Source organism: Echeneis naucrates, chromosome 20, assembly GCF_900963305.1.
Source record: "Echeneis naucrates chromosome 20, fEcheNa1.1, whole genome shotgun sequence".
NCBI classification, from domain to species: domain Eukaryota; kingdom Metazoa; phylum Chordata; class Actinopteri; order Carangiformes; family Echeneidae; genus Echeneis; species Echeneis naucrates.
This window is the reverse complement of record NC_042530.1, coordinates 16976142-17119406: the sequence shown is the minus strand read 5'-3', so window position 1 is coordinate 17119406 and position 143265 is coordinate 16976142. Positions and strand designations below refer to the sequence as shown.

The following is a 143265-nucleotide window of genomic DNA, read 5'->3' as shown; positions in this document are numbered from 1 at the left end:
TAATAGATTCATGTTGGGGTGGAGCGAGAAGCAGAGACAGAGACGAAGACATCTTCTTCAGTGGTCGACTTGAGACGGCAGAGAAACACGCACTAAACGCGCTCTCTGTGGCACCGCAACGGAAGGAGCCGGCACAGACAGGATGAGCCGGACAGCCTTCTGTTTGTTTCTTCTCCTAATGACCTCTGGTCTGGGCAGTGCGGGGCTGCTCGCCCGCAACAATCTTCAAGGCGCTTACAGTGCGCTGTCTTCCAGCAGGAACCGGGACACCCAAACCCCAGGTGAGCAGTCATGATACCTGCGCTGTGTAGACTGCATTGCATTGCCATTGCATAGTGACACATTATCGTGTCACATTATTGTGACACTATGCAATGGCTGCAATTTCCTGTGGGGAACTGCAGGTCATATAAGCCTTAGTGTCAGTTACAGCATTAATGTCTTACTGTTGTTTGTGACACCACTGTACTTGGACTTCTCTGTCCAAGTGTGCAAAAAAAAAAGCTTTCATTTCAATACAAACAGTTTGGGTTCAGACTGAATATCAATTAAGGAAATCTAGTTTAGAAGTGGCCATGTTCTTGTATTAAATGTGGCAAATTAGTAATTCAATCCACAATATTGTTCTTGTAAAGCTTTGTCTGAGTTCTGGGCTTGTGATTGGATTTTATAGGAGTTTTTGGGCTTTATGTTGTTTGTATTAGAAATGAGTCATTTGGATATCCAAAATTGACATCAAAATATCTATATAAGGCAGGAGCATACAACCACAAACGTACGTAAGTGGAACTTTGCAAAAGAATGATCTTTTGTCATGTCTTACAAATCTCCATGGATTGTATAAAATGATAGCACAATTAAATTGTGTTATTCTTTCTATTTTACTCCTGTTCTCATGGCAAGTTCTGTATTTTAAACTCAAGTTTTCAAGAAGTAGGAACGTCAGTTTGTTTTTTTATAGTTCTTTTGAATTTATTTGTAACAAATAACCACATTGCAAAAGTAATGGTCCTGCTTTCATGCTCCGTGACTCCCTGCCATGTTACACAGATATTTTTTTTCTTTTCAATTCACTTCTTGGCATGATGTCTATATTGAAATTTGATTAAGGATACTTCCATGCAATGAGACAATTAGAAAATAATATTATGTAATACAATAAGTTAGATAAAAATAACAACTAATAATGTATAATACAAGAAAATTTATTAAAAAAGCTTTATTTATTTACTCAGTGGTTTACTCAACCACTGCTGCTCTGTATCCACACCACAGTCACTGGGACAACAAAAATTTTTAACAAGATGGATTTACTTTGATTCCATGGGCTGCAGGTGTGAAGACACATTATTAATAAATTTTTCTGGATTGATTTATTTAATTTGACTTTTTCATTGCCTTTGTGTTTTCATATAATTTATATTCATGCAGCCAAAAATACACAATTGAAATTTTGCCTGTGCTTTTCTTGCTGAAGTTGATTTTCTTCTTCTTTAAATACCTTTGGACCTGCGTTTATGTTGGGGATAGTGTCTTATGTGTTTGATTAGTAAATACAAATTTTCCCTTAAAAGTAAATAAATCAAATCAAATTTATTTATATAGCGTTAAATCGTAACAAATTTACATCAAGGCACTTTACACATAGAGCAGGTAGTGAGTATTATTTAACAGGAAGTCTTAAGACCCTTAATAGATTTAAACCCTGCGTTCCTCTACAGATAATATAGCTTGTGTCATTAATGCTTTTGAAATTTTAAACATGAAGAAACAGCTGTTGGTGCAAATCTTATTCTTACTTATTAATCACGGAGGTGTTTACAGCACAACATATATAAAACTGTTATTATGTCATCTTCCATTCCCTATAAAAGCCTCCAACTAGGTCAGATTTCTTTTATGTTTTATGCAGAATTGATATTGTATTTGTGGGGAAATGGTTACACAATCTGACAGACGATTGGCTTTAGGGCTGGTACATGCATCAAGACATCTCACAGGGCTCTAGCACAAGTTATAACTCCATCTATGATGTTATTTTGTGAGCGATGTGAACAACACCTTACTTCTGTATAACAATATAGATACATTTCCATTTAGTCTTCAGTGTGAGCCATGAGGGCCCTATGAACATTTGGGGGCAGAACAGTGTCAGCATCTGAACTGGGAGAAAGAGTGGAGGAATTTTTCTGTTTTGTAGCTATGCACTGTCAGTCCCTCTTCACTATGGATGCAGCAGGGACTCACTATCACCTCTTGAGCTACAAACTGATATCCTGAGACTAAAGTAAACTTTATCCATGTCCATTTTTTGTGTGTGTGAGGGGGGGGGGGTGTGGGGGGGGCTGCAAAGTTATAGTGCCTTAAGAGCCACTGAAAGCTTTGTGCATCAGTCAAGTAGAGTAGTTTTAAATCCCTGACCACAACTAATATAGCATGTTATTCATTAGAATGACATGAAAATCTAAATAAGAATGAAATCTTTGCCTTTGTTTTAAATTCATAGTAAAATCCAAGTTATCATCAAGCAGACACGTGTTTAACTCCTAATTTGGGTAATTTGGGTGCCGTGGTGGTGGCCAAAACAATTCTTCAACAATTCACGACGGAAGGTTGATAAGAAGGCCTCACATCTGGAGAACCAGGATTCCCTTCACTGTTGGGGTCTAACAAACATGGTGGCTGTCCAGCACCTCGCTGTCTTTCCTGGTGAGTTTTTCTCCCGTGTACCGGCCAGTTTTTTGTCCTCAAGTCCTTATTTGCCTTGCCTCTTTGTACCGCTGCCCGTTCTTATGATCTCCGGGTTTTGACTTTTGCCTCCTGTTTTTTTACTTCTGCCTGAGCTTATTGCCTGCCTGTGTTCCAAATCCGGACTGTCAAACCACCTCTCGCTACTCGTTGCCTCTGACCTGCTTTGTGGGTCCCAGTTTGTCTGTCCAGTCCTGACAATGCCTGATTATTTCAACCTATAAAGGTGAAAGGAAAGGTGGGTAGAAACTGTCTGGTAGAAATGTGCTATCAGAGTGGAATGGGCAGAGTGAGTTTAAATATTTTAAAGGTGCATATTTCTTTTAATTTGTTTAAAAACAAAATAAAAATCTTTTCCCATCCTCAGGCAAAAATCTTACTAAGTTCATTAATGATAAAAGGAAAATATATTTTTAAAATAGTAATCAATAACATTAATATTTTTTAAACTATTGAAAGTAGTCATGAGGTCATGACAAAGCAAGAGCTCCACTGAAGACCTTAAGCCTGATTCCAGCACTCCCAATGTGAGATTCATGTCAATCAATTATGGAAAAGAAGAGCGTGGGCCCAGTTAGATCTGTAGCTCGAGGGGTGTATGTTCCTGAGAGAAGGCAGTCTGAGCATCAAACAGCTGGAGGTTCTGGAAGTAAGACTATTATACTAAAAGAAGAAGGGAGTGACACGTACATTTGGTTAAAACAGTTGCGTTTGTGGCAAATTGCCCAGTTTTTAACAGCTAGATGAAAGAGGCAAGGCATACACGCCCCGGTTACCCCGGTGCAGTGTCTGAAGCTGGATTCAGACCACGACTCAGCTCCACCCCGCCCAGCTGAGATCCATGAAGTGCCTCCACCGTATCCTGACCAAGAAGTGACTGCCCCCTCCACATCAGCGCCACCAATATAACAGGAAACCGCCAAACAAAGACCGTGACATGACACCCAACCCCAAGCCTGGAACCAGCTCCTCAACACACTGGGCGAGAGTTCAAGGTGCGTGAAAAGAGCGTAAAGCCCGGGGAAAATGGGGAGTAGCAGGAGCAGCAGGGGCAGGAGGTGATGCTGCAACTGAAGCTGGTCACTCCCATGCTGGAAGTGGCAGGGGAATATGGTGAGACACAGCTCATCTGCAAGCCATGGCTGATGAGTGAAATGCAAGAGGCCACAGGAACTAGAGAACAGCTGGCACTGCTAACTGGGGAGTACAGAACTGATGAAGAATGACTGGCATAAAATCTCCACTGTACTCCAACTACTGGAGGATCTCACGATGTGTCATCCGGACATGAACCATGAGAGCAGCACAGAATACAAAGGGGTTATTCAACAACTGATGGGGAGGCTGAAGGTGGAATTCCCTGTCTGCCTGGACTGGCAGAAGGTCATGTCCACCACACAAGGAGAAGATGCCACTGCTTATCTGTATCCCCTGAGGCAAACAGTGGTGGAGTTTGGTGGCATGTCTGAGATAGATGCTGTGGGCAAACGTGATGACAAATATACACCCCAACTGTGCTTGCCTTTCGTAAATGGGCTAAGACCTGAAATGATTAGTAAAGGCTCTCTCACATGGAAAAATGCCAACCTAAAAGACATTGAGCTTCATGCCATGGGTGCGGAGCTTGAACTCTGGCAGTGAAGGGAAAGTGAGGCTGCTAAAACAAGCCAATGAATGCGTGTTCAAATGAATGGACAAGACTCTAAAAAGAAAGTCTTCACATGTCACCTTCCTTTCTTAAGTTCTCTATTAACTTTTTGCCACCACATGAGGGAGGCCACCATGACACCTTTGACTCCTCTGAAGGAGTATGCTTCAGCAGCTGAGCTGGGAATGACTGCAACTGTTCTTCAGGTTCTTCATCAGTCACAGCTTTATGGGAAAATTTCAAAGAGAAAGCCACTGTAGAAGAAAGCTCAATAAATATGAACCAGAGTTCACCTTAGGGTGTATGGGAGGATCAGTGTCTCATTAAGGAATCTTTGGAAAAACATTCTTTGGTCTGATGACACCAAAATTGAACTTTTTAGCCATCAGACTGGACGCTACTTTCTGTGGACATAAAACACTGCACCTTATCACAAACACATCATCTTCATTGCTAAACATGGTGTGTGGATGCTTCGCAGCAGCAAGTCCCAGAAGGCTTGTATAATGGTAGAGACAAAAATAAATAAAGCAAAATATAGCAACATCCTGAAGCATAATGATTCAGTCCGCATGGGAATTATGAAAAATCTCTGTGCATAAGGAGCAGAGTCAAACAGCAGCCTGTAACCTTAGATCCCTCAGGAATCACTACATGAAAAACTGGCAACATTCTTTGATGGATATTACAACATGGAAGAGAAACAGCGCGGACCTATCTGGGCCTGAGCTCATTTGAGATTAAATGACCCAAAGTGGAAAAGTGTGCTGCGGTCAGACAAGTCCACATTGAAAATTGTTTCGGGAATGGTCATTGAGTCCTCTGGGCTAAAGAGGAAATGGACCATCTAGACTTCATCAGCACAAAGGTACGAAGCCAACATATGTGGTGGTATGACGATGTGTAAGCGGCCATGGCATGGAAAACATGCACATCTTTGAAAGCACCATTAATGCTGAGCAGTACTGTACATACAGATTTTGGAGCAGCATGTGCTTCCATCCAGATGTCATGTTTTACAGGGACTACCCTGCTTATTTCAGCAAGACAATGATAAGTCACCTGCAGTTAAAACAGCATGGCTTTATAGCAAAGAAGTACAGCTACTTAACTGGCTTGCGTCATTAACCCTATGCGTCATCTTGAACAGCTATGTATGACAACTCCACACTGCCAAAAATGGCTCCAGACTCAATCGTGATTCGTGAAAAACACCTAATGAGAAATCAGAACTTTTTACACTTTCCCACTTTCACCAAAAGGGGAAATTTTGCTTCAATGTCAGGATATAAAAAAAATAAAAACCTTGCTTTGAATTATTTCGTTGTCCTTTTAGTTTGGTTTTTAAAGGGGAATAAAAAGCAATTAAATTTGTCAATCAAATTTGGTGTGCAAAAATTTTAGATTTATTTCCAGAACATTTATTTCCAGCACAAATTCATAAAAGGCATATAAATATTGAGGAAACACAAGGAAGTTTGTTTAAATATGAATATATTTTCTTTTTGCAGTATTCCATTGAATATAGGTTGTAAAGGATTTACAAATAACTGTATTTTGTCTTTATTCACATTTTACAAAATTACCCAACTTTTTTGAGACTGTGGTTTCTACATAATAAGTTGTTATATGATTTAAATTACTTTGTAGGAATACATTTTCACTTTGACGTTAAAAACTTTTTTGTTAATTCGTGTCAATAAATACAAAAATTATATTGATAATGATTCCATTTATGAAAGCAATAAAAGGGGAAAAAAACAAATGGGGCGAATACCTTTTTATAGGCAGTGTATAAACAAACTGTGATTCAAGTACTGATGAATCATATTGGAAGCAAACATGGTTGCATTAATTTTTTTGTTTGTTTGTTTGTTTTTCGGGGTGCATAAAAACAAACCCCCAAATATACAGAGCAAAAAAGGCTGTAACTTCATATTTACACATTTTTGGATCCATTTTTACAGATTAAGCACATTTAACATATTTGTGGCTCAACTCCTGCCAGTTTGTGTGTGACATGACATTTGTGATTTCATCCATTTTGTTGATATATTTTTGTCCCATTTGCATTGTAGCTGATCTGTAGGAAAAAAAAATTGAGGTGAAGTTGTCAGCTACACCAGCAGGTGGTAATATTCCCTCATATGTGCTGATGAATCAGAATAAGAAATAGTTTTATTGCCAGGTACATGTAAACATTCTAGGATTTTGACTCCAGTGTTTCAAACTTGGACAAGGGAAGGACAGAACAAAAAATAAAAAATAAAAAAGGAAATAAAGTTCTAAATATGTACATCGGAATTAGAAATATTTTAAGTGGGATATGGTACGATAGTGCAATAACCCCAGAACCACAGTGATGAAAAATCATTCTCAGTCAGTGTTGGTAACTATTTATCACACCTCTGTACTACAGCTATGTTTTTTGAGTCATGGACAAGTGGGTGTAGCCGTATACTCACTTGTTGCTGACTGACTGTCTGATAATCAAATCAGATCAGTGTACTTGCATACTTGATTCCATTTTTGTTTGTTCAATTTGCCCAGTTTTGATGTGAAAAAAATGTGGTTAGGTTGCTTGGGTGCTTAAAGAATGAAGTATCAAATTTTTTGCACACTTCAAATGTAATTTTTTGGCCACATACCTTCTCCTGGATGCCCTTCTTCCTTTTGCTAAGTTGCTGTCTGTCCATTTTTAGAGCACTGTCACTGTGACCAACGTTTAATGCAGGGAAATGACAGGACAGAGATAAAACAAAGTTTTGCAAAAGCTGTAAAAACTGTCTAATCATGTCAACTCACTGGATTGAGTTGATCCATTGGGAAAATGCCCAGTATGCCAGATTCCAGAGTCCAGCCCTGTTTCAATTTGTTCCCGCTTCTCATGATGCACATACAGAACTCACTCCCTTCACTGCAAAACAGCACTTTCACAGATCCAGTGGATTTCAGGCTATGTGGTCCATACTTGTAGATTATCCTCAAGTGAAAGACAAATAAAAACTCTCATATAATGTCTTCTCTCTTTTATTCTTGTTTATCCCACCATCACTTCATGGTTGAAGCCTAGTGTCTCTTTCATACATTCAATCTCTCTGTCTTTCTTCATCTACCAGCTCTGGTTTGTTTTTTTCTGTAATTTGGAGTTGCTTTGATTAAATTATGTTAATTCTGTTTTGGCCAAATTGCCAGTTGGTAAAATGGACCTTTTAACTTTAAAATGTAATCAGTTCAAGTCCAAGTGTGTGCCAAACTGGAAATTCTATTAATTCTGATGCAATACCAAGCCACGATAAATCTTTTCTTCCCGTCCTGAGATTTAGTGGCTTCTCAACAGTGTCTTAATAGTGTGATTAATGCATGGTTGCGTTGAATTATTTTAAATAGTTAGCTTATTAATTAATAGCTAGCTACTATGTAGAGCTATTTACAATGTACCACTCAGTCCTTCCTCTTCCTTACTCTTTCCTAAGCTCTCTTTCACACAAACCTCATCAGGGCACTGGGGAACCCCACCACATCCATGCACTGCTGGACTATCAAATAGGTTTTTGCCCGCCCTGACCATCTCTATGTACTTCACTTTTAGGGTGCACATCAGAGCAATGACTAGCAGATACTGTCATAGGTGATGTATCCCTCCTGTTAGAACAGTGTGAGTCTGATGGTTATGGAAATCAAACTACGACCCCATCCTGAGATTAGGACCACTGCTCAGTCATTTTTTTTTTTACCTTTTAAATTGTCATAAACGAAAACATATATTAACAGCATTGACAGCACGGTTAACAAATGTAACAATACTTAAAAAACGAAAATGATTTGTCATAACATACTACATTTGAAACTGTTACTGTTGTTAAATTCAAACTGAACTGGCCAATTAGTTTTACAAAGGCTCTGAACTCCAAAAGCACAAAGCTCAAACTTTAGAGATGTTAGTCAGAGTAGCAGAATGTGTTTTTATGAGTGAACATAACACGGAGAGATGGTCTGATTGGCATCGTATTTCATAACCTGAGCCAATGCCTGTTCTCAATAGTTTTGGAGTGAAAGAAAATTGTAAAGATTGGCCTCAGAGACGTCACTTCCATCCTCACTCCTGAAAATGTCTGTCAGACCTGCAGCTGATGTAAGACATTGTTGAACTGAAACAGAGAATATGCAGGTATCTTGAAAAATGCTGTCCATGTAGAATTGATTTAGAGTATGTTCACAATGAAGAAATGGCTACTGCTGGTGGACATTGTTCTTTTAAAAGGTAGTCCAGGCATTGACCTAAAAGGGACATTTATGACTATGGTTGAGGAGGTAAATTATTAGAAACTACAGGTGGTGTCTGTAACACTCTCAATGCTTCATTCATCAGGAGCAGCTGGTGCCTCCTTCCAGCTATTACATTTTAATTTCAAACAGGCACCAGAATGTCTACTCTTCAAATGCTTGCTGAGTACTATGACTGAGGAGTAACATTCAGTGATTCCTCTTCTACGGATTACAATATCTGTTTCTGGGTTGCACTGGAGCTGATCCCAGCTCACTTTGGGTGAGGGTGGGGTACACCCTGGACAGGTAGCCAGTCCATTGCAGGGCCAACACGCACAGAGACAGACAGAGACCAACAACCACGCAGGCACTGGGAGAACATGCAAACTCCACACAGAAAGGCCCCAAGCTTGGGAATTGAACCCAGCGACCCTCTTGTTGTAAGGCTACAGCACTAACCACTATTCCACTGTGCTGCCCTGTCGAGTAACAGTGGTGAACATTAATATCAGAGACACCTTTACTTTGATGAACGAAAGGGTGGAACTGTGAATGAATGTGAAAATATAAAGTAACCATAGCAACTGAAAACATGGTTTGGAATGACCTTGTGATACAGTCTGCTGTATTAAGAGTGTCAGTCAGGGTAGGTTGGTGGTAAGGTGAATGTGGTGCCGGCATGGTTTCCAAAAGTCTCTTTCTGGCTGTCCAACCTGGGAATTTCAGAGCATAAGCAATAACAGCATTTTCCCATTTTTAAAGGACTCTTCAAGTAAAGTGATTTAAAGCACAAAAATATTAGTGTAGATATAGCCAAACTGCATATGATACCTTTTAGAGTTTGTACATTTTCTTTGATTGAGCAAAAAATTAATCAGTTCTTTGACTGGTCAGTAGAATAATAAAAAAAAAAAATATTACATTATGGCAACTGAAGAATCTGTGTATCATTTTTTCCATTTATATTTTACATTTAATCAAGAATCTAAATCGGGGAAAAAAAAATGTTATTTGATTATTCATTCATTCATTCATCTTCTATTCATCATCACCTGGCAGCAATCCCAGCTCACACTAGGCAAGAGCTCGGGCACCCAGGCAAGGTTGCCAGTGCTATTTGACAGTCCTCTCTTTCAGCTTTTCCCTATTTGAGATCACCACAGCAGGCCAGCTCTGTAACTTTTGGCTATAGATTTTCACCAAAACCTGGTCAATAAAAATAAAAAAGAACCACACAAAATATTTAACTGCAGTAATCAGTAAGTGTAGGCTTACACTAATTGTTATTTCTGGCAGAAAAGAACACAGGAATGAATCCAAGTTTGAGGTTAGGGTTACCCTTGTGCGTTACTTACGCTTTCCATTTTATCCTACTTAAAGTTTCAACTCCATTTGAGGGGGAAATATTACACTGTCAGATCCATTTTGACATCCTATGACAGTATTAGTTACAAAATAAATTTTAGTGAAGATGTCATAGAATGGATGACAGTTTTAATACACAACAAGATCAAATGATCTCCCAACCTTGTTGGCTCTGATGTCTTAAAAAAGTTGTGTGTTTACCCCTTTAAATTTCTCATATGGTTTCATTTATTTTTGTCAGGTGTAATGATCCATTATCCTACAGAAAATCAAAGGTAGGAGGAAAAAGCTCCTAAACTGAAAAACAGATTAGATTCAGTACCAGGCCTGTTTTTCTCCCATTAATCATCTCACAAACCCCTGTATTTATCTAGTGACCCTGCATATGAAACTGTTAAAAGACAGCTGTCAGGGTTAAGTTCCAAAGTATTCCAGGTATTTATTACATAATGTGACCGTTTTATGTATGCCCAGATGTATTTCTGAATAATTTCATGATCACATAGAGGCTCATTTCATTATTACTGTTAAAATCAAAGCAGCCTCAAGGAAAATAATATATGAAGGCTAAAGAGCTCCTTACAAAGCAACTCACATGGTGGATTGGGCCAGCATGACCTGGAGGATCATTATGTTGTTGCAGTGTTGCCATCACACGAAGTACACATACTGTATTAATATGTTGATGCAATAATGTGCATTTCTGCATGATCCAATGTGCATTACTCCTCGCATAGAGGTTAATGGTACAAAATTCAATGTAAGTCAAATAAAATAAAAACAGATTTTAAATTGACAAAACGGATACTTGGGGCAGTGCGATGGCACGGTGTGGGTTCGGTTCCCAGCCTGGGGCCTTTCTGTGCAGTTTACTTGTTCTGTCATTTTCCTCCCTCCATCCAAAGACAGGGTTAATTGGTAACTCTAAATTGTCTGTAGGTCTGAGCGTGAGTGTGAGTGTGAGTACTTATTCATCTCTGTGTCTCTCTGTGTGTGTTGGCCCTGTGATGGACTGGTGACCTGTCCAGGGTGTACTCTGCCCTCGCCCAGTGTGAGCTGGGATTGGCTCCAGTACCCCCACAACCTAGAAACAGAGAAGCGGTAGAAGATGAGTGAGCCCAAGACAGGAAGGCCTTAACCTGTTGTCATAATTCTAAAAACAGCTGCATTTGCTTTCATTATCCTGTCAGTGTAAGTGCTTATTGCTTCAGCAGACTGTATGTTTGGTATGGTGGCTTATCTGCTGATCTACAAACAATTGCTGAGTTTACTGCTTCTATAGGTTGTCACAGCATCTGGGTTGGGGTTCTAAGTTGCATGCTTGACCCTATTTTTCATCCTATGCATCTGTGTATCGCTGGCTTTTAGACTGCTTTTACATTTTCCGTAAGAGCTCAAATATGTGACATGTTTTACAGAGAAAAATGTATGAGTGGACAAAGATTGTTTTCGCTTGCTCTTTTGATGGGAAAAAGGTCAGTGTGGTTCATCAAAGATCTGGGATTAAAAAAATGAACTATCAAGACTACTGTTTGTTGGACACTCCAGTAGTGTGGATGCATAATAGCTGACAATAGCTGCAGGAATTTAATTTGTTGACCAGAATAATTTTTTATATCATTTTGACTCAGAACTGTAACACTTGATTGATGAAAGCATTCATGCCTAAAAATGTCTTCATTTCCCAAAAATCTAATTAAATCACTTGTAAATCCTACATACTGACTGCCTTTTAGCTGGAGCCAATCCCAGGTTGCCAGTCAACTGCAGGGCCAATGTGTACAGATAAACAACCATTTACATGCTGGGCAATTCTCCGATTAACCCAGAAATGCACGGCTTCGGACTGTGGGAGGAAGCCAGAGGATGCAAATGGAACCCACACAGGGATAGGGAGGATATACAAACCCCACACAGAAACCCCACACAGAATCCTTTTTTTGTTTTTCATTCAATATTATGCATCCATTCTACCGCTTTTCTGATTCTGGGTCGCGGGGTGCTGGAGCCAATCCCAGCCAATGTTCTGGGCGAGAGGCGGGGTACACCCTGGACAGGTTGCCTTTCCATCACAGGGCCTCAATACTATGCAGAGGTATTTATTCATTTTGAAATCCAAAGTGTGCATGTTACCAAGCGTTTATACATCAAAATCTGGAAGTTAAATTTGGGGAGTTATTTTTTGTGGGAAGCATAGTGGTTACCGCTATCGCCTCATAGCAACCTTGGTCATGGGTTGGATTCCCAGGCCTGGGGCCCTTCTGTATGGAGTGTGCATGTTCTTTCCAGTTTCCAGATTCCAGTTTCTTCCCACAGTCCAAAGAGATGAATGTTTAGGTTAAATAGGTCTGAGTGTGAGTGGCTGTTCGTCTCTGTCTGTCTCTGTGTGTTGGCCCTGCGATGAGATGGTGACCTGTCCCAGTTGTTTGCCGCCATCACCCAATATGAGCTGGGATTGGCACCTGCAACCCACGACCCAGAAACCAATAAGTGGTAGAAAATGAGTGGGTGAGTTATTTATTGCATATTGGTCACTAGGTGGCAGTTCCCACAAAAATTTGACCACAAGAAACCTCCTGATTTTAAAGGAAGGTTTATTACTTTCACTTCTGCTCTCAGCCTGAGACCCCTTGAGAAAAACCTTTATTACTTTAAGTATTTACAAGTTGTTTTATTTTTTTTTATTTTTTTTTTTTTTACCAGAATTTGAATCCCCAACCACTTTAACTCCAGGGTTAGTTTTTTTCTGTATGTAAAAGTGGTACATCTGCACACTGCAAAGGTAATATAAGTCATAATTCCAGACGAGGTATTTAGTGCATACTAGCTCAACCTTGAAAAGAAGTTGGGCACAAAGCAATGTCACTCACAATTTTATCGAAACACGTTGTCCTAATGCTATTCCAACAGGGCTTTTGAACCAAGGCAGACAGAGACCACTGTTTGCGAGGAGGGGACAGTATGAGCGGCAGAGTGTGCCGGTAAGTTTGAGATCTGCACAGCTGTGTGGCTCGAGCTTGTTAAATCAAATCAAATCAAATGTATTTATATAGCACCAAATCATAACAAACATCAAGGCAATAAACACATAGAGCAGGTCTAGACCAAACTCTTTATGGAGTTGTTAAAGAGACCCAACATATCACTCCAAAAGCAAACACTTGGAGACAGTGGCAAGGGGGCGCGGCTTGATAGAGGGATGGAGAAAGATGGAGAAAGAACAAACACCTACAGATGTAAATAGTGATTGCAACCTGGTAACACTATATGTGCACTAGTACATTTTAGCAGTAGGGGAACTATGGTTTTTAGCAGAAGAAGTAACAATGGGAAGTGAGTTGTAGTGTGTAATAGTAACTAAAGGTAACTATTGCAGCAGCAGGTACTGAGAGGGAGCATGGAGCAGAGATGATTCTGTATAACGGGGACAGGAAGAGACAAAGTTAGAAATGTAATGATGTAATGTACATGCATGGGTGGTAGGAGAGAGGCAGAGACAGAGGGACGGTGAGAGGGAGGGCGTCTGGGAGAGAGAGAGGAGGAGAGAGGGAGAGACGTGCTCAGTGCATCCTCCAGCTCTCTAGGCCTATAGCAGCATAGCTTAACAAAAATAGAAAAAAAAGCTCATGTGGCATGATGGAGCTTGGTCATGTTCGGAGAAGGGTTTTCAATTCTATTCTGAATTTTACTGGGAGCCAATAAAGCAGCATTCTGAATCAACTGATTCTTTCACATCTCTTTCTAATGAAATATAGTAGTCCCGTTTAAAGGTAACAAAAGCATGTTCTAGTTTTTCTGTATTTTTTTGAGACAGGATGTTTGTGATCTTTGCAGTATTGCATTGATCTTTTGTATTGTTCATTTGCACGAAGAGAGCCTCTTCATTCAAACAGGTTGTTGTTCATACCTTTTGATAAACCTTATTTTTTAAAGAAAAAATGCGTGGCATAATCTCTGTAACACTCCAAAGGAGTCAGGGTGATGCTATTTCTCACTTCTCTCCCACCTTCCAGCAGTCCAGAGTGGTTCCTGTCCCACCAAAGCATGGTCCTCCTCTTTCTCCTCCTCCTCCTCCTAAAGTGACAGCCAAACCTGTGAAGCTCAAGTGCTCTCATCGTTCACAAAGCTGTACACCCCAGTCTGGCTGCTGTGAACCGTATACAACGTGCCACTGCCGTTTCTTCAGTGCAATCTGCTTCTGTCGGAAGACAAAGTGACAGAAGGATGAAACTATAAATGGCCAGGGTCAGACAAGAGCATCATTTGGAAGCTTTCATTTTTAATTAAATGTGGTCTCAATAAATTAAAGGAAAGAAATTATTAAATCGTAAGACAGCCAAGCCAAGAACATAGAAATATTATATTCAGACCAGCAGCCTGGAAGTACCATGACACATGTTGAACGTTTTAGCATTTATTTGTTTGCATCTGTCCTACTCTATGTGCTCTTATATACAGTGTCTTATTCCAGCTGAATTCAGAATAAAGCTGTTCTTATATGTATGTTCTGTTTTTGCTGTTAAACAATGGCGCAAGTTTGAAATAATGACCAAAATATGCTCCACTAAGTCCAAATGTTAACCTTAAAACCACATCCAAGTTGCTGCTCCTAAAACCCTGACATTAAATAAGGTTACGTGGCACAATCCCTACACACACAGGTAAAGACAAGCTATTGCTGGGTTTTCAGCTACATTCACTTAGAAAATGAACACTCAGAGAGAGAAAGTTAGTCTTAGGCAACTAAGCCTGTTAAGACCTTCTAATGGTGCCAGTTCATTTTGATAGAAATAGCTAATGATATCCGGTACCAATCAGCCAATCAATGTTTTAACTAGATGACACTCAGTCATGTGGCACACAGCTCTGTCAGTCAGTCAGTCATGGATTGCAGTTGTATGAAAGCATGTTCACGTTCAACTGCTATGTAGGCAAGTTGTCTCAGTAATGTATCCTAGTAAGAAGTAGAACACTGCCTCAACCCTTAAAACCCAGCATTAAACCTTACATTACCTCACTAGCAAGTTTTAATGTTTAGCCTGAGGATTGAGAAGCAAACTTCTTATCTCCAAATTACAGGTTAGGTAGTTTTGTGTGCATGTAGGCATGAAAAATGAAGGTGTATGATTTCATGTATTGTTTTTATTAACAGGATTTTTTTTATTTAATTAATAATTTTACTTTGCTTAATTGCCACAGTTCCATGTCTATATTATAAAAAGAGATTAATAGAATGCAAATTTCGTGTTGTGTCTTTGTTCATAATAGATTGAGTCTGGTCTTAGATTTACTGTAACATGAAACAATATAAATCTACATGTTTCTCTGTTTATTATGAATGTATTGCATAGTTAACATTTTGGCATTTTGACATTACATTTAATTTTAGTGATGTGAATTCTTCTTTAAATGTGTAACCATCTGCATTTTTCAAACAAGGAGCAGTGAAATTTCCATACACATTTTTTATACAGTTCTTAAACTTTTTTGGATGGTATCAGTACATGGTACATAGTCATGATCTAAAGATGGCTACATACTGTGGTTAGAGCAGTATGAGCTTATGCAGGCTTCAAATTTGATTCAAGAGCGCATTTAAAGAGTTGAAGTAGATTTAACCTCTAGATGGACATAAAGGCAGTTTACCTCTGACCTGCCCACAAAGTTAAGAAAAGTTCAAGGCCCAGGCTGATTAATACGGTAAACTTTTCATTTCAAGCCCTAGTTGTTTTTTAAAATGTTGTCTTTTTGGGTAATGCAGAAAAGTACAGTGTAAAGTGTAGAGTCCAAAGCATACCAACATAAAGGAACATAAAGGAACATAGGGGGTCAGAACAATACGCCCCAGTCCAGGATAGCAGGCAGGTCAGGACCAAGCCACTAGGGCACCCAGCAATCCCCAGAGCACAGGGAGCCCCAGCCCCCCCATGAGTCAGTCACAGGTCCAACCCATGCAAGGACGCTGCAGGAAAACTCCCCCAACTGGAGTCAGCCCACAGAGAGACAGGGGAGACAAAGGTCCCCAGGGCTGCTGGGCGCACCCCCCCACAGCTTGACCTAAGCCCAGGTGCACAGAGCCCCCCCAGCCAGAGACCTGGCCAGACCTCCAACAGGGAGCCCACCCAGCCCACCCAGCAAAGCCAATGCCTGCCCACACCCACGCCTGGACAGGGCAAGCTACTGCCCACCACAAGAGCTGCCCCCACACCTCTCCATCCATCCCCTATTCTCTCTACTCCCCCTCAGCCCAAAGCAGGCCAAGCTTGAAACCATCAGGAATCACCAACCAGAGACCTGACCACACCCCAAAAAAAGGGAGCTCCCCGCGCACCTGAGAGACCCGCCCTCCTAACCTCTGGGTTATCCACGTCCAAGTCCACCTCGGGCTCAGCCCCCACAGTGTTGTGCATGGGAATGTAGATGTGATGGTGTGGGTGACTAGGACGTAGTTAAAAATGAGGGAGGCAGACAAAGTATGACAAGCCCGCCTGGTTCAAGGGGCCAAACCAGGGGCACCAGAGACCCAAACAGAGGGTCCACCACCCCAGTATGTGAGGACAGGCGGCCCAGCCAGCAGCTCATAGTCAGGGCACCCAGTAACATCCACATTATGGAGGCCAGCCCCCACCCCTCCTATGTTCCCACGACCGTCCCAAGACGCCGTGCCAGGCCTCAGCCTCCAAAGTCCATAGCCACCTGGCCCAGGGGAGGGGGCTGTGAGGCCCAGCCCCCTCCCATTGAAACTATGTGAAATGAAAGAAAGTTTGAGCACTGACACTGATAGAGAAAGGTGAGGTGCCCCTTTTCCAGAGAAATGACATTCTGAGCTGGCGTCAGCCCACATCTTACACATGTGATGGCATGGAGACTGTGTATTGTAATTACATCCGTCCCCTCAGAGAGATTCTTCTCTTTAATAGGGCAGATAATAACAGAGAGAGAAGAAAAAGGATCAACCCCCTCAAAGCTGAGGCAACTGGTTATTTTTTATGTCAGTCTTCACTAAACACCAGCTAAATCTGTTACCTGGATGCTGCGTTCTTCTTTTTGTTGTACACATTTTAATTTATTCTGTTGTATGATTCCTGGGGAACCACAAAGACATGCATGTTTGGGTTAATTAGTGACTCTATATTGTCCATAGGTCTGGCTGTGAGTGTGAGTGTGAGTGGTTGTTGGTCTCTCGCTCTCTGTGTGTGTTGGCCCTGTGATGGACTGCTGACCTGTCCAGGGTGTACCCCACCCCTCACCTAGTATGAGCTGGGATTGGCTCTAGCACCCCAACGACCTGGAAACAGATAGCGGTATAGAAGATGAATGAATCTTTATAATCTTTGTCTATGTTGTTTCAATGAAAGTTTATAAATGATAATCAGATATTGGACCTATTTTGAATGTTTTTTACTTGAATTCAATTAGTAATTTTTTTAAAGTTTTGAAAGTTTTATTTCATTTTATATATATACCTTGTATACCTTATGTTACATCATACAGCTTTCTTTAAAAACAAGGACACATACACAGCTTGGGATGTCCCTTTTGCTGTTAATTAATGATTTGTTCAGATTCATTTTTAAACCTGACACAGTTGAAAAATCCTCAATATAACAGCTTTGATCATCTTATGTTTCCCACATCAACTCAACTCCGGCCCCTGGTTGTGGTCTCACTCATATTAAGGAATGCCCACATGCATGTGTGGTTTCACTTGCCAGCTCGTGTTGGTTCACATCATGAAGAATTGATGAATCCTGCCTACAATGGGCTGAGCTGCTCTTTCATTCTCTCACTATGTATCCTTGCTTTGACTCAGCTCCTCTTTTGGGACAGCTTCATCTACCTGGTCTCCCATGTCTTCACGGTCCTCCACATAAACCCTCTGGATTCTCATAATCCTGAATGAGGTGACAGGAAAAGCACAGCATCCTTCACTCCACGAGTTCCACCACAAAAATATTACTTTATCATCACCCAGTTGGGATAATTCAAATTGGGATAAATTAGAGGCCACTATACTTTGAAATAAGCATTATTTAATATGTACAGCCATTATTTGTGTGTCAAGAAAGAATAAAAAGGGAATAAGTGGACATTCTGAGAGATGTATTGTGTGTCAGTTTAACAGGGCTGTTGCGTTCTTTATATTAATTTTGGACAGTCCTCAAAAAATTGTTCCTAAAATCTGAACATTTGTTATTAAAGATAAATTGGTGGCTTATCATACCAAATGCATTGTGAAAATCACTTAACAAAAATGAACTGCCATCCAGTATATATTTGTGATAATCATTTATATCACAATAATAATCCAGTGTTATTAGATAAATTTCTTCCAGGCATAAAACCAGATTGTCCTGTCAATAATGACATCCAATCCCAATATCAGTCTTTTAACAAGGACCATGGCAAATATCTTTGCATCGTTATTCAACTGACTATTTGTCCTTCAATTCTCAATACTCATACTGTTTCCAATTACTACTGCCTCCTTTGTGTATTTGAGTCTCTGCGAAACTTTACTCTTACTCCTGTGTTGTTGCCAGGTTTGTACCTGCTTTCTATTCCTGTTTTCTTGCTCTTTTTTTCTTGAATTCTTTCCCTTTGTGTTCATATGTGTGTGTATGTGAATGCTACAGTTTGCCATTGGATGCTGTGGGGAGCTGACTGTAGCTGGCAAAGTGCACAACTGATACATAATCACACACTCACACATTAATTTTAAATTATATTTAACCAAATGGTAATTTTTTCCAAATCCTGCGACCAATGCTCTCATTGTTTCTGTTGATATTGTTGGTGTTTTTTCAGACTTTTGGTTATAAAGTGGACCCAAAAGCAGACACAAAGGCAAACTGGCGATTGTGAAAAGGGGATTAATGAAAAGATAATAAAGGGGCAGCAAGGAAGGTAGGACGGGGGGTGGCATGAGAGAAGTGGCAGAGGGTGCTGGCGTCTACTGGATAATCCAGATGGCGAGGCAAGGGGATGGCACAGGCATAACCACCTGGTAATCCATGCCCTGCCTCTGCCAAAAAAGGACAAGAGAAACACCTCAAAAGCACACAGAGACTACTCAACCATAATAGTTTTTGCTGCTGTTGTTGGTTTTGTATCCCCTCCCCCTGTCTTCCCTATCCTGTCTCTGTTCTCTCTTTCTATCCACTCCTGAGCCTCAGCCCGGTAGTGTTACAAATACACTAATACCATTACCAATAAAGTTAAACGCAGATGACGACAGGAGGAGTATGTCAGACTCATCCTTCGTAGAGTAAAACTGTTACAGCACAGCAAGGCAGCAGGCATATTCATACTGCCTGCCCCAGCTGCTGAACAGGACTGGTAAAAAAAAAAAAAACAAAAAACTTTCTCTCCCTCTGTCATCCCCCTCCTGAGGGGTGTGCTATTAAGCGAGATTAGTGCCTTAGCGAGCTATGTTGAGCCTAAAGTCTGGCTTTCCTGTGTCACAAAGACAGTCTTCTTTTAAGCTGACTATATCAACGGGGTAATGAAAGCTGCAAACATAACCTGATCTGGACCAGTTTTTTTTTCGACTTCCGGCTTAAAGTCAGTTATAAAAGCATTGCCCCTTCACCGATCATCCTCCCTGAACATGACCTCACCGTTTCTGGAAGATCCAGTGGATTTAGGTGCAAGAATTGTTAGATGTAATCCTCGGATGCAGAGACACCGGAGTGGTCTGTTGGCATTTTCTGACAATATTCTCTATGAGTGATACAGATTCTCAGCTGAGAGAATATGTCACATATGTAATCTTGTTGACCATATGTAAGTAATGGAAGGGTTAGGGTTTAGGGCTCCGATCACCTGGTTCAGGGCCAGGAGGCGGCTAAATGTTTATTTTCTCTTTCCCAGGGTTCCCAGTCAGCTGCTGATTTTTCTATTGAGTTCCGCATAGCAGCCTCATAGAGAGCGGGTGGGGGGAACAGGAGCTAAAAGGGGTTTTTAAAAGAAGCCTGTCAGAACAGCTCAAAGATGAGTTAGCCTTCCGTGATGAGCCTGCTTCGTTGGAGGAGTTAATTTCCTTAGTTATTCCGAATAGACAATCGCCTGAGAGAGAGGCGCAGGGAAAAGAGGTCAGGAGTCACCTACCCCGCTAGGGTCACAGCTCCCCCTGTAGCTCCAGTCAGATCAGCTCCCCAACCATCCACTTCAGGACAGCCTGAGACATCTCCAGAGGAGCCCATGCAGCTAGGGCACACACATCTGCACCCCACAGAAGAATTAGCCAAGCCAGTAATTTTATTGCCTCATGCCCCCTGAGGTTAAACGGCCGAGCTCACCAGTGAAGGAGAGCACCCTGGTGAGCCAAACCTCTACGACCCCCAGCTCTCTTAAACGCATTTTGGTCCCCTCCTGTCTTCTCTGGGAGACTTTTTCCCTTCCTCTCCAAACCCTCATTGATTCTGGTTCCGATGACAACTTCATTCATGCCAACCTGGCCGAACAACTCCACTTCCCTCTAGAGCCCCTTCCGTCTCCAAAGAAGGTGACGACATTAGACGGCCATCTAATAGCCACCGTCACCCATCGCACCGCTCCCTTAACCCTCATCATCTCTGGCAACCATTGTGAAGACATCCAGTGTCACACCGTGGTGAGGTTGTCTCGTCTTGGTTTTATTTTGTCTTGGCATTTCCTGTTTTATTTTGAAATTCCTAACTCTCTTCTGGTTTCAGAACACTTGCCCTTCCTCATGTATCCTGTGTGTCTCCCTGATTACCATTGTTTCTACCTGTTCCCCATTTCCCCCACATCTTAAATAGTCTGGTTTCCCCTTGTGTTGTGCCAGTGTGTCATCAATTCATGTCCCACACCAGCGCTACGTCCATGCCACAGTCTTTGATTCTTTGTGTAAGCTTTTGGTCCTTGGTCCTTGGAAATTACAAACAAAAATTCACTCAATAATTTTTGTTTGTAATTTCCATACCTTAGTTCAGCTCTTTTTCAATAGATTTTTGTGTAATGTCTGTATGAGTGATTTTTTCTTTGTAGATTCTTTTTAGATAGATTAATGTTCATAGCTTTTGTGTTCGCCTAGTTCAGAGTGATTTTGAGTTCTATTAATGTTTTATAGAATTACCTTTTGGTCCTCCGCTTAGTAGTGTGAGTGAGTTTATTTTGTTTTCCTAGTCAGGTTTTTCCTCCCTACGGAGTGTTTTTTGTTTTCCCCTTTTGGTTCCTCTAGTGTAGAGTTTTTTTACCTCCTTCGGGAGTGATTTTGTTTTCTAGCGATTTAGAACCTAGTGATATCCCTTTAAGTTAATGTTACATAGCCCTGTTTCCTTTTATCACTCGGTTCTGAGATCATTGCTGCCAAGAATAAAATCTGTGTCTTGCAAAGCCTCTGCATCTGAGTCCTGTCTGAGTCCCGGCCTGACATCCAGCTGTTTGTCATTCCCTCTCCACACTGCCCTATCGTACTCGGACTACCCTGGTTGCAACTTCATAACCCCCACATTAACTGGCAAACCTCATCCATCATCAACTGGAGTGCTCACTGCCACTCACACTGCCTCCGCTCCACCAACCCCTTTTACAACCGTAAGCAGGCAGCCCCCAACCAACCATCCCTCTCCAATGTACCCTCTGACTATCGTGACCTTGCGACCGTCTTCAGTAAGCAACAGGCACTTTCCCTTCCTCCATCGCCCCCTACAATTGTGCCATAAACCTTCTCCCCGGAGCCCCCCTTCCCAGTCGCAGACTTTACAACCTGTCCCATCCTGAGAGGGAAGCTATGGAGACTTGTATATTCAGGACGCCCTGGCATCAGGTCTCATCCGGCCCTCCTCCTCCCTTCTAGCAGCAGGTTTCTTTTTTGTCAAGAAGGACTCATCACTCTGTTTATGCATAGATTACACAGGTCTCAATGACATCACAGTGAAAAACAAGTACCCCCTGCCTCTCATCAATCCCTCATTCGGCTCGAATGAGAAATGCTAGGATTTTCTCCAAACTGGACCTCCAGAACACATATCACCTAGTCCGTATAAAAGAGGGAGATGAATGGAAGACGGCGTTTAATACTCCCCTCGGCCACTTCGAGTATCTGGTGATGCCGTTTGGAGCCATCACCCCAGCCATCTTCTAAGCCCTCATGAATGATGTCCTCCAGGATATGCTGAACAGGTTTCTATTTGTCTACTTGGATGACATACTCATCTTCTCCCGTAGCCTGGATGAGCACAAGCAGCATGTGCGAATTCCATGTGACCTCTGTAAGTTTCCTTGGGTACATCATTGCCCAAGGGGAACTTCAACCAGACCTTGAAAAGATCCAGGCAGTCCGAGACTGGCCAGTCCCCTCCTCCCGTAAGGACCTCCAGAGATTCCTTGGCTTCGCCAACTTCTACAGGACCTTTATTCAAGATTACAGCAAGGTAGCAGCCCCCCTCACACAACTCACTTCTGTAAAGGTCCCGTTCCACTGGTCCCCTGAAGCCGCCTCCTCATTTGCCAGGTTAAAGTCTCTGTTTCCCTCAGCCCCTGTGTTGAAATCCCTCCCCACAGTTCATAGTAGAGGTGGACACCTCGGACTCCGGAACTGGAGCTGTGCTGTCCCAGAGGGACCCAGATACCAAGAAACTACATCCATGCGCATTCTTCTCCCGTCGCCTGTCCCCAGCTGAGAAAAACTACGACATAGGGAATAGAGAGTTGCTGGACTTCAAGAGTGGAGGTACTGGCTTGAGGGAGCCCAACACCCATTCATAATCTGGACAGACCACAAAAACCTTACCTGCGTTTGGCACGGCGCCTCAACTCCCGTCAAGCCCGCTGGGTTCTGTTCCTGAGCCGGTTCAACTTCACCCTCTCCTATAGCCCTGGTTCCCACAACGTCAAGCTGGATGCCCTTTCACGAGTCTTCAGCTCCTCCTCGGACACCTGTGAGCCAGACTTCATCCTCGCCCTTGCCTGTGTCGTCGGGTCCACCACCTGGGAGATCGAGGCAGTCATAGAGGAGGTGCTTAAGACGCAGCCCGATCCCAAGACGGGACCTCCAGACAAGAGGTTTGTGCCGGAAGCCGCCTGCTCTCAAGTGTTGCAGTGGGGACACTCGTCCTGACTCACCTGCCACCCAGGTGCTTCACCCAGTGACATTGTTTTTGACCGAGGTCCGCTGGTGACGTCCCAGGTTTGGCAGGACTTCTGTAAGGCAGTGGGCGCGACAGCCAACCTCTCCTCTGGCTACCACCCCCAGACTAACGGCCAGATGGAGTGAGCCAACCAGAGTTTAAAGTCAGCCCTGCGGTGTGTTGCGGCTCACCACCCGGTCTCCTGGAGCTCCCCCCACCTCCCTTGGATTGAACATGCGCACAACTCCCTCACCAGCGCGGCCACAGGTATGTCTCCCTTCATGTGCTCTTTTGGCTATCAACCCCCCCCCCCCCCCCCCCGTTTACCGACCAGGAGCAATCCGTGGCCACTCACTCGGGAGGTAGCACACCAGGCGCTTAAGGGAGGTATGGAGGACCGCCAGAGCCGCACTCACTCGCACCACGGAAAGAAACAAGCGTATAGCGGACAAGCACCGGACCCCATCTCCCGAATATCAACCTGGCCAGATGGTGTGGCTCTCATCCCACGACCTTCCCCCGCAGACGGAGTCACGTAAGCTGTCGCAACATTGGTCCATTTCCCATCATTAAAATCATTAAAATTCATTAAAATCGCTCTGCAGTCAAGCTCAAGCTCCCGGATTCCCTCACCCCACCTTCCATGTCTCCCTCCTGAAACCTGTTTCCTCCTGTGGCCTAAGCCCTCCGGCCGTCCCCCCTCCTCCCTCCCGACCATTGATAACCTTGGTCTCCAGGATCCTGGATGTGCAGCCTCAGGGCTGCGGTTTCCAGTACCTGGTCGACTGGAAAGGTTATGGACCTAAGGAACGCTCATGGATTTCTCGGAAGCTCATCTACGCTGCTGAAGGATTTTTACGCTGCACACCCAAACAAACCTGGTAGGACGCCAGGAGGCGTCCGTTGAGGGGGGGGGGGGGTACTGTGGTGGTTCTGGACTCATGGTTTTATTTTGAAAAACTGTTCCCGGAGTTCCTTTTTCTGTCTGTGCTGTGTGTGTGTGTGTGTGTTGCTTACCTTTCCCCAGAGGCTGCTCCCATCCCCCGCCCATGGCGGGGGAAACTACAACTAGGCTGATTGCACTCACCTGTTGCCAATCAACATCTCCAGGCGTACAAGACAGCTGCGGACCTCAGGCTTAGGGCCTGAGTGTTATTGCCTCTACGCAGTGGTATACGGCTCCTCCTCGCTTCGCCCGAGCATTTTGTGAAACAGAAGCTTATTGTTGTAATGTTCCTTGACGCTAACCTCTCTGTTTTCTGTTTTTTCTGTGCCTCACACCAGCTCCCAGACCAGCACTCTCTCTCACCTTTTCGTTCCACCCTGGACTCCGGACTACCTTGGTTTCTACACTTTGTATCACAATAAAAACTGTTCTACCATTCCACCTGTCTGGCTGCTTTTGGGTTCTTAATCTCCATTGCGTCACACCAGTTGCTTGATCTCAAATTTTAGTTTCTTGATTTCCAGCTCTTTTTTCTGATTATCCAGCTCTAGATTCCTTTTATAGAGAGCCCTCACTTTTTCTGCTCCAACCTGTATTAATAGGTTATTGAGGTGTTCATGTAAGAGTACATGACAACTTTGACAATTACCTCTGTGTGGGGGGCCAGCAAACGTGTGTGCTGGCCGCTTGAGCAACACTAATGTGTCTCCTTCAACTGTAAAATAGACTTTTCTCATCTGACAAACAATAAACAATAAGCAATAACCCTAACCCTACCAGCAAAACACTTATACCTACCCTCGACAAAAACTTGCTGCTGGGAGCTGCCAGCTCCAGGGTCTGATTGAGTACCTCCTTGTATCCCCATCATGATCAGCTGCCCTTCGTTGTTCATTGTTTCTGAGGCCGTGTAATCTGCTGGAGCAGGCCCCTCCAGTCTTTCTCCTCTAATTTTTCTTCTTATTTGCTTAAAATAACAACACTTAATATGTTCTGCAGTGTATCATCCACATTCCACTAAAGGAGTGATAAATGCACAGCGAATAAAGCAAATACATACCACTTTGGATTATATTTTTGTGCTTGGTCCAGATTTGCACTGCTGGCACTACAACTAATAGAACACCAATTAGAAAATTTATTCATCACAAATAAGATAAATTAAAATTAATTTCACTTTGATTTGGCCCTAATCTAAGTGATTTCCATGCATTCTTCATTGTGAGACAATGTCAGGGAGGAAATTAAAGTTATATAATGATATATTGGCTGTATTGTATAAGCTGTTCTTATCGGTCTGAACTCTTCATAGCTCTCCATTATCACAACCCGCTCCTCCTGGCTAAAATATGCAGCGCATAATAGGACAGTTTTTCTGTGGAAATAGCGTCAGATGACGCCTAAATGCCCCATTTTATGTGAACGCGCACAGAGACTGATGAGGTTAGCCTGGATAGACAAATCAAGATGATAACCACTATCGTGATACTGGTTATCTCTGGGGTTTAGGGTCAGGGGGTTAGGGTTAGGGTTAGCTTTCGGCTTTGTGGAGCCAGCTCACCCAAAGAAAGCCTGGCCCTTCCTTCGTAGTATACCCCTCTGTTCTTGTACTCATTGTACCGTGTGTGTCTGTAACTCCTCCACTCCCCCTCTGCCCAGCATGGACACAGAGACACCACCACACATCTTGACCAATCACATGTGGCTTTAACAGAAAAAAGAAGTGGCTCCCAATCAAGAGCAGGCTCCCAAGAGCAGGATGTTGGCCAAGCTGCACTTCACTTAAAAGGGCCCACTCTCAGAGCGGTATCGTTTACAAACAACACATCACTATAAACAAGTATTATATTTGGATTAAAAATATGTAAAATGTAAAAATGTGTCACTCTTAAGAAATGGGTTGGAATAGAGATTGTATTAATTAAACAACTTGTAAATGATGGGGGACAGTTAATAACGTGATGAATTTCAAAATACAGATTATCAGTTATGCCAGTTTATGCATTGGCCTTTGGTCACAAGGGTGAGTTCAGCCCTGGCCTGTCCCATGGAGTCTGTTAAGGATGTGGGAGAAAGGAGGATGTTGGCCAAGCTGCACTAAAAAGTGAGCAGCTCCTTTAGCAGCAGACTGCTCCACCCCCCTGAAAGAAGTAGTTGCAGGGTGGTAGGTCATATTGGGGTTGCCAACTCTGCATTAGAATGCACATAATGTTAATATTTTCATCTAATTGCATTCTTCTCTTTTTAGTTATCTATTATATATATATATATCCTTTTTATTGTGTCTTTCCATGTATATAGGGCTGTTAAGTGAAGCAATTTCCCCTCTATTTCCCTCTTCCATGTGCTGACAATAACCATGCTTCTTAGAAATCCTGCTTCTCCCAATTCTAAGCATGTGTACAGCATATAATAACCATGTTTTCCCAAAGTCTCTGTCTCTCTCTCCCTGTCCTCAGCCTGAGGGTGGTGACTCAGTCCCATCCCATGTTTCTGCAATGCCTGCTGGTCCCTTATTCCCATGAATCCTATACTACAGCTCATCTCCATTAACTTCATGCAGCATCATGTTCCTGCCTACACCTGTTTTGAATATCCTACTCTCCTGCTCTCATTCTCACCCTCTCTTGCTCTTGCTCTCTCTCTCTCTTTCCCACTCTCAACCCAACCGGTGAAGGCAGATGGCCGCCGTCCCCCCCAGCCTGGTTCTGCTCGAGGTTTCTGCCTCTTAAAGGATGTTTTTCCTTGCCACTGTCACCAAGTGCTTGCTCATTGGGGGATCTGTTGGGTCTCTTTAAATAATTTTATAATTTTATTTATTTATTTTGTCTATACCTGTTCCATATGTAAAGTGCCTTGATGTAACTCTTATGATTTGATGTTATATAAATAAATCAGATTTGATTTGATTCCATCTGGCCCTGTGTCATTTGAGGAGATTTTTTTTAAAGATTGTGAGGATCTAACGACATTACTCGGTGATAGAGATAGGGTCTGCGTCCTTGCAGTCTGATGAAAATCCCTGGTCTCATTTCTTGAGTAAAAGTCATTCAGCTCAAGGTTTTTGCAGGTGATGAGACTTCTTTGAGCTGGAGATACGTTTGAGATTTTCTTCATGGCATTCCACGGTTTCCTATGCCTGTACAGTTCCTATAAAGTTGGGGCTATACAAATAAATCTGATTTTATTTTGTTTTAATTCTATGCAGAATCCATACACCCATGCAAGCACAAGTAGAACATGAATACTGGACACAGCATGGTCTCAGGCCCAGAATCAAACCCAAAATTTTCTTGCTGTGAGGCAACAGCGCTAATCACTATTCAGAAAGAGAGAGAGAGAAGATATACAGTTTTAAATATGGAAGGCATCCAACCAATCACTTACTCAAAAACAAAATGATTTATTTCAGTGTGAGACGATTGGGGGGTCCTTATTCGTGCAGCTTTACTTTGTTGGCACACATATGCCCTTTCCAGTTTGGCAAAAGAAGTATAGTTGCTCTATAACTGAATTATGACAATCACTAGCTGTGGTGACAGTTATAGACCTGCTTATCACTTTCTTAGGTGCGCAGATGTGTGTGTTTATTTTGCATGTTTTCATGTGTAATCAAAGTCCTTCAGAAAAGTGCTTCACAAAAGAATGGAAATATATAAAATGAACGTTTAGCTTACACTAAAAACTAAATAAAGACATTTGCAATACTTTTAAATACTTTTGTTTAAAAAGAATAGCAATATCAGAATTGTAAAATCAACAGAAACACATCACAATCTTTTCTTTTCCAAATTTGTCAACCGACATCTGACTCCAAAATTGAGCAACATTATTTTAAAAGCAAATGCTGCAGCGATTAAATGCATTAAAAATTAGCCCATATAAAAGATAACATTGCATATAAAAGACTTTTAATACTAACCCCTGAACTGCATATAAAAGACAAAATTGTATACAAAAGACAAAAAAAAGAAGATAAGTAGAATTTATTGGTCAGCTGCAGCAAACAACAATCTTTTTAGCCTTGATTTAAATGAGCTGATAGCAGACTTCAAGCATCAGGAAGGTTGTTCCACACATGTGGGGTATGGAAACTAAAAGCAGCTTGAACTTCCTTGGTGGCAGATAACAGGAGTTTTCTTCAGCTAGAACAAAATGCCAGTTTAAAGTTGGCTGCCAGAAAAATTGGCACGTATATATACAATATGGCCTATAATCTCCAGTTTTCTCTCCCCTAGAAAGAGTATAAAATGTTTGCTTCCTGCCAGTAGGGTGCCTCATAAATGAACCAAACAACCTCAGCAATGCCTGTTCTACATATGAACGTCAGTAGCCTGATAGGAGTAGTGACTATTGACTATACAAATGGCACCATGTAATATCATTATTTATGTCATTTATCTGTGTTCAGGGTGGATCGGGAGTTGAACCAGAAGTAGACAATAGAGCTTTGCCTTCCAGCTCAGCTGTAAAACACTCAAAATTTCTTTGTTCAAACATTCAAATTCACCACGACAATGAAAATGAAATAATATCTTCTAAAGAATCACCACAGGGCACCGAAAGAAAAGACTCTGAAACGGATGCTGTAAGATTATATTCTCATGTAAGTTGAGAAAGATTTATTTTTGAAAAGTTTTTACAGAGCCACCGCTGAGGAAGTCCACAGAGTGGAATAAAGTGACATTTTGGTCTTTAGCACAAATTACAGGTAAAAAATACTTCCCACAGTCTGAGATAGATGAGTTTAAAAATCGAGAATGGGAGAATTTTTTCTGATTCTGATTCTGATAAGAGAGCAGCATTGATTACATTTGCTGATTAGACTAAATACTTCTGGTCAAATTAATAACTTTTATTCCCAAATAATGAAACATGTTTAACTGGAATTTATGAGCCCAACAGTGTCACTCCTAGGCTGTGTTGGAGGCGACTGTGGGCTTCTCTCTATGCTAACTGCTGATATTAGCTTTATGTAGTCATTCCGACTTATCTGCTTGTGAAGCAGATTTGTCTGCTTTGGATTTATATTGAGGATCATTGTGCTGTCAATTTGCTTAGGGGTGCACACATTATCTCATCAAGTCTGTCTTTTATAGATCACAACCTTTGGATGGAAAGTGATGTACACCATGTTTATAAATGGTCCCTGGTCACTTGCTATTGCTAGATAAGTGAGATTGGATTAGGAGCTCTGACATCCAAAGAGAGCTCAGTGTTTTCAGTTGGAGAAAGCCAGCCAGCCAGGTCAGTTTGTCTCTTGGACAAGTTCCATTGTACAGAACATAGATATACTGAATTGGTAGGAGGCCCTGGGGAAGACCCAGACTAAAGTGGATTATAACTGGACTAGCCTGGGAATGCTTTAGACAATGTTGCCAAAGAGAAGGATGTCTGGGCTGCCACCTGCTGCCACTGTCATTCTGCCAATGATACAGGTCCGGGGCGTCGGGGGTGCTGGAGCCAATCTCAGTTCACTCTGGGCGAGGACGGGGTACACCCTGGACAGACAGTCCATCACAGGGCCAACACACAGAGAGAGACAGAGACAAACAACCATTCATTTTGTTCCTTGATCTCTGATCCCTGCCTGCTGCCTTTTTTACTGTTTCCCCGTTCAGACTGTCCTCCTGGCCTGGACCTTCACATCTGAATAAAGGACTGTTTTTTCTGTGATCCTGCTGGCTCCTGTGTGTGTCTGTTCCCTGGCCATTACAATATGTCCATCCATAATTCATCTAATCTCATAATTTATACTAATTATTCATCAGGGTCACCAAGGGTGCAGGAGCCAATCCCAACTAACATTGGGCCAGGGCCTAATCACCCTGGACAAGACACCAGTCTATCGCATGGACAGTATACAGAGATAAACAACCACTCAATTTGTTGATCTTCACTGAGTGAAATGACCTTATGAGGCAGGGAGAGCAAAGCTGCACCTCAGTGATCACAGGGGGGAATAAAGCACACACATGGCGTGGAGCAGGAGGTGCTGGTAGGAATTAATGGAGTAAAGGATCCTGTGCTTTTCATGCCAAAAAGGAGCAGTGTCAAATATGGGGTACATGGTGATGGAAAGAAACAGCTCAGCCTGTTTTAGGCTGGATTCATCAATTCTTCACGATGTCACCCAGCACGAGCTGCAAATAAAGCCACACATGCATGTGGGCATTCCCTAAATATCAGTGAGACCATTGCCCTGGTGATGGAGTCAAGTCAGCGGCTCAGGCTCCCCATGCCCACCATCCTGTGTGCAAGAGCACATGAGGTGACAAAACAAGAGAACCTCCGAAGCCGGTTGGCACACCACAGCCCCCAGTGTTCCAGTTGGGTAATGGCGAGCTCCACTGAACTGCCCAAGCAAGCGCACATCGGAGTGGAACAAGAGGGTGGAGCAGTGAAGGTACATATATGTTCAGAGATGGCATATGCTAGCAGACAAGGTCAAGGTTTGAGGTTGCTGAATGGTTGCTTCTGTTTTTTTTGGGGGGAAGCAGATATTTTCTCCATTGATGTATATTCTGCAAGAAGGTTCAGCCACTGGGAGATGTTAAGAGGCTGTTTATTTTTCAAATTAACTAGGATTATCTTCTTGGCAATTGCTATAACTACAAGAACAGATTGGGATAAATGGTTTGGTAAGTTGGTTGTTGTCAGGTCACCAATAAGGCAAAAGTTAGGGGTTATTTGGATTCTGAAGTCCAAAACCGGGGTGATTGTCTGTGTTACTATTGACCAGAAGTGCTGCACAGGTGAACAGAGGTAGAGAGCATGGAAATAGTCTCATGGGTGAGTGAGTTAGATTAGTGTTTTGCATGCATATATCGGAGGGAGAGAAACCCATTCTATGCATCTTGTATTGAGTTGTGTGTGATTTGTGAAGTACTTTGTAAAATCATTTTTAAAGTCATTTTTAATGTATTTTGGCAAATATGGGTCCAGAAATCGAAGTCAGTGGACAAAGGCAGATCTGCTTCCCATTGGATATTGCTAGATGCATAAAATGAGTGCTTGAGAGTATCTTATGTATTTTAGGGAGGGTTTTCATTTTTTTGGAGAAAGTTTTGTGAGGTTAAGGACAAATTCTGGAGGCTGTATGGTATTCTGGAGAGTTGGAATTTTCTTCTTGATTTTCTTGATCACATTGTAGGTACTGGAGAAAATTTCCATTTCTTACTCCAAACGTCTCAAATAAATCTGTGTGTTTCAAAAGTAAGTTGTCCTGGAAGAAGTGATGAAGGTGGGTGATTCCTTTCTGCTCCCGTGTGCTAAAATGAAGAGGGACTTTTAACCTTTTACTTAGAAAGTCTGGGTTGTGCCAGATTAGGGAGAACATACAGGGCTCCAATTGGGAACCTGTGGTCTCTTGTCTTTTCCACCAAGCAGAGAGAGTAGAGGCAATCGTGGGTTTTTGAAGGGTTTTTTAAGGTAATGAAGGGGAGGTCAGAGATACTGATGTTGTTGACCTGTTCAAGTTTGAGCCAGGAGTTGTAATCTGCTTTTATATTTATCCATTTAGTGATATATTGCAGTTGATTCGCCGTGTAGCAATTCATGAAATTTGGTGCATCCAATCCTCCTTACGATTTATTTTTTGAAGGGTAGCAAGGCAAACTTTTGTCTTTTTGTTCTCTGAGTAGAGTTTTACAATAACAGAATCTAAATTCTGGAACCACTTTGCCATGGGTTTGAAGGGAATCATGGAGAATTAATTGTTAATTTGTGGCATAATTGTAATTTCAACCGTAGCTGTACACCCCATAAGAGTGATAGGAAGATTGTTCCAGTTCCCCGGGTCATCACAGATTTTCTCCAGGAGTGAATCGAAGTTCAGGTGGACTAACTCTGATAGTATAGGTGAGATATTTATATAATATATTAAAGTATTTGATATTGCCTGCAGGGAAGGAAGGTTGGAGATTTTGGTCTGCAGTTAATCAAGTTGTCAGAGAGGGAAAAGAAATTTGAGATGTGTTTATATACCTCCTGTAATGATCTTTTAGGTTGTTGCAAGTAGAATAATACATCGTCAGCAAATAAATTGATTTTATGTTTGGAAACAGTAGAGTGGATACCTTTCATATTGGTGTTCTGACGAAGTGCTGATGCCAGTGGTTCGATGAATACAAACAGCAGGAGAGAGAGAGTCTGGTCCCCCTCTGCAAAGTGAAGCTTTGCGATATGATCCCATTTGTGGTGACTGCAGCCTTTACTGACCTATACTGTGCAGATACCCAGTGGATAAATGACTCTCCAAAGCCACATTTTTGAGGGGTAGCAAAGAGGAAGGACCAGTTAACTTTGTCACGCTTTTTCAGCATCGAGTGATAGAACAATAGCTTCTGATCAAAGCTATTGTTGTTTGATCATGCTGATCAAATTAAAGGAGCCGGCTTTTGTTAAAACCTGTTTGCTCATTGAAAATTATCGCTGAGATTGTTGGCTCCAATCTAGACGCAAGTGCTTTATTGATCACTGAAAGAAGGTGATAGCTGGAGGGGAGTCTTGGATCTTTGTCTGGTTTTAAAAGTAAATTAATTGCAGCTGTATTCATTTGGGTTCTTATGTAACGTGTTTTTGATCTCGCTCACTGTCCTGAAGAATAAAGGCGCCAGCACTGACTAAAATGTTTCATAAATTCAGCAGGGAAGCCAAATCCAAGAGCAGATTTGAGCAGACCTGGGCACATGCGGCCCTTTGGTTGACTCTGACCGGCTCGCGTAAGGTTAATAGGAATATTTTCGAATTTTACCTCATGCATGGACTGAATGTGCATTGCTTTTATTTTGAAGTTGTGTTTTTATTTACGGCACATACAGGTACGTAAGGCAATGTGTGTTACTAAATTGACGTTTTCGGAAGCAGGTCACATGATGACTTTAGCCCCCAAATTGTTGACGAAAAAACAAAGGTAAATGCCAAATGCAGGGCTTTCAACAAAACATGGACTGCCAGGTATTTATTTACTGAAGTCAGAGGTAAAGCAGTGTGTTTGGTTTGTGGAGACCAGGTTGCCATCTTACCAACATATCAAAAAACGCAATTTACCGCTTTTTTCAGTAAAGAAATACAGTTAATATTATGTAGAATTTAGTTCAGCCTTTTGGTCCGGCCCTCCATAATACTTTCTGGTTCTCATGTGGCCAATGTAAAAAAATGATTGCCCACTCCTGGTTTTGAGCCACCAGTTAACCCTAATATGTATGTCTTTGAATGTGCTAAAGGGAAACCCACATGCCACAAGGAGAACATGCAAACTCCACACAGAAAGGCAGCAGTACCAGGAATCGTACTCTGAATCTTCTTGCTGGGGAAAAACATTGCTAACCACCATCCACTGTGCAGCTAATTTATAGTTCATATAAACTCATATCACAATTTGAAATGTAAAGTAACATTTCATGAATTTTCTGCTGAAATTCCATCATGATGTAGTGAAGTGGGGTCTTCATTCATCATATGTAACTTTTAAAGCTTAAGATCTGGCTAAACTTGTCCTCGCTTTATCCTGTTAAAGTGAGGACAGTTTGTTGTGACACTGCATGGTTATCGCTGTGATTCTCTGTTATACTCCGTTGGACCATTGGCATTAGTCCTTTACTGAGGAACGGATGGGATCCTTTTAGGCATGGAGCTTACACACACACCCAGAGCAGGTGAACTTTTACACTCTACAGCTTGTGTCCAAAGATTTCCATCTTTTTTATATTTCACAGATGTCCACAAAGGCTCTGTATTTGTATAAATTCACTGCATTTGGTGTATCAAGTGAGAATAACTTTAGTCAGACCGACAGATGTCAGGATGCATATCTACATATGTATGCTCAATGCTGCAAAACCTGGTTTGATGTTATTTATAGCCAAAGTCTTCCTGCCATTTCAAATTCCAATTTTTCAAGATACTCATTTGTTATCCTTCAACTCTGCATATCTCTTGACATTTAAAACAGCATGAGTGTTGTTTTTTTCCACTTGTTGATTGAGTTTGCATTGCAAAAAAACAAAAAGATTGACGTCGTTAGATACCCCCTATCATGTAAACATAGGGTCAACAGCTCTCTGGCATACTCAACTAAAAATTATTGCTTCACAAAGGCATATTCATCACATACCTATGGTGTTGCATCAGATTGCACAGCTGGGTATGTCCCTATAACATATGTTCTCTATTGATGATCTTGATGCCAATGAGACTGTGGAAAACACAATTTAATCAGCCTGGCCAGCTGAGACCTTTGTAAATTAGGTTGAGTTAGTTTGGTTTGTTTATTTGGCTGCAGCTAGGTTAGATGATTTCCTCACTTTATATTTTTATAATTGATGGTATCCTTATCCAATTGATTTGTAGAGTTTGTTCATTAATGTTTATCCAGAGTTTCTGTAAATATTTTTGAAGAAATTTAAGAAAGAACACAGGTAATTTCGCACTTTCAATGGAGAGGGTTAATCTTTCCCTTAAGGGATGGGACAGTGTTTTCAGTGTTGTTTTATCGTGAGGTGAGATGCTTTTTAAACACTCTTGATATGATGTTGCTTTTGAGTGCTTTTGAGAAGTGTGAATTGAAGAAAGTTTTATATAATCATTTCTCCAGCTACATAGTCAGTGTTGTCTTGGGAGTCTTGTGCAGTTTTGTCAAGTAGCACTAGAGGAGTCGAGTAATGAGTAAATCATGCCAATGAATTGTCTTTTAGGCCCCAGGAAAAAACATTTGCCATGTGGTTTGTATTTAAACAATTCACTTGTGAGGCCAGATGTAGCCCATGAGAAAGAGCTGGGAAATGCCAGCAGAGCATCCAGTGTCCTTATTTTTCATCCCCAGGCAATCATTTATACCAGACTGAAATGCTGCAACACTGATTGATAGATTTTGAATTACAATACAAAAAATACAGCAAAATGTATGTATACTTTTCCTCTGTTGTAAAGAATAGGTTCCCAGCTGAAAGGCATGCTCCTACTGCATGAGGGTGTCTATTGAAGCACAAATCTAAGAAACATAACAATTTATGTATGTAGCTATAGATTACATAACAACATGACTGTTGTAAGCAAAAGTATTACGGAGAGAAATGTGACACAATAATATCTTCACATTATTATACAAGTGGACAACAACACCAGTAATTTGTTGCAGGTATGTAAAAAAGTTTGACTTGCAAAAGTGTACTGTGGCGTCCTCTACTGGTCTATATTCTTGTGGTATAATAATACAATGCAACTACCTTATCAAGCTTCTGTTCAGCTTCTCAGTGTTTATCCACACTTACTGACATTTAACCTCTTTATAGTTACGGCACTAATATTATAATAATTACTATCACATGCACCACTGAGGCCCTCATAACAGATTTGATTGACGAAGATCAAACTGGGTTTATTAAAGGATGCCAAACACACGATAACATTAGAAGAACCCTCCATATTTTAGACAACGCTCAAAAAAGTGATACAAGTACAATACTGGTTAGTTTGGATGCCGAAAAGGTATTTGATAGTGTTTATTGGTCATTCTTGTATGAGGTACTGAAGAGATTTGGTTTCAATGAAAATGTAATCTGATGTATTAAAACTATTTACCAAGAGCCCACAGCTAGGATCAGAAGCCTGTCCAACAAGATTCAGTTGGAGGGGGGGACAAGGCAAAGCTGTTGTCTGTCCTCTACTCTTTTCGCTCTATATGTCGAAACCTTTAGCACAGACAATAAGGCAGAGTGAGGAACTGCAGGATGTCAGCGGGTATAAACTGAATATATCAAAATCACAAATTATCTTGTTTAAATTATTCTCCATCCTGACAAATAAGAGGTGCATACCATTTGAAATGGAATTGTAAAACAATGAAGTATCTTGGTGTAACTCTGACTAAAACACTTATTGGCATGTTTGAACATAATTATTGTGAAGTTGATAAAAACATAAAAAAATATATTAAAAGGTGGTCTACCCTTCTGTTAGACTTCAATGCTAGAATACAGATGGTCAAAATGAATATTCTACCAAAATTTTTATATTTATTTCAAGCTCTTCCAATTAATATCCATCAAAACAAATGTATAGCCTGGGATAAGATGATTTCTATATTCCTTTGGAATAGTATGCTGCTCAACTCAGATTTCTGGCCTTTTGTTGTAGGCCTGATTATGAGTGGAAATGGAAAGAAATGGAAAGGGAAATACACGGTTATCAGAGCCAGATACTGGTGGGGGATCAACATTTGATGGGTGCCTTGAGACACGCTATGAACCCAATAATATGGAGGGCTGTAGTAAGAAAATATAAACTAAAGATGATTCAAAGTTTAAGTAAGGGACTTATGATCCAGTATTCCAAGAATGGGCACGAAAAGGTATGACAACAATATGTACGGTTTCAGAAGGTGGAGAATTTGTAAGCTTACAAGATCTAAAGATAAATAGAGTCTGGAAAGTAAAGATTTCTATACGTATATGCAGTTAAGAGATTATTTTACAAAAGAGATAAGGTCAGTTGAAACTATAAATGAGGTGACTGGAGTCATTATGGATTCATACAAATGGAAGGGTTCTTGGCCCATCTCTCCTTTCTATTGAGCTTTGGGTGAGAGCAGAGGGGAATCAACTCTCTACATAAAAGCAAGATGGGAAACAGAACTAAAGGTCCAAATACAAGAGGAGGAGTGGTACCACATGTGCAAGACACAGTGTACATCTACAAATTCATTAATGTGGAGGGAGTTCTGCTGGAAAAACTGAACTTGCTATTTTATTTTAACACCAAGAATAAAATCGAGGCAACTCGCTATAATCTATGCAGGAATAGTGGTTGGAAATTGTCCAGGAAATTTATGTTATGGAAAAATTGACATACCTTCTGAGAATCAAAGAGAATGTCTTTGAAAGAACTGGGAAAATGTAGCACTTACATGAGATGTGACACCAACTGAACAAATACCAAATGAAACAGTGAACTGAATGGTGACTCATCTCCAGACAGGTTGTTAGTGTTATTATTGTTGTTTTAATTTGTACCTTGTTTGCTGTATTGTTTTGCTTATATACATGTGAAAACTCAATAAAAATTTAAGTTACAAAAAATGGACAATATCAAATCAAATATCAAAGTGTAGTATCTAATAAAAATAAACATAATTTTAGCCCACTCATAGAAACTACTACAAGTACTGTTACTGCTACAAATACAAACAACAAATGTGAACATGACATAAAGTGCAGCATCAATTCAAAATAGCTAAACAACTGCAAAGCAATGCTTGCAGACTGTGCTTTGTTTGTCATTTTTCCATTGTCATCGGTAGCTTGCAGTCCAAAATTATCCCACACCACAGACGGCACCTCTCCAAATGTTCTTTTTTCTGAGTCCTGTTCACTCGCCATGTTTGCTCAAGTTTTACTCTCCACCCTCTTTTCAAGCATTTGCATTCCAAGCGCTGATTGGCTCCTGGGAAAGTCAGAGACTTCTGATTGGCTCTGAAGGCAGCATGAACAGAACAGTGCTGCTCTCTCTACTGTGTCTTCTCCAAGTGTATCTAATCACACAGCATGTGCTCTACTAACTTTTGATAAAGTTTTGTGACGGGCCAAAACATACCGAAATACTGTTGTTTGTCTTTGTGTATTGAACTGAACAGGACATATTGAACAATTCAGTAAAATACTGAATATTGTTGCATCCCTAAATAGGAATAGTGTCTAAGTATAAAGCACAACATTCAGCTCCATTGACAGCCATATTTATAAGTGACTGGAATGTAATCATTACCATATAAGAGAACAGAACAGATGGTGTAAGGAACGCAGATATTTCTTGGGTTTAATAGCATCTGCAGTAGATGTTTAAATACCTGAATTTACATACTTGGCAGAAACAATTTGGTCAAAGTGATCAAAGTGGATCTGACAACCAGACTGGGCCGAAAACAATTAAATCAAAACAATTTAAGTTCCATTAATCCGTTCATGCAGAGGCCGTTTTTGACAATAAATAAAGCTTTGTAACTACAGAAGTACTAATCCCACAACTATGGCTGATGGCTTAAATGAAAGAAAACATTTGTCCCTTTACATCTAAAATACTGAATTGAGTCATTCCATAAAAAATGGGACAATTGAAAATACAATATTTTTGGGAAAAATTAAAAGCGAGTTAGAATTTTTTGGGGAAAACAGTGCTATTGCAAAATGTTAGTTATGAAACAGGTTAAATTTTAAACATATGGTTCACACACTCCCTGTCCACATGTGTACCAAATTTTAGGTTGATAGATAAAACTACTGAGGAACTATAGAGTTTTTACCAAACAGTGTCCCTTGGCAATCTCCAGTGTGCCAAACCTATCCAAAATGGTGCAATTTGGCTAAAATGCACACTGCAAGATTTCAGTGACATACACATTTTTTTAACAGATAACCTTTTGCGGCCAATCACAGACATGACTGCTTTTAGGAACACCAGTTACAAAAGTAAAATTCATTTGAAAATTTCATTTATGGGGATGAATATACGGTGTCCAAAACCTATCCAAACACAAATTTGACTATTTTATATTGTTATTTTGAAGCTTTATAACTCCAGAAGTAAACCCACAACTATCAGTGATGGCTTAAATTAACAAAGACCTTTTAAAATATGAATTTATAAAATTTCATGTATTGTCTTTTATTATTAATTTCATTATTACATTAAAACTTTGGGCAATAAAAACACACTTTTTGTGGAGACATCTGCTGTTTACTTTTTGAGGAGAGCCAACAATGGGACCAGCTGGCTGTAGGCTGCCATTGTCGACGTCGCCTTCCTTTTCGTCCTGACTTTCAAACCTTGCAGCACCCTATTCACCATGTTGGTGTTAAAAAGTGGCAAACTTCCCCACGACAATAACAAAAACGAGGGGTAAAAATTGATCAAAAACCCAGTTAAATGGAAATCCAGTCCAACAGCATTGACTGTGTGCGTCACTACGTGTGCGTGTGTCCCATGCAGCTCAGCTCCAATTACACAGGCCTTATTTGGGGTGAAAAAATGGCCCAATCAGAGATTGTTATACATCAGAGGATACCTTAGGGTCTCTACTATTTGCACGTAATAGATGCGCAGTCTGACGGACCTTTAAATTAGTATTAGCACATAGGGGAAAGATGACAAAACATCCAATTAACTGGACACGATGGATAAAATTGAACTGCGGATTATTGTTGGGCACATCTTCAGCTTTAAAATGAGGGCAAGCTTGTGAACTGTTTTGATGTTTTAGTAGGGGCTTGATTGGGGCTAAACAAATAAATCTGATTTGATTTGATTTGATCGAAAAATGTTTGTTTTTAACGGCAGTAGAAAACGGCGTCTGACTTTTTTTCTTTTTTGTGAGCAGGCTTGTTGAAAACTTTACTGGGAAATAAACTAAATTTTTGTACTTTTTCTTTCTATGACAATATACAATTTTTTGATGGTGAAAGAAACAGTGTAAAGATGGTACATATATGTTTACACTCCCTTTGTTGTTGACGTGGCTTCGCTTGCCGTCATGTTCTATTGTTCAAGGCATTTTCAGTAACTATGATAAAACCATAGCACCTGAAAACTTCAAAATTTTTGTGCATGTTGCTGAAATTGTACCGCGGCACAGAACAAGATGGCAGTGTAGAGCGCTCCTGAGTCGATTAAAGAATAATCCCCCAAAAAACTATGAAAGGACTGAAAATACAATTTCTACTTTGACACGAAATGAGTGGGAGAGTTAGCGAACAACAAAAATGGCGACCCTGACCCTAAACAACTCAGTTCAGTACTAAAGGGCCTCACGAGTATCATGAAGGAAATACGAGACCTCAAGAGGGAAATGAAAGAGGACCTCTCAAAATTCAAAGATTAAGAAGAGGTGAGAAAGGAGTTTGCCGTCCTCACAGAGGAAATGACATGCAAAATGGCAGAAAACATCTGTCTAAAGCCTGGAAGGAGAAAATACAAATCGAAGGGAGACATATTTTTTGACCATGATTATCCAATGGAGGTGATGAAGAGACGTAAATCCTACTCTGAGATTAAAAAGACTCTGAAAAGCAAAACGATCCGCTTCTAAACACCGCTGAGTAGGATAAGGATCCACTGACCAGATGGACCCAAGCTCTATAACAATGCTGAAGAAACAGCGCAAGAGATGAGGAACAAAGTGCTGGACATACCGGAGAGGTGCAGCAGCGGCCCCCCATTGGAGGGGTGCATCCTGAGAACCTCAACATAGCAACGTGTTGGAGAGAAGACAGAGATAAATGGGACGACTATCGCCCATGTAAGGGGGAAAATCTACAGTGAACCCAGAGGAATTAAATGTCTCTTGTTTTTTAGTTAGCTTCTACAGTGGCTGGGTGAGTAAACAGAGAGACTAAAACGGGTCAGACAAACAGTTTATTTTGATATTACTGAAGTTATTTACAGGGGGACTATCAGATTTATAGTTAACGTTTGTGTTGTGATTTCTACTTTATTTCTGTGCTTTTTTTTGTATACCAAAAAGGGTTCCACTGAAGCAGACTTAAAATGGGGAATTCTAAAATCATCCCTCTCCCCCAGAAGCACAAGGCTTCTCTGATGTTTACATGAGAATCAACAAGGAAAACTATAAAACTAGTGATTGTTGGACTAATCTAGTAGGATGGGAAGACTTATTTCAGGTTTACCCCAAATCACTAGGAGGGGCCCCTTGCACACAAAAGATCGTCCCTCACTCCCACCAACAGGGAGGCAGGACCTATGGGGAATAAGGTCCTTATTTGCTTGGGAGTTCAGTTAAAAATTTTGGTGCTTGTTCATATTTTGTTTTTAGGAAAATATGGGTTGATAATATTACAGTGGAAGGATTAGGAATCATTTTGAGGGATATAACCAATGCAATATAATGACATAAAGGTGGTGTCGCTGAAAGTCAATGGCCTGAATAATAAAGAAAAAAAAGAGGTAAGGTTTAAACTAAATTTAGAAAAGAGAGGATGCAGATTATTTTTTTGCAGGAGACACACTTATCATAAGAAGAGCATGAAAAGTTTAAAAAGTTAGGCTACAGGAATTAATTTTACAGTTCCTTTGGACAAAGTCATAAGAGGGATGTGGCAATACTGATTGTAACACGAAGTTTGAATTGATTGAGGGTTAGGGTTAGGTAAATTAGAAAACCATCTGGTGACACTATTCAATGTGTATGCTGCTCTGCAAAGTGGGAAAACATTTTTTTGGAAAATATTTGATTGGAAAAAAATTGGAATTGGAAGGAACATTGATATGAATTGGGGGCTTCAACATGGTATTAAAAGTTGAATGGAGTGTGTTTGTGTCAGCAGGTGACTATGTGTGTAGTGTCTATCTGAGTCAATGATGAGAAGTGTGTGTCAAAGTGTGAAACACAAACAGCAAAACAAAAGACAAGTCAGCAGGCAAGGGAAGGAGAGCATGATGCTGGATGATGGAGGTTTACTTTCAGGCCTCCCTTTCTCAATACAGCTGACACATTCTGCTCAGCTGTATTGTGTCCCTGACAGGTTTACAGCTCCTCCAATTAATTTCCTGGAGTACAGGGCAGACAGTCAAAACAGAAAAACAACCCACACTGTTTTAAAGTTATTTTCAGAGGATTTTGGCCTAACATAAAAAGTCATCTGGTTAGGGTAGATATAATTTTAGCTTGTTTTTCAGAGAATACATATAGCCAAAACTTTTCATCCTGTTACAACAATAGACAAAGAGGAGTCTACATTTTGGTCCATAGGAGATTACTTTTTACTTTAAACATCTTTCAGCTGATCCAGCTTTCTTCCAAGCATTTTTTGCAATTATCCAACATATCAGCCACACCAACAACAATCATTTGAGGGGAATTTACACAATCCTGAATCCTTCTATGGATCCCTAACCCTAACCCTGGTCTGGGGATGGTATCCTGAAGACAGGCTGACCAATGACCCCAAAGCAGCACAAAACGCCTTCCAAATGCTGGAGATAAATTGTGGACCTATGTTAGAGGGGATACCATGGAGTCTGAATACATTGTTCACAAGGAAGTCAGCAGTCTCACAGGCAGAGGAGAGCTTCTGGAACAAAATGCAGAGATTTCAAGAAATGGTCAACGATGGTGAGGATGGTGGTGTTACCTTGGGACAGGGGAAGACCGGTGACAATGTCCACGGCAATGTGACACCAGGGGCGGCTGGGAACAGGCAAAAGACGGAGGAGACCAGCAGGCAGTTGGTGTGAGGCTTTACCTCTGGCACACACCTGACAGGCAGCTATGAAGGCTCTAGTGTTGGCATCCATGGTGGCCACCAAAAGCAACGTTGAAGGAGCTTGAGGGTGCAAGTATCCTGGATGACGGGCTATCCAGGAGCTGGTGGTCGGGGCTTGAGAGGCTTGAGGGGGAGTCCTGGACAGAGAACTGTCTAGAGAGGGCCTGTTTTTGGAACCAGGATGGTAAGTAATGGTGAAATTTAACCAATTGAAGAACAACACCCACCGGGCCTGACGAGAGTTAAGGCGCTTGGCGGCTTGGATGTACGCCAGGTTTTCATGATCAGTCCAAACCACAAAAGGGCTTCACTGAGGTGGGGACTGGCCACTGCTTAATTTTTTCCGGGTCTGCCTCCACCTGCCCACTCTTGATGGTGGAACCCAAAAACACAATTGATGCAGAGTGAAATTCATATTTCTCAGATTTCACATACAGGTAGTCCTCCAGCAGTCTTTGGAGAACCTGGCAGACATGTGAAATGTGCTCCTCCTTGTTGCATCAAAATGTCATCCAACTAGATGAACACGAAACGATTCAGAAAGTCTCCAAGCACATTGTTCACCAGGGTTTGAAAAATAGAGGGGATGATGAGGGGCGCATGATTCAACTGCCTCTCTTTCAGGGTGGGAAAGATTGTACAGACAACCAAAAGGAAAGGGGGTCCAGGAATCATATCAATAGCACAGTCATATGGGCGGTGAGGTGGCAGTGAAAGGGCCCTGTCTTTAATGAAAACCCTGGCAAGATCATAATAAATGGCCAGGATGAGTGACAGGTCAGGGGGTTGACTAGGTGGTGGAGTGAGACTACCCTCTGTGGGAGGTAAGGCAGATTGCAGACGAAGTCTGTGACAGAAACTGCTCCAGTTAATAACTTTACCCTCTGCCCAATCAATTAGGTGGTTGTGTAAAACTAACCAGGAGTGACCTAAGACTATAGGGACAGAGAGGGAGTGCATTAACTTGAGGGAAATAAACTCATGATGGTTGCTGCAGAGGACTAACTGGAGCGGACTGGCTTGGTGAGAGTTGTGAGTGAGCAGTTTGCCATCCAGAGCCCTGATGTCAATAGGCTCTTCCAAAGTTTAGACGGGAAAACTGCTGAGCCACCATCTCATCAATAAAATCATTCTCAGCACCAGAGTCAACCAGGGCACGAAGGGGAACGGGTACAGATGAGGAACCAGAGAGGCGTGAATAGCTAACCGTACTTATTGGAAGAGGAGTGAGTTAGGTTTGTGGTGAGTGGTGGGAGGGAGTGGGCGAGGCACACTGAGTTCAGGTCGCCAGGAAGCAGGTTGACAGAGAGCAGAAGAGATAGCAGAGCAGGGAACTGTGGGCTGGGAATTTCTTTCTCTCCTCCGCTCCCAGAGATGATTAGCTAATGGCTAATAAAATGAGAGAATCCAACGAGGATGTCTCGTCCCTCACGACTAACTCGTCCTTATCCTGGTCACTGAGCCCTCTAAAAAAGACCCAAACTCATTCGACCCCGAACTAGTGGCTAAAACCCTGAAGTTGATGGAAAAATCCGCCACACACAACCGACTGTCTGCCTCGCAGGTCTGGACAGAATGTTCAAATACTTTTCTGAACTCATCAATTAACGGAAAACGATTTGAAAATGTATGAGGAGCCCTCCCACACAGCTGGAGCCCAGTCTCATGCCCTCCTCCGGAGTAACCCCACCACATATTGAATCTGCAACTCATTTGAAGAATACGTGAAGGGATTCTGTCCTAACACTAGGGAGCATTGCAATAAAAAGGCTTTACATTTGTAAGGGTCCCTTGAGTAAGGCTCAGGATTGGCAATATATATCAGGACTCAGAACAGAGGAACCCAAAAGCATGAACACAGAGACAGTAGAGAGTCCAACAGGCTTTCATCAGTCTCAAAAACAGGCAGGGGTCAGTAACCATGCAGATAATGCAGACTGAATCCAGAGGACTAGGCAGAAGCTTCAGACTGGAGAGGCAGGCAGGAGTCAGGAAACCAGGCAGGCAGGCAGGCAGACCAGGCAGAATAATCCAGGGGTTGGGCAGAATCTCTAAGACCGGGTAAAAAGGCAGGGTTCAGGCATCAGACAGGTGGGTAGGTAATGAACGCTGGAATGCTAGGCAAGAAAACAATCTACCAGAGAGCAGGGGAAAGTGGACTAGTATACGTATAGGAGACTGATGGGGGGATGGGCCTCAGGTGGGGAGATGGGTGGAGCAAACTAGGTGCAGGGAATGAAGGTGATTGCCAGGCAGGTGGGTGTGTCAGGAGCTACAGAGACAGGAGAGAGAGATCAGGCAGATGTCACTGTTACAATATAAGGCTCTTTACTGGAAAGCGGGTTAGAGGGCTGAGCAGGTGGGGAGGAGGCTAATTTTAATAAAGTTACAGACTAGTTTTGTTATTGATTTTTCTGGCAACAGCAGCTGCCAGTTTTATCTGTTAAAAAAACAGGTCATTTTTTTTTACAGTGTGTTTGGGAATGAGGCCAACAGCATTTTCCCCCTAAGATATAATAACAACTTCTTCTGTGGTTTTGGCCGAGTATCCAACTGATAGGCTCATAAAAGCTCACTGTAAATAACAGATTTCAGACTTGTTTACCTTGGAATAAGATCTTAGGCATCCAGAAAGACCCAAAGCTCACAATAATCCCAGGTTACAGTATTGAATGGTGTAAATCAGAGTTATCCGCTATCATATGCCAGGCCCCACCAAGAGCCTTTTAAACAGCAGAGAAAATGAATTTGCATCTTAATTCAGCTAAAATCTGCTTTTTATTTAAAAAAGGAAAACAGGTTTTGGGATTTTATTAATTTCACTATACCAAGCAGGTGGTTTCCTTCTCGGCTGATGGTAGCAAAGACTGAGCTATATAATAACAGAGTTAGTTTGAGTAATTGTAATATTTGACAGAAAATTTGTATAAGTGTGCTATCTATTTATCCACGTGGACGAGTTGATCAAGTCAACCACTTTAATCACTGGCTTGATGCTAATAGCATGAAAGGATTTTAATAGTCTGACTAGTCAGTATTATGTGCAAGCAATTAATTTTAACTAATGCAAAACAGCCGTATAATTGTCTATAAATATGTGTTTAGCAAACAGAAATTCCGTTTTATTTTTACATTGTAACTTTCAGATTTATCTTTACCCCTTTGGATTCCCCTTGCCTGTAACCACTGTAACAATCAAACACAAACCACACTTAAGTGAAACAGTATAGGCAGAACTTTCTGCAGGTGTATCAAAAAAATACAACGAAAGAAAGTGTGAGAAACGGGGAAATAAACAAATAAACAAACACACTGAGGAAGTAAGGAGTTAAGACCACTTGAAATGGTGTGCATTTTAACGGACATATTAACATATTGGTGCTCCAGATTAGTATGGTGTGTGCAAAGGGCTGCTCTATCTGTCATTGAAACTGTCTCAGCGTTGTCAAAGCTTAAATTTAGCTTACTGTATATTGTTGACTGGAGGCTAACTCGTGTCCCGTGTTATTACACAGCAGTATTTAGGGTGGCGCGACTGTCGCCGACTTTGCTGGTCGGAGCCGAGTGCACACCGCGATGGCAAGAGAGCAGTAACAGACTGTCGGGCCTGCCGGTTGTGTATCTTGTTGACAACCGTAACGTTAGCGAGCCAGACGGAGTACGGGAAATGCGGGACAACGGCCAAGGTAAAAGACGGCTGCTTGTGTGATTTTTCGATACCAACGCGACCGACGCGGCACATTTAATTCATGGAAAGCCACATTTCAAATGAAACCAGCAGTTTGACTAGCTCTGTGATGGCGGACAACTAGCACGGTTGCTAAGCAGCTAAATTAGCATTCCGGCTAGTTGGCAGCAGATGTTTAGTAGCTAAATTGTCTAAGTTTGTAACGTCAGCCAGCTAAATCAGACCTACCTGGTGTGCGGCTAAAGATAAAAAACAACACCCAGAGTGTTTAATTTGTGTGCAGACATTAATATATAGTTTGCCAACTGGATGCTATACCGGTAGTAAGAACAGTCGGCTAACGTTGAGCTAGTTATTCCAACAACAACAACAACAACAACAACAACAACAGCACTAAACTGTTTTTTTCTGCCGCAAACTGGCTATTTTATAGATGGCTCAGCTAGACGACTTTAGCAATGGTCGCATACCAATGGTGTTGCATAGCTATATGTCGTTAGCCAGCTTTATGTGACTGACACTATAAACATAACTTCACCAAACACTGGGCAAGATTTTAGACAATTTCTCCCCGGAGGACAGTAGTTCTGTGTTAACATAGTTTATGAGCTAACGTTAGCACGCCAGTAGATAGTACAGTTATCCTGTGTGAGTTAATCATTCTAGAGTTTGTGTCTTTATGATCAGTGTTTGTGGTCACAATAACAGTGTGGTTAGCATATGGCCTATGGATAATTCTTCATCCATTACTGTCCAATAATCCTTGTATAATCTCAGAATTTGGTCATCTGAAAACAAAGAACATTGTTATAGTTCTAATACGTCTAATTGTTGACCTTTCTTTGAAGATGTTTCTTAAGTCTCAAACAACTGTTGTTCCAGTTAATACACAGGTAAACATGGGCCTGTAATGAGAGGCGCATTACTATTTAATAAAGCATTGCTACATTGTGTCAGTCTCACCTCTTCTATAAATTCTGGACATGAGCAATAATCCACTCACACTTTTACAGTCCCTGACTGAAGTCTTCAACATGGATTGCATGGTTAACAAGGACTTAAGGGACACCTGATTGGGATGCCCATCAATACAGACAAGGCCAAATTTTTCAGTTGTGAACATCCTGAATTTGCAGATTTGGCTCTCAGATACAGAGCAGAATGCATTCAGATAGTGTTCAGACCCACTGACCTTATTCATGTCTTATTACATTGTAGCCTTATGCTAAAGGTGTTTAAAATGTTTCCCCTCATAAAGCTATTGAGGTATCTCAATAGCTTAATGAGGTAAGATAATCACATAAATAATCAGGCTAAATCCAAAATACTTAGCTGAAGCAGCCATTGTATACTTTCCGGACTTTTGATTGGGTTCAATGAAGCTTTTGGTTTAGCCTCACATTCCCAGAGTTGCCCCTAAAACACAACTGATTGTCCTGGTTATGTGCTTAGGGCCATTAGAATGTGAACCTCCAGTCTTTTGTCCCAGTTGCTCTATACCATGTTTTCATCAACAAAGCTTTGCTCCATTGATCACTTCCTCCATTTTGACCACTTTCTTGGTTCCTGCTGCTGAAAAACCCCTCCTACAGCCTGATGTTTCACTGTTAGCACAGGTAAAGTGCAATGCCTTGTTTCCTCCAGACATGATGCTCACGCTTGAAGTATGATCACTGAAGCATTGGCCAGAGTAACCATGGGATTCTTGGCCAGTTTTCTTACCAATACCCTTACCCCCCCCACTTGCTCTGTTTAGCTGGAATGCCATCTTTAGAAGTGCTCTGGTTATTACAAATGCCTTTCATTGAAGATTTGTTTTTGCAGTCTTTCAGTACCTTGGCGCAGCCATATATCTTGAGTTTTGCAGGTATTGTTAGCTGTGACTTCCTGTGAAGACAGATGACTTTCAAAATAAGTTTAATCAACTAATCAACTGTTAAATACCAAAAGTATACAAACGCCTCAGAGATGAGCAAGATGGGAGCAATCTATATTTCAAGTGGCATAGCAAAATGTCTGAATATATCTATTTCAGCTTCTTTCACTTTTAATAAGTTAGCCTCACAATTACTGGACGTTAAGTGTAATATGATGAGGGGAGCGATTAATTTAATCAGTTCTAGCATGAGGCTGCAATATAACAAAATGTGAAAAAGGTGAAAGTGTCTGAGAACTTTCTGAGTGACCTGTATATATAGGGGTATGAATCACTTGCAGGAAGCAGAAACCTTTGCTTCCTGGCCACGTAATACACTTGCTTGTGTTCTCTGTCTTTTGCCTCAATTTCTTTATCTTTCCCACACCATCTCTCCCTCCCTTTATATGCATGGTGACCTTTGGGCAGCATGAAAGCAACTGTTGGCAAAATAGGAGTTACAGTCTGTGAAAATAATGTGTCATATCATATCTACATCAGTAAAACTTGTAGGAATTAAAAGCATCTCCTGATTGTAGTTAAGAGAAAAGAGAGCTGGTTTAAAGATGCCTTTCGCTTCACCAATGAGGGCTATGTACTGTTTTTTTTTTCTTTGAGAAATTAGAACCTTTGCTAAACTGTTCAGTTGACACAAATTTTGTTTAGACTGCTGGACAGGAACCCTACATGCTCTCAAAACAGATTTATCACCTGAACCTGCTATTATAAAATTTACTGAGACTGAAACAGTTTTTATTTATGTTTTTTTTTATGTATAATGCCTCACCATGAATATTAATCTCTTCTATCTTTATCAGCCTGTAGGTCATTGAAAACTGTGCATTTGGTACTCAGATAGAGTCAGATAGATGATGGTGGTGTAAAAGAGTTTTTCAATCTTATAATCAACTTCCTTACTTAGCACCATCAAACTGGTGTTTATACTGAGAGGAGAAAATTTTTTGAGTTTCTAAGACGGGAGTCTGGTCTCCAGTTAGTAGTCAAACTTTCAGATACAGATTTTGTATAGAATCTGAGTAAACTGGCGTCAGTGATGCGTATAGTTGTGTAATTGAAATGTAAATGGTCCTACTTCATCCTTATAGGTACTGGTACTTAATCTTAACTCTTATTGGCACTTTTTGCCATTTTGTAAGAGAGGAAAAAAAAGTAAAACAATGTTACATGTTATATATGTTACATATACATTGTTTAGCTTACTAGTAGCCTCTACACCAGGGGCTCTACACCACGGGCTCTTGGAGCATAAAAAGCACACCTGGCCATGCTCTGTGAGCACATGTTTTTGCCATGATTTACAGAATCTCACACGAGTGCGTATGACAGAAAGATTTGGTGAGATAAAAGGTGTGAGAGAACTTTGGTGTCCATATGAATTTCGGAATAGAACTAATAGTTTTAAAGATTGTTGGTACTATGGTTTTGGAAGATTTGACTGGTTTCATATCCAGTTTTGGCACCCATCCCTATCCTCAGTACTGGTCAGTTTGACAGACTTTTGCAATGGGAGTTAAGAGTATTGGTGAGAATGTGCATGTAAGTCATATCCTGTGGGTAAACTTTGTTAGAATTGTAGTTTTCCTGGTCCCTCTTGGTCTCAAAGTAAACATCACAATTCACAACTGTTGCATTGATTTCCTTGGTAAACTATTCTACACTGTATAGGTCCAAAGTAGTATGTTAGAAGGGTTAGCCAGTTTGCTTGTCCTTGGTTTACAGAAAATAATTTATATACATATATATCAGTGTTGAGTGTTTGTATCATTGTTTAAGGTGGGACGCTAAAACAAAAAATTAAGTTAAGGCACCTCAGATGACTAAAATATCTCCAAACAAAATGACATCTTCGTCAAAAGGGTAACTGCCCATCAAATGAACACAGGTTTGCATATATATATACATATATATATATATATATATATATGTATATGTAGAGTCTCCCGCTGTCCAGCAAAAAGCCAGGGCTCACCAGTAGATGGGGAGATACTGTTGAGCCAAACTTCTTCTAAAGCCATCCCCAATCAAAGACCTGTGTTTCACGCCAGGCTCCTCCTCCCTGACAATTCCCATGCCTTAGCTACGTTCATCGACTCCGGGGCCAACGCCAATATCATTGATGAGGATCTAGCACTTTAGTTGGGATAGAGCGCACTTGTCTGCCTCATCCGTTCCCCGCCAGGGCCCTTGATGGACACCTCCTGGGAACTGTCATTCATCAGACCATCCCTGTACCCATGTTACTCTCTGGTAACCATAATGAGACTGTCCAGTTACACATCCTGCCATCCCCCAGCATCCCTCTGATTCTGGGGTACCCCTGGCTCCGCCATCATAACCCCCACATCGACTGGGGAGCATCCTGGGGTGGAGCCCCTCCTGTCACCAGATCTGTCTGAGACATGCTGGCATTCCCCAGCACTCAGCCTGCCCATTCCCATGCCCGTTCCACCCAAGGGCCATCTCTACTCTTTGTCCGGCCCAGAAAGAGAGGCTATGGAAACCTACATCAATGACTCTCTGGCAGCAGGAATCATCTGGCCCTCTTCTTCTCCCGTGGGAGCAGGATTTTTCTTTGTCGGAAAGAAAGACAAGACACTGAGGCCATGTGTTGATTATCGGGGCCTCAACAACATCACCATCAAGAATTGCTACCCACTCCCTCTCATCTCCTCAGCCTTTGAGCTTCTCCAGGGGGCCACCATCTTCACCAAGTTGGATCTCCTACCATCCTACCATCTGGTCCGCATCCGGGAAGGTGATGAGTGGAAGACTGTCTTCAACACCCCTCTGGCCGCAATGAATACCTGGTGATGCCCTTCGGTCTCGCCAACGACCCCGCTGTCTTCCAAGCCCTGGTTAATGACGTGCCCAGAGACATGCTCAACTGCTTTGTGTCTGTATACTTAGATGACATCCTGATCTTCTCCAAGACCCGTGAAGAGTACGTCAGTCATGTTCAGGCAGTTCTCAAGCGCCTCCTCGAGAACTCCCTCTCTGTCAAGGCCGAGAACTGTGAGTTTCACGCCTCCTCTGTCTCCTTCCTGGGCTAAATTGTGGCTCCGAGTAGCCTGCAGATGGACCCATCCAAAGTCTCGGCAGTCACATCCTAGTCCATCCCTGACTCCCGCAAGCACCTGCAACGTTTCCTGGGGTTTGCCAACTTTTACCGCAGATTCATCTGCAACTACAGCACTGTTGCCGCACCCATCACAGCTCTCACATCCACCAAGGTGCCTTTCCACTGGACGCCTGCAGCTGACAACGCCTTCCAGACCCTCAAGGCACGTTTCACATCAGTGCCCATCCTTCAAGTTCCTGACCCAGACAGCCAGTTTGTTGTGGAGGTTGATGCCTCCGATGTTGGCGTGGGAGCCGTCCTCTCTGCCTCTGTTAATCTGTCTTCTGGTTTCCACCCCCAGTCCAATGGCCAGACTGAACGCATAAATCAAGAATTGGAGACAGCACTGCGTTGTATGGTGTTCCAGAACCCCTCCTCTTGGTCCCAGCAGCTTGCGGGTTGAGTACGGGATTTCGATACCTGCTAGTTCTCCGGTCCTCTGCCTGGTACTGCTGCCTCATCCACATTCTGTGCCCGCTTCATTCTGGGCCCTCTGATTCCCCCCCCTCAAACCCCTTAAAGGACTGCCTTTTCCCCTTGGAACTGAACTGTGCTTATTGACATGCTTCTGCTGACAATAAAGGTCATTACAAATCTCCCTGGTCTTGTTGGTGCTGCTTTTGGGTCCAAACCTCACCCATTACAACAGTAGCACAACACCTAATACTGTGCAGCATCTTCTTTTTTAAAACCGAAATAATTCCACACCGATGTGTGGTTCTTCGAGACTCAGTCTCTGTTGCGTCAATGTCTGACTATTCTGTCAAGCCAGAGGCCATTTCGCAACAGGTTAAGGTGCAGCATAAATAGTTGATGCATTCTAGTGGTCTGTTCTCTCTATGGTGTGTGGGTCACATGACCACTTTTTTTTCCTTTTTTTTTTAAATGGCCACATTGTAATCGCACACATTGCGATTAGAAAAAGCAGTGGTCCAAAGAGTTGGCGTCCCTGGTGAAACACTGAATGTGCTGTCTGTTCTTAGGAAGTTTTTGGCTGAGGTTTGCTCTGTTAAAATCCCCCAGTATGATGAGCAGGGAGCCTGATGTTTTTTCTCCATGTCTGTTACTTGGTCAGCCAGGTGTTGTAAGAGGCCCATGATTCGGTCTGCTTTTTAAAAACTGGAAGCCCGGCAAGTTGGAGAGAAGTGTCCAGGATGTGCTCAATGAGGCATGTTTCATTGAAGCACAACATGGCAGAGTGGTGAAAGTCCAAGTTTGAGGAGTTCAGCAGCAGCAGTTCGTCCATCTTGTTGGCCAGAGAGCGGACATCAGCCAGATGTCTCGCAGGGAATACAGTGTGTGGTCGTCAATGCCTCATCTTTATGAGCGTTCCTGTGCATTTCTCCCGTTGACGTCTGTGTCCCCTGGAAACTCCGTAAATAATTGCTGTGCTTCTGACCAAAATCTCTGAAAAATTTTCAGGGTTTGTGAAAAGTGGCAGAAAATTAAGATGAGATGCGTGTCATGGTCAAGATTTCATCTGTGCTAAAGTGAGCCATGATGGGAAAAGGGTAAAAAAAAAAAGTGAAAAAGATTGTCCATACCACAGAGAGAAACAAACGTTCGACTGCAACATTTGCACATCACGGCACTATTGTACAAATATTCCACTCCAAATATTTCTAATGTCAATATACATATAAATGTATTTAAATGTAATGTATAGACATGTATATATTTTTTTGTCTTTCCCTCAGTATGTCCAAGAAAGAAACACCAGAGTCAAATTCTTAGTATGTTTACACATATCTGGCAATAAATTATTTCTGACTTTGATTCTGAAATGCTTCAATAATGGTGATGTGATTTTCAAACACATTTCCGCTATTTGGATATAAATTGTTCACAGCGTTTGTCACTGACTGAAGTTTGTCATCAGGCACTGCCGTCACTTAATTGACTCCAAGATGACAGACTACAAAAGGCTACAGGCTATGACAGGCTATGTCAGTGTGTTGTGACACACAGACATGACCACAGACATGTAGTCATTGCTCATTATTAGCAGGCTTGGCTCCTAAATGTTAACTACTTAATGTATAGCTCTGACCACAATACCAATGTGACAAGTCATAATAAAACAGGTGGAATTGTCTGTAAGACAGAAGAGACTAATTCACTTAAGTTAGGTTCAGCAGTTGAACATCAGATAAAGTTCAGGTAGGCATTGTGGTGGCGTAGTGGTTAGTACTGTTAGGGTTAGGGTCACTTGTTTGGTTCCTGGGCTTGGGACCTTTCTTGCGGAGTTTGCATGTTCTCTGGGTACTCCTATATCATCCCACTGTCCAAAGGTTAATTGGTGACTTTGGCCACTCTAAATTGTCTGAGAGTCAGTGGTTGTCTGTCTGTGTGTGTTGGCCCTGTGATGGAGTGGCAACCAGTCCAGGGTGAGCTGTGATTTGCCCCAGCACCACCGCGACCTGAAATGGATAACTGGTAGAAGATGAATGAATGAACGGGAGCATACAAACCTGTGGGTGACGACATGGCTTCTCTCCCTTTTAGTGAAACCATGGGACATGGAATAGACTGAACCAGAGGGTCTAGCAGCACAACCCAATTGTGAGTATAAATATTTTTTTCTATTTTTTTCCTCCATCTTTTAAAATGGCATTGTCTGCACCTGTCTCTATTCACCGTTGTATCAGTGTAGTCACAGTAGTGTTGAACAATGTCCTCCATACAAAACTGTCTAAACAGTTAAACCTGCTAATCATCACTGAAAGCTTCAGTGTACACCAATGATCATAAGCTGTAGATCCATTAGTGATCTACAGATTATTACTGACTTATTATTAGGAGAACTACTGGGCTCCTAATAATCTACTTTGGCCTTTTAAAAACCATATTGATGAGTAATTAAAAAAAGAAAACTTGTCAAGCTACTTTCCTCTAAAGGTTTATAAAACCCAAACAAGACTAGGTCTACACTACAGTTTTATTGTCTTGCTTTTTTCAAATTTTTGAATTTACAAGGCTTGGTCTTGTGTGTTTGTTAGCCTGCAATTGCAATATTTTTTTGCAGACACACATGGCATTCTTTAGGTGTCCCAGTCTGTTTTTAAAATCCACTGTAACCCAGGTTACTAAGAGTTTGTAACTTAAAAAAAAGAGATGATGATAAATATATGATGACATTAAATAGTAACAGTAGTTCAGTTCATATTTAATTTTCTTTAAGAAAAGAATAAATTGTTAAAAAAATAAATCAATTAATTAATTATTAGTACACTGTGGTTCAGTAAATAACAGAATAAAAAATTATTAATCTTTATTGCAAGGATATTATTTTGTCAAATGATGTGAAATTTTTTTACTTCCAGCTTTTGCAGGTACTGGGAATTTGTAGCAAATTGTCTATTAGCTAGTGGCTCATGTGACCTCCGCATGGCAACAATGGAGTAGATGCAGCCAGCAAATCAAGAATCTGTGTTAGTGCGTAACTAACGACATAGACCGAAGGAAGTTGACTTAGTTTTTGCTCAGGTGTCCCCTCCTGGGCACACCTGAGTTTGCGAAGTGCAGATGACATGAGAAGAATTCTGTCTCAAACATTGCAGTGGATTTTCTGGCAGAAGTTTAAGTTTTTCATTCTTTTTTGGCAAGATGTCAGTTTTTGTCGAACACTATTCCTGGATGCTAATGAATTAGGAACAGACTAGGATAAGCTATTGTACGTTGTGTTGCTTTGGTGAGGACTGGACTGCTAGCTGCATTGGATTCCTCGTGTGTGATTCTATTGTTGCTCTCCTCACTGTGTTTGTATTGGTGACGGAGTTCAGCGGTAGTGACCAGCCAAGCCCAGTAGATGAGACCATCCTGAACCATGGTTAGATCCGACATCTGCACTCAACAGTCGACCAAAGTATCCTCACTGACTATCTTTTGTTTTTTGAAGCTTTGTATTAGTATTAGTAGCATTGTAGGATGAGTACTAGTATTGCCTAATTCTACACTTCTGAGAGAATGCCCTTGCAGTCGTAGCTACACCATGGCAAATCTGCCTCTGCACATTAGGATGGTCTGTCTAATTAGTCCTATGTTTGTGTTTTAAAACTAAATAGTTTTGATATTTTGATTGGAGAGCAATATGATAATTTTTTGTATGTGTGTATGGTTTCAAAGGTTTCTAACTGTGTTGTATGACATGGCCACGGCCCCATCCAGAGAGTCTAGCCATAACCACAGAGGAACATCACAACTTCATGCCATTGGTGAGTCCAAACACAGGCAGGTGGGAGAAGTGGTGGAGTTCCCTGAGAGACCTTTTTTGGATAATGTAGCACTTTATTTAATAGGGGTGTCACAAGCATGACTGTAAGTCAGATATCGATTGAATTGACATCACTATTTCGACCCTCAAAATCAGAGGTGGAATCAAGGATGTAGTCTCGTACCAATGACACGTCTCACAGGCATTTCAAAAAGAGAAAAAACACACAATGTACAGTGACTCAATATTACCTCCCCTAACTTGAGTCTGCAGGCATTTAAAAGACCCCATAACCCTAACTGCAGCTCTTACAGACCAATATTGGTTCTAAAATTAGACTACACAGTATGTGTTCAGTAATTGCAAAACGATAAGCACTGGCCTGGTAATTAACCTGGATATAAATTAAATGCACAGAACACACAGATGATCATTTACAATTATACACAAACAGCAAGAATACATAAACTTTGTGGCTCAAATCTGGACAATTATACAATGAATTGCCAGGGCATTAAGATCCCAAAAATTCTAACCAATATCTATACTATGAAATACTTACTAACCACTTAACAAATAAAGGAGGATTAAAATAGATGGACTTTACTATCATGGTGCATGTATAACCAAATAGATACAACTAAAATTAATACATTAATATTTTGGTATATTTCAATCAATAGCCATAGAGATACCCCCAAAGCAATTTATTGAGTGGAAGATAATGATTTCTGGGTTCATATGAAATTACAACTACCCAAAGAAAAATTATGATTACCACAGTCAAATATAAAGAAGAGTTATAAATCAGTGCAATTGAGGTATTTGATTAATTGGTGTAACAGTGCCAAAAAGAAAAAAAAAATTTTAAGCCAGCTGGATACACCCCCCCAGACATTACTAAGTGACAGAAATCTGAATTCTCAGCATAGAGATGAATAAAATTGCTAGGCAAAAACTACCTTAAATATCTGGTTTGGTAAATATAACAAAATGAAATTTTGAAATCATAGTAAAATGCTATGCTGGGTGGCATACAATAAAGATTTCAAACCTGCGTGTATAGATGGGATGTTTAAACATTGTTTTGTTTTTTTAAGGCATTACTACATACTGTGCTATTTCTGATAAAGGGGGAATGGATGGCTTTTGAAAACTTCCAAGACAAACAGTGAGAAAAACAACCCTCCTTCAGATTAGGGCTCATTTTAATAGTAATAGTAAAATAAAAACAGAAGCATGCAATAGGGCAGCATGGCGGCATAGTGGTTAGTGTTGTTGCCCCACAATAAGAAGGTCATGGGTTCCGTCCTCAGCCTAGGGACTTTCTGTGCGGAGTTTGCATTTTCTCCTCCTGCCTGCGTGGGTTTCCATTGGATACTCCGGTTTCCTCCCACGATCCAAAGATATGTATGTCTAGTTTAACTGGTGACTCTAAATTGTCTGTAGGTGTGAATGCGGGCATGAGTGGTTGTTTGTCTCTGTTTGTCTTTGTGTGTTGGCCCTGTGATGGACTTGCGACCTGTCCAGGGTTTACCCTCTCCCTTGCCCAGAAAGTTGGCTGGGATTGGCACTCCCTACGACCCGGAAATGGAAAAGCGGTAGAAGATGGATGGATGGATGGAGAAGCACAGACCTGACTTATATTTTGATTGATTTATAATGCTCAACAGAACATCGTCATGATTACAATCATGCAATAGGGGTTCAACTCCTCATATTAAATCTATATGCCAGAAAGAGGTTAAAATTGTAAAATAATTTAAGAGGATAATTTGGTCAATATTTGAAAAACAGAATTGGTCTTAAACCCCAGCCATAATGCATACCATTGCTAGGCTTGTGCTGGTCTCAAGCCTGGATAAAAGGGGAGAATTGCGACAGGAAGGGTATTTGGTGTAAAAACTCTGGCCAAACCAGTAATGCGAGTCACAGAGCTGACTTGCTATGTCAACCCTAAATAGGGAAAAAACAGAAAAGAAAAGGAAAAAGAAATGTAAAACACAGTTGAAAGCTTCAAATTCAGGTCAGTGGAGGGGATTTATGTGGAAAAATATGAATTGATTCTTCTGCTCATGTACATCACTTTCACATCTTCCTGTAGTGTCCAGCTATCCCTGCTGGTTGGAAGTAGTAGAAAAAAAATCAAAACAATAAAAGTGTTTGAGATAAAAGATGATTACTGTATTTTATATTAAGGGATTGCCTTATCCACAATTTCTGCGACAAGCATTAAATCAAAATTATGTTGGCGGCCAGAAAAAGAGTTCTAACAACTAGAGATCCCCTAACAAAAAGGTAAAAGAAATGCTAAGTTAACCTTTCCTCTGAACCTAAGTAAGGAAAGTAATTTTTTTTCAGTTACAAGAGGAAATGAACTATTTATTTCAATGTGTCGCTTCTACACCATTACAGTGTGTGATTATAGAGATCTAAGAATGTATGCATGGTTGTATGAGGAAAGGTATGGATGTGTGTAAGTCAAGTGCATATGTATACGTGTATATGCCAATGTGGGCTCATGTGAATATGTATGTTTACATACAAGAAACAAGGTTTCTTGTATGTAAACAAGCTTTAAACCACCACCACCAGTAAACATTGGGCACAAACAGATTGTGGACCTGCTTTATAATGGTGAAGGTGCACACTTAATACTGACCAGTGTTAAGTGAATGGTCATATGGGAAGAAAGTGATCGAGCATTAATATTTATATTTACAACAAAGTTTCGTAAGTTTCCAGTTTACGTGTAAAAGAAGTTACTATTACAGTACCTTAAGTTATTTAAATTTGAAAACAAGGCCTCAGTGTGGTTAGTTGCAAACAACTGAAGGGAGATTTTATCACTCATGACACCATAATAAGAGAGTTATTATTTCAGTGATTCTACACTAGATTACAGTACTGACATAGCCATCTATGCTATAATAACCTAAAAAGGATTGAGAATCAAAGCAAATTGTGACCTTAAAATTGAAAATGAAATTGAAGAGTGGGAAAATAATGACACCTCTATTATTTAAGATGAATGAGTGCATGGTATAGACTGAAAGTATGAAATGTTGAAAGTAAAGATTAACTTTTGTCTCTGCCTTCTTCATGTACTGCCAGTTTCCTGTGCCAAAATCAAGAGGAAGAAGAGCCTGTTTGGGACTGCCATTTATGTGGAGGTCACAGCGGAGGGGGAGTCACGTCGTACAGCAAAGTCTCACAGCTCCTCCAGTCCTAAATGGGATGAGAGGCTTACTCTGTAAGCAGCAATAATTTGTCTCCTTTGTGTGTATTGTTTTTTTTATGTAGTTGTGCCATAGTGAGTTATTTATTTATGTCAACGCCACAATTTCTTGGTCTTCTCTTTGTGCACTCTACTTGTGCTCCAGAGAGAGAGTGAGATACTCAGTTCTTCCCCCATTATCCTAGGTCTATAGCAGCAAAGCTAAAGAGTAGAGGACTTTAGCTTTTTAACTATAAGCTCTGTCATACAAAAAAGTTTTAAAACTAGCCTTGGAAATTACTAAAGAGTCCGCCCCCTGGACTGATACTGGAAGTTGGTTCCATAGAAGAGGAGCCTGATAACTGAATGATCTGCCTCCAGATTTACTCTTGGAGACTCTAGGAACCACAAGTAAACCTCCATCTAGAGAGCGGAGTGGCCTACTAGGACAGTAAGGAACTATGAGCTCTGAGATATGATGGAGCTTGGCCATTAAGAGCTTTATATGTTAAAAGAAGGATTTTGAATTCTACTCGATATTGTACTGGCAGCCAATGAAGAGCAACTAACACGGGAGAGACATGATCTCTTTTCCTAGTTCCTGTTAATATTCGTGCAATTCTGAATCAACTGAAGGCCTTTCAGGGATTTGTTTGGACATCCAGATAGTAATGAGTTACAGTAGTCCAGCCTAGAAGTTACGAATGCATGGACTAGTTTTTCTGTATCATCCTCAGAGAGGATGTTTCTGATTTTTCCCAATGTTTCTCAGGTGGAAGAAAGCTGCCCTACTGACTTGTTTTATGTGAGGGACAAAGGACATGTCCTGGTCAAAAATTAATCCAAGGTTTCTTACAGTGGAGCTGGAAGCCAAAGTAATGCCATCCAGACTGATTAGATGATTATTTCTTTGAGGTGCATTTCTCTGAGGTGCTTAGGGCCGAGTACAATAACTTCAGTTTTGTCAGAATTAAGGAGTAAAAAATTATGGGTCATCCACACTTTTGTGTGTTCAAGACATGCCTGCAGTCAGAGCCAAATGAAGTCAGTCAGATAGTCAATCGATAAGTACAGCTCCATGCCGTCTGCGTAACAGTGGAAGTTGATGCTGTGTTTCCTGATAATGTTGCCTAGAGGAAGCAGATAAAGTATGAAGAGGATTGGTCCAAGGACCAAACCCTGTGGGACTCCTTAACTGACTGCAGTGCATGAGGAGGAGCTGTTGTTAACATGAACAAACTGATGTCTGTCTGATCCCAATTTCATGTTCCAGCCTCTGTAGTAAAATAGTATGGAGGCTGATCCATTGTCTGAAGCCATAGGAATATCATTGGAGACTCTAACCAGCGCTGTTTCTGTGCTAAGATGGTCTCTAAATCCTGACTGAAACTCTTCAAACAAACCGTTCCCGTCAGGGTGGTCGTGTAGTTGTCTTGCTACAGCTTTCTCAATGTTTTAGAGATAAATGGAAGGTTCAATATGGGTCTGTAGGTTGCCAAAACATCTGGATCAAGATTCAGCTTTTTAGGCTGGGGTTTGATGACTGTGGTCTTAAGGGCCTGAGATACATAACCCAAAGATAAGGTGAAATTAATCAGATCTAGAATGAATGGCTCAATGAAATTAAAAAAAAAAAAATCTCTTTAAAGAGGCTAATAGGTACTGGGTCTAATAGACAGGTTGACGGTCTGATTGCTGAGACTATAGAAGCTAGCACTGAGAGATTCAGAGGTGAAAATGATTCCAGATGTAAAAGAGGCGTTGCAGTAGTTTTAGGAGTTGCTGTATTCAGGGTTAGGGTTTATTTGGTTTACTTTGGGCTTTTGCCCCCGCCCCCTCCCTTTCCAGTACCTTACAGTAAAATTTTCCAGAGAGGCTGAATAGTAAGATTCCCCTGTAATTACCACACACCCTCCCAAAGAGAGGGACCACCATTCTTTTTTTTTAAATATCTTTTAATAGTTTTGAAAATGCAAAACCATATTCTATAGTATTTCAATGAACTTAACATTTTGCAAACTTATACACAATTATCTTCTTACATACATATGAACTTATGTTTATGCACATTTTTAGAGTAAACAAAAACTTGTGCAACAAAAAATGGACCAGACTCAGTGATTAACTCCCTTACAACAAACTTGCCCTGCCTATGTGCCCTACAGACAATGTCTAACTAAGCCAGTGAGCAGTGATAGCTAACATGTCTTTGGGGTCATCAGGTGGGAACCTCCTTTCACCTGTGTTTCCTCTAGTTAGGCCCATGACACCTCCAGGAGGCTAAACAGTGATCACTGGCGTCCCAGAGTCACTCCCCTAATGCCAGCCATCACCACTCCTCACACAAAGACAACTATCTCAAGCAGCACTACTGTCAACTATTCTGACCTCTCACCAACTGCACCAGTGAAAGCGGGGTGGGGATACAGACCCTGGCTCAGGTAGGGGGGAGAAATAGAAGAGGTGGAGATAAAAGTAGGGATGGGATACAGACCCTGGTTGGTAGGGGACATGAAAGAGGGTGCAGGAGGTGGAGGACAAGCTACACTAGCAGATTCAGCAAACAAACTCACCTGGACAGTCCTATAATCAAACCAAATCAAACCAATACAGGCAAACTCACCTGGACTAACTGCCTGGTCTCAAAGAGGCTCAAACAGGCCACATCCTCCACTTAAATACACTTCCTCTTCCTGGATTTCTTCCTCTGCTTCTCCCTAGAGTCTGTCTATCGTAACAGCTCCCCCTGCTGGGCCCCCAGCTACTATTACTTCTTCTAATCCAAATCCACTGACTGGATCTTACTGCCTCATCTGACATTTATTTGACTATTTTCCTCACTCTCTGTCCCCTTCCTCCTAACTCCCTCAACAAAGTAACAACAGATCTGGCTACAAACCCTCTGCATCCTACTTCCACTGGACAAATCCTAACCTTCCATCCTCGCTGCTCAGCATCCTTACCTAGATCTGCATACCTGAGCTTTTTCCTTTCATATGCTTCTTCAACGAAATCCTCCCACGGCACAGTCAGCTCTATGAAATATACTCTCATTCTACTCCTCGACCACAAAATTATATCAGGCCTTAGCTTTGTACAGGTTATTTCCTGGGGAACAACAAGCTTTCCTCCTAAATCCACCTGCAACTCCCAGTCACTGGCATCCTCTAAGCTGCCTTGCCTCCTTGTTCTCTTACTAACTTTCCCTCCTTCCTGAACAAACTGAATTGCAACTCTCTTTGCCTTAGACCTTCCTAAATTTGCCTGCCTCCGTATATCATTAATGCCTGCAGCTAAGCTTTTTAAAACCTGGTTATGTCGCCACGTATACTGTCCTTGTGACAGACTAACCTTACAACCTGACAAGAGGTGCTTTACAGTTGCAGTACCTGAACACAACGAACATAGCGGGTATCCATTTACCCTGAGTTTTAGGTTCTGGGGAGTTGGCAATACATCATATGTTGCCCCAATCAAAAATCTAATGCTGCTTTCCTCCATACTCCACAGTTCTTTCCAACTAAGCTTTTTCTTCTCTACACCTTCCCAGTTCAACCACTGTCCCTGCTTAGACTGAGCCACTGCCCATGCATTCCTTAATATTTCCTCCTGTCTACGAACCTGCTCCACAGCTAGCTTCCTCTTTTCTTTGGGACCTGCTCTACTCCACACTGGTTTGCCTGGGCCAAGCCCCAAGCCTCCCTGGCCTATCTGTACATTACCCACAATCTCTGTATGCCTAAGAGTTGCTTTTGCTTCCTGCACTGCCATTCTTGGATTCCATTTTCTCCCCTTGGTTGGGTTTGGAACCACCTTACTAACTACCACGTCTTTACTCCCAGATAACAGGAGGTCTGTCCTAACCTTAGTACATTTAAACACATTACATATATATAAAAAAAAAAAAATCAAGTATAGTGGCTAACCCTAACCCTAACCCTTAACCACCAGCCTGGTCTGCTATTCCTTCAGCACCATCCCAAACTTCCATGCAATGTTTAAAAGGCGTGCCAAACTGCCCCTCAACACCCAAAGCCTCGACCATTTCAGGAGATATTTCATCAACCCCTGGGGCTTTGCCACAATGGAGTTGTTTAATTACCTCAGTGACTTGACCCAGGGAAAATGATGATGATTCCCCTTTATCCTCCAGCTCTGTCTCCATTACAGAGGGTGGATTAGTGGGGTTCAGAAGTTCCACCGTTGTATTAGTATAACTGTCCTGGAGTTTCCCCTGCCACCTAACCCAATTTGGTACCAGATGGTGACCAGTTGACATCTCTGCCCCTCTCTTTACCCAAGTGTCTAAAATACACAATCTCAGTTCTGATGACATTAGTAGAAAATCGATCATGTGCTTTGGTCCAGTGTGCTCTAGTGCCAAGTGCACTTATGAACATCCTTGTGTTTGAATATGGCACATTGAAGTCTCCACGCAGTACCACAAAGTCCCCCAGCAGAGCCCTATGCAGGGCTCCAGCTAAGGTCTCCTTTCACACCATGGAGGTGATGCTTCATGTTCCCAGAGCCAGCCTCTGTCACCCAGGCCTAGTTTTCCACAGCTCCTCGCTATCACCATCATCCATGTGGCAGCACACCCCACCCAGTGATAGGTCTACAAGATGGGGGAGGAAGAGTGACCACGTTGCTCCTGCAGGATTGGCCCAACCGGGCACCGTGGCAGAGCCGACTTGACTCCAGATGTATACTTTCTCTGGACAGGGTCACCTTCTATCTGTCATGTTTGTTTGTTTTGTTTTATTTTGTTTTTCTTAATATTGATTTTTGTTTGGCTCCTTGTCTCCTTGCCAATTTGTTTTGGGAGACCCTACCAGGAGCACATGGCTCCTGACAAAACAGCTCCCAGGTTCATTATGGCACACAAACCTCTCGACCATGATAAAGGATGGTTTCTAGAGAAGACGTTCATATCTGTGCAATGATAACTTGGGCTGCCCTGGCTTAGTATTTATGGTTCACCAAGAAGGACTAGTAAATGTCTTCAATAATTATCTCTAAGTGTCAAAAACTGTTGACTATTCACATGCTGTCCTTTCTTTAAGAAATTGCACCATGGGATAAGCATCATGGACACGTAGTTTATGAAATATTACCATCCACTTCATTAGTTGCTTGGTCATTATATTCTCCTTTTCTGTCTTCTTCACTCTGCACTCTTTTGTCAGTAAATTTTCGTTTACTATCCCTCTTCCTCTTTACCTGCCCTCACCAGACCTTCACTTCATTTATTCTTCATATTTTTGTTCTGTTTTGAGCTGAATTGATTGATTGATTGATTTGTTGATCCCATCAGAGAGACTGAGGGGAAATGGCACCAATCTGGGGTTATATTTGAGTTTGAGCATTATAAAAGATTCAGGGCTTTTGGGAAGTCACCACCACTCCTCCACCCCACCCATATAGTTCTGTATGTCTTGCCTTTTGATATTCTCTCTCATCCATTTATTTATTTCATGCTTACATGCATCATTTTACGTTTCTTTTTTTGAGATAGGCATTGAAGATTTTCAGCTAATCAATTAATCAATAACTTAAAAAATATAGGCCTTTACTCTCCTTAATTATGCCTCATTTGTGCTTTACATGTGCCGTTGGCTCAAAAAAAATTACTTCCAGTTTGACCCAAGCCCCATCAATATGAAACCCTAAAGCGTTCTGCGGAAGAGAAAAAAAGCCCACATCTATTCATAATGTTTTTTGATAGAGATCCTTAGTAGGCCCATTGCCCTCAATAAAAGAAACGGTTGAACAGCCTCTCAATTTCTCTGTATGTCCCCTCTGGTGTTCAGTGTGTGTACAGCAGGCAAATGTTGATTCAAAGTTGAATAGATCGGAACGTTCGATTAGCATTTTGACTGGAAATGCACATCTCTATGTTTTATTATTTTATAATTTTTAGAGACCTTATAGAAACCAGATCTTTTTTAACACTTTCATATTTTTGAAAATGTCTGTTTACCTTCCCTGATGATGCTGTCAATTATGCAAAATGTGTTGCTCTTTTAAAAATGAGATATATGTGTGCTTGTGCCCTGACTATCCAGGAATGTAACACCCCAAACAGAGGTGGATTTTAAAGTATGGAGTCACCACACACTGAAAGCAGATGCTCTGCTGGGCAAAGCCACACTGGACCTGATGCAAGCATTGGAGCAGCATGACAGAAAATGTATGGCTCAGCTTAAGACACAGAATACTCATTATGTTACTTTAGTGCCACAGCAGATTTACTTAGACATAACATAACATAACTTAACATAATTAAACCAAACAAATCCAGAGCTATGAATTCTGAACCTTTTCCGTCATGTACATTGTTAACAGCCCTTATGTTAAAGAATGATTAAACACAAGAAACATTGTAAGAATAATCATAGCATTAAATTCTTGGACTGTTGGACTATTTGCAACTCAAGAAAAGGTAATTAAAAATAACTGTTTCAGTTGAGCTATTGCAGGATCATAATGTTGCAGGATCACAACTAACAGCAGCTAGTTGTTGATGCTGCCTGCAAATCAAAAAGCAAAAATTACAAATTAAACATTTATAATGTCGTTGTATCTTGATGACGAATAGTGCTTCTGTTCTACAGTGGACAATGTGAAGGAGGTGCTGAAGCTGAGTGTTGAGCAGAAGGGTGCCGTGGTGCCCACCGGGGAGCTCACCATCTATTTAGATGGCCTAACTGTCACAGACCAGGAGGAACTGGAACCGCTTACCAACTGCAGAGCCACAAATGGCACCAGTGAGTGTGCTATTTATATGTTAAGGCTGGTTAATGGTTCACTTTTAAGATCTTTGTGTAACTATTAAACTAAAACCCATGGGGAAGCATAAGGAGAGAAAAGCATGTACATATATTCAGTGATTTTGCTAAGTGTGTGTCATGCATTAAAATCTGAAAGTCCACAGTAAATAACCATCCACACACAAGACCTGACAGGAGTAGCTATCAATATACCATGCAAGTGCTTTTTTAACTCTAAATACAGGCCAAAATCTGTGCGCACCTGGTGACATGCTAGTGTAGCCACTACCACTACACTTAACTTTAGTGTAAATAAATAGTACTTCAAAGTTGTAGATAGATTCAGGATTCCACTGCTCCATACTGTGTTCACTCATGTGGACCATGTGCTATAATGAAATAAAACACTCCAGTGGCTGTGGTGAAAAATACATTGAATGGTGGTTGCCTGCAAGCTAACATTTATTTTCCCATTCTTTCCAGAAGTCCAACAGAATGGTGATACTATCCATGAAAATGGAGATTCTTCGTGTTCTTCGAGGGTAGCCAACAGGTAAACAAACTAAATGATCAAGCATCTTCATTTGTGAAAAAGCCTTTATTTCTTTACCTTGCTTGTACATTGCATTCTCCTGATTTGTGCTAGACTTGTTTTCCAGCCTCCTGTCTGTGTCATTGCTCTTGATCTACTCCCCTGCTTTACTGTGTACCGGCTACCAAACTGGTACCAGTTTTTGTCATGCATGTGTATTGTCCTTCAATGAGGCTAACAGTGTTTTGAGAGGCAAAACCAGAGGTATTATCTGGAGTTGCTAAGAGGACTGCTAAACATAAATGGGGAGAAATCTAAAATGTAACTTTCTTTCCCCTCTGGGAATAGATGCGCCACAGGGGCAGCTTGGAGAGCATGAGCTGCTAGCTCTTGTGGAAATTGCGGAGACTAATTTGGTGTGCGTCATGTGTGGGTTGTTGTTTGTGTAAGTGTCAGACCCTCTGACACGTCTGGACTTGGACTGAACCCAAATGCACGACTCAAGAAACAAAGTGTCAAATAAACAATCCTTTAATGACAAGTACAAACAGAAAATCTCTCACACAGATGAACATCTGTAACTAGAAATATAACAGAAAATCACTCACGAGAAGGAAAATGTCTAACTACAAAAACAATAGAAAAACACTCACTAGGAGGAAACAAAAAACACTATTTTGAGGAATAACTACTAAACTTGAAAAAACAAAAGCAAGATGAAGTATCAAAGAAATACAAAACCTGGCTGGACATGAAACTGGAAGTAAGTGCGCATTCTCTGACATGAAGACAAGATGAACTGGCGCAGGACAAAGGGAGACACACACACAAGGTAATGTGAAACAGGTGAGACAATCAGGACTAGGCAGACAATCAGACCAGAGGGAAACATGCAAGGGGAAGGGCAAGTTACCTGAAATGAGAGTAGGGTTTCAAAATAAAGCAGGAAGTCATGAGACAAAAAGACAAAAAAATTACAACATAACCTAACAGGATTTCTTTGACATTACACCCTCAATATGTAATATTTAATCATTGATTATGTTTTTAAAACATGTTCAAGCTCAATACAACATGCTGGACTGTTGTCAGGTTGACAAGTTGAGACATTACAATAGGAAAAAGGTAAAAATGATCATGTTAAATTGGGTGTTGCACTTGCATCAAAGCTGATCAGCACCCAAGCCTACTGTATTTTAATTTCTCCCAAGTCCGAATGCCAGTTGTATACTTTTCCATTTCCAGCTTATGCCAAGTGGTCATTTGTGTTAGCGGGCACTTTGACCCTTGGTACTTAAATAATAAAACCTTACACATAACATCATTATTACTTATACATTTTAAACAAAAGACAATTGAAGTAACACATATTTGTTTTGGGTTTTTGCGTGTGTGTGAACTGAAATTACATTTCTTGCCAGGAATACATCCATTATGTATGAACAAAATTACTGGAGACAGCTTTTCTTCTTCATCAGGGATGTATGTGGGTGGTTTAATCTATTTTGATTAACAATGTGAAAAACAGAAATGGGGTGATTCATTTTTTGTTGTTCTACAGTGATGGTGTAGTAACTTTACATTACTCCTGTTCTTGCTGTGCAAGACCACAAGCTGCTGTGCCTTAAAAAATGTGGAAATGTTTCTGCTCATTTGTTTAATGAGCATCTTTGTTTTAAAATTCTAACAAAAAGTGCTGGGAGGTCTGAGGACAAACAAATAAACAACAAATAAATAGTTCCCTAAAGTTTTCTACAGTAAGTTTTTTTTTTTTTTTTTTTTTTTTTTTTTAAGTTTTCCAAAATTTCAATATAAATGATGAGGAAGAGCCGGGTATTTTTATGCCCGCCATGACACCCGGAAAACAATTTTTTTTGACATCTTGCACCACTGAGCAACTGATTGGCTGTTACCATGCCATGGCTCTGCATGTAACCATGTAACCAGAGCGTGTAACCAAACAGATGTTGCTGTGTTTCTGTTCACCACTTTCAACCAACCTTGCCTGTTAAATGTAATGTAATGAAGGTGTTGGGTGCTGTGGATGTGTGTGCTAACATAAGTGTAGAAGGAAACCCAGACTAAACTAAATAAGGTCAAACCAAACAAACAAAGCCTTCCAGGAGGGAGGGCGAGCCATCTTGGATTCTCCCAAGCTTTTAAGGGCTTTGCCCAGGTGCAAGCAATCCCCAACGAGGAGGGAGGAGCAATCAGGGAGGGAACCTGCAAAAAGAGAGCAGAGGCAGGAGCAGGAACTGATCTGAGGCCTGAGGTCGTCACAGGTGCACTGCCGATTTTTGAGAAAATTTAAGGATTTTAAGTGCGCCTTATAGTGTGAAAAATACGGTAATATGAAGTAACCTCTTGAAATAATTCTATTGGTGGTTAGAGTTGCCTTTTTGTTATTAGCAGCCAACTATTGCAGCGCCATGATGAATTTTTCATTCAATGTGTATTTTTGAATCTGTACAGGTGAAACTGAACTATTGGTTAATGAGTTTGAACCCCTGATTTATGCTTAAAGAATTTAAATAAACACTCATTCATGTTCCCTTTAACCTTATTTTCTCCTTGCATTGGATTTCAGTACTAAGACAGCAAGTCCAATGGCCTTAAACATAGTGTAAGAAAGTGATTGATACTGAAAAAAGTAATAATAATCACTGGAAAGGTTTCCAGTCTTTTTGGGCTGTACAACTAATTGAAAATTGGGGAAATGTGATGGTGATTTCCTGGTATTACTCACTGTGCAGTGCATTCCACTGAACATATTGTATGATTAAGACCATTCTTTGGAGTTGTCTGCACTTGTCTTTTTATTTCTTCTTTCCTGGACAGAATTAGTCATGAGGCATAGAGGGTTAGAGACATCTTATTGATCTTGGTGAGGGTAGTCTGTAGCATGGATAGAATGCTGCTGCTTCACAAGGGCCCTTTCAGCTATGCCATTATAATATCACACCATCCCATTATGTCCTGTCCTCCCCCTGCATTAGTTAATAGAATTGACATTTTTGTTAATGTGTCGTGTATGTGATATCTAATGTATAGTATAAGTTTTATGAAGTGTTACTTGGTTGAGGAATGATTGTGTTCTCTCCTGAAGCACATTGAATGGCTCAGACTTGGGCCCGAGGTCAGATTCCTGCTCTGCCTCCAATGGTGTAGATGGTCAGATGCCTTCCAGCTCCGGCAGCCCCGCCCTTGCTCATGTCATCAATGGAGACAGCACACCCAGCTCCACCTCAGTCCATCAACCTTCAGATAATGACATGGAGAACAGGACTGGTGAGTTCACATTTTACATGTGTGAATTACCGTAAAGGTTTTTTTATTTATGCCCATTTTGAGAACTAGGCAACATATTATCTGGCAGGGGGGGTATATATATATATATATATATAGAAAGAGAGAGAATATTTTTATTTGAGAATCTAAAATACTTACGTTTCCTCCGATATTTTTGATGTCATGAGATATTTAAGTTACATTAATTTTTGCCCATGTTTGAATTAAGTTACAAAGCAAAGCCGCAGATGTTTAAAGCATACACTCTTTTCAAGAGTGTATGCTCTTCAATTGAAGTGTTCTTAAAATTCTACTTTTAAGGTTAGAAAATTAATACCTTTTTCAACACTTATTCCCTTTGTTCAGTGGATGTTTACTCACAGAGACACTTGTTGATCGATCAGAAGGCATAAGACTACTGGACTAATAGACCGTTGTTGTTAAATCTTCCATTTAAATTGAACTTTTTTACCTTGAGACATCACTGACATTGAGACGTGGGTGAAGGAAGAGTCCATTCCATATATTAACACAGCACCATTGTGTTTCCCTGACTTGCCTGCAGTCAACGGGGAGTCCTGTGATGCTGTTCTCGTGCCATCATCTGTTACAAGAGGAGATGTGCTGTCCCCTGCAGATGACCATGAGGACTGCAGCCAAGATGCTGCCCAACTGGACTCTGTCACAGCATCTAATAACACATCCCATCCCCTACCACTGTCCACCCAGCCTCCGGCCTCATCTTCTCCTGCTGCTAAGCCACCTGATGCTCCTGCTGCTTCACCCTCCACAGTGACTTCCTCAGCCCAGGGTGCCACTGCGGCAACAACCTCCATATCCTCTTCCACTCCAGCACTGGGAGTGGCAAATGCTTCAGGAGTGGGTGGTGGTAACAGTAGTAGCAGTGTAACTGTAACTGCAGATGGGGCCAAACCCAGACAGCAGGTCCCCAGTGCTGGAGCCTCAGATCCTCTGCCACCAGGGTACAATGCTCATTTTCTGCTTTCCATGATTGTTATTGCTGAATTTTTTTTTTCAAACCTATTATTACAGTATGAGGGATTTACCTTAGAGTGAGCATTTTGAGCAGTAAAGTCACACTAATTTCACAAATTAGCAAGCCACATGAAGTTTTGTTTTTGTTTGCACTCTTGTAATTGTTAATTGTTGTCTTTTTAGATGGGAACAGAGGAAAGACCCACATGGGAGAACATACTATGTAGATCACAACACCAGGACTACTACCTGGGAAAGGCCACAGCCGCTTCCACCGGGGTAAGTACCAGTCCAAAACATGCTTTATGTCTTTACCTCCTTTCTGACCACATTGTGTCACTTTAGCAAATTTGTCTTTTTGTGAAAACTTTTGATCTCCATGGTGATTATGATCAACAGAGTTTCATAATGTATATGTGTCACTCAACGTTTATTTGTCCACTCATCCCCCCTGTGTTCAGTTTTGTTGGAGGTAAATTTTAGCTTAGGGTGGTGGTCAGGGTCAGTTAGTCATTGTCTGATGAATATCATCAAGTGGAAGTGAGCATTTATAGTTACAGGGGTTGAATTTATAGCAACCATAAACATCTTTGAACTATTGTGAATTAATTGGGTCTAAAGTCAGCATCAGATTGGACCCTAACCCTGGTCTTTGCAGGATTAGCCCCCTTCTCACAAGTTGGCATATTTGTGTCTTTTTTAATTGCATCGTCTGTCCCCTTCACTGTGCCAGCTGGGAGCGACGAGTGGATGACCGGGGCAGGATCTATTATGTGGACCACAACACTCGCACCACCACATGGCAGCGTCCCACAATGGAATCAGTTCGTAACTTTGAGCAATGGCAGAGCCAGCGCAGCCAACTGCAGGGAGCTATGCACCAATTTAACCAGAGATACCTCTACTCTGTAAGACCAACCTCACTGCACCCCTCAGTCACTATTTTAATTGTTTGATTTATGCACTCTTTGCTAATGATTGAGTTTGTTAATCATCTTTTCATTTTTGAATCAATTTTCAAATTAAAGGGCCCCCTCACTCCCTCAAATCCCTTTTGATCGGGTAAACTTCTCTCCACATTTGATAGCATAAAATGAAAGTAACACTATGTTTACTGTATGCCTGGAAATAGTGAGAGTGAAATATTACTGTTAACTATTTTTACTAAATGCCCCGTGTTTAGTATCTGCCTGCCTAGTCAGAAATAATAACTCCCTCGTTGGTTAACATGTGGAAAACATGTGGAACACATGGGAAAAATTAAACTTCTTGAGGGAATGTCCAGACATTTTGAGTCACCTGAGCACACCGGATCATTCCACCCGTTAGCTTTTATCAGCTTGTTAGCTTTTAAGTAGTGCATTTAGCTCAGATTCCCCCATGGTACACTGTTTACTCAGTGCAACAGAAAGCAGACTGTGACTCTTGCTGAAACCACTTTTGCAAATCTTTGAAGGTGATTAAGTTTAGTTTGTGTGGCTCTCCATCGCCAATTAACCCGTTGTCTGTTCTCTGCACTGTGTATTGAATCAGATATTCACCTTATTATAATGGTCCAGAACTCTTCTACAGATATTTTTAGTTGTTTTCTTTTCTTTTTTTTTTTATGAAGAAGTTAAGGGATCTTTAATAAGGTCTTGGTTTTTGATTATCCAGGCTTTATAATAACAAATAAATCGTATGTAATAAGACATGACACACACTGCGATGCCTAATTAAGTTGAGTTAAGGTAGAGCTCTGAAATCATCATGCCGACGGGATCAGATCCCATGACCTCTTCGAAGCACTGCCAAGAAAAACTCAACTTTGCCTGAAAGTGCAAATTTCAAACCATGTAAAACCGGAGATACAATCATTTTAATTTCCCAATGTGTAAATATAGTAGGTTAAAGAGAAAAATAAATTATCAGATCATATAGATGAAGTTGTGCTGAAAAAAAAAAAAGCATGTGTACAGGTTCAGACCTCTAAGGATTAAATATGTCCCTCTTTTCATTCCTTTCCCCAATTAATTTGATTTCTTTCTTAGTGCAGTTTTGCAATACTATTTGGTATCCAGTGTCATTTACCTCAAAAGTGAGAAGTGAGATCTTTTTGAGGGTCCTGCTCCCAAGGCTTTCATCTATGCAGGAATGTCATCTTTATTGATGTGTAGCTTACAGCACAAACCAAATGACAGCCATTTGTTGATTCTTGAACAGTAACCCGCCATAGATGCCATTTTCAAACCAGAACACAGCTTTTTGATTCACATTTAGTTCTATAGTGTTCCTGTTGAGGATATTATTTTTTCGGAATTTAGAATATTTTGGAGAGAACCTGTAAATTTATGTCTATGTGTGCATCTCTCGTTTCCAGGCATCCATGATGTCTGCTGAGAATGACCCTCTTGGCCCACTACCTCCTGGATGGGGTGAGTTCACATTCTTTTTTCTAAAGCCACATGGTGCCAGTATACAGTACTTGAAGTAATCTAAAAGGGTACAGAGATGTTTCAGCATACAATATGCTTATTTTCATGCCATAAATCTGTTCTTCTGTAAAGTGTGTATTGTATAGTGACTTTGTCAAAACTGGATTTATAGTCCTGTCAACCTCCTTATTACTTCCTTTGCTGTCACTGGTCATCGATCACAAAGATCACAGTTGACAGTTTAACAGTTTTTCGAGCATAAGTCAGCACTGGTAATAAGAATGTCATTGTTACTACATTTTGACCATCCTGATTATTAAGCTGTGTGTGTTTTTTAACAATAGAGAGACGTGTGGACTCCAATGATAGAGTGTACTTTGTCAATCATAACACCAAGACAACGCAGTGGGAAGACCCTCGAACTCAAGGGTGAGAGACTATTTTCCACACATGAGAAATAAACCCCTAAAACGCACAAGATATATACATTATTTATTTATGGTTTTTTTGTTTTTTTTTTTAACCTGTCCTGTTCATCAGCTGTGGCAGGCAATATGAATGCTCCTGGTGCCTTGTTGTGCTGAAACGGTTTTACTCTGTGATTGACATCCTGACATAACCCTTTACTGGCAATGGTATTAGTTTGCTGGTACAGGTACCGCTGAGGCTGAGACTCAGGAGTGGATAGAAAGAGAGAATAGGAGCAGGCTAGTGAAGACGGTTGTGGAGGGGGGTACAAAGTCATCAACAATATTAATGTGGGGGAGAAGGGGGTGCACACAGAAATATCAACGATACGATTAGCAACATCAATATCAACATAAACCATGAGACCAGGAAGGGAGTGTATATATGTGTGTGTATGTATATGGTACAGTTTGTCATTGGATACTGTGGATAATTTACTGGAGCTAATGTGGGGTACCGGAAAAAACCCGCCCCTGGCAAACCCCTAGAGTCAGCCCCAGGTCCAACCCACGCAAGGACATGGAGGAAAACACGGGAGTGGCAATCCCCACCAGAATCACCCAGCTAGAGACCTGACCAGGGCCAGCCCTGCCATTTGCAGGCGGCAGACTCCCAGTACAACCCCATGCACTACCCCAAGCCCCTGATGTCTACTAGGGATGTATATCTCCACCACTAACGTTCATTGAGATACTGTTTAAAATGTTAAAATGTTACAACCAAACGTCTTTTTACAAATAAAACTGATGTTGAATAATATAAAACACACTAGACCCAAATGATTAAATACTATTGTGTTTGGCTAACATCAATAGCTGAGAATGCTAACAGAAGCTCGTGGAAAATTCTAGCAGCACTAGCTGAATGCTAAGTAGCACTCTTATTAGATGACTGCCTAACAATGCAGAAAATATCAACACAACACATGTATTTACAAGCTAAACATCGTTGGCAGTCTATTTTCCAGTTAGCTGCTGCGACTTGCCAATGGGCTGTGTGCTTCTAAGACCTGAATATAAACTACTGCCACGATAAAACAAAACAGGAAGCTGTGTGGACTTACGCTTAGCTTTTCAAAATAAAATGAAGAGGTAACCAGACCCACAGACCCACAAATAATAATAAAATAATTTAAGTAGCAAAAGTCTTGACGTTTGTGTGTGTGTGTGTAAAATTCTTTAGAGACGACACTTAGAGACGATACTTAATTGCTTTATTTTGTTTGTTGTGTGTTAAGGCTACAGAATGAAGATCCTTTGCCTGAAGGTTGGGAGATCCGGTACACAAGAGAAGGGGTTCGTTACTTTGTGGATCACAACACCCGAACCACCACTTTTAGTGACCCCCGCACTGGAAAGTCCTCCGTGTAAGGACCCATTTTAAAATGCTGTTGCTGTTCATATGTTATGCATCAGGTCACATGTTTGAGTCATGCCCTAAACCAATATTAACATCGTGGAAACAGGAGAATATTACAGGCCATTGTTTCCATGTCCTTCGTTCTTTAGGGAATATGAGACATTTCACCTATTTTCAAAACCGACTTCACTATTCATGCCACTTTGTTATTGCTTCATTGGAACTTTTAAATCTTTTTGTGCTTTCAGTACCAAGGGCCCTCAAATTGCCTATGAGCGTAGTTTCCGATGGAAGCTTGCCCATTTTCGGTACTTGTGCCAGGTTGGTGATTCTTTTCTTTTTTGTACCATTCCATCGCTCTTTCCTTCACTCAGTCTGACATAATTATTGTAATTTTTAATGCATTCATTTTTTTATCCTCTCTTTCTTCAGTCCAATGCTCTCCCTAGCCATGTGAAGATCACAGTCTCCAGACAGACACTGTTTGAAGACTCTTTCCAGCAAGTAAGTTGGTCCCTCCACCACCCTCCTGTCACAGATGTCATACAGCACATAGTAATACATTTCAAATACATCACCCCTTAAATTCAGAAATTGTCTCCGCTGTATATCCAAACCACCATTCACTATTGTTGCTGATGTAGGTTTTACCTGATTTGTTTTTTTCTGTGTCATGTAGATCATGGCCCTTAAGCCATATGATTTGAGGAGGAGACTCTATGTCATCTTCAGAGGTGAAGAGGGTCTTGACTATGGTGGTCTAGCACGGTAAAATAGATTTTCTTCTTTGATTACTTACACTCAGTGTCTTGATCATAACTTCTTTGATGTTTGCCTTCTTTCCCTCTATTACTTTTCAGAGAGTGGTTCTTCTTGTTGTCTCACGAAGTGCTAAACCCCATGTACTGTCTTTTTGAGTATGCCGGCAAGAGCAACTACTGTCTGCAGATCAACCCAGCCTCAGCCATCAATCCTGACCACCTCTCCTATTTCTGCTTTATAGGCCGTTTCATTGCAATGGCAAGTTTACATTCCACAAAATGCAATAAGTGAAATACCTCATCTTTACTGAACAATAATTGATCAAGCTGTATCCAAAACACTTTGAATATTTGCACTTATTTATTTCCTCAGGCTCTTTTCCATGGCAAGTTCATCGACACAGGCTTTTCTCTGCCTTTTTACAAACGCATGTTGAACAAGAAGCTTATCCTCAAAGATCTCGAGTCCATTGACCCTGAGTTCTATAATTCGCTCATATGGATCAGGTAATTTGTCCACACTGGAAAATGTACAGTACAGGCCAAAAGTTTGGACACACCTTCTCATTCAAATGAATAGGAAAGTGTGTCCAAACTTTTGGCCTGTACTGTACATCTGTGAGCACACCTTAACTTGAACAATCAAAGTTCTGTGAAGCTTTCAAAGTGACAACACTTGTCATTCAGTGGAACTTTTTATTAAAGAGAGATGTGCATTGTTAATTAGATAACCTAGAATTTCCTTACTCATCTTTGCTCAGAAAATCTGTGTCACTTGACCCCCACCTGGAAAACCATTGTCACTGGTTGCTGTCACATCAAACTTGTTGAAACTCTTTAAAGAAACTCATGATTTATTCTGACAGATACAAATACAGATAAAATATGTTTAATGTCTACAGTTTTTACTCCCTTCCCAATAATCTGTGAGAAGCTTAAATGGGCAAGAGCAATACACTTTTATTTTCTTTCTGGACAACACAAGCTGACTTACACCTGTGACAAATCCAGAGACGAAAATACACCTTTAACATCTGAAATGCAACAAAAAATTACACAACATTCAATACTGAATGAATATTGGAGAAGAAGGAAAAGCATTTGGAGTGAGCAGTATGGGTCTAGGTCTGGACAGACTTGTATATCCGTGCAAGATGCAACTCGAGAAAATAAAATACATAATTTCTTTGGAGACTCCGGCGCTAGAGCTGCTATGAGGGGATGACTGAGGTGACAAAAAGTCTCCTGCACAGAGAAGTTGCTCATATTCAGAATTCTTTTTGAACCAATTAGCCGTTGACCCTGTGTAACTCTGTGAAATAGCGGGCTCTCTTGTCTCCTCAGGGACAACAACATTGAAGAGTGTGGCCTGGAGATGTTTTTTTCAGTAGACATGGAGATTCTGGGAAAGATCACCTCCCATGACCTCAAACCTGACGGTGCCAATGTCTTAGTTACAGAGGAGAATAAGGAGGAGTATATCAGGTTTAGTATAGCCAGTTTCATCATAGCTGCAGAAATACCTAGCCTCTGAGTGTCCCTTACAGTGAATGTGTTTTTGTTTGTTTTTTAATCTGGCCGGCCTGCAGTCTAATGGCAGAGTGGAGATTCTCTCGTGGGGTTGAAGGTCAGACAAAAGCTTTCCTGGATGGTTTCAATGAAGTGGTTCCACTTCAGTGGCTGCAGTACTTTGATGAGAAGGAGCTGGAGGTGAGCAGTACTCCAAAAATCTGATTCTGTATGCATCTGTTGTTTTCTATTTAAACAATTTCCCAAGAGAGATTAATTAAGCAATCCTGATTCTGAAATAAACCCCTCCAGATTTCACTAATTGACTAATCAATAGAAATTGGATCAAATAATAAGGTTTGTGCAGGAAAGCAAATGACTCTCTTGTCTATGATTTCTGCTGGTTCTCTTTGTGTGCCCTGTCATCCATGTATATATGTGTGCATGATCCAGGTGATGCTGTGCGGTATGCAGGAGGTGGACCTGCAGGACTGGCAGAGAAACACAGTGTACCGTCACTATACCAGGAACAGCAAACAGATCATCTGGTTCTGGCAGGTAGAGTCTCAGCTCAGCCTCTTAATTGTTAAAGAATATCCCATTAGCTTTTGTGTAGGTCTTGGGTTGTGCAGTGTGGTCAGTGATCAGTGTGTTTGCTGTCTCCTCCTCCCCTTCAGCTGGTCAAAGAAGTGGACAACGAGGTGCGACTGCGGCTCATGCAGTTTGTCACTGGGACCTGCAGGCTTCCTCTGGGGGGCTTCGCTGAACTCATGGGTCAGTAACAGACACGCACACACACAGGGAACACATTTACCTCATGATCATTCAGACATCAAGAGCCGCTGACTGTCTTTGAACAGTCACACTGTTTGTGACCTGGAGTCAACATTAAAGGACAGTATAAGAAGGCATGTGTGACAGAGATAGCCCTTTAGCTTTGGGGTTAAAGACACTTGACAGATGAACATAGTGTCATAGTGTCATACTTGAGTAGCAGCAGGGAAGCATCATTGCTTCCCTGCTTCCCTGCTCACAGATTGTTTCAAGTCTCTACCTTTAGTCTGCTGCTGGTTGAATCCAGCTCAGACTGATGTCATGTGAAAGATCTGACCCAGTAAGTCCGGGATGTTCTACCGCTTCAGCCAGAAAAACGCTTTGTTTGCTTTGGCTGTCTACTGTCTGTTAAATGATGAAAAGTTGTTCAGTGTGTATGATGTTTACCAATCGTTTGTTGAGCCCTCTGAATGTTAAGACATGAAGTCTTCTCTTGATTGTTGAAAAGGAAACATGTTTCCTCATTATTGCACCAAGATTCTCTTCTCTCTTCATTTTGACAGACAACTCCCTCAGTTTCAATTATCAATGAACGCTTTGCAGCGTTTTAGATAAGTTCTGCCTGAAGTGACACTGAAACAAATCACCCCATCTTTGCTTTTGCAGGAAGTAATGGGCCCCAGAAATTCTGCATTGAGAAAGTGGGCAAGGACACGTGGCTTCCTCGGAGCCATACTTGGTGAGTGCAGCTCTGTGCCACTGGTTCTTCTGAGAGTTTTACCTGAAGATATTATTATTTACATTAACATGAAATAGTAGTTATAAGCGAGTTACACTGAATTGTCACAGGTATAACAGTTTTCTAGAAAAGTGCATCACAGTTGCCACAGTTTATGTAAGACAGCGTTTGTCTTCCTTGATATGGAATCAGGCATTTTATTGTGTATCTTGTGATGTTTGCTTCTCCATCCTGGTGTTTTCAGTTTTAATCGTCTGGACTTGCCTCCCTACAAGAGCTTTGAGCAGCTGAAAGAGAAGCTACTCTTTGCCATTGAGGAAACAGAAGGATTTGGCCAAGAATAGAGGGAAGAGTCCAGTATTTCTATCCCTTCCCCATCGCTGTTTAGTCAGTCTAACAAACTAAAAGAATTGCACAAGATAACCACCAATGTATATAAGCTATTTTCTCATTTTGAACCAAATCTTAATTTGCAGTATAATTTTTGCTGCAGTCCTGATCCCCAGCCCTGAGCGATCATATGATACTCCATCATGAAATATGCAAGCATTTCAGGATTTCTGCTCCTCTGTTTAAAAACAGAAATCATGGATATTTTTTTATGTTTTTTCCCCACTGCTGACTGCTTTTTAAAATAGACTGACACATGACACTTGTTTTGAGGGGATTTTGTATTAGAAGTGCTACTTTTAAAGCTCTAGTTCTATAGAGATTTTAAAAGGCAGGGATTGTTCTGGGGTCTGGTGCCTGAATTTCTTCTTTTTCTTGTTGGACACATAGTAATTGTTGCAATTGTTTAGCGTGCTTGGATAACTCCCTCTGAAGATGAGAAGACTGTCTTCCACCACATAAATTTTAGCATGGATCGCTTGGCCTCTACATTAGTTTTTTTTTTTTTTTTTTTTACATTATATGTTTATAATCAAGTGTTTAAGGATGCACAGATCTGAACCAGATGAACCATGTTACACAGCCCACAATGAGATTGTGGAAAGTGGCCTGGAGAAAGAAGCATCATGGGAAAATAGACTCTGGTGTGAAGTTTCTGGAAAAAATCTCCTGTATCAAAAATCTAATGGAACTTTGGGGAGCAAAGGAAATTTTTTCTAAAGTGAAGGAGGGAATTGTGCGCATGAGTGTATCTGTGTGCGCTGAACACAATCCAGGCCACCTAGACCACAGCCAACTGGATGACAGTCACAGTTTTCATTAAACTTTAAACTTTGAGCAGTTTGGGAAACAGTTTCAATGCAGACATTTGGAGTGGCTGAACTATTGATTTACTCTTGGCTGACTCTCATGCTTCTGAGTGAAGGGCGTCCAGTCTATAAAGCCTTGGGTTTACAGAACACCAGACATGCACTTGGTTTCTGTTTTTAGAAAACATGGAAATCACTTTTACTTTAGCATTTCAGCTCTGGGCACCACTATAATGATTTAACCAAGAATATCAAAGACAAAGTTCATAGACCTCACTGATAAATTCTGATGAATGTACTCCTCTCAGTACGTGTGTTGATGTGCTGAGAGGAGCTTTCAGCTTCTCTTTTTAAAAACTTTAACCAGTCACAGCTGGAGACAGTGCTGCATTAATGTCATCATCAGTGCAGGAAATGATGTAGAACACCCCACAGACAGTGTTAGATTGATTTGGTAAATGATTAGAGTAGCTTAGAAGACCTGTGTTCGTCAATGATTCACTTAGAAAACTGCAGACTGAGAACTGTTCAAAGAAAGTGAAGAATTTAACCCCAGACATATATGTCTTGAGAATATTAATTTGGTCAGACACCTGAACCTGTAAAGTATTGATAGAGAATAACTGCTGTCTCACGCAGTATGTATCTGCTGTTTGGCTGTTAACACAACTTAGCCACGCAACATGACTTAACCTAAGTCAAAATATTGGGCCTTCTCTCCTCAGAAGAGGTTAATATATTGAGCTCCTGTTCAATATCATTGACAGCGCTGACAGCGCTGACATGACAAGCCTTACTGTGATGAAGATATGTCAGTGAAAGAAATGGACAGAGCTCTGAAGAGACGCTGACCCTGCAGGCTAGTAATAAAAGCCTAGTAATGCAATGCATTGCTGTATGTTGTCTTTGTTTTGCACCCCTATTTGTTTCTTGCTGTTGTTTTTTTTTTTTATTCCCCCCCTCCCCATTTGTTTTTGTTTTTTCAAAAATGCTCCAGGGGACATGCTATTTGTCTTCTACTCCATTGTTACTATATGACAACTTTGGTGCTTATTCTTTCAGTTAATGAAATTAAAAAAGAAAAAAAGCTTTGGCTGTGGCAGGCCATTTTTAGTTCTGTTGTTTTCTCACACCACTAAAACAGCAGCAACATGCTTTATGTTGTTGTAAGAGGAGCTTGTGATTCGTCATCAATTGTACATAATATGTATTCAGTTGTCCCTGAGAAAGAGCAGTGTGGAGGCACCAACATTGTAGCCAAAGGAGCCAACTCATAACTCTGCTTCCTTTTGGGCAGACACCATTCATCAAAGAAAATCAATTGTATGTGAATATTCATTGTATAAAATTAATGAAAGTAAATAAAGTACTTAAATATTATAATTAATTACACAGAGCCGAAGCGCCATTGATGGAAATCTGTGATGCCTTTGTGCTTATCAGAGATAGATGGGCTGTTTGAGATGGCCTTCATCGGAGCCAGAGCCAGGGCTGAACATCAACTGGACATGTTTAAAGCATCATGTTGCTGTAGGTCAGCACAGGAACTGTGACTCCGGCTGAGGCCTCCTCAAACTCGCCCACACTGTAACATATCACATGTAGATACACACTGTAAACAACTACACTGTACAGAATGCCCCTTTATTGGAGACAACGTGTATAGAAGATTCATTTTTAATCTGCTTTCATCCATTTTAAATGAAGAGATGGACTTATGAGATACAAATAAATGAGTGAATAAACCCCTTCCATGACCACGTCTGTTTTCTTCTAATAGCTGCCTGCTCAGGATTTATGCCAAAAATTATTTGTGTTTCTAATAGTAAACTGAGGTGCACTGGGTCGTTCATTTTTCTTTTAATTGCCTTTGGAACAAATATTTAACAAATGTATTTGATCATATTTACAGCTACTTCTAAGTCATTTTAGTCCCATCAGTTTGCAGAGTGTGACTCTGGCAGCACCAAGAGTCTGAATTTGACACATTTGTGTCTAGGAGGTTGAGTGCACAAACTTCGGTGAGGTTCACACTCAGAAACACAGCCCCTTCACATGCCAATGCCAACACCAACATCCCAGGAACAGTTTAGTCAAAGCTGGTCACATTTCTTCGGAAAACAAAATATAAATGACTGACTGATGTTGCTTTCTACTTCTTGTATTATGGTTTCAAATTTACTACAAACTTTATGGTTTGCTTATTTTGTCAAAGGCATGAAGGTCACTTACTGCTCTGCTGGATTAATAATTACAGAATCAAAAAAAAAATTGGATTAGAAATGGCTTCAAATTCCTGAAAGGCCTCAATCATCTTATTGGTTAATGGGCATTCAACCAAGCTTTTTCAGGAGGTCAACTGCTTCTTTGTGGACCTGTAGAGGACGAAATAGAGCATAAAACAGTTAGTGCCTGCATATCAGCTTGTGCTATGCATGTACAAGATGTACAGTGATCTCACTCATTTAAACACTGTCACCTCTTTGTCTTCCAGTGTGCGAGCTCGGTAATCTTTAGCTTTGGTCAACCAGAAAAGAGCTTTCTGCTTGTCCTTTAGGCCCATGTAGGTCTTCCCCAGCATCAGCAGGTTTTTACTGTAGAAGTCAGGATCAACTGAGAAAAAGAACGCATTCACACTGAAGCTTTTGAAACCTTATGTTATTCCTCTCAGACATCAGCATCCAGCCTTTTACCTTCTTCAGCCTTCAGGAAGAACCCCAGAGCCTGGGAGAGACAAAACCAGGACTTTATGTTCTCCACCTGAGGCTGTTTTAACAGCAGGAAGTTAAACAAAGGATGAGTGAAAGACTAAGGAGCCCTCACCTCCTCATATGTGGACACAGGAGGTGATGAGAAGATCATGGTCGCCACTTTGCGTTGATACCACGGCAGCTCTGCAAAAGCAAAGCACCTGAGAAACAAGAAAATTTCCCTTAATGGCCCTTCAAACTGCTGTGGATTTTGTTTACAAGCTGTTTCTCACTGTGTTCCACAACTATAATTAACATGTTGAATGCATTTTCTTCCTCATAAACATTTTTAAAGCTGTCTGTTTAAAAGGCAGGAATGTTCCTATCCATGGTTATTAATTTGCAGCCGCCTCCTCCATGGACTTATCTGATAATGTAGCAGCTTACAAACTAACAGCTCCATAGAACCAGAGTTCAATCAGCTCCAGTGACACTGAGTGAAGTGGTTAGGACTGTCATCTCACAGCAAGAAGATTGTGGGTTTGACCCCAGAATCTGAAGCCTTTCTGTTTGCAAACTGCATGTTCTTCCTGTGAATGTTTGGGTTTGTGGTAATAAGATCTTTTTTTTCCAGCTCTCCCCTTTCTTGGTCTGGCCAATAGCACTGGCTGCAAACAATCAGTTGATTGTGCGCTACCTGCAAGCACAGGTGGCAGAGGTTTAATACATGCTGCCTTGCCTTGGGAAACATGCACCTCGAACTGATGCCACTGCCTTTCGCCTGCCATGTCTTGTTTGGAATGTTATGGGGAGCATCTCTCCTTTGTGGTTAAGGTGAGTTTTCTACGGAGCATCATTACAGCAAAGTTGAGTGGTCAGTTAGTAGGATTGTGTGGCCTGGCGTATTATCAGAAACACCCCTCCTTTGTGGTTAAGGTGAGTTGTCCTATCGCTTTGCACGTTTTGGTAACAGTGACAAGGTTACTACCGTTATCCACAGCCATATTGTTTCTGCCTTGTAGTAAAGCGGACTTTGGGTCAGTGAGGTTGGTGGGCTCTGAAGCTAGCGTCACTGGTTCTCCTGGTACCCTAACCCTGCACCTCAGCTCGGCCCACTGGTCCTGGGGCAGCCAGCCTAAGTCATGCAGTCAAAGTCAGCTTTATTGTCAATGCCATGGGTACCTGACATACACAGACATTGAAAGTGAAGTACTCCCTGAGGCCCACAGTGTAGCAGCAACAATAGCAATAATAAAGGGGTGTGGGTGTGTACACACACACACACACACATATATGCTAACTATAAAAAGACAGCAGTATATGTAAAGATATAGTTATTTAACCCCTTTACCCCTTTTTGGCAATTTCTGCCTGTTTTCAACTTCAGATGTACTAATCCCAGAACTATGGCTGATGGCTTAAATGAAAGAAGACATCTGTACCTTTACATCAATTAAAATATTGAATTGAGTCATTCCCTAAAAAATAGGGCCTTTGAAAAAACTTTTTTTTTTTTGGAAAAATAAAAAACGGGTTAGAAATATTTTGTGAAAACAGTGATCTCTCAAAATTTTCACAATGAAACAGGTTGAATTTTATATATATGGTTCACACGCTTCCTGTCCACGGTCCAAGTGTACCAAATTTTAGGTTGATAGGTAAAACTACTGAGGAACTATAGAGTTTTTTTTTACCAAACAGTGTCCCTTGGCGATCTCCAGTGTGCCAAACCTATCCAAAATGGTCCATTTTGGCTAAAATTCACACTGCAAGATTTCAGTGATATACACATTTTTTTTAACTGATAACTTTTTTGGGGCCAATCACAGACATGTCTGCTTTTAGGAACACCAGTTACAAAAGTAAAATTCATTTGAAAATTGCATTTATAGGGCTGAATATATGGTGTCCAAAACCTATCCAAATTTGAATTTGACCTATTTTTGCCTGTTTTATATTGTTATTTTGAAGCTTTATGACTCCAGACGTAAACACACGACTATCAGGGATGGCTGAAATAAACAAAGACCTTCGAAAAATGACTTTATGAAATTTACTGTACTGTCTTTTATTATAAATTTCATAATTAGATTAGAACTTGGGGCAGTAAAAACACACTTTTAGTCGAAATGTCCATTGTTTTCTTGTTGACACGGAGCGGAGAGTAAACAAAGGATTGGTTGATTGACAGGAGACGCTGCCTGCGCGTAGTAGATGTGCAGTCTGACGGACCTTTAAATTAGCATTAGCCCAGAGGGGAAAAAAGACAAAATGTCCGATTAACTGGACACGATGGATAAAACTGAACCGCGGATTATTGTTGGGCACATCTTCGGCTTTAAAATGAGGCCAAGCTTGAGGTTTTATTCAATGTTTCAGTTGGGGTTTGATCGAAGAAAACGACGTGCAACTTTTTTTGTTTTTGGTGAGCAGGCTTGTTGAAACCTTTACTGGGAAATAAACTAAATTTTTGCACTTTGGTGTTGTTTCTATTTTTTTTTGGAGGTGAGAGAGAGGGGGTAAAGATAGTACACATATGTTTACAGTCCCTTTGTTGTTGACATGATGCCGCTTGTTGTCTTGCCGACCCTTGTCCGACACATTTTCAGTAACTATGATAAAACACACAGAAACGTCAGAATTCTTGTGCATGCCGCTGAAAGTGTGTTTAAAAACGTCTGCAGTGAAATTTACACTAAACTCTGCCTACTGTCGCTGTATGAAGCGCGCATTTCATATGTTTTAGTTTGGGACGCCGGCGTCCCAACCACTAGGGGGACTGCACGGAGAGGTTAAAGTATATGAAATTAAGATGTATATCGTCTATTAACCATTGTGCACATGGAAACAGCTGGTGCAGGTGTACGCTCAACGGTTTGATCCAAGGTGTGTGTGTGTGTGTGTGTGCATGCGCTGGTTTCAGTGTTGGGGGGGATTCAGTTGACAGGATTCATAAAGGCGGGGGGGGGTTGGAGTTGCGGGTCTTGCAGTCTCCTGCCTGATGGTAGCAGACTGAAAAAGCTGTGGGACGGGTGGGTGGGGTCATCTGCAATGCAGAGGGCTTTGTGGGTGAGGCAGGATACTCTTGATGGTGCCTCTGTAGAAGAGGGACATGATGGAGGCTGCGGCTCTGGCTCTGGAAGTAGAAGAGCTGTTGGGCTTTACTGCCAGTGATGCGGTGTTCGTGGTCCAGGACAGGTCATGTGCACACGTGATGTGCACACCCAGGAACCTGTAGTTGCTCACCCTTTCCACAGTAGCACCACTGATGATCAGAGGAGTGTGCTGGGTGTGGCCTTTCATCAGGGTTAGATTATTGTTCTTGAAACACGTGGGCACCTGGACACCACCTACCCCTAAATTTTGCATGTTCCTGTGAGGGTAGTGGTGTCCCAATTCCTTCTTTTTTCCATGTAGAGGTAAGGGCCGTAATGAGGGGTAGGGGCTATGAATCTAACCTTCCAGATTGAGGGTTTTCAGATGCTAACTTTCCGAGGAAGGGCCAGTCAAAATTTCCAAGAATGCTTTAACTCATCATTTGAATACTGAATCAATCAACAATGGCGACCTCCAGAGAGCAAGAGGATGTGGAGAAGGCGGAGAAGAAAAACCACAAAGAATTCACAAGAGACAGACGTTGAAGGTGTATTCTTCTTCGTGTACCTCTCAGTTCATTTATCATCCGAAGCATGATGAATGCTAAAAAAAAAAAAAACCATTGCAACCATAGACTCCATGTTGCTGCTGGGACTACACCATTGCTCGCATGCCCGAATGTAAACTACACAGTGACATAGCAAGTGGTGTCCCAATTCCTAGGGAATATTACAAAGCCCTACCCCTTGTGGCTTCCTTTCAAGGGTGAAGGGGTAGTGAGTGAGGGCTAGTGGTTGTGAGTAGGGTGAACATTGGGATTGGGCCTTGATATGTTGCTTGACTAGTTGATCAAAGCACCTCATGAGGATGGGAGTGAGTGCTACTTGACAGCAGTCATTGTAGCAGGATTGAGATGACTTCTTTGAGACCTTAATGATGGTGGAGGCTTTGAGCCATGCGGGGAGAGTGAAGTGTTGAAGATGTCCGTGAAGACTTCTGTGAGTTCCTTGGCACAGTCTTAGTATGCGACCAGGGATGTTGTCATCCTGCTGAGGAATCTTCTCACGCTAACCAGGGACATTGTCAGCACCTGGTCGCCAAGAGGGGGAGGGGTCTTCTGTGCACCTCGAAATGGCTGAAGAAGTTGTTCAGCTCATTCGGCGGAGTGGTGAAGGTGTTGGTGGTCTGTGGTGTGGGTTTATAGTCCATAATGGTCTGTATCCCCTGCCACAGGCTCCGCATGTCTCTGCTGTCAACTGAAGCGATGAGCAACCCTCCTGGAGTACCGTCTCTTTGCATCTCTGATGCATGATTTCTGACAAGTTGGCCCTTGCTGTTCTCAGGCCCATCTTGTCTCCAGCTCTGAAGGCAGCATTCCTCATCCTCAGGAGCCTGTAGACCTCACCGTTAAGCCATAGTTTTTGATTGGCCCTAACAGTGACGGTCCTGGTGTCCATGACATAATCGACATACATTAAATATTAAACATTAAACACGAAAACACAGTTTTTCTTGGCACAGAGAGCAACCACTGCATGTGATCGTGCCACCATCTTGGATGGAAAGACAGCTTTGGTGCTGTTGCTGTTCCATCCCCATCATTTCCCAGTCTAGCTTCATCCACTATCTTATATTTGCCTTTTTTTTGCCCATGCACTTGACAGTGCAATCGTCTTATTGCATCTGTAGGGACTTGCCCCAAAACTCCTGATTCAGGCAGAAAATGCGGGAATAGGGGAAATTTCTGTATTTTATTGGTTGCAGAAATGTACGTTAAAAAAAATGGCACCACAGCGCCATCTTTTGTTGAGCCCCTCACATATGGATGAAAATTGGTGCACATATGCATAATGACGAGCTGCACAAATAAGTCTCAAGGACCCATACATTCAGTCCAACAGGAAGTTGGCCATTTTGAGATTTTTTTTTTTTTTTTTTTTTGAGCGATTTTCGTACTTTAACAAGCTCCTTCTACAGTTTTCATCCACATGACTTAATGTTCGTTGAATATCAACTCAAGACTATTAAGATGTAAAATGATCAAAATCTCTCTAATTATTATTCTAATTATTTATTACCCTTATTCCCTGCTTGGTGTGGCAGTGCAGCGAGTTTTGGGGCTTCGTCATAAAAAAGGAAGTCTTCAGTCTTCAACTCCAGCAAACATAGTCCAAACAGGTCCAAGTTCACAAAATGAAATAAGAGTCCCGCCCGGAGCATTTCTATATATTGAGTCAGGATCAGAGCACCACCTACTGGACACAAGAAGTCACTCTCAAAGACCACACCTCAGATAAATTGAGCTTCCTCCTAAAAATGTAATCCAAATGACTTCACACTCAATCAATATCACCTTGAAGATAAAAAAATATTGAAATCTTTTCTGCCCATTATTCCAGAAGAACATGGTATGGCCTCAATTTTGATGAGTCGCCATAAGAGAGGAAGTCCTCATTACACGAGCATACATCGTCCAATATGCCCCAAATTCACCATGCATGACCCCTCCCAGAACACTCCGATCGGTTATTACTGAGTCACTTGGAAAGTGCCACCTACTGGATAGAAGAAGTCAGCAAATGAGTCAAATGAGTTCACATGCACTCAGTTTCATTTCAAGACATTGAAGATGAAGTCATCAAATTATTTTTCATCTGTACCTGTTGGCTGTGACAATTGTGGCAAAATTGATGTGTCACTATAACAGAGGAAGTCCTTGTATTTCTAACATACATTGTCCAATCTTCCCCAAATATTGCACACATAAGACTCCTGCCCTGAACATCTGTGTCAATACTGAGTCACACACACAGCGCGCCACCTCCTGGACACAGGAAGTCAGTCTAATAACACAAACATCATCAGATTTACATGATATTTACAGGCTGTGTTCTACATCCTACGCCGCAACATGACATGACATCAAATTGGTGGAAGTTCTCTGGTGCCACATAGTGGACACTCCCATTAAAACTTTTCAAGTTAAAAGGAAGTTGGTTGGGGGCCAGTCCAGGGGCTCCGAATTGCTCACTTGTTCATTGCTGCTTGCAGTTTTTGTTTTTATTTGTTTTTTGGATGCAGTGCAGTTATCTCCTCCACCCTCTGAAAATAGCACCACATTAATGTAACCCGATATGTTTTGATATATTTCTTAACCCCTAGATTCAGTATAGTTTATGTATATTTTTATCTAATCATCCCATAGTATTTATTTTTGTTGTTATTCCAATTCTTGAAATTTATTTTGTCAACTTCATGTTAATCTTTTAATAAAAGATTTTTCCTTATACTGCTTATATTTTATTGTTTTTTGTTTTTTTTTTTTGGTTTGCTTTTCTTTCATTTTGTTAAATTCCCTAGTTAGACCAGTCGCGGTGGGGCACTTTACTAGGGTTGACATACATGTCCCCTGCCACTGAGGTCCATCTAATCCTGTTCTCTACCTCTCTCTGCACACAGGAGCAGGTGGCTGGCGATTCCCCCGGTGGTGGTTTTTGCACTTCGTAGTTGACATATCGTCGTGTGTAGGTTGTTCACAAGAGGTGTTTTGTGTTGCCCCGTTTTTGGTCAGCCAGCCTCCCTGGCTCTGAATCCCCAGCTCAGCCACTGTGAGAGAAGTTAGCAACCCAATTTCCAGGGTCCCTTCCCTCAGGGGCTGTAATAATTGTGAAACCTCCTTCCTATGGTCAACATATATTTTATCCCTTTGTAACCTTTTAATACTTGTTAACGAAAACTTTTGATTTTATTTTGGTATACTACACCTTGTCCTTTTATTCAAACCTGTGTGACCTTATAATGTCAGTGTCATATGTTCTGGACTTCCCAGGGTGAAACTCCATGGGTGGTGTTGTCGGTGTTGAACATGGCTAAATGATCTGATATTGAAGTTGCTCCTATTAGCATTTTTGCCATGGTGAGACCCAGTGGGTCAAATTGTTGCTGTGAGGTTTGTCGGGGATTAAATGGTTAAGCAGTGAATATTTGCATGTATTTCTTCATTAGATGAAAAACTGTTGCAGGATGGACTAAAACATGAGTCGATGTGTGCAGGTCCCAGTGGATGATGGACACGGATGTTTCTGATCATTATTACTCAAGAAAACACATCGCTTCCTGTGTAGCATTACAGCTGGTGGCAGTGAGTGGTGGTGTGTGTCACCCTGACTGACACACCTCCCCCTGATTGAAGGCAAAGGGGTTCATTTGGCCACAGTGTGGGTGGGGGGGACACTCTCTTTTCTGTATTTAGGAGCAGCCAGGAGGGCAGCAAAGATGACGGGGAGCAGGCAGAAAGATCAATCAAATGACTGACATGGGGGGGACATCTTGTTCAGAGCTTGGGACAGCTCAAGGAGTGATTTGGATTGAGGACGAGTGCAACTGCTGCCTGCTGACTGCAAGAACTGCTGCTACTCAGAGGAGCAGGCCAGAGCCAAGCTACGGGGGTCATAGAGACACCCAGTGTGAGGGGGGAGCGTTACATCAAGTGGAGGAAGGGCAATGCCTCCCACCCTACCTAGCAACTGTAATATTTCTACCAACACATCTTACTCTTCACTGCTGTCCTACACCAACAAACCTATTCCAGTTCCCTGAGCCTCTGCACAGTGTTGGAGGCAGTAGGGAGCTGTCAGAACTAAAGCAGACATGTTAGAGACCGGTCTCACCAGTAACCCAGGATGTGTAACGAAGTGGCATCTTTGGGGTTGAGTTCAATTGCTTTCTGGGGGAAAAAGAAACATGTTTGACTTCAGGGCATAGTTCAGTGTGACAAAGGGGTAACGCATGGACACAATTGTCCGCTCACCTCTAGATGTTCTCTGATTCTGTACGAATTTCCTATTTTCACTTTGACTCCCTTGTAATCCCCGATGTCGCTGAGACACACAGCATACCACTACATTAAGAGATTAGGAGTTTTACAGCTCTGTATACACATGCCACACTGTCATGACCTGATAAACATTCTGCCAAGTTCTTCATTTAATTTTTCACGAAAAGGACAACACAAACACTGAAGCCAAAGTCTTACCTTGTGTGCTGCAAAACACTTGTCATCTTTCTCCAGTGCCCTCTTGGCATATTCAAAGGCCTCAAACGTCAGGTGCTCCTTCCGTTTGGCTTCCATTCCAGGCAGGAGGGACATGTCGCGAGAAGCCCGGGCCAGCCGCCACAGGAACTCTGCATCATCACTGAAAACAGACAGTGTGGATTTATTGTTTTACTTTGGTGCCCTCTAGTGGCAGCGAGAAAATATCTCAATGAGTCAGAGAGAGTAGCAGTGTCAATAAGCATTTCCTGACCTGTCCTTGTGCTGCAGCAGCAGCAGGTAGAGCTTCTCTGTCTCAGCACAGCTGTACAGGTAGTCAGCCTGCTCCAGGACCTCGTCTGCACAGACACAGGACACAACTGCAAATTTACTAAACATATAATCTTTTGTAGTCGCCTCACAGCAAGAAGGCTGTCAGTTCAATATCTGGGCTTGGTGCCTTTCTTTGTGGAGTTTGCATGTTCTACCCTTACTCCGGTTTCCTCCCACAGTCCAAAGACATGAAGGTCTAGGTTAACTGGTGACTGTAATTGCCCGTAGGTATCAGGGTGAATGTGAATTGTTGTTAATCTGTCTCTATGTTCTGGCAACCTGTCCATAGTTGTTGGAGCGTTGGCTTGGATTGGCTCCAGCCCCGACCCCGTGAGCCAAAACAGATAAATGAGTGAGAGTGAGTGAATGGTTTCTTCAACCAGTCAGTCAAATTGAAGGATGTGTGGCTTCACTCTCCTCCCTGAGTTACAGCACTCAGTAATCGTCGGAGGCGTTAAACATTGTCCAACTTCAACCTTTGTATAATGTTCATTTTATCATTATAAACATTTTATGTTCTTAATTCTGTATAAATTATTAATTTTTATGTAAGCTAAGAGTCTGTGACCTCTGTCACCTCTTACACCCAACTCTATTCAGGTTGTTTTTCAGTACAAGTGTCATTTTGTGCCATATCTAAAATCTAGCTGTTAAAGTGGTCTTCAAATATTTCATGTGCAAATCAGGGGTTATGTGAGGCGACCCTGACCTTTCACCTTTAACCAATTGGTTCATACTTAGGTCCAGATGTGAGGAGTAGAGTATGCATGGAGCATTTAGGTCCTTGTGGATTATGACTGGATCTGGTTGTGCATTTTTACATAGGGATGTAAGAACATTTAAATTTGGGTCCCAAATCTAACAGAATACAAAAATTGTGCAGACTGTTGTGCTAGTTTGATCTCAAAACAGATTAAATTAATAACTTCAATCTGGGACCAGCATTACTGTGGCCTGTCTAGAGGACACCAGGAATTTAGAACAGCTGAGGTGACTGAGGTGAGAGGACAGATGGTCTAATGTGGAAAAAAGTGGAGCTGATGTGTTTCTAGATCTGTTCTTCACGTATACTAAATGTTTAATGAATATGAACAGTAGGCTATTAGTTACATTACTTCAACTGCTTTGCTTTCACTTGAAGAAACTGCAACATATGTGAAGGACACAGGGAAGCAGCACATTCCAATAATTTGTGCTAAATAAATTAAACAAATAGCGGGGATCCATATTATAACATTGCCTATTGTTATTGACAGTTTCTGTTCCTGTAATAAGATGATCTTGACATGTGGGTCCAGTGCTGTGGTCACTTGAGTGTGACCGTGTTTTGGATGTGAGAGCATCAGTACAAAGCGTCTGTGAAAACAAACACGTTTGAAATCTTAATTTCAACACTCCCGCAGCGGACAACTACCTTTTCCAACAGCATGGATCACGGCTGAACTCTGAATCCGACGATAAACTCCATACCCCATGCAAGAAAGAGCTGGGAGCCCGAGGAGGACAGCAACTCCTCCGCCCTGCAAACAGGATAAAGCGTTGACAGTAAGTCCTGGCTGTTTGTTATTCACAGTGATCGGTGTAAGGCGACCGTAGGTAACCGGCCCGGGAGTCGAGGCCATCGCACGGCTCAGACTTTATACACACAGATGAATCAGTGTCAGGGTTGAAGCCGCTGCCCTTTCACCTACACAAGCTCAATAACCCCAACTCCCCTCTACAGCAGCTGCACGGCTCCATGCATTAAAACAACGGCTGATATTTACGGTCAGAGCTGCAGTGTGCCTCGAAGAAGATGCCCAGTAGAGCCGGCTGGTCCGCTTGAGTCCGGAGCCACGGGGGCAAGTCCGGGCCAGGAGCCATATCAACGACTTCAGTGCCATCGAGTCGAACAGGCAGCCGCTCAATAAGGAGTTACCGCAGAATCACTAATTTTTAACTGTACAAGTAGGGAGCGTTCAAGAGCGTGCTCAGACAAGACTTTATATTAAATGGCCCGATATTATGAGTCATGTAATAATGCAATTAACCTTAATGAGATGTAGCTACAGGAATCGTCATTTTCAACATACTTACATTTAATTACAATGATCATTTTATCCAGTTCTGTTCAATATACTCTTAGAACAACCTCACATACATATCACATGCGGGCTTGCCTGTGTGTGTGTTCGTATTTAATGAATGAGCATCTGCTTTAATTAAACTGTAAGAATGTTCACAAGGGGGTTATTAAAAGACAAACTGCCAGAAAGTAGCATCTAAACTGAAGCTAAGACGCCGTGGTCTTCAGACGCTAAAGGACTTTTTCTTGAACACACCCCAGGAAGTCCTAGTGTTCCGACTAGGAACACAAAACTGTCGTGAGAGATCCGCTGCAATGACACTGATCTGTTGCGGGGGTGTAATGCAAAGGTCGTAGACTGTATTTTTTTTTTCTATAAATAAAAAATTAAATAAAAACGTAAGGCCCATAGACCCTCACCCAAAAAATTACCGTCACTGTGACAACTACTAATTGAGTAATTTAGGATGGACCGCCATCGTCACGTGACCAAATTACGTCATCCAGCAGTCGTCTTTCCGGTTGACAGCAGAGCTTCCCGAAAGAGGCGTCAGCGAGGTGGTGCAGGGTGGTAGCTCCGCCCCGGTACCCCAGCTGTTCTTGTCAGATAAATCTTATTTCCAACCGAACTCGGTCGAACAAACAGGTAAGAACGTCTGTGTTAACTTTGATTAAGACACAGGAAGAGGTGAACCTGAGGTGAATGTTGGAAGTTGAGGTGTTAGGTTGGTCCCAAGGCGCCACATCCACCAAACACCTCACTGAGTTTTGTCCTAGCGCAGCTCTGTGTTCACTTCGATTATTAACAGGCGGTTCATAGAATTAAAACCACACCCTTTTATGTTCAAGTCTCTTGTGCTTCAGTGCCACCTAATACAGACTCTGGCCTATTAGAGCTGTGTTATTTGTAAAAATATGTTTTCTTGGTTATTTGTTAGTGTTGCACAGTTAAAATGTAAGGCAGCAGAAATATTTTACATGTCTGTCTGACACTATTTTTGAATCAGCGAGTGTGTGTCTGTGTGATCATCTTAGTGCTACAAGTTGTCATGGCCTCAGCATCAGGAGCCACCCACTTTGCCACTAAGGTGGAGCTGACCATCTCCTGTGAAAACCTCATGGACATGGATGTCTTCTCCAAGTCTGACCCTCTCTGTGCTATGTACATTAGATCTTCAGGCTCCCAGTGGTATGAGGTCTGTATAAAGTCATGGTAGAAGATTTCCTAGTGGACCAGCTCCTTATAATTTAGTTTCTGATTTAACCTCAGCCTGCCTTTGTGATCTTACTTATGTCTGCTTTCTCTATGTCCCTTAGTTTGGGCGCACTGAAATGATCCTGAACTGCCTGAATCCAAAGTTTGCCAAGAAGTTTGTCATTGACTACTATTTCGAGATGGTGCAGAGCCTGAAGTTTTGTGTGTATGATATTGACAATGACACTTATGACCTGGGTGATGATGATTTTCTGGGAGAGCTTGAATGCACTCTGGGCCAGGTGAGCATCACCTTAACAGTAGTTTTACCATCAAACCTAAGTGGCTCCTCCACCTTTGTATTGTTACATGACACTGCTGTTGATGTTTTGTGTCCAGATTGTTTCCAGCAAGCAGATAACTCGGGGTTTGTTGCTTAAAGATAAAAGGCCTGCAGGCCGTGGGACCATCACAGTGAGTGGACTCGCCTCTCTGTTCTTCCTAAAAGATATGTAGAAGTGATGAGCCATGCTCTAGCTGGGACTGAGGTACTGAATATTTGTGGATATAGACACACTGGAGACACTGAACTGCTGATTGCTCTCAGAACTTTCACTCTACACACATACGTATTCAGACCATGCTTTGCAACTTACATTGTAGATGTAATAGCATGTAATTTTCTTGCTTAAAATGTACACTCAATAAATCATGATGGCAAAGTTTCTAAAATTTATAAAAACTATAAATTAAAATCAAACAAAATTAAAATTTTTTTACTAACGTACTTTTTACTGCTTCAACCTGTAGTGAGGTGCTTCCTGTTTGCTTTATGTCCTTAAGATGTGTCGAGAAGGGAGCCATAGTCCTTATGAACTAGTGGGACATATTTTTAAGGGGCACACACCTGTGTCTAGCTATATACACATATTCAGCCCAGATTGTCAAACTGCCGGTCTGGTCAAAAATCATGTCATGAGACAGAAAAGTACAGGGTTGAAATGATCATTTTCAGTGCCTTTTCCCTATTAGATCTGTGCTGAAGAAATCACAGACACCAGAGTGGCAGAGTTTGAGGTGTCAGGTCGCCGGCTGGACAAAAAGGTACTCGAGGTCATCTTTGATCTGTCATTGTGGATCTTTATAATTTCCACTACCTTTTGATGAGCTTTCCAGAACTTTAAATGGTGTAAATTATTGATTACATATGGTTGTTCAGTTTTTGTGGTGGTCAGACCCCTTTCTGGAGTTCTACAAGCAGACAGAGACTGGATGGCAGCTGGCTCACAGGACAGAGGTACAGATACACCAATAGCTCATTTACATGCTAGCTCTTTAAGTCCTCATAGAACTGTGGTTTATGGTAGTCTGATTTTGCAGGTTGTGTACAACAACCTAAACCCAACATGGAGACCTTTCCGCATCTCATTGCGATCCCTCTGTGGAGGAGATGTAGAGAATCCCATAAAGGTAAACGTTTCAATCAGTTTATCCTGTAAATGCAGCCCAAGTTGTTTTCTTTAAACTGCCCCCTGAAAACTGCTCTGAGTTGTTTAAAATTGTACACTTCTTTGTTTTGATATTTTGTTGGCATGATTGATAGCACTACCCTAACATACTAACAATTAATTTTATTATTGCCTTTTTTTCCTCCCATTTAAAAATCTCCTTAAAACAGATGAGCGCTTGTGACCTGGCTGGGTACGTGATGTTTTTGTGCATGTGCGATAATGACATCACAACGTGACGGTGTGCGTTTTTTGTGTTTTTTAAGCTACACAGTTTTGTTTTAAATTAAAATTTAAATGTTACTTGCACATGTGAGGTGTGAGCTTTGTAATTTATTCTTAGTTTTGCATCATTTGCACGAAGAAACTTGTAGGAAAAAGAAGCTTTAGGAAGACAATTTTTTCAGTGACAAAACTAACCGTGAACATATATTTATTAATACTGTTCTATAATTCAAATGGAAATCTATTTTAAGATGAATATGAACATCAGTCACTAGTCATGGCGGTAAAGAAAGTGTTGTCTCTGTTTGTCCACAGGTTGACTGTTATGACCATCGTGTCAATGGCTCCCATGATCTCATTGGCACTTTTAAAAGCACTCTTGCAGAACTGCAAACGGGAACACACATTTCCCCGGTGAGCCTTTTATGTGCAAGTCCAATAAAGTTTATTAGTTATCCTTCAACTGGCAGAAATATATAATAAATCTATGTTCTTTCCGGCAGGCTGAGTTTGAGTGCATTAATGCAAACAAGTTAAAGAAGAAAAACTACAAAAATTCTGGCGTCCTTTGTATCAAGCGCTGTCAGGTAATGAGTCAAACTGAATCTGTCTATAAGCATGTTTTCTGGGTGAGCTGCTGCACAGCCTCATCTGTTCTTTATTTTTATCTGAACAACCAGATATAATGAATGCTTTTTACTCCTCCAGGTGGTGAAGGAGTATTCCTTCCTGGATTATATTATGGGGGGTTGTCAGATCAACTTCACAGTAAGTTTGATGTGAATAATTTCCTACTTTCATTTACTCTCTCCTCACATGTTTCAGTTCATTATAATTATTGATTGTTTCTGGTTTCTCCTTTGGTTTTGATTACTGAGATGTTCCCTCTAGGGATAAGCTGGGTCTCTTTAACAACTCCATAAAGAGTTTGATGCAGACCTGCTCTATGTGTGAAGTGCCTTGAAGTAACTTTGTTATGATTTGGCGCTATTGAAATGAATTTGATTTGATTTTGACTCCAATTTTTTTCTGGGTGTGGTCCAGATTGCCATTGACTTCACAGGCTCTAACGGGGATCCGAAGTCTCCCCATTCCCTCCACTACATCAACCCTGAGGGCTACAATGAATACCTGACAGCCATCTGGGCGGTGGGTAACGTCATCCAGGACTATGACAGGTAAACCCAAACTCTGCACCGGCATATATGAGCACTAACCTGGAGTCTCTGTAAGACAAGGCTTTCTAAAGGAACAATTTTTTTTTACGCCTCCAGTGTAGTCTGCGCTATTCTACTGATTTAATTAAAAAAAAAAAAAAAAGGACGTTTCTTGTGTGCAAAATTCTCCTTTTGAAAGGGACAAAAGGTAAGAACACAGAACAAGTAGTTCTGAAAAAACATCAAATACTTTTCAGAGGTTCCCAGAGTCCACTGGATTTTGATCACTTTTCATCAGGTTTTTCACAATGATAGGGCCACTTGTTCGAACATTGTTCAGTCAGTCCAGCCAATCAAATTACAAACTGCTAATGCTGTGTGTAAACTAATAAAGTCATTGTTAGTGGGTGCAAAATAGATAGATATCAGGAAGCATATGATAAAATGTAACTAGCTGAAACAATAAAATGCAAGGGAAAAAAGACATAAAAGACAAACACAAATATTCACCATGTTTTTCAGCAGTTTGGCAAAGTTCTGTCCTCAGCTAAGTCCTACAGCATCAGCAGACTCAGACCATAAACAGTCTGATAAATTACATTGAGCAGACACTGAGAGACCTGAGCTTCCTCAGGAAGTAGACTGACTCAGGCATGTGGGTAGGCTACGGGGTGGATCTAACATTCTCTGTGCTTTACTTGATTTTCTCTCCCACAGTAGCCACACCTCCAAATAATACCCTGCTTTATGGTAAATTTTCCTCTAAATTTTATAATTTTAAAATGAAAAACATCCAGGTTATTGAAGACTTGAAACTAGAGACTGAGGCAATGAACTTCTTTGGAAAGCATTGATTGAGCTAATAAATGAAGTGACAAATAGGGTAATTTCCCCACAAACTTCAATACAATCTAAGATCTATTTAAAATCAGTGAAGTCAATGGAGCCTTAAACCTACTGATGCAAGTTTAAGGCTCTTCAGTATTGGCTTCACCTTACAGCTAGTGTTTATGTCCATTTTCCTATACAGTCTCTGACACCTTTATTTGTCTTCCTGCTCATGAAGTAACAAGATGTTTCCTGTCTTTGGTTTTGGAGCCCAGGTCCCTCCTTCCTGGCAGGTATGAAAAATCCCAAGGAAACAATTAAAATGCTTTCCTTGAACAGACATTATGATGGCATGTTTCATCATTTACTTGACTGGTTAGTGATAAAACAGTTAAGCTTAATGAGTTGTGTTCTTATGAACTGAGCCATGAAATGATTAATTCACTTAGACTTAAGGCTTCCGGCAGGATCAACAGTGAGGGATGCAGGAGTAATAAGAGTCTGTGTTTTTTCAATCTACAGGGGGGTGTAAAATTGTCAGACTGTATTTTATAATAGTATCAATTTATGTATCATGTTTACAGGTTTCTCATGAGTTTCCTATCAATTTCAATCCAGCAAATCCATTTTGTTCCGGTAGGTTTAAACATTTCACAGGACTGTGTTTGCCTACAATTAAATTATACCATGTTATGCCGGATTACCTTTACCTGCATGTTTGTGTGTGGGTTTTGCAGGCATAGAGGGTGTGGTGCAGGCATACCAGCAGTGTCTACCCCTGTTGAAGCTCTGGGGTCCCACAAACTTTTCTCCTGTCATCAGACATGTTGCCTGCTTTGCCAGACAAGCTCTTCAGCAAAGTAGGGCGTCAGTAAGTAACAAGCAAATTCTGAATCAAATAGATTGACTAATCTCTTTTTACAGCAATACATCACACCGAACAGTTTCACTTTTTTTTCATTGCCATTTCAGCAACACATGGTGTTAGATTTAATTCAAATGAAATCAAATCACATTTATTTGTATAGCACCAAATCATAACAAAGTTACATCAAGGCACTTTACATATAGAGCAGGTCTAGACCAAACTCTTTATAAAATTATTTCAAGAGACCCAACAGATCCCCCGATGAGCAAGCACTTGGTGACAGTGGCAAGGAAAAACTTCCTTTAAGAGGCAGAAACCTCAGGCAGAACCAGGCTCAGGGGGGGCGGCCATCTGCCCCAAACGATTGGGTTGAGAGAGGGTTAGGGTTAGAGAGAGAGAGAGAGAGGCATTGGGGGGGGCGGATAGGCAGGAACATGTTGCTGCATGAAGTTCATGGAGTTGAGCTGTAGTACAGAATTCATGAAGATATGGGACCAGCAGGTGTTGGAGGAACATGGTATAATTCTTTCTTACTTAAATTTTAGGGGTGTAATTGTATTCTAAAGTTACAGTTTGGCATGTACCTCGGTTTTGAAATCAGTGTTCGGTACATTTAGACTACAGTTAAATGCAAAAAAAAAAAACAGCATAATCTTGTCCAATTTAAAACATAAAACAGTGAAAACATTAAACATAACACAATGTATAACAGCCTGAACAAAATATGGTTCTTTTTACATACCTGGGTCTACGTAGAAAAAGTAAAATAAGTAATAAAATAAACAAAACTCAAAACTCAAATTTCCAAGATCAGTGAGACTGGGCTGTGCTCCCTGCTAAACAAGGTTGCTAGGATGGCTCGACAACAACATATATGGCTTTACGATAGTGTTCCGTCACCCATAAAAAAAAAAAAAACTAAGAGTGGTGTATAGTTCTACTTTGCTTTAGCGTGGCAATGTTTTCAGCACGTTTGGTACATGTGTGTATTTGTCCTGAATGATTTGGGGGTAATACACATACCTTTACACCCCTATTATATTTCCTGTTATACATTTTGTCAGAGAACATCACTGATGTTCAGAGAGTGTGTAGTATGGTTAACTCCCAATTCATTGAAAATGTTGATTACAGGTCTAGATCAAAGGGGAATTGAAGGTCCCCTATTTTTATTTCTCCAGTGTTCTTTCTCAACTGTTGGTATCCATAAGAAATTATACTTTTATATCTCCTCTCTTTAAGGAGCTCTAGAAACAGCCAATAAACATAAAATTACAGAAAATGTATGTTATCCAACACACAGCCTATGTTTTGAATTAAACTAAGAACAAGATATTCTAAGCTACTACTGAAGCTGGTCAAAGAAGTCTGATGTTCATATTCTTGTTCTTTCTTTTGTTTCCACCTGCAGCAATATTATGTGCTGCTCATCATAACTGATGGAGTTATCACTGACATGGACCAGACATGCAGTGCCATTGTGGAAGCCTCTCGTTTGCCTATGTCAATCATTATAGTGGGTGTGGGTGGGGAGGACTTCAGCGCCATGGAGTTCCTTGACAGTGATGACAAACTACTGCGTTCACCCAATGGTGACGTTGCCTCAAGAGATATCGTCCAGTTTGTGCCCTTCAGAGATTTCCAAGTAAGCAGTGGTCCACATCTTCTTACTGTCAGGACCGACATAATGTATGTACTGAATTTAATGAGGAGAATTACTCATATATCATCATGTATATCATTCCTCATTCCACTCTGATTTGCCTGAACAGGTCACCAGTCTATCACTAGATAGACAAAATAAGTTTTGAGCATGACACAATTTTTTCCTCAATAAATATATTTCTAAAAGGTGCCATTGACATGAAATTTCCACCAGATATCAGTAAAAACCCAAGTAATCCAAACCAAAACAGATTATGTGCAATATAACCAAATAGCACAGGGAAAAGTACTAAACAGGTGTACTGAAATTTATTTCATACAAAAGCCTTTGTTGATAATGACAGTTTCAAAATTCCTTCTGCATGGAGAAACTAGTCACATGCATTGCTCAGGTAAGTGTGGCCCATTCTTTCACACAAACACTCTTTGAATTTTGAAGGTTCTGTGGGCCTCTTCTATGATCTCTGATCTTCACTTCTTTCCACTGATTTTCTGATGGATTTAAGTCAGGTGATTGGCCGGGCCATTCTAGCAGGTGTATTTTCTTTGAAACCAATTGAGAGTTTCCTTGCCTGTGTGTTTGGGATCATTATGTGCATTTTCCGTTACCCTTTGAAATGTGCAAAACAACAATAGAGTCTTACATAACAAGCATGCAAAAAGACCATGTTGTATGAGTGCATTACTTGTTATTTTCTTTCAAAAAGTTAGGGTTCCAGGTCTTTCTGGATCTCTTCTGATAATTCTTTTCACCCCTCTGCCAAAAATCTTGTCATGAGCTCCTTGTCGTGGCAAGTTTATGTTGAAATTATCTTCTTTCTACTTTCCGATTATGGCCCCAACATTACTGACTGGAACATTGAAGTTTAGAAAGTCATCAGTATGTTTTGCTATAATTGGATGACAAATGTCTTGAGAGCTTTTTGTTCTGACTCATAATGAGATGTTTCTTCTGTGACACAGATGAGACTACTTTTATTCCCCATCAATTGGGTCTGAATCATCTGATATTAAGTTGCACTGACAAGATGCAGGATCGCTTTCTTATTAATGATAGATTTTAGCACGTGTCCTGGCTTTCCCTGCCATTCTGTAGTTCCCTTTCTTCTCTCACTCTCATTTTCTGCTGCTTATCCATTTCCAGGTCAAAAGGGGTGCTGGAGCCAATCCCAGCAAAAGCAAAGTACATATCAGGGTCAACACAAAGAGACAAACACAGATGAACAGCCACTGACACTCAGATATATGGGCAATTTTAGCAGGCATGTCTTTGGACTGTGGGAGGAGACCTATGCAGGCAAAGGCCCCAGGCCTGGGTATCAAAACTAAGCCCTTCTTGCTGTGAGGTAACAGCGCTAAGCTGTAAGCGCTGTGCCGTCGTGCTGCCCTCCCTTTCCTCATCCATTCAATACTTTTTCCCAGTGTCATTTTAAATTATTACACATAACTTAATTTATGGAATCTATTTTGATTTCTGTGCATGTGTGGATTACCCAGGATGATACTGACATATTGTGAAAATTCCATGTCAATAGCACCTTTAGAAATACATAAACTGTGAAAAATGATGTATTCAATACTTATTTTACCCAATTTGCATGAAATATTAATGCTCACACCCAAGACTACAAGCAAGTTAGTCACTGCAATCACCGTTTCATGTTAATAATGAGCTCCTCTGATCAATCTTTAAGAGAAACAAACAAACAAACAACAACAAAATAAAATAGATTCTGTGTTTTCTATAAAGTGTGTAAATCCTGCTTCGATATCCTCTCAGCCTCTGTATGTGCTGCTGCTGTTATCTAGTAGGAGCTCTAGTACTGTATGAGTGATGCTTGTTTGTTCCAACAACTCATCTGAGCTAGATTGTGCTATCTGCAGCATATTTGTATGTGGGAATGATAAGAACATGTCTAATAAAAAACAATGCAACTGCAAATAATGCAGATGTGGGTTTTGGGATGGACCCTAATCTAGCACTTTACCTTGTGATATTTTTTGTAGGGCAACAGCATGGCCCTCACCCAGAGCGTCTTGGCAGAGCTTCCTGATCAAGTTGCTTCCTACTTCAATTCTTACAAGCTGAAACCTCCTAATATGTCCAGTGTGTCTGAGCCGTCCTAGAATAGTGGGATAATAAATCCCAATATGATTAGATTTTTTGCTTGCTTGTATCTCCTATGTCTGTCTGCATTTTTTTTTTTTTTATGGAATGGGACAAGTCAGAGCCAAAGGTTGTTCTTTACAACTTATGCAGCAAACACTGGGTAAAATAAAATGAATTCATCTTAATGATAATAAAGAAATGTATATTAATGAAAAATCCACACTTGGGATTTGTGTTTTTTCAAATATGATATATGAAATATGAAGTTCATAAAAGAACTCAATCCCTTGCAGTCCAGGAAACCAAGCAATCAAAATAAAAGCAGTCAAATTGAACTCTGTGCTTAAAAACTTATAACTTGACATGTTAATGTGCCTTTATTGACTAAATAATATTTCTTATACATTTCTATGTTTTTTTTAATGTTTTTTTTTGTCCTCAGTATTCAATTTTTTTCTGCTGTTACACAGATATGTGCCCTACTTTTTTTCTCATGGTTGCCCTTGAATCTCAAACCAAATTTTCATTCATGTATAAAATAGATATGGGTGGCTGAAGTCCAAGCCTTTCATCTAAGAGAACTAGATGTGAATGAACAAGTGCAAGCTGTTAGTTTTGAGTTGTTTGAGCCTTGTTGTTCTGGTCTTAAACAGCAACATGACTTGGGATAAGCGGTTGAAGATGGATGGATGGATGCTCTGGTCTCAATGCTCTGCCGCCTTGCCTGAGGGGAGGGGGACAAACAGTCCATGGGCCTTTAACACAACACATGAAACCAGGTGGTTATCATCCTGTTAAATTACTTTAGTTTGGCACCCTGATGGCCACCCGAAAGAAAGTATTTGTTTCACTCTACATACTCAGAGTCCAGATCCACTTTTACATAGCCTGACAAAGATATGTGTAATTTTAAGTCTTGAGTTTTGGTTTACTGGATATCTGTTAATGCTAAGGGAGGTGTCTCAGAGTTACTGGTCTACCAGACATTTGTAGACCAGAGGGGTATTCCAGAAAGCGGGTTATGTGAAAACTCTGAGTATGTTAACCCTGAGATGAGGGAAACTGAGTTATCGGTTCTAGAAAGAGGGGTATCTGAAACTCTTGAGTCAATCACCATGTCAATGAGACTCCGTGAACATAACCTGCTCGCTGGCAGGTTTTCTTTAACAAACCCTGAGTTTCTACCTGTCTCCTCCCACACAATGACAGCTGTTGGACATGGATTGTCCATTCATTCCCAATCCGATTGATATCAAAGGCCAGGTAATTCGAAATGCTTTGCGTGCTGAGAGATTAGATGTCCTGGCATTTCCAGAGGAGCATCTGCCATTTATTTCAGTAACATTCTCTGGCCATACATCACCAACCTCACACGCTGTGGACATGCACTCACATCACAGCAAATTTTATGCGTGGCCCTAATTAGTTTTTTTTTTTTTGTTGTTGTTTTTTGCAAATGGTAATTTTCTTTACAACATCAGTGATGCAGGGCACTTTAGAAAGGCAACAGTGTGTAGAGCTATGAGAAAAGTAACTCTTGCACTGACACGGCTGTTCCAAATGTTGGGAGTGTTCCTGAGACACAAACCTGTAGGAAACATCAAAGAGGAATTCAACAGGATTGCAGGTGACTGATTTAGAAATCATATATTCTATTATTTTAAATGATATACATTCTGCTGCTCTCCCTGTGGCAGCAGACAGCGTTTCTTCTTCATCATCATCATCCTCCTCCTCCTGGATACAGGAAAAGATTCTGTTTCAGAATACTTTGAACAGCCACCCGAGGCAAGATCTGAGTCTGAAACTATTTATATATATATTGGTAATTTTCTTTACTACATATATACATATATATACACATATACATACATATACATATATACACATACACATATATACATATATATATATGTATATATATATATATATATATATATATATATATATATATATATATATATGTGTATATATATATATATATATATATGTATATATGTATATATATATATATATATGTATATATATATATATATATATATATATATACATATACATATATATATATACATATATATATATATATGTATATATATATATATATATATATCTATATATGGGCTAGGACAACGGACCAACCTAGACGAGCTCATACGGCAGCTAAGATAGTTTCCTCCCCCCCAGTGGCTCCCGAGCAGCCGGGATCTAGTCAGGGCGGCTGGGTGACTGTCCGAGACAAGAGGCATAGTCGTAGGCAGCAGCCCCCGGTTCACCACCGACCAGTTCACGTTTCCAACAGGTTCTCCCCTCTCAGCGACACACCCGCTGAAAAGCCGACTCTAGTGAAGGTGATTCTATTCTGAGGAACGTGAAGTTAGCGACTCCGGCGGCCATAGTGAAGTGTATCCCGGGGGCCAGAGCAGGCGACATCCAGTCTTATCTGAAACTGCTGGCTAAGGGTAAACGGAAATATGCTAATATTGTAGTTCACGTCGGCAGTAACGACACCCGACTTCGCCAGTCGGAAGTCACTAAAATTAACGTGGAATCGGTGTGTACTTTTGCTAAAACGATGTCGGACACTGTAGTTTTCTCCGGCCCCCTCCCCAATCGGACCAGTGATGACATGTACAGCCGCATGTCGTCATTTAACCGCTGGCTGTCGAGGTGGTGTCCCGAAAACAATGTGGGCTACATAGATAACTGGAAGTCTTTCTGGGGGAGACCTGGTCTAATTAGGAGAGATGGTGTCCATCCCACCGTGGACGGGGCCGCTCTCATTTCTAGAAATATGGCCGATTTTATTAGAAATCCAAAACCCTGACAATCCCGAGTCGAGACCAGGAGGCAGAGCCGCAGTTTAACACGCTCCTCTGCGCCGCAGTCAGAGCTGTCACCTGCTGAGAATAGAATAGAGTCTCTGTCTATGTTTAGGTCTATAGAAACCGTGTCTGTCCCCCGACCACCTAAATTTAGAAAAGTTAATAAACCCAAATTAAACAGAAGAGGAGCTAAAAACAAAAACCTAACTGTAATTAAAACAGCCACAAACTTAGTCTCAAATAACACTGCGATCAAATGTGGACTGTTGAACATTCGATCATTATCATCAAAATCTCTACTAGTTAACGATCTCATAGCTGATCACCATATTGATTTATTTTGTATAACTGAAACGTGGCTGCAGCAGGATGAGTATGTTAGCATTAATGAAGCTACACCCCCAACTCATGTTAACTTTCATATCCCTCGTACCACAGGTCGAGGAGGTGGGGTGGCTGCAATATTTCAGTCAAGCCTATTAATCAACCCCAGACCAAAATCTGGCTGCAGGTCTTTTGAAAGTCTCACTCTTAGTCTCTCCCACTCAGACTGGAAAGGTTAGAAACCAGTTCTGTTAGTTACAGTATACCGTCCACCTGGTCCATACTCAGAATTCCTATCAGAGTTTTCTGAGTTTATATCAGAGTTAGTACTCAGTACAGATAAAATTATTATACTGGGAGATTTCAATATACATGTTGATGTAGAAAGTAACAGCCTTAGTTCTGGGTTTCTTTCCCTACTAGACTCAATTGGCTTTTCCCAGCATGTGAATGAACCCACTCACTTTTACAATCATATCCTTGATCTTGTTCTAACATATGGCATTAAAATTGACAAGCTAACAATTCTTCCCCAAAACTCTCTCCTGACTGACCATTACCTCATTACATTTGAGTTTACTTTAATGGGCTCCACAGCATTGAGGAATAAATTCAGCTATAGAAGATGTTTATCTGAAGCTGCTGTGGCTAAATTTAAAGAGAACATTTGGTCATCATTCCCAACAATGCCATATCTAAAATCAAATGAGGATTTCTCCCATACGCAGGTTGATGACCTTGTGACTAGCACTATGGCCATACTGGGTTCGAATCGAATCTCGACAATGCCGCCCCTCTCAAAAAGAAAGTATTCAATCTGAGGAGGCTGACTCCCTGGTATAATTCCCAAATCTGTGCCTTAAAGCAGACATCAAGGAAATTAGAAAGAAACTGGCGTTCCAGTAAGTCAGAAGAGTCTCACAGAGCCTGGAAAGATAGCCTAAAAACATATAAAAAAGCTCTCCGCAGTGCTAGAAGTTCATATTACTCAGCACTCATAGAAGAAAACAAGAACAACCCCAGGTTTCTCTTCAGCACTGTAGCCAGGCTGACAGAGAGCCATAGCTCAGTTGAACCAGTGATCCCCTTAGCTCTAAGCAGTGATGATTTTATTAACTTTTTTACAGATAAAATTCTCATAATCAGAGAAAGAATCAGCTCTTGCCTACGTTAGATAAAAATCTCCTACTGAATACAGCAACACCTGAATCAGCTGCAACGCCTCTTTTACATCTGGAATCATTCTCACCTCTGAATCTCTCAGAGCCAGCTTATATAGTTTCATCATCCAGACTGTCAACCTGTCTATTAGACCCAGTACCAACTGGCCTCTTTAAAGAGATCTTTTATTTAATTGAGCCGTTCATTCTAGATTTGATTAATCTGACTTTATTTCTGGGTTATGTACCTCAGGCACTTAAGACCGCGGTCATCAAACCCCAGCTTAAAAAGCCTAATCTTGATCCAGATGTTTTGGCAAACTATAGACCCATATCGAACCTTCCATTTATTTCTAAAATCATTGAGAAAGCTGTAGCAAAACAACTACACGAGCATCTGGATGGGAATAGTTTGTTTGAAGAGTTTTAGTCAGGATTTAGAGCCCATCATAGCACAGAAACAGCACTGGTTAAAGTCTGATGATAATGATATTCTAATAGCTCAAACAATGGATCAGCCTCCATACTTCTCCTTTCAGATCTCAGTGCTGCATTTGACACCATAGATCATAATATTTTACTACAAAGACTGGAACAGGAATTAGAGGAACTGCACTAAGGTGGTTCAAATCCTACTTATCAGATAGACATCAGTTTGTTCATGTTAACAACAGCTCCTCCTCATGTACTGTAGTCAGTCATGGAGTCCCGCAGGGTTCGGTACTTGGACCAATCCTCTTTACGCTTTATCTGCTTCCTCTAGGCAACATTATCAGGAAACACAGCATCAACTTCCACTGCTACGCAGACGATACTCAGCTGTACCTATCAATGAAGCCAAATGAAGTCACTCAGATAGTCAGACTGCAGGCATGTCTTGAAGACATAAAAGTCTGGAAGACTGGAAATTTTTTACTTCTCAACTTTGACAAAACAGAAACATCCTTTCTCAGCATGTTGCAAAAAAACTAGTCCATGCATTTGTCACTTCTAGGCTGGACTACTGTAACTCATTACTATCTGGATGTCCAAACAAATCTTGAAAAGGCCTTCAGTTAATTCAGAACACTGCTGCACAAATATTAACAGAAACTAGGAAAAGAGATCATATCTCTCTTGTGTTAGCTGCTCTTCATTGGCTGCCAGTAAAATATAGAGTAGAATTCAAAATCCTTCTTTTAACATATAAAGCGCTTAATGGCCAAGCTCCATCATATCTCAGAGAGCTCATAGTTCCTTACTGTCCTAGCAGGCCACTCTGCTCTCTAGTGTGGGGAATTCACATAATACGTTTGAGTCATAATCTGGTAATGTAACAAGTGTGAGAAATCATATGTTTGAATCATAATCTAGTAGTGTAACAGTAAAGCAGAGCAGCTTACGTAATCATGGCCTTGAGGAGCTGCTCATGCAAAGCACAACAACCTATGTAATAATGGCCTTGAGAAAACTGCTCTGAACAAGAAAGAAGGGTTTTTCCAGGGATCCGGGGGCTGCAAAGACTCACTGTCATTCGAAAGCATTAAAACAACTCCATAATAGGATAATATAACAAAAAAACATAGGGAAATCCGGGGGTACAAAAGCCTGGGACCTCTCTTTGTTGTCCAGAGCATTTTCACACACGGCACTTGCATGTAATGCTCTCCAACGATCGTTGAATAAAGAAGTGTTTATCCTCACCCGGTTTACCTGCCTTCGCATTAATTTGGACTTAGGGACAGCAACCATGAGTGAAGCATAGCAAGTGTGGTTGCAACAATTTGGGGGCTCGTCCGGGATCGCGAGACAGGTCCGCTAATCTTCATTAGGACGGGTTCAAGGAAAAAAGATCAGTCAACTCACGATCCATAACTACAACAGAGCTGCCTTTATCGGCTGGTTTAATTATAATATTTTTGTTATGTATTAATTCCCTAAGTGCCTGATTCTCCTCTTGTGTGAGTTTTGGTTTCACATGCCGGATTTGAAAGTGGTTATCTAAATAATTTAGATCTTTTTTAATTAATTCTATAATTTGGGGGGGTAGTTGTGCTTCAGGAGGGGCCCAAGTAGATGGGGGAGTGAAAGGTTGCGGTGTGCAATCACCTTCATCACCATAGAATGCAATCAATTTTAATCTTCTATGGTAATTTTGTAGGTCGAATCTAGACTGTTGCCTGATATTTTGGTCATTTAAATCTACTGTGGGGATGGCTGCCGCGTGCCTGAAATTGGCCCCTGGATAGCTGTCCACCTGTAGGTCGCTGTCCTGGAAGGGTGGGCATCTGGCTAAATTGGAGTCCCCCATGATGAGGGTGCGCCGCCTGATTGTGAGGCCCCAGTCTCTTATCTTTTTCATTGTGTTGATGTGTTTGGTAGGCCTGCGGATGGCGGTTCCCGGAGAGGAAAGAAGGTCTGAGGGGAGCGCTGGAGGCTGTGACCGGCGCCGACCATCGCAGGTGTCGTCAGCCGCCTCTGTTGCATCAGACCTGGATTGTTGAAGATCCACAGATGATAGAGGTGAGCTGGCGGTAGGTTGAGGTGGTTGTGGTGTCCGCTGGGGAGTCGAGGCCACAGGTGCAGAGGGTTGTGAAGTATGTAGCTGTGGTGGGAGTGTGGCTTGAGAGCGTGTTATGTAAGGTGTGGGTTGTGATGAGCTGAGAGTTGGTCGGGGTGGAGGAGGTGTGGGTTGTGGTGTTCTCAAGAACAGTGTGAGGGGTCTGTTGAGGAGACCGAAGGGGAGGAAGGTTGAAGATGTAGATGGCTTTGTGTTTGTAGGGGTGGGTGTAATGTCCTCAGTGTCCAGGATGATGATTTCATCGTGTGTGTGTGTGTTGGACACAGGGGTTGTATGTTGAGATTGGAGGGGGTACCAGAGTGATTTGTGGTGTGAGGAATGTGTGTTTGTGTAACTGTTGTGGTGTGGACTTGGGAGAGAGTCCTGATTTGTCTTTGCACCTTAGGTGCCTGCAGGAGGGTCTGAATGGTGTCTCTGGGTGGTGGTTGTGGCCGAGGACGGTTCACCAGGGAGCCTGGAAGAGGAGCAGTCGAAGGAGCCGGCAGGTCCGTCGGATGTTGATTCACTGAGGAGTGAGGAGAACATTGAGGAGACTCCGCTGTGGAGCCCGGAGGACTGTCGGACATGTCAGGTAGGTTGAAGGGGCATGGGGGAGGAGGGCTCCATGATTCAGAGCTGGAGTGAAACTGCCAGTCCTTAGGGTTAGTGTTTATACCTGTGGAGACACTGGTGGTTGCAGCAGATGGTGCAGTTGGTGCCAGAAGAGATGGACGTGGAGGAGAGGTAGAGGTGCTGACTGATTTCTTGGAGATGGGTGGAGGTCTTGGAGGTGGAGTAGAGGTGGCAACAGATTTCTTTTGTTTTTCTGGCTGAGGTGAGTGATTGTGATGGTTAGTGGGGGGGGGGGGGGGGGGGGGTTATTTTGTTGTGTGATTGTGGTGGTGCTTGTGGACTGGTGTGTGGATGTAGCATCCTGGAGTTGGGCAATGAGGAAGGCCTCCGTTTGTTGCAGGGTTTCTGCTTTTAGACGTCGGCCCAGATTTCTCCTGGCCCCAGTGGAGGCAACTTGAAAGGGGCCCTGCCAGTCTGGATTATTAAAGCCCCTCAACCTGTTAATTTCAATCTCCATGGCCTCTGTATAATGTTCTTTCAGGATGACCAGTGCCATATGCTCCCAGTTTCTGGCATTTCCTTGGAGCAGGAGGACAGTGGTCTCCGTAGGGGCCGCCGGTTTGATGAAAGTGGTCAAGGTGTCCGTCATGCGGTGGATGGTGGGCAGGGCCTCATCCACAGATACATTCCTGAGATGATGTGCCGCTGTGATGATCCTGTTGATGATCCAAACCTTGGATGTGAAATTCGGGTCATCCGAATCAACTCTGAGTGGACAGTGTCGGCGTCTCTGTGTGTCTCTGTTGGGGATTGCGGCTTCCCGTGTTGGTCCGCTGGACTGGGTTGGGAAGGCGGCGGTCTATTTGTGGAGCCCGGTAGGAGAACCGACGTCGATCGGAGCCGGTGAACTGGCGAGCAGGACGAGGATCCGATCTCTGGATGCGTTGCGGAGGAGGGAAGTAGCGAATGCGGTGATCAAAGTAGGACCGCTCCGGTGTCTACGGTCGGGAGAAGTAGCGTCGGTTGCCACGGCGCTGGGATCCGTTCCGTCCTTCTCCTCTTGTGACTTCCCAATAGCTGCGGAGTGGCTGTCGTTGGTATCGGTCCTGGTTGAAGTAATCTCCGCGGCGATGTTGGCTGGAACTTGAGGTGGCGCCGGCGACGTCCATAACGAAAGACTGTCCAGTCGTTGTCATGATTATGATAATCATTATCATCAAAAATGATGTCGTAGTCCCTCATGATGTATGCGTCAAGTGAGTTAAGTGTTGGAAAAAAGGTTTTTTTTTTGGAAAGAAATTTATTTATGAAAAATGATTTTTCTTGAAAAATGAAAGAACAAAAAACAACCTCGAATGGAGGCGTTGGAATATGTTTGTTTCGTGTTTCTTTTCAAAACAGGAAAAAAAGAAGAAGGAGGAGAGGCGAGAGTTTTTTCTTTTTTCTCTCCAGAGAAAATAGTTTATTTCCAGAAAAAGGAGAAGAAACCAAACTTAACTCCAAAACTGACTACGTACAATGTAGCAGCAACGTTTTGGTCAAGAAATTGGACCTTCTTCAGGCTTACAATAAGTGCAAAGGTAAAGTAATTTACCGTTTGGAAGAGCTGTATCCAATGCGTGTCCTTGTGTTAACAGGTTAGCAGTGAAAGGAAGGTCAAAGGCTGAAGTTGTCGATTACATTCAAATTGAGCGGGGCTAAGAGAAAGAAGCTTGACAAATTGTCCTACAACACTGCACCTGGTGAGGAGGATAACAGCAACGTCCGGGTGACATATACCAAAATAAGGGTTAGGGTTAGGGGTTAGGTTTGGGGGACAAAAGGCTCATTATTGCATTTCTGAGCCGCTCTGGCACAGGTGGCTTAAATAACTTTTTAAGGTATGTTTTAATAAATTTTTTCCTTTTATTTGGGGGGAGGGGAGAAAGTGAGAAAGAGGAAAAAAAAGGGGGAGGTAGGAGGGGGAAAAGGTAAGGGTTGGGATTAGGGGCTGGGGACAAGGTTAAGTTTAGGATAGGAAGGTAGGAGAAAGGGTTAAGGTTAGGATAGAGAGGGAAGGAAAGGGTTAGGGTTGGGTTAGGGTTAGTGTAGATTATATTTCTGCTAAAATTAGGTGCACTGGCCTAACTGTCAGAGGGTGAAAGTTGGGATGTATCGAAGAGTTTTTTTCTTTTTTTTGGTATTTCTTTTTCTTTTTTGGGTTAGGGTTAGGGTTAGGTTTGGGTTTGGGTTAGGGTTAAAGATTTCGGTTAAATTAGGTTGCACTGGCCTACTGAACTGCGAAAAGGTGTCGTAATGGGGAGACACGATGCCTTCCACTCCAGGAAACCAGGTTTGAGTCCCAAGCAGAGCACCCGAAAGGCAGCCAAAAAAAAAAAAAAAGGGGGGGGAGAAGAGGGAAAATCTTAATTGTTAAGGGTAGAAGGAAATTTTGTTTAATAAAATCATATTAAGATCGTACACAATAGGAGATTTTTAAAAATAAATAAGGTTAGTAACAAATATAAAAGTGCTAATAAAAAGTGCTGTATAAATAAGTGCTATAAAAAGGAATAACAAAATGAAGTGCTATAAAATATAATAAGATTATTAAAATGGGTTTATAAGTGCTATCAAAGAAAATTAAAAAAAACATGCAAATAGGTATTATCAAACATTAAGTGCTATATAAAACTGGAAAAAACATACCAAACCTACAATAAAACAAGACGAACAAAAACATGCATAATTAGTAAAAGAATTAAATTAATCTCCTATAATGTGTAAGAAATTTCCATCCTTATGGGGACTTGAACCCTGGTTGGCTAGGGGCAGGGTGGGGTTTTAGCCTGTGGACTATTGTTAGGTCCAAGGGCTTAGAGGATCCGTGTGTTGGGAAGAGGGGGAAAAAAATAAACAATAAAAAATAAATAAATAAATAATAATAAATAGGTAAATAATCAAATAATAATAATGGTGGGGTGGTAGGTCGACCTTCCCTGTTGAAAAGTGGAGAATTGAATGGTGAAGGAAGGGGGGGGGGGGGGGGGGGGGGGGGGGGGGGGGGGGTAGTTGTTTAGAATTATAGAGAGGTTAGGGTTAGGGTTGGGTTGGGGTTAAATGTTTTGATTCAACTAAGGTGCACTGGCCTACTGACCTGCGGGAAGGTGGTGGAGCGGGGAGAGGAGCTGACCTCTGTTCGAGAAACTCGGGTTCGAACCCCAGACAGAGCAAGTTGGCAGAGCGAGGAGAGGAACCTGTCGGGAAAAGTTTAGTAAATTTACTGGGATGGGTCCTGGATGAGGTTAAGGTAGGTGGATAACATCCCAGTCTTCATCGCATAGATCCAGGTGAGGAAATAAAAAAATAATAAAAAGGAAAAAAAAGGAAATTATAAAAATATATTAAAATATTCTATTAACTTAAGACAGGAGATATGAAATAATATTTGTTTATGTAAGTGCTTAAAATTTGTTAGTAAAAAGTGCTGTAATATAAGTGCTAAAAACACAACCAAACAATAAAACAATAAAATTAAGTGCTATAATTCAGAAAACCATAAAACCATGCAGGTAAGTGCTATAGTTATAAAAACAATTAACAAAAACGTGCAAAGGTTAGTAAAAGAATATAATTAGTCTCCTGTAAGTTGATAAGATTTTATTTGTCCTCACAGGGACAGACACAGGGGGGGGGCGGAAGAAAGAAAAGAAGAACAAAAAGGAAGAAGGAGGAAGGTGGTTAGGGTTAGGAAAAGGGAGGAAGGGAGGGGGTTAAGGTTAGGATAGGGGAGGAAGGAGAGGTTAGGGTTAAACCCTAACCCTAACCCTAAGATTAGGGTTAGAAATACAGGTTAGGGTTAGGTTAAGGTTAGGGTTTGAAATACAGATTAAGGTTAGGTTAAGATTAGGGTTAGAAATACAGGTTAGGGTTAGGTTAAGATTAGGGTTAGAAATACAGGTTAGGGTTAGGTTAAGGTTAGGGTTAGAAACACAGATTGGGGTTAAGGTTAGGGTTAGAAACAGGGTTAGGGTTAGGTTAGGGTTAGGGTTAGGGTTGGGGTTGGGTTAGGGTTAAGTGTTTGGGTTAAACTAGAGTGCACTGGCCTACTGACCTGCGCGATGGGTCCTAGATGAGGTTAAGGTAGGTGGATACCATCCCAGTCTTCATCGCACAGATCCAGGTGAGGAAAGAGAGGGGGGTTTTTCAAAATGAGAGGAAGGTTAGAATAGATGAAAATATACAAAACTGTGTAATGAGTGTCCAGATTATGCTGATTATTGTAGATTTAGAAGTTGACACCAGTTGGCAAAAATAGCTTCAGCAGTACCTGTTGTCCAGTGTATATTGTCCTTCTCCGTGAAGAATGTGTCGTGCGGAATCTCTGTGAGGAATGGAAAGTGTGTCGCCATGGGAGAATGGGAGGGCCGGCTGGATGTGTTGATCCAAGTCCGCTCCGCTCCTATGTGTGGAATTTCCTCTAAAAAGATTAAACATAGGTGTGGAGGGTTCTTACCTTAATGAGGCTGATGTCTTTGTTTTTTGCAGGTGGAATCCAGGGAGGCTTTGTAAAGGTTCCACCTGAAACTTGGAGGAAAGAGACAAAAAGGCAGAGATAAAGGGAGAGTTCTGGTAGCCAGTGGCTGTATGCCACTGGTTAGCTCGAGTCCATTTGTGTTCCTGTTGTCAGGGTGTCTTGGAGTTCAGAAGAAAAATCCGAATACAGGAGAAAATGGTTGGTGTTTGTCCAGGTAAGGTTCCAGGTAGGTTGGTAAAATAAAAGACAGAAAAAAATCTTCTGTTTTCCAGCTGGGCAGAGCCCTCCACAATAATTAAAATTAAACTTTATTTATTTGAAAAAAGTTCAATAAAAAAAATTTAAAAACCAAACAAGTGGTATAATAAAAGAAAGAGAGAAATCTTACGCAGAGGAGCGGGGTCCCGACGTTTCGCAAGTGTGTTGCTTCCTCAGGGGTTGGGTTAGGGTTAGGAAAAGGGAGGAAGGGAGGGGGTTAAGGTTAGGATAAGGGAAAGAAGGGGAGGTTAGGGTTAGGATTGAAAGGAGGGAGGGGGTTAAGGTTAGGGTTAAGGTTGGAAAGGTGAGTCCTGAATGCCTTGTTGGGGATGTGTAAGGAATATGGGGAGGGTTAGGGTTAGGGGGTAGTGGGATTGATAGACTGCCTGGTCCTTGGGCTGGAGAATTGAGTGGTAGGGTGGTGAACCTGAGCTATAGTTTTCCTGGTCTGAGGTAAAGAGAGAGTGGTAACAGGTGATATGGTGGGAGAAGCTAGGGTAGGGACCACTACCGTAGTCTAACTTGGCCTCATGCAGGGTATGCTTCTTCCCGTGGGCAATAAATTTGGGCTTCACTGGGGCAGTCCTCATCCCAGGAGCAATAATGACTCGGCAGCGGGCATCCAAATTGGGTTGATGTGTAGGTTCACGAGCTATTAGGGTTAGGGTTAGTGTCAGATTTGAATTTAGTTAGGTTTAGAGTCCGGAATCTGGGTGGAGCTAGACAGGTCAATTAGGGTTAGTTCAAATTTTGGGGATTTATTATTATAATTAATTATTTTATTTTTAGAAGTCCAATTAGGGTTAGGGTTAGGGTTAGAGTCCAATTAGGGTTAGATACCACCTAGGGTTAGGGTTAGAGTCCAATTAGGGTTAGGGTTAGGTTTAGATACCACCTAGGGTTAGGGTTAGAGTCAAATTACTGTTAGGTTTTTAAGTCCAATTAGGGTTAGGGTTAGGGCCAAATTAGGTATATATTTATAATCAAATTGTTATTAAATTTAGGGTTAGCTTTAGTTAGGGTTTCCAATTGTTAGGGTTAAAGATCAAATTTGTTTTTAGTTCATCCATAAATTAGGTTTAGAGTCCAATTAGGTTTTAAGTCCAATTATAATTAGGGTTAGGGTTGGGGTTGGGTTAGGGTTGTGGGTTGGATTAAATTTATGTTGCACTGGCCGACTGAACTGGTTGGTGATAAGAGGGGAGGCGAAGCGAAAGTAGAGATTCCTGAAAAGTTATGGTGAGAATGAGATGGTGGTGGAAGGCTCAACAGGTATCAGATGGCGTGGCGTAAGAGGAAGGCCGAGGACTCCCGAGCGGGAGAGCAGGGTTCGAACCCCAGACCGAGCAACGCTGCAGAGGAAGAGGAAGAGGCCCATGATGGGGAGATACCCCAGGAAAAAGGGAGGGAGGAGTCTAAGGCGGAGCTGCTTTATTATGTGTGAGTGTGTGTATTTGTATAAGCTGAGTAGGATAAAATTAATTTAATTTTGGTGAATGTATATAAATGCTAATGGGGGGTAGAGGTAGGATTCCAAAATCTCCAAAACCACAGGGAACAAAATGGAGGACGGACTTGTATAAAATAAAGGAAATGTAGAGAGCTACAAAACTGGAAGAGCAGCTAGTGGGAAATAATCCTGAATAGAGAGCGTAGAAATAGGTAGTTAGGGTTATAGGATGGATTTAATTTAAGGTTGCTGGCCGACTAAACTAGTTGGTGATTGAAAAGAGGTTGAGCGAGAAAAGAGAAAAAAAAAAAAAAAAAATTCTGAGAAATTATAGTGAAGTGGGATGGTAGTGCCACCTAGCAGAGGTCAGGTGGCGTGGTACAAGAGGATGGCTGAGGACTCCCAACCGGGAGAGCAGGGTTCGAACTCTGGGCAGGACAACACCGCGGAAGAAGCCCACAATGGGGAGGGTGTTCCAGGAAGAGGGGAGGGAGGAAGACAGAGGCGTAGACAATTTATTGTTTGTGTATCTGTGTAAAAAATAATGAATAAATAAAATTGATTCTGGTGAATGTATGTGAATGAATGCCAATGGGGGGTAACCGCAGGGCTCTAAGCTCTCCTGGGCCACAGGGAAGAAAATGGAGGACGAGCTTGCACAAAATGGAGGATGTGTAACGGACTAAAAAAAGGGGGAAGCTGGATAAGGAACCGGTGGAGAATGATCCTGAAAGCAAGGAGGTAAGTGCTAAAATGAGGTGCAAGAAAAACATGCTACGATAAGTGCTAAAAAGTAAAAACATGCATAGCAGAAAAAAAAAAAAAAGAATGATAAGTGCCATATAAAAAATTAGAAATTTAAAAAATAAAACTTTGTAAAATAAGTGCTATAATAATTGGTCACACACACACATATCCATATATATATATATCCATAGAAAATATATATAGAGAGAAAATATATACAAAATATAATAAGTGCTATAATAAAAGAAAGGGGCAAGTAATTAAAATAAGTGCTAAAAGACATAATAAATTAATAGAGCATGCAAGTCAGGATATGGTCTTAGTCCAGTATCTAAAAACAATGTAGCAATAATGGAATGTAATATGGAATAATCTTCAGACATGGTATGTTTTGAGAAGAGTTTTATTTGAAAGGAAGAAAAAAAAAATAAAAAAATAAAAATAGGATCCCTGTGCCTAAAGCTGAGGGCCCGGCTTCGGGACGATCGCACCAGGAGCCTGGGGCCTGGTGGGCTTCAGGCAGCGTTGAGGCCTCCCGGTGCGGTGGTCCCGAGCCTGCGGATCCAAATCCGCTCTGCTCTCCTCCTCTGTCCGGTGCTCCAAGAGTCCTTGTTTTCTAGTCCAGAAATAATGAGGTGATTTGGAGAGTGATTTTGAAAGTGTTGGACCAGTGGAGTGGCCAGTCGGCCCTCCCCAATGTTATACAGATGTTGTGAGAGTCGGGTGTGAATAGAGTGCTTAGTTTCGCCGATATAATGCTTATTGCAGAGGGTGCACGTGACCAATTATAATTAGGGTTAGGGTTAGGGGTTAGGTTTGAGGTAGGAAAGGGGCATATCCCCGAAGGGATGTCCCCTGAGGCACTCGCCCTTCCCAGGGGTCCCCGGACCCCCTACTTCGAGATATTTTGTTTTTTTATTTTATATTTAAATTAAATTATAATTAAAATAAAAAACTATAAATTAAAACCCTCAAAAAATAGGGTTAGGGTTAGGTTTGGGTAGGCAAGGGGCATATCCCGGTGAAGGGATGTCCCCTGAGGCACGCGCACTTCCCAGGGGTCCCCGGACCCCCTACTCAGATCGATTTGGTTTTTTTTATTTTATATTTTAAATTAAATTATAATTAAAATAAAAAACTGTAAATAAAAACCCACAAAAACAGGCCTTAGATGGTGTGCCGCGCAACGTTTCGAGCCGGTTTGCTCTTCCTCAGGCTCTGGCACACATCTTTCCCCCCCAGAAAACGAAACAAAAATGAGAGAGCTGCTGCAGTTTGGGCCTTATATACTCTCTCCTGACTCCGCCCACTTTGGCGTTGGTAAGTTTTGTTTTTAGTTTTTCCGTTCGTCTTTTTGAGTTTCCAATTTGTTCTTGTGTTTTTTTAGGTTTTTTAACTTCCAATTGTTTTTAAGCAGTTTCCAGCAAGAAATCAACAAAAAACCACGTATTTAGTACTTTCTAAAGTTATGTCTGCAATTGAGCTGCATTTTGCTGAAATGTGAAAAACTCACTCTACATGGTGAATTGTGGGTGGACTGCTGTGAAAAACAGTAAATTAAGCAGTTTCCAGCAAGAAATCAACAGAAAATCACGTATTTAGTAGTTTGTAAAGAGATGTCAGCAATTGAGTTGCATTTTGCTGAAATGTGAAAAACTCACTCTACATGGTGAATTGTGTGTGTTCTGCTGTGAAAAACAGTAAATTAAGCAGTTTCCAGCAAGAAATAAACAAAAAACCACGTATTTAGTACTTTCTAAAGTTATGTCTGCAATTGAGCTGCATTTTGCTGAAATGTGAAAAACTCACTCTACATGGTGAATTGTGGGTGGACTGCTGTGAAAAACAGTAAATTAAGCAGTTTCCAGCAAGAAATAAACAAAAAACCACGTATTTAGTAGTTTGTAAAGAGATGTCAGCAATTGAGTTGCATTTTGCTGAAATGTGAAAAAGTCACTCTACATGGTGAATTGTGTGTGTTCTGCTGTGAAAAACAGTAAATTAAGCATTTTCCAGCAAGAAATCAACAGAAAACCACGTATTTAGTACTTTCTAAAGTTATGTCTGCAATTGAGCTGCATTTTGCTGAAATATGAAAAAGTCACTCTACATGGTGAATTGTGGGTGGACTGCTGTGAAAAACAGTAAATTAAGCAGTTTCCAGCAAGAAATCAACAGAAAATCACGTATTTAGTAGTTTGTAAAGAGATGTCACCAATTGAGTTGCATTTTGCTGAAATGTGAAAAAGTCACTCTACATGGTGAATTGTGTGTGTTCTGCTGTGAAAAACAGTAAATTAAGCATTTTCCAGCAAGAAATAAACAGAAAACCACGTATTTAGTACTTTCTAAAGTTATGTCTGCAATTGAGCTGCATTTTGCTGAAATGTGAAAAACTCACTCTACATGGTGAATTGTGGGTGGACTGCTGTGAAAAACAGTAAATTAAGCAGTTTCCAGCAAGAAATCAACAGGAAAGCATTTATTTAGTAGTTTGTAAAGAGATTTAAGCAATTTGAACTGCATTTTGCTGAAATGTGAAAAAGTCACTCTACATGGTGAATTGTGGGTGAAATTAAATTTAGATATGGCATTGTTGGGAATGATGACCAAATGTTCTCTTTAAATTTAGCCACAACAGCTTCAGATAAACATCTTCAATAGCTGAATTTATTCCTCAATGCTGTGGAGCCCATTAAAGTAAACTCAAATGTAATAAGGTAATGGTCAGACAGGAGAGAATTTTGGGGAAGAATTGTTAGCTTGTCAATTTTAATGCCATATGTTAGAACAAGATCAAGGATATGATTGTAGAAGTGAGTGGGTTCATTCACATGCTGGGAAAAGCCAATTGAGTCTAGTAGGGAAAGAAACCCAGAACTAAGGCTGTTACTTTCTACATCAACATGTATATTGAAATCTCCCAGAATAATGATTTTATCTGTACTAAGTACTAACTCTGATATAAACTCAGAAAACTCTGATAGGAATTCTGAGTACGGACCAGGTGGACGGTATACTGTAACTAACAGAACTGGTTTTTCACCTTTCCAGTCCGAGTGGGAGAGACTAAGAGTGAGGCTTTCAAAAGACCTGCAGCCAGATTTTGGTCTGGGGTTGATTAATAGGCTTGACTGAAATATTGCAGCCACCCCACCTCCTCGACCTGTGGTACGAGGGATATGAATGTTAACATGAGTTGGGGGTGTAGCTTCATTAATGCTAACATACTCATCCTGCTGCAGCCACGTTTCAGTTATACAAAATAAATCAATATGGTGATCAGCTATGAGATCGTTAACTAGTAGAGATTTTGATAATAATGATCGAATGTTCAACAGTCCACATTTGATCGCAGTGTTATTTGAGACTAAGTTTGTGGCTGTTTTAATTACAGTTAGGTTTTTGTTTTTAGCTCCTCTTCTGTTTAATTTGGGTTTATTAACTTTTCTAAATTTAGAAAATGAAGCAGTTTCCAGCAAGAAATCAACAGAAAAGCACGTATTTAGTAGTTTGTAAAGTTATGTCAGCAATTGAGTTGCATTTTGCTGAAATGTGAAAAACTCACTCTACATGGTGAATTGTGGGTGGACTGCTGTGAAAAACTGTAAATTAAGCAGTTTCCAACAGAGCATCAACAGACAGCATGTGTCTCGAATTTTTTTAGGAGATTTGAGAACTTTGGTTGGAGCTTGGGAGAGATTGGGATATGAAATTTTTCGCTAAATGGGCTGTTCATTCGGTGACATTAAAACTGAATACTGTGCTAAGATAACTAATAAAATTTACATTTGGTCGTTGTCCTCGAAATTGTGCTTCTTCATATCTGCAGCATTGATACATTGGTCTCCTGTCAGAGTTCTTTTCAGTGTATATATGTTTCAGACTACGTTTTCGGGTTAGGGTTAGGGTTAGTGTCCACCTCTGTGATCATGACCTCAAGCTTCTGTTGCAACCACACTTGCTATGCTTCACTCATGGTTGCTGTCCCAAAGTCCAAATTAATGCAAAGACAGGTAAACCGGGTGAGGATAAACACTTCTTTATTCAACGATCGTTGGAGAGCATTACATGCAAGCGCCGTGTGTGAAAATGCTCTGGACAACAAAGAGAGGTCTTGATCTCTAATAAGAGATCACTAAAAGGCTCCTCGGAACTGTTCTTCTTGCTCCACAGCTGCTGCCCCACTGGTGTCTCGCAGCATATTTGAGCGTCATAACAAATCTGTGTGGTGGTAGCTTGGCACGCTACGTGTCGGAGGAGGAGCGCTGTTTCACCTCCCCCTCATCTTGGTGTTCTGGGTACAAGGGTAGACTACCTTGTCCCGGCTGACCACTCCAGAGGATTATTCTTCCTCTTTGTCGGAGTGGTCTGTTTTAGAACCAGCCGGTTCTGTGCACGTTTCCTGTAGGTCTCGTTGCACCTCTGCAACTGTCCTGAGGGGTTCCTCCGCAGCTGCACACTGGCTCCAATGGTACCAGGTGTCACCTTTGCCCTTGAGTCTTACAGCATGTGACGTTCTCTCCGTCACCTGGAAAGGACCCGTCCACCTGGGCTCAGTCCACTTTCTTTTGTGCACCTTCAGGAGGACCCACTCTTGTCCTGGAATGACTGCTGCCTGGTTTCCTGAGCGCTGCTCGCCGACCTGCTTAGAGAAAGTGGACAACAATGATTTTAATTCAGCAAAATAAGCTTTCGGAGGTCTGTTTTCCGCCTCAGACTTCCTCATTCCAGGAGCACGACCTTGAGGTCCGGGGAAAAGACACCCCGTTTGTAATTCAAACGGAGTGGACCCGGTGCTGGCATTTACGGCTGACCTTATAGCCATTAGTGCTAAAGGTAATGCAGTTACCCAATCCATTCCAGTCTGTGCGCAGATTTTGGCCAATTTGTTTTTTTATGGTTTGGTTAGTTCGTTCAACCATTCTCTGTGAATGTGGGTGATACACAGTCCCAAATGCATGTTTAAGACCTAACAGGTTCTCCACTTTTTGGAGATCTTGGTTCTTGAAATGGGTTCCATTATCTGATCTGATTTTCTCTGGGAACCCATGTCTCGGAATGTATTGGTTGATGAGGAACCTTACTACTGATGCACTGTCTTCCTTTTTCGTGGGGCAAGCCTCAGGCCACCCTGTGTACACGTCAACGCACATCAGGACGTACCTATCGCCTTTATGGGGCACTATCATGTCTGAGGTAGAGATCTCCCTATCTCTGGTTTGATGGTCAGCCGAGGGTTATACTGCGTACATACCTTACACCCACTTACCCATTCTTTTGTCATCTCTTTCAGGAAAGGATGCCACCACTCCTTCAGATTTCTCATCATTTGTGTCACTCCTATGTGTCCTACCCCATGGGCCTCCTCGAACATCCCTTGTCTTAATGCTGGTGGCAGTATGAGTCGTCCGTCTGGGCCTCTCCACCTTCTACTGTCACTACTTCCTCCCCGTGCTTTCCAGACTGACAGTTCTTGGGGTGAAGTCTTTTCCTGCATTTCTTTGATTCTTTCCATCTCCATATCATTCCTTTCCTCCGTTTCGGCGTAGATCATTATTAACCTAGTCTGGTACCCTGTCACTTCTTTAGCCGCCTTATCTGCTGCCTCATTTCCCTTGGCTGTTAATGACTGAGTGTTGTCATGTCCCTTGCACTTGATGACTGCTACTTGTCTTGGTAATAGTAATGCTTCGGCCAATTCTTTCATTTCTGCTTCGTGCTTAATAGGTTTATTGGAGGTTGTCAGAAACCCAGTTCTCAACCATTGGCCTAATTCTACATGCACTGCCCCTGCAGCGTACGCTGAATCGGTATAGATGTTCACCTTCTGTCCCGCACTCATTTTTAACGGTTCTATTACCGCCCCCACTTCTGCTCTCTGTGCAGACTGTGCTCCTTTCAATTTTTCTGCCTTTTTCACAGCGAACTGTCCTGCTTGTTCCTGCACAACTGCATATCCTGCTTTTAACCCTTCCTTCTCATCCCTATAACAGCATCCGTCTGTGTAGAGGTTCACTCTCCCTTCTAAGGGTTCAGCTTGTAGATCTGGTCTGACTTTCCCTTCCTTTGCTACCTGTTCCTTGCAGATGTGTGGCTCTCCTACCCCTATCCTCTCTGCCATATTGATTCCCTCATGTGTGTATGTGATGTTGGGGGCATCCAGCACTTTGCTCAGTTTCTGTTGCCGCAGCGAGGTTAATGTAAATGCCTGAGAGTGTACGTATGCTACTACACTATGTGCTGTTAAAACTTTTAGGGAGTGTCCCATGACTATGTGGGCGGTTTTCTGAATCAACTTGGCCAAACCTGTTGCATGCTGTGTACATTGGGGGTGTCGTTCCATTCTGTCTAGCATTACGCTCACATGCATCAACACTTTTCTTTCCCCCCTTTTTTTCTGGAACAGGACACCATTCATTACTCCTCCTGTTCCAGAATCATCGAGGAAGAATGGGCAGCTGTAATCTGGGGTAGCCAGATCCGCAGCAGTCGCCAGAGTCTGTTTTAAGGCAATAAAAGACTGCTCCACTTCTTGAGACCAAACGACATCCGAATTGAGGTTTCTCATCCCCTGTTCCCGAATACAGGCTCTCAGGGGCTGAGTTAACCTGGTGTAGTTGGGGACATACTGACGACTGTACCCCGTAAGACCTAGAAATGACAACATGTCTTTGACCTTCTGCGGCCGTGGATGGTGCAAGATAGTAGTTCTGTGCACTGGTGAGAGACTGGCCCCCTTTTGAGATAGTACACGACCTAGGAATGTGACCTGTTTATGGGTCACCTGAGGTTTCGACTTACTGACCTTAAATCCTGCCCTCGCCAAGTAAAACAACACTCGTGAGGTGGCTTCCAGGCAGGTTACTGCCGTAGGTGCGGCCAGAAGTAAATCATCCACATACTGAACCAGTGTGACCCCCTCTGGGAGCTCACACTCAGACACATTCTTAAGGACTTGATTAAACAGTCCTGGGGAGAGCGCGAAGCCTTGAGGTAAACAGGTGTACCTCCATTGAGTTCCCTTGAAAGTAAATGAAAAGATATCCCTGCGATCCTCCACTAAAGGAAGACAGAAAAATGTGTTGGGCAAATCAATACAGGTGAACCATTTGTGCAATGGGGCCAGGTTAGTCAGGACCACATAGGGATTAGGCACTGGTACAGTCATCATTTGTTCCTCCATGCTTCTGAGTTGATTTTCTAACATCTCTTGTTCTTTTTTTTTTTCCATAATGCTTGCCTTTTCTTCCTCTTGCTTCGCCTTATCCCTCTCCTCCTTGCACTCATTTTCTTTTTTCCAAATCACTCTGCCTAACAGTTCTATTTCCGTACCATCTTTGCCAGACTGTTTAAAGCCTCTTAAAATTTCCCTCTTATTTCTTTTTCAAATTCTTCCATCTTTTTTTTTTTTTTTTATCTGATATTGTAGCGGCTGCTGATACTACCTTTTGAACTTGTGTCAGCAACGGCTTCCGGATTGGTGGTCCCCACCCGTCATCATCTATCTCCCTCTCGAATTCACCATCCATCCTAATTAATCTTTCAGCCGGTCAGTTGGTATGACACTTTCGTTCCGAGTAACTGACCCTTCTTCTACCTGCTCAGTGTAGCCAACCAGTTTGTATGACACTTACGTTCCGAGCAACTGGTCCTTGACCTCTACTGACACTGTTTGTGTTATCACTGTTAGGTTTCCACAGTAGTCAGTTTCAGTCTGACACCACACCTTACAGATATCAGGACATTGAGAGAACCCCCCCCTTTTAAACTTCCCCTGTGTGTGTGTGTGTGTGTGTGTGTGTGTGTGTGTGTGTGTGTGTGTGGATACTTACAACACGGCATCTTCTTATCCTTTATCCAATTCTGTCCGGTTTTTCTGTAATAACAGATAACTGAACAATGACCTTTAATTCAGGAGATCTCACCTCCTTGGACTAAGGTCTTTTAAAAACTAGTGTCCCTGACACGATATTCAAGATATTCAAGATATTTACTGAGTGGCTGCTTTTGACTCCTCGAGTCGGGACCTCTAAACCCTGAACTCAGTGCCGAGTGGCTGCTTTTGACTCCGGAGAGTCGGGGACCTTCAAATCAAAATCAAATCAAATCAGATTTATTTGCATAGCGGCAAATCATAACAAAGTTACATCAAGGCACTTTACATATGGAGCAGGTCTAAACCAAACTCTTTATAAATTTATTTAAACCCAACAGATCCCCCGATGAGCAAGCACTTGGCAACAGTGGCAAGGAAAAACTTCCTTTAAGAGGCAGAAACCTCGAGCAGAACCAGGCTCAGGGGGGGCGGCCATCTGCCTCGACCGGTTGGGTTGAGAGTGGGAGAGAGAGAGAGAGAGAGAGAGACAGGCAGGCAGGCATTGGAGGGGGGGGGGGGGTGTAGGCAGGAACATGTTGCTGCATGGAGTTCATGGAGTTGAGCTGTAGTGCAGAATTCATGAAATATGGAACCAGCAGGTGTTGCAGGAACATGGGGTGGTGATGAGTCACCACCTGCAGGATGAGGACAGGGAGAGAGAGGAGAGGAACTGGGAGAGACAGAGACTTTGGCAAAAAAAGGTTTGTAAATGCAGTATAATTGCTTAGAACTGGGTGTTTTTTAAGAAGGGTGGTTCTTATCAGTGCATGCAAGAAGGGAGGGAGAGAGAAAGAGGGCGAAGGGGAGAGAGGGTGACAGAGAGAGAGAGAGAGAGAGAGAGAGAGAGAGAGAGAGAGAGAGAGAGAGAGAGAGAGAGAGAGAGAAGCTCAGTCCTTCCCCCAGCAGCCTAGGCCTATAGCAGCATAGCTAAAGAGTAGAGGACTTTAACTTTTTAACTATAAGCTCTGTCATACAGGAAAGTTTTAAGCCTGGTCTTCTAAACCTTCTAAACCCTAACTCGGTCTTTCCTCTTTTTCCTCACTTTTATGCTATTCAAGTACTTAATTCACAGTCAACTTCTTATGTTATTTTAGAATGCTCAATAGTGCTCAATAGAATGCCCAATAGACCTTTTAGAAAAGGTCTGCTTACCTTTATTTCGTCGCGACTAGAAGTTGACTGATCCCTTTTCCTTGAACCCGTCCTAATGAAGATTAGCGGACCTGTCTCGCTATCCCGGACGAGCCCCCAAATTGTTGCAACCACACTTGCTATGCTTCACTCATGGTTGCTGTCCCAAAGTCCAAATTAATGCGAAGACAGGTAAACCGGGTGAGGATAAACACTTCTTTATTCAACGATCGTTGGAGAGCATTACATGCAAGCGCCGTGTGTGGAAATGCTCTGGACAACAAAGAGAGGTCCCAGTCTTTTGTACCCCGGATTTCCCTATGTTTTTTTTTTGTTTGTTTGTTTTTTTTTTTTGTTATCCTATTATGGAGTTGTTTTTCTGCTTTCGAATGACAGTGAGTCTTTGCAGCTCTCGGATCCCCCTCCCCTTCTTTCTTGTTCAGAGCAGTTTTCTCAAGGCCATTATTACATAGGTTGTTGTGCTTTGCACGAGCAGCTCCTCAAGGCCATGATTACGTAAGCTGCTCTGCTTTACTGTGACACTACTAGATTATGATTCAAACATATTATATAAATTCTCACACTTGTTACAGTACCAGATTAGGACTCAAACATATTATGTGAATTCCCCACACTTCTCAATTCATTTTACGATGTATCCATGTTCCTGTGAGTCATTACAATTACACTAAGTTGATCCCTATGTGCCCTGGTCTGCTGCCGCCCGCCGGCAGTCCCTGTACCGGAAACGAGCGCACCGGACACCGCCCACCCCAAATTAAGCATTTTTTAGCAAGAAATCAACAGAAAACCACGTATTTAGTACTTTCTAAAGTTATGTCTGCAATTGAGCTGCATTTTGCTGAAATGTGAAAAAGGCACTCTACATGGTGAATTGTGTGTGTTCTGCTGTGAAAAACAGTAAATTAAGCATTTTCCAGCAAGAAATCAACAGAAAATCACGTATTTAGTACTTTCTAAAGTTATGTCACCAATTGAGAGGCATTTTGCTGAAATGTGAAAAAGTCACTCTACATGGTGAATTGTGGGTGGACTGCTGTGAAAAACAGTAAATTAAGCAGTTTCCAGCAAGAAATCAACAAAAAACCACGTATTTAGTACTTTCTAAAGTTATGTCTGCAATTGAGCTGCATTTTGCTGAAATGTGAAAAACTCACTCTACATGGTGAATTGTGTGTGTTCTGCTGTGAAAAACAGTAAATTAAGCAGTTTCCAGCAAGAAATCAACAAAAAAGTTGCATTGAGTTGCATTTTGCTGAAATGTGAAAAAGTCACTCTACATGGTGAATTGTGGGTGGACTGCTGTGAAAAACAGTAAATTAAGCAGTTTCCAGCAAGAAATCAACAAAAAAACACGTATTTAGTACTTTCTAAAGTTATGTCTGCAATTGAGTTGCATTTTGCTGAAATGTGAAAAAGTCACTCTACATGGTGAATTGTGGGTGGACTGCTGTGAAAAACAGTAAATTAAGCAGTTTCCAGCAAGAAATCAACAAAAAACCACGTATTTAGTACTTTCTAAAGTTATGTCTGCAATTGAGTTGCATTTTGCTGAAATGTGAAAAACTCACTCTACATGGTGAATTGTGTGTGTTCTGCTGTGAAAAACAGTAAATTAAGCAGTTTCCAGCAAGAAATCAACAGAAAAGCATTTATTTAGTAGTTTGTAAAGAGATGTCAGCAATTGAGTTGCATTTTGCTGAAATGTGAAAAACTCACTCTACATGGTGAATTGTGGGTGGACTGCTGTGAAAAACTGTAAATTAAGCAGTTTCCAACAGAGCATCAACAGACAGCATGTGTCTCGAATTTTTTTAGGAGATTTGAGAACTTTGGTTGGAGCTTGGGAGAGATTGGGATATGAAATTTTTCGCTAAATGGGCTGTTCATTCGGTGACATTAAAACTGAATACTGTGCTAAGATAACTAATAAAATTTACATTTGGTCGTTGTCCTCGAAATTGTGCTTCTTCATATCTGCAGCATTGATACATTGGTCTCCTGTCAGAGTTCTTTTCAGTGTATATATGTTTCAGACTACGTTTTCGGGTTAGGGTTAGGGTTAGTGTCCACCTCTGTGATCATGACCTCAAGCTTCTGTTGCAACCACACTTGCTATGCTTCACTCATGGTTGCTGTCCCAAAGTCCAAATTAATGCAAAGACAGGTAAACCGGGTGAGGATAAACACTTCTTTATTCAACGATCGTTGGAGAGCATTACATGCAAGCGCCGTGTGTGAAAATGCTCTGGACAACAAAGAGAGGTCTTGATCTCTAATAAGAGATCACTAAAAGGCTCCTCGGAACTGTTCTTCTTGCTCCACAGCTGCTGCCCCACTGGTGTCTCGCAGCATATTTGAGCGTCATAACAAATCTGTGTGGTGGTAGCTTGGCACGCTACGTGTCGGAGGAGGAGCGCTGTTTCACCTCCCCCTCATCTTGGTGTTCTGGGTACAAGGGTAGACTACCTTGTCCCGGCTGACCACTCCAGAGGATTATTCTTCCTCTTTGTCGGAGTGGTCTGTTTTAGAACCAGCCGGTTCTGTGCACGTTTCCTGTAGGTCTCGTTGCACCTCTGCAACTGTCCTGAGGGGTTCCTCCGCAGCTGCACACTGGCTCCAATGGTACCAGGTGTCACCTTTGCCCTTGAGTCTTACAGCATGTGACGTTCTCTCCGTCACCTGGAAAGGACCCGTCCACCTGGGCTCAGTCCACTTTCTTTTGTGCACCTTCAGGAGGACCCACTCTTGTCCTGGAATGACTGCTGCCTGGTTTCCTGAGCGCTGCTCGCCGACCTGCTTAGAGAAAGTGGACAACAATGATTTTAATTCAGCAAAATAAGCTTTCGGAGGTCTGTTTTCCGCCTCAGACTTCCTCATTCCAGGAGCACGACCTTGAGGTCCGGGGAAAAGACACCCCGTTTGTAATTCAAACGGAGTGGACCCGGTGCTGGCATTTACGGCTGACCTTATAGCCATTAGTGCTAAAGGTAATGCAGTTACCCAATCCATTCCAGTCTGTGCGCAGATTTTGGCCAATTTGTTTTTTTATGGTTTGGTTAGTTCGTTCAACCATTCTCTGTGAATGTGGGTGATACACAGTCCCAAATGCATGTTTAAGACCTAACAGGTTCTCCACTTTTTGGAGATCTTGGTTCTTGAAATGGGTTCCATTATCTGATCTGATTTTCTCTGGGAACCCATGTCTCGGAATGTATTGGTTGATGAGGAACCTTACTACTGATGCACTGTCTTCCTTTTTCGTGGGGCAAGCCTCAGGCCACCCTGTGTACACGTCAACGCACATCAGGACGTACCTATCGCCTTTATGGGGCACTATCATGTCTGAGGTAGAGATCTCCCTATCTCTGGTTTGATGGTCAGCCGAGGGTTATACTGCGTACATACCTTACACCCACTTACCCATTCTTTTGTCATCTCTTTCAGGAAAGGATGCCACCACTCCTTCAGATTTCTCATCATTTGTGTCACTCCTATGTGTCCTACCCCATGGGCCTCCTCGAACATCCCTTGTCTTAATGCTGGTGGCGGTATGAGTCGTCCGTCTGGGCCTCTCCACCTTCTACTGTCACTACTTCCTCCCCGTGCTTTCCAGACTGACAGTTCTTGGGGTGAAGTCTTTTCCTGCATTTCTTTGATTCTTTCCATCTCCATATCATTCCTTTCCTCCGTTTCGGCGTAGATCATTATTAACCTAGTCTGGTACCCTGTCACTTCTTTAGCCGCCTTATCTGCTGCCTCATTTCCCTTGGCTGTTAATGACTGAGTGTTGTCATGTCCCTTGCACGTGATGACAGCTACTTGTCTTGGTAATAGTAATGCTTCGGCCAATTCTTTCATTTCTGCTTCGTGCTTAATAGGTTTATTGGAGGTTGTCAGAAACCCAGTTCTCAACCATTGGCCTAATTCTACATGCACTGCCCCTGCAGCGTACGCTGAATCGGTATAGATGTTCACCTTCTGTCCCGCACTCATTTTTAACGGTTCTATTACCGCCCCCACTTCTGCTCTCTGTGCAGACTGTGCTCCTTTCAATTTTTCTGCCTTTTTCACAGCGAACTGTCCTGCTTGTTCCTGCACAACTGCATATCCTGCTTTTAACCCTTCCTTCTCATCCCTATAACAGCATCCGTCTGTGTAGAGGTTCACTCTCCCTTCTAAGGGTTCAGCTTGTAGATCTGGTCTGACTTTCCCTTCCTTTGCTACCTGTTCCTTGCAGATGTGTGGCTCTCCTACCCCTATCCTCTCTGCCATATTGATTCCCTCATGTGTGTATGTGATGTTGGGGGCATCCAGCACTTTGCTCAGTTTCTGTTGCCGCAGCGAGGTTAATGTAAATGCCTGAGAGTGTACGTATGCTACTACACTATGTGCTGTTAAAACTTTTAGGGAGTGTCCCATGACTATGTGGGCGGTTTTCTGAATCAACTTGGCCAAACATGTTGCATGCTGTGTACATTGGGGGTGTCGTTCCATTCTGTCTAGCATTACGCTCACATGCATCAACACTTTTCTTTCCCCCCTTTTTTTCTGGAACAGGACACCATTCATTACTCCTCCTGTTCCAGAATCATTGAGGAAGAATGGGCAGCTGTAATCTGGGGTAGCCAGATCCGCAGCAGTCGCCAGAGTCTGTTTTAAGGCAATAAAAGACTGCTCCACTTCTTGAGACCAAACGACATCCGAATTGAGGTTTCTCATCCCCTGTTCCCGAATACAGGCTCTCAGGGGCTGAGTTAACCTGGTGTAGTTGGGGACATACTGACGACTGTACCCCGTAAGACCTAGAAATGACAACATGTCTTTGACCTTCTGCGGCCGTGGATGGTGCAAGATAGTAGTTCTGTGCACTGGTGAGAGACTGGCCCCCTTTTGAGATAGTACACGACCTAGGAATGTGACCTGTTTATGGGTCACCTGAGGTTTCGACTTACTGACCTTAAATCCTGCCCTCGCCAAGTAAAACAACACTCGTGAGGTGGCTTCCAGGCAGGTTACTGCCGTAGGTGCGGCCAGAAGTAAATCATTCACATACTGCACCAGTGTGACCCCCTCTGGGAGCTCACACTCAGACACATTCTTAAGGACTTGATTAAACAGTCCTGGGGAGAGCGCGAAGCCTTGAGGTAAACAGGTGTACCTCCATTGAGTTCCCTTGAAAGTAAATGAAAAGATATCCCTGCGATCCTCCACTAAAGGAAGACAGAAAAATGTGTTGGCCAAATCAATACAGGTGAACCATTTGTGCAATGGGGCCAGGTTAGTCAGGACCACATAGGGATTAGGCACTGGTACAGTCATCATTTGTTCCTCCATGCTTCTGAGTTGATTTTCTAACATCTCTTGTTCTTTTTTTTTTTCCATAATGCTTGCCTTTTCTTCCTCTTGCTTCGCCTTATCCCTCTCCTCCTTGCACTCATTTTCTTTTTTCCAAATCACTCTGCCTAATAGTTCTATTTCCGTACCATCTTTGCCAGACTGTTTAAAGCCTCTTAAAATTTCCCTCTTATTTCTTTTTCAAATTCTTCCATCTTTTTTTTTTTTTTTAATCTGATATTGTAGCGGCTGCTGATATTACCTTTTGAACTTGTGTCAGCAACGGCTTCCGGATTGGTGGTCCCCACCCGTCATCATCTATCTCCCTCTCGAATTCACCATCCATCCTAATTAATCTCTCAGCCGGTCAGTTGGTATGACACTTTCGTTCCGAGTAACTGACCCTTCTTCTACCTGCTCAGTGTAGCCAACCAGTTTGTATGACACTTACGTTCCGAGCAACTGGTCCTTGACCTCTACTGACACTGTTTGTGTTATCACCGTTAGGTTTCCACAGTAGTCAGTTTCAGTCTGACACCACACCTTACAGATATCAGGACATTGAGAGAACCCCCCCCTTTTAAACTTCCCCTGTGTGTGTGTGTGTGTGTGTGTGTGTGTGTGTGTGGATACTTACAACACGGCATCTTCTTATCCTTTATCCAATTCTGTCCGGTTTTTCTGTAATAACAGATAACTGAACAATGACCTTTAATTCAGGAGATCTCACCTCCTTGGACTAAGGTCTTTTAAAAACTAGTGTCCCTGACACGATATTCAAGATATTCAAGATATTTACTGAGTGGCTGCTTTTGACTCCTCGAGTCGGGACCTCTAAACCCTGAACTCAGTGCCGAGTGGCTGCTTTTGACTCCGGAGAGTCGGGGACCTTCAAATCAAAATCAAATCAAATCAGATTTATTTGCATAGTGGCAAATCATAACAAAGTTACATCAAGGCACTTTACATATGGAGCAGGTCTAAACCAAACTCTTTATAAATTTATTTAAACCCAACAGATCCTCCGATGAGCAAGCACTTGGCAACAGTGGCAAGGAAAAACTTCCTTTAAGAGGCAGAAACCTCGAGCAGAACCAGGCTCAGGGGGGGCGGCCATCTGCCTCGACCGGTTGGGTTGAGAGTGGGAGAGAGAGAGAGAGAGAGAGAGAGAGAGAGAGAGAGACAGGCAGGCAGGCATTGGAGGGGAGGGGGGTGTAGGCAGGAACATGTTGCTGCATGGAGTTCATGGAGTTGAGCTGTAGTGCAGAATTCATGAAATATGGAACCAGCAGGTGTTGCAGGAACATGGGGTGGTGATGAGTCACCACCTGCAGGATGAGGACAGGGAGAGAGAGGAGAGGAACTGGGAGAGACAGAGACTTTGGCAAAAAAGGGTTTGTAAATGCAGTATAATTGCTTAGAACTGGGTGTTTTTTAAGAAGGGTGGTTCTTATCAGTGCATGCAAGAAGGGAGGGAGAGAGAAAGAGGGCGAGGGGGAGAGAGGGTGACAGAGAGAGAGAGAGAGAGAGAGAGAGAGAGAGAAGCTCAGTCCTTCCCCCAGCAGCCTAGGCCTATAGCAGCATAGCTAAAGAGTAGAGGACTTTAACTTTTTAACTATAAGCTCTGTCATACAGGAAAGTTTTAAGCCTGGTCTTCTAAACCTTCTAAACCCTAACTCGGTCTTTCCTCTTTTTCCTCACTTTTATGCTATTCAAGTACTTAATTCACAGTCAACTTCTTATGTTATTTTAGAATGCTCAATAGTGCTCAATAGAATGCCCAATAGACCTTTTAGAAAAGGTCTGCTTACCTTTATTTCGTCGCGACTAGAAGTTGACTGATCCCTTTTCCTTGAACCCGTCCTAATGAAGATTAGCGGACCTGTCTCGCTATCCCGGACGAGCCCCCAAATTGTTGCAACCACACTTGCTATGCTTCACTCATGGTTGCTGTCCCAAAGTCCAAATTAATGCGAAGACAGGTAAACCGGGTGAGGATAAACACTTCTTTATTCAACGATCGTTGGAGAGCATTACATGCAAGCGCCGTGTGTGGAAATGCTCTGGACAACAAAGAGAGGTCCCAGTCTTTTGTACCCCCGGATTTCCCTATGTTTTTTTTTTGTTTGTTTGTTTTTTTTTTTTGTTATCCTATTATGGAGTTGTTTTTCTGCTTTCGAATGACAGTGAGTCTTTGCAGCTCTCGGATCCCCCTCCCCTTCTTTCTTGTTCAGAGCAGTTTTCTCAAGGCCATTATTACATAGGTTGTTGTGCTTTGCACGAGCAGCTCCTCAAGGCCATGATTACGTAAGCTGCTCTGCTTTACTGTGACACTACTAGATTATGATTCAAACATATTATATAAATTCTCACACTTGTTACAGTACCAGATTAGGACTCAAACATATTATGTGAATTCCCCACACTTCTCAATTCATTTTACGATGTATCCATGTTCCTGTGAGTCATTACAATTACACTAAGTTGATCCCTATGTGCCCTGGTCTGCTGCCGCCCGCCGGCAGTCCCTGTACCGGAAACGAGCGCACCGGACACCGCCCACCCCAAATTAAGCATTTTTTAGCAAGAAATCAACAGAAAACCACGTATTTAGTACTTTCTAAAGTTATGTCTGCAATTGAGCTGCATTTTGCTGAAATGTGAAAAAGTCACTCTACATGGTGAATTGTGTGTGTTCTGCTGTGAAAAACAGTAAATTAAGCATTTTCCAGCAAGAAATCAACAGAAAATCACGTATTTAGTACTTTCTAAAGTTATGTCACCAATTGAGAGGCATTTTGCTGAAATGTGAAAAAGTCACTCTACATGGTGAATTGTGTGTGTTCTGCTGTGAAAAACAGTAAATTAAGCAGTTTCCAGCAAGAAATCAACAGAAAACCACGTATTTAGTAGTTTGTAAAGAGATTTAAGCAATTGAGCTGTATTTTGCTGAAATGTGAAAAAGTCACTCTACATGGTGAATTGTGGGTGGACTGCTGTGAAAAACAGTAAATTAAGCAGTTTCCAGCAAGAAATCAACAGAAAACCACGTATTTAGTACTTTCTAAAGTTATGTCTGCAATTGAGTTGCATTTCGCTGGAATGTGAAAAAGTCACTCTACATGGTGAATTGTGGGTGGACTGCTGTGAAAAACAGTAAATTAAGCAGTTTCCAGCAAGAAATCAACAAAAAACCACGTATTTAGTACTTTCTAAAGTTATGTCTGCAATTGAGTTGCATTTTGCTGAAATGTGAAAAAGTCACTCTACATGGTGAATTGTGGGTGGACTGCTGTGAAAAACAGTAAATTAAGCAGTTTCCAGCAAGAAATCAACAAAAAACCACGTATTTAGTACTTTCTAAAGTTATGTCTGCAATTGAGTTGCATTTTGCTGAAATGTGAAAAACTCACTCTACATGGTGAATTGTGTGTGTTCTGCTGTGAAAAACAGTAAATTAAGCAGTTTCCAGCAAGAAATCAACAGAAAAGCATTTATTTAGTAGTTTGTAAAGAGATGTCAGCAATTGAGTTGCATTTTGCTGAAATGTGAAAAACTCACTCTACATGGTGAATTGTGGGTGGACTGCTGTGAAAAACTGTAAATTAAGCAGTTTCCAACAGAGCATCAACAGACAGCATGTGTCTCGAATTTTTTTAGGAGATTTGAGAACTTTGGTTGGAGCTTGGGAGAGATTGGGATATGAAATTTTTCGCTAAATGGGCTGTTCATTCGGTGACATTAAAACTGAATACTGTGCTAAGATAACTAATAAAATTTACATTTGGTCGTTGTCCTCGAAATTGTGCTTCTTCATATCTGCAGCATTGATACATTGGTCTCCTGTCAGAGTTCTTTTCAGTGTATATATGTTTCAGACTACGTTTTCGGGTTAGGGTTAGGGTTAGTGTCCACCTCTGTGATCATGACCTCAAGCTTCTGTTGCAACCACACTTGCTATGCTTCACTCATGGTTGCTGTCCCAAAGTCCAAATTAATGCAAAGACAGGTAAACCGGGTGAGGATAAACACTTCTTTATTCAACGATCGTTGGAGAGCATTACATGCAAGCGCCGTGTGTGAAAATGCTCTGGACAACAAAGAGAGGTCTTGATCTCTAATAAGAGATCACTAAAAGGCTCCTCGGAACTGTTCTTCTTGCTCCACAGCTGCTGCCCCACTGGTGTCTCGCAGCATATTTGAGCGTCATAACAAATCTGTGTGGTGGTAGCTTGGCACGCTACGTGTCGGAGGAGGAGCGCTGTTTCACCTCCCCCTCATCTTGGTGTTCTGGGTACAAGGGTAGACTACCTTGTCCCGGCTGACCACTCCAGAGGATTATTCTTCCTCTTTGTCGGAGTGGTCTGTTTTAGAACCAGCCGGTTCTGTGCACGTTTCCTGTAGGTCTCGTTGCACCTCTGCAACTGTCCTGAGGGGTTCCTCCGCAGCTGCACACTGGCTCCAATGGTACCAGGTGTCACCTTTGCCCTTGAGTCTTACAGCATGTGACGTTCTCTCCGTCACCTGGAAAGGACCCGTCCACCTGGGCTCAGTCCACTTTCTTTTGTGCACCTTCAGGAGGACCCACTCTTGTCCTGGAATGACTGCTGCCTGGTTTCCTGAGCGCTGCTCGCCGACCTGCTTAGAGAAAGTGGACAACAATGATTTTAATTCAGCAAAATAAGCTTTCGGAGGTCTGTTTTCCGCTTCAGACTTCCTCATTCCAGGAGCACGACCTTGAGGTCCGGGGAAAAGACACCCCGTTTGTAATTCAAACGGAGTGGACCCGGTGCTGGCATTTACGGCTGACCTTATAGCCATTAGTGCTAAAGGTAATGCAGTTACCCAATCCATTCCAGTCTGTGCGCAGATTTTGGCCAATTTGTTTTTTTATGGTTTGGTTAGTTCGTTCAACCATTCTCTGTGAATGTGGGTGATACACAGTCCCAAATGCATGTTTAAGACCTAACAGGTTCTCCACTTTTTGGAGATCTTGGTTCTTGAAATGGGTTCCATTATCTGATCTGATTTTCTCTGGGAACCCATGTCTCGGAATGTATTGGTTGATGAGGAACCTTACTACTGATGCACTGTCTTCCTTTTTCGTGGGGCAAGCCTCAGGCCACCCTGTGTACACGTCAACGCACATCAGGACGTACCTATCGCCTTTATGGGGCACTATCATGTCTGAGGTAGAGATCTCCCTATCTCTGGTTTGATGGTCAGCCGAGGGTTATACTGCGTACATACCTTACACCCACTTACCCATTCTTTTGTCATCTCTTTCAGGAAAGGATGCCACCACTCCTTCAGATTTCTCATCATTTGTGTCACTCCTATGTGTCCTACCCCATGGGCCTCCTCGAACATCCCTTGTCTTAATGCTGGTGGCGGTATGAGTCGTCCGTCTGGGCCTCTCCACCTTCTACTGTCACTACTTCCTCCCCGTGCTTTCCAGACTGACAGTTCTTGGGGTGAAGTCTTTTCCTGCATTTCTTTGATTCTTTCCATCTCCATATCATTCCTTTCCTCCGTTTCGGCGTAGATCATTATTAACCTAGTCTGGTACCCTGTCACTTCTTTAGCCGCCTTATCTGCTGCCTCATTTCCCTTGGCTGTTAATGACTGAGTGTTGTCATGTCCCTTGCACTTGATGACTGCTACTTGTCTTGGTAATAGTAATGCTTCAGCCAATTCTTTCATTTCTGCTTCGTGCTTAATAGGTTTATTGGAGATTGTCAGAAACCCAGTTCTCAACCATTGGCCTAATTCTACATGCACTGCCCCTGCAGCGTACGCTGAATCGGTATAGATGCTCACCTTCTGTCCCGCACTCATTTTTAACGGTTCTATTACCGCCCCCACTTCTGCTCTCTGTGCAGACTGTGCTCCTTTCAATTTTTCTGCCTTTTTCACAGCGAACTGTCCTGCTTGTTCCTGCACAACTGCATATCCTGCTTTTAACCCTTCCTTCTCATCCCTATAACAGCATCCGTCTGTGTAGAGGTTCACTCTCCCTTCTAAGGGTTCAGCTTGTAGATCTGGTCTGACTTTCCCTTCCTTTGCTACCTGTTCCTTGCAGATGTGTGGCTCTCCTACCCCTATCCTCTCTGCCATATTGATTCCCTCATGTGTGTATGTGATGTTGGGGGCATCCAGCACTTTGCTCAGTTTCTGTTGCCGCAGCGAGGTTAATGTAAATGCCTGAGAGTGTACGTATGCTACTACACTATGTGCTGTTAAAACTTTTAGGGAGTGTCCCATGACTATGTGGGCGGTTTTCTGAATCAACTTGGCCAAACCTGTTGCATGCTGCGTACATTGGGGGTGTCGTTCCATTCTGTCTAGCATTACGCTCACATGCATCAACACTTTTCTTTCCCCCCTTTTTTTCTGGAACAGGACACCATTCATTACTCCTCCTGTTCCAGAATCATTGAGGAAGAATGGGCAGCTGTAATCTGGGGTAGCCAGATCCGCAGCAGTCGCCAGAGTCTGTTTTAAGGCAATAAAAGACTGCTCCACTTCTTGAGACCAAACGACATCCGAATTGAGGTTTCTCATCCCCTGTTCCCGAATACAGGCTCTCAGGGGCTGAGTTAACCTGGTGTAGTTGGGGACATACTGACGACTGTACCCCGTAAGACCTAGAAATGACAACATGTCTTTGACCTTCTGCGGCCGTGGATGGTGCAAGATAGTAGTTCTGTGCACTGGTGAGAGACTGGCCCCCTTTTGAGATAGTACACGACCTAGGAATGTGACCTGTTTATGGGTCACCTGAGGTTTCGACTTACTGACCTTAAATCCTGCCCTCGCCAAGTAAAACAACACTCGTGAGGTGGCTTCCAGGCAGGTTACTGCCGTAGGTGCGGCCAGAAGTAAATCATTCACATACTGCACCAGTGTGACCCCCTCTGGGAGCTCACACTCAGACACATTCTTAAGGACTTGATTAAACAGTCCTGGGGAGAGCGCGAAGCCTTGAGGTAAACAGGTGTACCTCCATTGAGTTCCCTTGAAAGTAAATGAAAAGATATCCCTGCGATCCTCCACTAAAGGAAGACAGAAAAATGTGTTGGCCAAATCAATACAGGTGAACCATTTGTGCAATGGGGCCAGGTTAGTCAGGACCACATAGGGATTAGGCACTGGTACAGTCATCATTTGTTCCTCCATGCTTCTGAGTTGATTTTCTAACATCTCTTGTTCTTTTTTTTTTTCCATAATGCTTGCCTTTTCTTCCTCTTGCTTCGCCTTATCCCTCTCCTCCTTGCACTCATTTTCTTTTTTCCAAATCACTCTGCCTAATAGTTCTATTTCCGTACCATCTTTGCCAGACTGTTTAAAGCCTCTTAAAATTTCCCTCTTATTTCTTTTTCAAATTCTTCCATCTTTTTTTTTTTTTTAATCTGATATTGTAGCGGCTGCTGATATTACCTTTTGAACTTGTGTCAGCAACGGCTTCCGGATTGGTGGTCCCCACTCGTCATCATCTATCTCCCTCTCGAATTCACCATCCATCCTAATTAATCTCTCAGCCGGTCAGTTGGTATGACACTTTCGTTCCGAGTAACTGACCCTTCTTCTACCTGCTCAGTGTAGCCAACCAGTTTGTATGACACTTACGTTCCGAGCAACTGGTCCTTGACCTCTACTGACACTGTTTGTGTTATCACCGTTAGGTTTCCACAGTAGTCAGTTTCAGTCTGACACCACACCTTACAGATATCAGGACATTGAGAGAACCCCCCCCTTTTAAACTTCCCCTGTGTGTGTGTGTGTGTGTGTGGATACTTACAACACGGCATCTTCTTATCCTTTATCCAATTCTGTCCGGTTTTTCTGTAATAACAGATAACTGAACAATGACCTTTAATTCAGGAGATCTCACCTCCTTGGACTAAGGTCTTTTAAAAACTAGTGTCCCTGACACGATATTCAAGATATTCAAGATATTTACTGAGTGGCTGCTTTTGACTCCTCGAGTCGGGACCTCTAAACCCTGAACTCAGTGCCGAGTGGCTGCTTTTGACTCCGGAGAGTCGGGGACCTTCAAATCAAAATCAAATCAAATCAGATTTATTTGCATAGCGGCAAATCATAACAAAGTTACATCAAGGCACTTTACATATGGAGCAGGTCTAAACCAAACTCTTTATAAATTTATTTAAACCCAACAGATCCCCCGATGAGCAAGCACTTGGCAACAGTGGCAAGGAAAAACTTCCTTTAAGAGGCAGAAACCTCGAGCAGAACCAGGCTCAGGGGGGGCGGCCATCTGCCTCGACCGGTTGGGTTGAGAGTGGGAGAGAGAGAGAGAGAGAGAGAGAGAGAGAGAGAGAGAGACAGGCAGGCAGGCATTGGAGGGGGGGGGTGTAGGCAGGAACATGTTGCTGCATGGAGTTCATGGAGTTGAGCTGTAGTGCAGAATTCATGAAATATGGAACCAGCAGGTGTTGCAGGAACATGGGGTGGTGATGAGTCACCACCTGCAGGATGAGGACAGGGAGAGAGAGGAGAGGAACTGGGAGAGACAGAGACTTTGGCAAAAAAGGGTTTGTAAATGCAGTATAATTGCTTAGAACTGGGTGTTTTTTAAGAAGGGTGGTTCTTATCAGTGCATGCAAGAAGGGAGGGAGAGAGAAAGAGGGCGAGGGGGAGAGAGGGTGACAGAGAGAGAGAGAGAGAGAGAGAGAGAGAGAGAGAAGCTCAGTCCTTCCCCCAGCAGCCTAGGCCTATAGCAGCATAGCTAAAGAGTAGAGGACTTTAACTTTTTAACTATAAGCTCTGTCATACAGGAAAGTTTTAAGCCTGGTCTTCTAAACCTTCTAAACCCTAACTCGGTCTTTCCTCTTTTTCCTCACTTTTATGCTATTCAAGTACTTAATTCACAGTCAACTTCTTATGTTATTTTAGAATGCTCAATAGTGCTCAATAGAATGCCCAATAGACCTTTTAGAAAAGGTCTGCTTACCTTTATTTCGTCGCGACTAGAAGTTGACTGATCCCTTTTCCTTGAACCCGTCCTAATGAAGATTAGCGGACCTGTCTCGCTATCCCGGACGAGCCCCCAAATTGTTGCAACCACACTTGCTATGCTTCACTCATGGTTGCTGTCCCAAAGTCCAAATTAATGCGAAGACAGGTAAACCGGGTGAGGATAAACACTTCTTTATTCAACGATCGTTGGAGAGCATTACATGCAAGCGCCGTGTGTGGAAATGCTCTGGACAACAAAGAGAGGTCCCAGTCTTTTGTACCCCCGGATTTCCCTATGTTTTTTTTTTGTTTGTTTGTTTTTTTTTTTTGTTATCCTATTATGGAGTTGTTTTTCTGCTTTCGAATGACAGTGAGTCTTTGCAGCTCTCGGATCCCCCTCCCCTTCTTTCTTGTTCAGAGCAGTTTTCTCAAGGCCATTATTACATAGGTTGTTGTGCTTTGCACGAGCAGCTCCTCAAGGCCATGATTACGTAAGCTGCTCTGCTTTACTGTGACACTACTAGATTATGATTCAAACATATTATATAAATTCTCACACTTGTTACAGTACCAGATTAGGACTCAAACATATTATGTGAATTCCCCACACTTCTCAATTCATTTTACGATGTATCCATGTTCCTGTGAGTCATTACAATTACACTAAGTTGATCCCTATGTGCCCTGGTCTGCTGCCGCCCGCCGGCAGTCCCTGTACCGGAAACGAGCGCACCGGACACCGCCCACCCCAAATTAAGCATTTTTTAGCAAGAAATCAACAGAAAACCACGTATTTAGTACTTTCTAAAGTTATGTCTGCAATTGAGCTGCATTTTGCTGAAATGTGAAAAAGTCACTCTACATGGTGAATTGTGTGTGTTCTGCTGTGAAAAACAGTAAATTAAGCATTTTCCAGCAAGAAATCAACAGAAAATCACGTATTTAGTACTTTCTAAAGTTATGTCACCAATTGAGAGGCATTTTGCTGAAATGTGAAAAAGTCACTCTACATGGTGAATTATGGGTGGACAGCTGTGAAAAACAGTAAATTAAGCAGTTTCCAGCAAGAAATCAACAGAAAACCACGTATTTAGTACTTTCTAAAGTTATGTCTGCAATTGAGCTGCATTTTGCTGAAATGTGAAAAAGTCACTCTACATGGTGAATTATGGGTGGACTGCTGTGAAAAACAGTAAATTAAGCAGTTTCCAGCAAGAAATCAACAGAAAAGTATTTATTTAGTAGTTTGTAAAGAGATGTAAGCAATTTGAACTGCATTTTGCTGAAATGTGAAAAAGTCACTCTACATGGTGAATTGTGGGTGGACTGCTGTGAAAAACAGTAAATTAAGCAGTTTCCAGCAAGAAATCAACAGAAAAGCATTTATTTAGTAGTTTGTAAAGAGATGTCAGCAATTGAGTTGCATTTTGCTGAAATGTGAAAAACTCACTCTACATGGTGAATTGTGGGTGGACTGCTGTGAAAAACTGTAAATTAAGCAGTTTCCAACAGAGCATCAACAGACAGCATGTGTCTCGAATTTTTTTAGGAGATTTGAGAACTTTGGTTGGAGCTTGGGAGAGATTGGGATATGAAATTTTTCGCTAAATGGGCTGTTCATTCGGTGACATTAAAACTGAATACTGTGCTAAGATAACTAATAAAATTTACATTTGGTCGTTGTCCTCGAAATTGTGCTTCTTCATATCTGCAGCATTGATACATTGGTCTCCTGTCAGAGTTCTTTTCAGTGTATATATGTTTCAGACTACGTTTTCGGGTTAGGGTTAGGGTTAGTGTCCACCTCTGTGATCATGACCTCAAGCTTCTGTTGCAACCACACTTGCTATGCTTCACTCATGGTTGCTGTCCCAAAGTCCAAATTAATGCAAAGACAGGTAAACCGGGTGAGGATAAACACTTCTTTATTCAACGATCGTTGGAGAGCATTACATGCAAGCGCCGTGTGTGAAAATGCTCTGGACAACAAAGAGAGGTCTTGATCTCTAATAAGAGATCACTAAAAGGCTCCTCGGAACTGTTCTTCTTGCTCCACAGCTGCTGCCCCACTGGTGTCTCGCAGCATATTTGAGCGTCATAACAAATCTGTGTGGTGGTAGCTTGGCACGCTACGTGTCGGAGGAGGAGCGCTGTTTCACCTCCCCCTCATCTTGGTGTTCTGGGTACAAGGGTAGACTACCTTGTCCCGGCTGACCACTCCAGAGGATTATTCTTCCTCTTTGTCGGAGTGGTCTGTTTTAGAACCAGCCGGTTCTGTGCACGTTTCCTGTAGGTCTCGTTGCACCTCTGCAACTGTCCTGAGGGGTTCCTCCGCAGCTGCACACTGGCTCCAATGGTACCAGGTGTCACCTTTGCCCTTGAGTCTTACAGCATGTGACGTTCTCTCCGTCACCTGGAAAGGACCCGTCCACCTGGGCTCAGTCCACTTTCTTTTGTGCACCTTCAGGAGGACCCACTCTTGTCCTGGAATGACTGCTGCCTGGTTTCCTGAGCGCTGCTCGCCGACCTGCTTAGAGAAAGTGGACAACAATGATTTTAATTCAGCAAAATAAGCTTTCGGAGGTCTGTTTTCCGCTTCAGACTTCCTCATTCCAGGAGCACGACCTTGAGGTCCGGGGAAAAGACACCCCGTTTGTAATTCAAACGGAGTGGACCCGGTGCTGGCATTTACGGCTGACCTTATAGCCATTAGTGCTAAAGGTAATGCAGTTACCCAATCCATTCCAGTCTGTGCGCAGATTTTGGCCAATTTGTTTTTTTATGGTTTGGTTAGTTCGTTCAACCATTCTCTGTGAATGTGGGTGATACACAGTCCCAAATGCATGTTTAAGACCTAACAGGTTCTCCACTTTTTGGAGATCTTGGTTCTTGAAATGGGTTCCATTATCTGATCTGATTTTCTCTGGGAACCCATGTCTCGGAATGTATTGGTTGATGAGGAACCTTACTACTGATGCACTGTCTTCCTTTTTCGTGGGGCAAGCCTCAGGCCACCCTGTGTACACGTCAACGCACATCAGGACGTACCTATCGCCTTTATGGGGCACTATCATGTCTGAGGTAGAGATCTCCCTATCTCTGGTTTGATGGTCAGCCGAGGGTTATACTGCGTACATACCTTACACCCACTTACCCATTCTTTTGTCATCTCTTTCAGGAAAGGATGCCACCACTCCTTCAGATTTCTCATCATTTGTGTCACTCCTATGTGTCCTACCCCATGGGCCTCCTCGAACATCCCTTGTCTTAATGCTGGTGGCGGTATGAGTCGTCCGTCTGGGCCTCTCCACCTTCTACTGTCACTACTTCCTCCCCGTGCTTTCCAGACTGACAGTTCTTGGGGTGAAGTCTTTTCCTGCATTTCTTTGATTCTTTCCATCTCCATATCATTCCTTTCCTCCGTT

The 143265-nt window shown here is 41.8% G+C and overlaps 6 protein-coding genes and 1 pseudogene across 9 annotated transcripts in view; 3 read left to right on the top strand and 4 right to left on the bottom strand.

Annotated features, from left to right (window-relative positions):
• Positions 1-88: 88 nt before the first annotated feature.
• LOC115061204 (agouti-related protein-like) lies at positions 89-15124 on the top strand. Of its 2 annotated transcripts, none has more exons than XM_029529478.1 (3): positions 89-281; positions 12941-13011; positions 14047-15124. In XM_029529478.1, the coding sequence occupies exons 1-3, from the start codon at positions 143-145 to the stop codon at positions 14245-14247; spliced, it is 411 nt and encodes a 136-aa protein (XP_029385338.1). In that variant the 5' UTR covers positions 89-142; the 3' UTR covers positions 14248-15124. The 2 variants fall into 2 exon arrangements, with proteins under 2 accessions (XP_029385338.1, XP_029385337.1); XM_029529477.1 differs by having other exon boundaries at positions 14044-15124.
• A 30645-nt stretch (positions 15125-45769) lies between these two features.
• On the top strand, positions 45770-81072 carry wwp1 (WW domain containing E3 ubiquitin protein ligase 1). Its single transcript, XM_029529059.1, has 25 exons — positions 45770-46034; positions 53596-53652; positions 55216-55304; positions 58418-58556; positions 64586-64710; positions 65135-65287; positions 65774-65843; positions 68929-69110; positions 69676-70093; positions 70290-70385; positions 70840-71014; positions 72466-72520; positions 72865-72949; positions 74226-74354; positions 74596-74668; positions 74780-74851; positions 75027-75115; positions 75208-75367; positions 75482-75615; positions 76453-76593; positions 76698-76818; positions 77071-77175; positions 77295-77391; positions 78058-78130; positions 78375-81072. Exons 3-25 carry the CDS (start codon positions 55238-55240, stop codon positions 78472-78474), a joined length of 2859 nt encoding a protein of 952 aa, XP_029384919.1. The 5' UTR covers positions 45770-46034; positions 53596-53652; positions 55216-55237; the 3' UTR covers positions 78475-81072.
• A 98-nt stretch (positions 81073-81170) lies between these two features.
• Positions 81171-92768, bottom strand: rmdn1 (regulator of microtubule dynamics 1). The gene is made up of 11 exons (XM_029529061.1): positions 92557-92768; positions 92247-92419; positions 91895-92000; positions 90422-90506; positions 90151-90310; positions 89926-90015; positions 89786-89841; positions 82153-82240; positions 82023-82053; positions 81809-81942; positions 81171-81704 (listed from the first exon to the last, which is right to left on the bottom strand). Exons 2-11 carry the CDS (start codon positions 92361-92363, stop codon positions 81663-81665), a joined length of 909 nt encoding a protein of 302 aa, XP_029384921.1. The 5' UTR covers positions 92364-92419; positions 92557-92768; the 3' UTR covers positions 81171-81662.
• A 318-nt stretch (positions 92769-93086) lies between these two features.
• LOC115060909 (copine-3-like) lies at positions 93087-102435 on the top strand. The gene is made up of 16 exons (XM_029529060.1): positions 93087-93191; positions 93581-93741; positions 93863-94042; positions 94140-94214; positions 94773-94844; positions 94960-95037; positions 95121-95210; positions 95789-95887; positions 95977-96060; positions 96182-96241; positions 96518-96651; positions 97697-97751; positions 98043-98094; positions 98196-98329; positions 99738-99971; positions 101999-102435. Exons 2-16 carry the CDS (start codon positions 93595-93597, stop codon positions 102116-102118), a joined length of 1614 nt encoding a protein of 537 aa, XP_029384920.1. The 5' UTR covers positions 93087-93191; positions 93581-93594; the 3' UTR covers positions 102119-102435.
• An 18138-nt stretch (positions 102436-120573) lies between these two features.
• LOC115060956 (uncharacterized) lies at positions 120574-121871 on the bottom strand (annotated as a pseudogene).
• Positions 121872-134934: 13063 nt separating this feature from the next.
• LOC115060953 (uncharacterized) lies at positions 134935-138931 on the bottom strand. Of its 2 annotated transcripts, none has more exons than XM_029529128.1 (2): positions 136124-138931; positions 134935-135499 (listed from the first exon to the last, which is right to left on the bottom strand). In XM_029529128.1, exons 1-2 carry the CDS (start codon positions 138083-138085, stop codon positions 135197-135199), a joined length of 2265 nt encoding a protein of 754 aa, XP_029384988.1. In that variant the 5' UTR covers positions 138086-138931; the 3' UTR covers positions 134935-135196. The 2 variants fall into 2 exon arrangements, with proteins under 2 accessions (XP_029384988.1, XP_029384989.1); XM_029529129.1 differs by having other exon boundaries at positions 134935-135496; positions 138299-138931.
• Positions 138932-141805: 2874 nt separating this feature from the next.
• Positions 141806-143265, bottom strand: part of LOC115060955 (uncharacterized) — a 3695-nt gene continuing 2235 nt past the window's right edge. Inside the window, exons 1-2 of one of the 2 annotated variants that reach the window (XM_029529130.1) lie at positions 142995-143265; positions 141806-142370 (exon numbers count right to left, since the gene is read on the bottom strand). The exon at positions 142995-143265 is cut by the window's right edge and continues 1898 nt beyond it. In XM_029529130.1, coding sequence (XP_029384990.1) covers positions 142068-142370; positions 142995-143265 — 574 coding nt within the window. In that variant the 3' untranslated portion in view covers positions 141806-142067. The remainder of the gene's footprint in view (positions 142371-142994) is intronic. The other variant, XM_029529131.1, reaches the window with a different exon arrangement.

Bases quoted from the DNA above. Each gene is read 5' to 3' on its own strand.
- LOC115061204 (XM_029529477.1), top strand. From the start codon at position 143: ATGAGCCGGACAGCCTTCTGTTTGTTTCTTCTCCTAATGACCTCTGGT. The intron at 282-12,940 runs GTGAGCAGTCAT...CTATTCCAACAG, and splicing joins CCGGGACACCCAAACCCCAG to GGCTTTTGAACCAAGGCAGA. The intron at 13,012-14,043 runs GTAAGTTTGAGA...CCCACCTTCCAG, and splicing joins ATGAGCGGCAGAGTGTGCCG to CAGTCCAGAGTGGTTCCTGT.
- wwp1 (XM_029529059.1), top strand. From the start codon at position 55,238: ATGGCCACGGCCCCATCCAGAGAGTCTAGCCATAACCACAGAGGAACA. The intron at 65,844-68,928 runs GTAAACAAACTA...TCTCTCCTGAAG, and splicing joins TCTTCGAGGGTAGCCAACAG to CACATTGAATGGCTCAGACT. The intron at 76,594-76,697 runs GTTTAGTATAGC...GCCGGCCTGCAG, and splicing joins AATAAGGAGGAGTATATCAG to TCTAATGGCAGAGTGGAGAT.
- rmdn1 (XM_029529061.1), bottom strand. From the start codon at position 92,363: ATGGCACTGAAGTCGTTGATATGGCTCCTGGCCCGGACTTGCCCCCGT. The intron at 82,054-82,152 runs GTGAGGGCTCCT...TGTCTCTCCCAG, and splicing joins CTGTGTCCACATATGAGGAG to GCTCTGGGGTTCTTCCTGAA. The intron at 81,705-81,808 runs GTGACAGTGTTT...CGTCCTCTACAG, and splicing joins GCACACTGGAAGACAAAGAG to GTCCACAAAGAAGCAGTTGA.
- LOC115060909 (XM_029529060.1), top strand. From the start codon at position 93,595: ATGGCCTCAGCATCAGGAGCCACCCACTTTGCCACTAAGGTGGAGCTG. The intron at 95,211-95,788 runs GTAAACGTTTCA...GTTTGTCCACAG, and splicing joins ATGTAGAGAATCCCATAAAG to GTTGACTGTTATGACCATCG. The intron at 98,330-99,737 runs GTAAGTAACAAG...TTCCACCTGCAG, and splicing joins TTCAGCAAAGTAGGGCGTCA to CAATATTATGTGCTGCTCAT.
- LOC115060953 (XM_029529128.1), bottom strand. From the start codon at position 138,085: ATGGAAAAAAAAAAAGAACAAGAGATGTTAGAAAATCAACTCAGAAGC. The intron at 135,500-136,123 runs GTAAGTGGGTGT...ACTTTCTCTAAG, and splicing joins AAGAGATGACAAAAGAATGG to CAGGTCGGCGAGCAGCGCTC.